The sequence below is a fragment of the Amborella trichopoda genome, chromosome 11, assembly GCF_054954075.1.
Source record: "Amborella trichopoda isolate Santa Cruz 75 chromosome 11, AtrichopodaSantaCruz75HAP2 v2.0, whole genome shotgun sequence".
Lineage (NCBI taxonomy): Eukaryota > Viridiplantae > Streptophyta > Magnoliopsida > Amborellales > Amborellaceae > Amborella > Amborella trichopoda.
In genome coordinates this window covers 46,810,268-46,954,446 of record NC_142346.1, presented here as the reverse complement: position 1 = coordinate 46,954,446, position 144,179 = coordinate 46,810,268, and the positions used below count along the sequence as shown (strand labels likewise).

Below are 144,179 nucleotides of genomic sequence, written 5' to 3'. Positions count from 1 at the left end.
TTCCATCTTTTTTAGAGAATTTCAAAAATACCCTTGGACACAAATCGATTTTTTAAAATCCATTTTTTAAAATTCATTTTTTTATTATTAATTTTCAACTTCATTTGGATGTATTTTGTTTAATCATTCTTTAAATATATATTTTCATATATTAATAGATTTTTTTGTATTTTTTAAAACTCTTTTTTGACCGCTTGGGACTTGCCCAATTAAAGATTGAACCGCCAGTTTACCAGTTATGCCAACTGAACCGCTTCCAGGCCCATATCTTATTAACTGTTCCACTACGATATTTCTTACATTCGTTTGGTCTGTACTTCCCAAGTATTGTCGAAAGAGGCTCACTTCAACTTTTTTTTGGGCTTCTTCTAGCATGTACAAGCAAGGGATTCTTAACCTCATCCCTATTACTTTTAGCACCTTTCAATGGGCTCAATCTTGGCGCATGTGCCAAAGGAAGTTTGCAAATAAATAAGTAGCATGAAATTTAATGCTCTTGTTGAATCATTGTGGCCATGGATTGATGGTTGCAAACTTGCAAACTCCATGAAGATGTGAACAGGTGGTACTCAAGATTTCAAGTTTCTTTTGTTTCAAAAGTTGAAGCCCATCGTATCTTTCTTTTTAATAGTATTGAGAAATGTTTATAGATTTAAGCATTTATAACTTTTCTAATTCTTAAGTCATATTCATGTGAATTGAGGTCTGTCAGCAAGCTCCTTTTCATTGTATTACGATACGGTCATATCTTCATCGGCTGATGTAGTAGGCCATGGCCTACCACATCAGCCGACGAAGATATGGCCGATGAACACTCAACCTCTTAACCGTTTATATGTACTGTAAACCATGTGGATAATCACCCATATCTATATTGTTAGGAAAATCCCTACAATCAAGGGATTAGTCATTGAGTTAGGAATTTGTATTTAAACACCACTATCTTTGAATGAAAAGATTTGAAGCTTTCTAATATCGTCTATCTTAACACATTTGCAGAGAGAATATTTGAACTAATAGGTTCTTAATGTTTCCTGAGTCTTGTATGTGAATGATCATAACATTGCCAAGACCATTAGAATTGTAATGGGATTGTGAGGGTCTCCAAAAGAAATGGAAGGAGCCATTCCAGACACTATTAGAAAGCACACACAGAAATTATTTGTGCCCATGAATTTGAATTATTGGTGCTGGAAGCTTAAATTTGATTCCAGTAATTTGCATTAGCCTTTTAACCACATCACCCAAATTGTCAACATATTGATGGAGCCCCCATGCTTCTTTGGATACTGAAAGCAGTCATTCGATTTCCTTTTGGATCTTTGATTCAATGATAGTTAATTAAATTCCCTAAAGATGTTATTATGCATTGGCACCAATTGCCATGACTTTCACTTGACTTGCATAAGAGGCTACTTCTTGTGAGATTTGAAAGGGAGAGTAAAGAATGAGAAAGTATCCTGAGATTCTTCTCTTATAAGGCTTGTTGGCATAATCGGTTACAATCGATGTAGGAAAAATCGAATTGAAATGGTTAACATGGACTTGGAAATGGTTCAACCAGCTTAACTGGTAATCCAACTGGTTCAACCGTTCTAACCGGGCAAGTCCCGGGAGGTGAAAAAGTATTAAAAAAAATACAAAAAATAATTCTAATAAAATATGAAAAATACATTTAAAGATTGATTAAACAAAGCACATCCAAATTAAGTTTACAAGTAATAGAAAAAATGAATTTTAAAGAATTGATTTGTGCCTAGGGGTATTTTTGAAATTTTCTAAAAAAATTGGGAAAATTTAAAAATAAATATTAATGGCTAAAACAATTTTCAATTTTAGCTATAATGATTAAAAACATTAAAAATAAGTTACAAACAAAATCCCTTATTTTTAGGATTTTATATAATTTTTAATGATGAAAAACATTAAAAATACATTACAAACAAAATCTCGTATCTTTTAATATTTTTATTATAAATAAATAAATAATAAATAACCTGGCTGGTCACCGAAACCGAAATGGGCCATTGAGCGGTTACCGGTTAGAACAGCCAATTTTTTCAACAATCTTTTAAATTTGCCAGTGTTCGTTTTTAAACGAAAAAAAGGCAACTTTTTAAATTGGTGTTTTTGGCACTTAGATCATGTCAATTACTGATACATGTAAGTGTGCTTATGTAAATAGAGGATACAATACATGTCATTATAGAGTGAGGTTTGTATAAGGTGACAACCTTAAACAATCACGGTAAGGTGCATCTCAAAATCTCATTAAAAGATGTATTTTTGGTGCCAAAAATCTTATAAGGGCCTAAAAGTCTATTTGTCACCCTTATAATGAAATTGAAAGCTCCGAAAATGGTGCAAATCTAACAAATCTATGAGCACTTAAAAATCTTAAAAATAGACGGTCTAGATAATGTGGTATAAGATGGAGTGATTTTAGGACTTAAAATTCATTTTTTCTTTCATATCTATATATATATATATATATCGAGATCAAGATGGTCAATTGAAGAATTTTCTAATAACGAAACAACCTTTTTCAAAGGTTTTGTATATTGCATTCATAACAAAAAATAAAAAGGGATCATACACCAAAACCTAATGGGCCAGGACTCGAGCCTATATGAGCCAAAATGAGTCATCGTCCCTAATAGACCATTGATCTAGATCAACGTTCGTGGAGTGGAATTTCGTGCCCAATTAGGCCTATTGATCCAACTCATGTTTAGAGAAGCGTTGTTGTTGTTGATACTGTTAACTTTTGCTTTCATTAGTTGTCAGAAACGATGCACAAATGTGTGTTTTCAGTCATTTATAAATGGGAAAATAATCAAAATGCCAATAAGAAAGACATGAAAATATTCCAACTCAAGATCGTGTGTTACTTTACGGGTATTTAGATTAAATCAAAACCTATGAATGAGGTGTTGAATATTCATCTTGTTTGGAGAAAATTTAAAAGTAAAGTGAAATTACATGCTATTTTTCTAAAGTGGATTCTAGATACGGTTAACTTTTCCAGCAAATGCTCCTCCATTTCCATGGATCGCTCGAGAATTTTGGCTCATTGCGAGCCCTAATATCAATGGGGAATACAAGGCCCTACCCGTTTTTAGTTAGTTGTTTTCAAATGTTAATGAAAATGGTAACTTAGATCGGTAGCTGAGATTCAAGAAGTGCTACCACCATGACCTCAACCCCATTACCTATCTGCTCATACTAATATAAGCAAAACATCCTTCCATAATTTTCAGTTTGTGGGACAATGAAATGACATGTATGGCAAAAAATCTTTATAATGAATTGGAAAATAAAGTAAAAGGATATTGAAAAGAAATTTAGATCGTCCTTCAATAGAGTTAGAGCAAAAGCTTTTACACGATGCCATTTCTCTTGTGAACAAATCTGAATTTGTCACTTCCCAACCCATGTTGACGAAGTGATTTAAGACTACTGTTTTTTTGTATATGTTCGCGTGAGAGAATACTGTACATTTGCTCCCTCATCTGAAAGTGACACTTGGGAGGATTTTTTTTTTAATATGAAAGTCTAGAACTCACCTAAAAATCACCAGATGATTAATTTTAAGAAAAACAATGGATTTTGGGTTCTTCGGCCTTTAAATTTCACCATCGAAAAGATGGACATGTCAAATCTTGGGACGTTATTTCATTCAGGAGCACCGAGTGTGATTTGCCATTTTTCTTTTATGAGGCTAGTCACTGCATTGAAGAGGATACATCCCCAAAACTTTTGGGGCCAAAAGATACTTCTTGATCGGGTTTTACCCAAAAAAAGCAATGGACAATATGCTCCTGCAACAGCATAGAATCTTTTGAAAGTAAATATCTCCTTTCAATCAGCATGATTCTTGCCATACAAAATTATGCCCAAACACATATGGCTAAAAACAAATTCAAAAAAATGTAATGCAAATCAAAATTTCTTGTGTGTGCTCTTCTGAAAGCGGGTCCACCATTGACTTGGGGACCCTGTAGAAAGCGAGTCCACCATTGTTTATCGAAAGTTATGGAGCTATATCAGTCATATTTAAAATTTGAACCAAGCTGCACTAGCAAACACCTTACGGATGAGCTATAAAGATCACTTTCCATTTGTCCATGGTCGACTAATTCGGTTCATTGTTAAGAAGCTCAATGTACCATTTAAACCAGGGTTATTAGGATTGGACTGGCTATCAAATTAGCATGGGGATCGGACTGGCTATCAAACTAGTGTGGGGATCGGTCTAATTAAAATCAATCCAACCACAGGTCTAATTGGACCGGATTTTAAAAAAAAAATGAAAGAAAAATAGATGTAATAGTATAAAAATATGAATGTAATAAAAAGAATTGCCCAATTTCATTTAGTTGGTTGAATCCGTTAAAACTAGCTAGTCTGACTTATCAAAACCGGTCAAATTTAGTTTTGTCTAGTATTTTAGCTAACTTGATTTTACCTTGGACAAGACCGGCCAAGGTACTGATAGACCCATTGGACCACCTGTTCGGTCTTTATAACTATAATTTCAAAAACTAGGGTTTGTCTCATGGCGGTCTTGCAAGATTGGATTGTTCATTTGGTTGTGTAGCCAAAATTCCTTTGGGGATTTTTGACCTAAAATATTTGTAATAGATAACTTATTGGGTAATTCAGTGGTAGGAATTGAACTTGAGACATAGGATTGTTAATGACATCTGCTAAACCATTTAATCTCAATAAATAAATAAAATTTAACCAATTTCAAAATGGGTGGCTGTAAGAGTGTCATTAGACGTCAAATTTAATGGTCTGATTGTGACATGTAAATAGTCCCCAATTGCATATGAAATTCAGTAGAAGAGATATTTTCAAATCACTTTGCAATGTGGGGGATTTTATTTGTGTCCATACTTCTCACCCTTGTAAATTTGTTAAAAAAGATATTAATTAAATTTATATAACCAAATAGGGGTACTTTGGTTATTTTTATCATTTTCTCTTTTCGGGTGGTTTTTATTAGATTTTTCTGAAGGATAAAGCAAGAATTTTTGCTTAACCGTTTATCCAATAAAGCGGTTTTCTAGCCTTAGGACGTGTCCTTAACCCCACAAAATCCGCACTCTAAAACTCCCTGTAAATTCCATTAAATTTTTCTTCTCTCTCTTGGAAAATAGAAAACAAAGGGAAAGGAGAAACCGCTCAATTCATCGGAAGCCACGCCTCTCTTTGGCAGGAAAACGCCCCATATTGCCGGAATTCGGCATTGGAAAAGGGGATTTTCTCGCCGGGAAAGACGACCCAATTGCTGGAATCCCGCATATTCTCACCGGGGAACAGACCCAACTCTTCTCTGGTGGGGGTTCTTCTATTTTGCAGTTACGTGAGAGTGGCTTCTCGAGATTCCGGCGAAGATCTCCGGTACTTTTGGCCAATTTCACTGGTTTCCTCCAGGAATTCGATCCAGTTTGTGGTTATTTCACGGATTTTGAGGCCAATTTGATCGGTTTTCCGGCCAATTACATTGATTTTCAAGCCGAATTCACCGGTTTTTCAACCAAGATCCATCCGCAACAGTGCATTTCATTCCCTTCTTCTTCTCTATGCATCTAAAAAGAGCGTATCATTTGATCTCAGAATTGGGTTCACAAACCCCAATTCACCATAGCGCATCCCCATTTCCCTTCATATCACCACCATTTCCCCTGCAATTTGCTCCCCCAATTTCCGGCAACTCAAAATGGGTCCGAAAAAGCCCATTTCCTGGGTTCGAGGAAAGCCCATTGGCTCTGGTTCTTTCGGAATTGTAAGCCTCGCCATGGACAAATCAACTGGCGAGTTATTCGTTGTCAAATCTGCTGACGAATCGCTCTCGAAGCCCTCTTTTGAAGTTTTACAAAACGAGTCACATATCCTACTCGGAATCGACTCGCCTCACATCGTACGGCGCTTAGGAGACGACTTCTCCGAGATCGACGGCTCAAAAAGGGGGAACCTCTTCATGGAGTACATGGCGGGGGGCAACCTCGCCGAAATCTTGGGAAATTTCGGGGGTTCACTGGCTGAGCCGGTAATCCGGTCATACACAAGAGAAATATTGAAGGGGCTCTCGTACCTGCATGAAAATCAAATTGTTCATGGTGACCTCAAATGTAAAAATGTATTATTTGGGCCCTGTGGGAAAATAAAATTAGGAGACTTTGGGTGTGCAAAAAAGATAAACAAAGGGAAAACCATAGAAAGGGGTTTCACAGTTGAGGGCACCCCTTTGTTTATGGCACCTGAGGTCTTGAGGAGGGAGGAATTAGGGTTTGGATGTGACATTTGGGCCCTGGGGTGTACGGTCATTGAGATGGCTACCGGGAAACCGGCTTGGTCCGGTGGCCACGAGGTGGACCCCATGGCCGCGATTTACAGGATCGCATTTTCGCGAGATTTTCCCGAGTTCCCGGCGAGATTTTCAAGGGAGGGGAGGGACTTTTTGAGGAGATGCTTTGAGAGGGACCCTCGAGAGAGGTGGGGGTGTGAGCAACTACTCGCGCACCCATTTCTATCGGGCCGAGAAATCGGCGATGCGGAGTTTGGATCGCCGATGAGGTGGGGAGAGGGCCTCGAGTTGCCAATTTTTAGGGGTGAGGGAGTTGGATCGCCGAGGAGACAAGAGGAGGGGGATCTTCAACCCAATGGATTGCCGATTTTGGAGGGGGTGAGGAGAAAGATTGATGGTTCCGGATCCGCGAATTTGAATGGGTTTGGATCACCGGGAAGAAAGACGGAAAGTTTTGGATCGCCGACTAGCATTTTGGATGTGGATTTCTGCAAATGGAATGAGAATGACGATGACGAAGAGGGATGCACGGACAAGGATGAGGGCTATAGGGACATGGACTTGCTGAGGAGGATGTTGGCCTTGAGGACGGGACACATGAAAGGGGTCGAGAACGACGAGTTCTTCAATTCATCGCCGAGGTGGCTCATGGTCAGGTCCAATGGTGGATCTTAGCCATTTCAATAGATGTATTTAACATTGAAAAAAAATTAGTGTACCACAACATTTGAGAAATTTTATTTTAGACATTGTGCTTAGTCTCAACCACCCAATTTTACAGTTAATGGCCAATAATAGTTGTGATCTCCTTGTACAAAAAATAAAAGAAGTTTATATAAGGTTGCAACCTTAAAATGTAGAATTACATACACACCTAAAAAATCCATTGGAAAATGTTGCTTTAATGTTGAAAACAAATCCATTGGAAAATATTGTTTTAATGTTGAAAACAAATCCATTGGACAAATGTTGTTTTAATGTTGAAAACCCTCTAATTGATCATCGCGATATCGAGTGTATGAATATGACAAAAAAAAAAAAAAAAATTTTGAGTCCCATAAATAGTGTATCTTCCAACACATCATCTAGACCGTCCATTTTTCAAGATTTTCATATATTTATAGACCTACTTGATTTTAACTATTTTTTAATTTTAAAATTTTATAAATACATATAAAAATCGATTTTGAGATAATTTTAAGAATTTTTTATACCAAAATTACATGTTATGATAAAATTTGGAGGTACATCTTAATTGGATTGTTAATGGTTGCAACCTTATAGAAACCGCATCCAAAAATAAATGGTCTTATTCTATGCATTTCCGTTTTTCTCTAATGCAGTTTGAATAAGGTTGTAGCCTTATTTATAGAAATAAGTTTGTAATACTTTACATGGTCTATTTTATTTACGAAAAAAGTTTATATAGATCCAAGGCTCTAAACAATCAAATTAGAGCCCATCTCAAAAATTTCACTAGAAGGGGTTCTTTGGATGCCCAAATATCCTCAAATTGATGGTTGGGGTACATTAAGGATCCTCATCAAATTTCAGCCTGATCCGACAAGTTTAAGGCATGTTCGATCGAGATCCAATTCGAAAATAGCGCCTATCACCTTGAAAAATACCTCATAACTAGAGCCCTAATTTTTTAGGCCTTAAATGAACACGAGACCACCACCATTGGATTCAACCCATTTGAACACTTCCTGACCCCTAGGCCCAACTTATCCAAAAAAAGGTAGGTTTTACACTATTATGGTGAGGCTGTAAAGAACCAGTTTTCATACTTTTGAGCTCGGGATTGATTTTTGAATAACTATATCTCCTTCATCCTAGACCCGATCGAGCGCAAATTTTAGGGCAAGGTTTGTCGCACAATTTGATATAAAATTTATCCCAAGAAGATGAGCAGAATTCGTAGAGAGAAATTTAGCTCGAAATTGAATGGCAAAAAAGGAAATGGTGTTTGATCAAGTGGGCGTATTTTGAAATTTCGATATCGGATCGTCATGAAAATAAATGCGTTGCGATGGTGGGATGAAGACGAAGAATATCAAATACAATTAAAGCGAAATGAAAGGTCCGATTGAGTACAATTTAAAGATGAATACGTCACGTTTTTCGATCGCCAAAATCTCATTTTCCGGTGACTTTTCAAATTTGGAACAAGTTCAAATGACTATCAATTTTGACGATTTTTGTCACAAAATGACCCTGATATGATTCTATCCAAGTTATGATGAAAAAATTTGCCGGAAACAAGACGGATTGGTTTAAATAAATACTAAAACGACCGCAATAATTTGAGTGTCATTTAAACGACGACAAACAATATGAACAACCACCGAAAAGCCCCCAAATTACAGCCGGATGGCTCTATATTGCCCCCGGATGGTGTCCATGGCTTAGGCCTTCTTCAAATGGGACCAATTGGCCATTTTTTGCATTGTGGGAAAGGGGTATTTTGGTCATTTTTCATTAATACGAAATTAAAATATAATTCACAAAAAAATGGTATTTTCAGTAAATTTTGTCCACTTTTGAGCATCCACCCATGTTTTGGTGGATGCCTGTAAATAGATGTGGCCTCGTTGTGTGACGTTTTCTTGAAAAAATGGAAAAATATTTGAATGACAAGAGAGAATATTTTTTAGAGAGAAATGCCCTTTGGAGTTCCAAGCTCATCATATCACTTAGCCCACCAAAGGGTCTACACCGAGCCAAGCCAAGACTCTAGCCCACCTAAATGAACGGTTCACTTTCTCTCTCTTACTTTCTTTCCCTTTTTTTCTCTTTCTCTTTTCTCTTTTTTTCTCTCTCCTCGCCTCAAGCCCGCAGTCTAGACAGCGGGCCCAATTCTCTTTCTCTTTCTCTCTCTCAACTCTCTCCCTAAAAATTCTCTCCCCCTCTCGATCATCTCTCTTCTTCTCTCTCTAAATGTTCCCTTCTATCTCTCTCTCCTCTCTCCCAAATCTTCTCTTCTCTCTTTCTCTCAAATATCTCACTCTCTCTCTCACAAATATTCTCTCTTCTCCTCCACTATCGGTTTCTCTTTTTCTCGCTTTTACCCACTCTCTCACCCTCATGAGCCCACGGTCTAAGCTTAGGGACCAACCACTTCTCCCCCTCTTCTTTTCTCTCTCTTAGCTACTCTCTCACCCTCATGGGCACGCGGTTTAGGCTGCAGGCCCAGCCACTTCTCTCCCTCTTCTTTTCTCTCTTACTCTCTCACCATCATGGGCCCGCGGTCTAGGCAACGGGCCCGGCCACTTCTCTCCCTCTTCTTCTCTCTCTCTTACTCTCTTTTTCACCCTCACGAGCCCGCAGTCTAGGCTGCAGGCCCGGTCACTTCTCTCCTTCTACTTCTCTCTTTTACCCACTCTCTCACCATCATGGGCCCACGGTCTAGGCTGCGGGCCCCGCCACGTCTCCCCCTCTTCTTCTCTCTCTCTCTCACCCTCATTGTCCTGCAGTCTAGGCTGTGGGCCCAACCACTTCTCCCCCTCTTCTTCTCTCTCGCTTACTCTCTCACCCTCACGAGCTCGCAGTCTAAGTTGCGGGCCTAGCCACTACTCCCCTTCAAATTTGGACATTTCGTTTTAATAAAAATCCTGAGATATATTGAGAAAATGTATGAATATAAAAAGTCTATTCTCTTACCTACTCTCTCACCCTCATGGGCCTGCGCTCTAGGCTGCAGGCCCAACCACTTCTCCCCCTCTTCTTCTCTCTCTCACCCTTATGGGCCTACGGTCTAGGCTGCAGGCCCAGCCACTTCTCCCCCTCTTCTTCTCTCTCTCTTCCTCTCTCTCACCCTCACAGGCCCGCAGTCTAGGCTGCAGGTCCAAACACTTCTCCCCTTCTTCTCTCACTTACCCACTCTCTCACCCTCATGGCCTATGGTCTAGGCTGCATGCCCAACCACTTCTCCCCCTCTTCTTCTCTCTCTTACTCTCTCTCTCTCTCTCACCCTCACGAGCCCGCAGTCTAAGCTGTGGGCCCAACTACCTCTCCTTTTCTTCTTCTCTCACTCTCATGGGCTCTTGGCTGAGCCACTTCACACCCTCTTCTTCTCACTCTCTTACTCTCTCTCTCTCACCCTCATGGGCCCTCGGTCTAGGTTGCGGACCTAGCCACTTTTCTCTCTCTTACTCTCTCTCTCTCCTTCACGGGGCCTGCAGCTCTTTCTCTCCCTTACGGGGCCCGCAGTCTAGACTACAGGCCCAACCACTTTTTTCCTTCTCTCTCTTACCCACTCTCTCACCCTCATGGGCCCGCGGTATAGGCTGCGGGCCTAACCACTTCTCCCCCTCTTGTTCTCTCTCTCTTACCCACTATCTCACCCTCATGGGCCTGCGGTGTAGGCTGCGGGCCCAGCCACTTCTTCCTCACTTCTTCTCTCTCTTACTCTTTCTCGTTCTCTCACCCTCATAGGCCCGCGGTCTAGGCTGCAAGCCCAGCCACTTCTTCCTCTCTTCTTCTCTCTCTTACTTTCTCTCTCTCTCACCCTCATGGGCCCACAGTCTAGGCTGCTAACCCAACCACTTCTACCCGTCTTCTTCTCTCTCTTACTCTCTCTCTCACCCTCACAGGCCGCAGGCTAGGCTACAGCCCAGCCACTTCTCCTCTTCTTCTTTACTCTCTTACCTTGTCCCTCACCCCCTCTTCTTCTCTCTCTTACTCTCTCTCTCACCCTCACAGGCCCAGTCTAAGTAGTGCGCCAAACCACTTCTCCCCTTCTTCTTCTCTCTTTCTTATCCTCTATCTCACCCTCATGACCCGCAGGATAGGCTACAGGTCCAATCACTTCTCCCCTTCTTCTTTACTCTCTCTTACGTTCTCCCTCACCCTCTGGCAACTCATTCGCCCCCTCCTCTCTCTCTTTCTCTATCTCTCTTCACCCTCACGCAGCTCATTCTCCCCCTCTTTTCTCTCTTTCTCTCTCTCTATCTCTCTTCACGCAACCCATCTCTTTCTCTCACTTTTTATCTCTCGCTCTCTCACGAAAATTCACCCTCTCTTGTATCTCTCTCTCCCTCTCCCCCATAAATCTCTCCAACTCTCTCTCTCCTTCCATAAAACTCTCTCTCACGTCTATCTTTCTCCCCCTCTCTTTCATGCAACTCTCTCTATCTCTCTATCACTCTCAAACTTTCTTTCTCTCTCTCTCCCCTCTATTTCCTTTATCTCTTAACCTCATGAGCCCACAGCCTAGGCTGCAGGCCCAACTCACCCTCACGTGCCCACAGCCTAAGCTATAGGTGCAGCCCATTCTCCCCCTGTTGTTTACTCTTTCTTACTCTCTCTCTCTCTCATCCTCATGTGGCTACCAGGCCAGCCTACTTTCCCCGTTTTCCACGGCCTAAGCTACGGGCGCAGCCCATTCTCCCCCTATTCTTTACGCTCTCTCATCCTCATGTGGCTACGGGCCCAGCCTACTTTCCTCGCTCTCCCCCTTTCTTCATGGTTGCTGCCCTCTTCTCTTCTACACCTAATCCCCTCTCAATCACCGCAACGAACCCTCTCTCTCTCACTTCTCTCTTCTCCTCTCCATAACTCTCTCTCTTCCACGCCTTGTTTTTCTCTCCCAAAAATCTCTCCAAATCCCACCCTCTCAACGTAAATATCTCTCTCATCTTTCTTTTCTATCCCTCACCCGACTTTTCTCTCTCTATTTCTCACTCTCTCGTTACTTCCCTTCTTTCTCTCCCCCAATATCCCTCTCTCGCTTTCCCTTAATTTTCCCTCTCCCTCTCGTTTTTCTCTCTTTCTCTTACAGCTCTCTCCCCACGCAACTTTTCTCTCTTTCTCCCTCTAATTTCACTCGTTCTCTCCCATCTTTATCTCACTCTCTTCTCTCAAACTCTTATCTCTTTTTGCCTCTCTCGTATCTCCTTATCTATGTCTCTGGGTCATATTCTCTCAATCCGTGTTTATCTCGATAATTTCTCTTTCTTACATCCATCCTTCTCTTTTTATTATAATGTCTCTTCACTTCTTCATATTCTTTTATTTCACATTAATTCTACTCTATTCTAAATATTCATTGTTTCTTATCATATATACATATAGACACCACTTATCATCATCATTCATAAAAAAAAAAACATGGATCTCTTGCCATTATCATACGTAAACTTCTTGTATTTTTCCATTGTCACATGCATATGAATTTTGATCAATAAATTCGATTCATTGTCACTTTATGACACGGCTACCCCAACTCAGTCTAAACCTCCCACTGGTTCAACACCCCTCAAAACCTTAGATATATCTCAAGGGCTGAAACAGTTAAAAGAGCAAGGGCAACCTCAACCCCGACCACCACAGCCTCGAGACTAACGACAGGCTCCCCCACCTCCTAACCTCTATCAACCCACCACAGCCTCGAGACTAACGACAGGTTCCCCCACCTTCTAACATTTATCAACCCAGCTCATTTCAGCAGAGGATGAGCAAGCAATATAGTTTCATAGGGATTGGGTTCCAACCATCCTATACATGCTATTAGGACAGGGGATAAAACCATCCTTCACGTGCTATTAGAACAGGGGATGATAGTATTACCAAAACCTATAAGACCAGATCAGGTGGGGCTTACCAACAATAAAAACGCTATTAGGACAGGGGATGAAACCATCCATTACGTGCTATTAGAACAGGGGATGATAGTATTACCAAAACCTACAAGACCAGATCAGGTGGGGCTTACCAACAATAAAAACTATTGCACTTACCATCGGATGCTTAGCCATCATGTCCAGGATTGCTTCCATCTCAAGGATCACATTGAGGCTTTAATCCAAAGAGGACAGATTCACCTGGGGAATCTTAAGAAAGTATTTGAAGCGGCTGAAACCTCAAATGTGATCACGATTGTTGAAGAGCAATTCCAAGATGTGCATTCAGATGAAATATCTCCGGAATTCCTTCCTGTCATGTTTGACATGCCAGTAGCACAAGAGATGATTCATCCGTATTCCCCTAGAAAGGAAAGATACACCATTCAGGCCAAAAGGGATTCATGGTGTTCCTATCACCAGATAAGAGGACAAGACTTAGCACAATGTTATGGTTTCAAAGCAATCTTAGAGAAACTTATGAGAGAAGGTGATGTGGTGGTTACTGACTTGCTACCGCCGCATCAAAAAAGAATACCTGAGACCAATCAATCGTCCCTTCAAACATTCGAAGAAGTGGTCCCTCCTAAACCCGTGATCTTGGAAACGCCCATTAAGACATCAGAGCCTTGGATAGTATACCATGGGCATGGTTTGATGAAGAGCCTTAAGAGAGAGGCAATTCGGCAAGCTAAAGTTGTACCTGTACCACCCTAGCCCCGAAAGGTCACACCAGTCAAAAAGAAAGGAAAGGGTAATCGACCATCAAAGGCTCAATGCCGGAGAAGGAGGCTACCACAACCTTCACTTGAAGCAACTTTTCTCCCTCCCATTCCTCCTCTTCCAACCCCGTATGACTTTGTTTCAAAGTAAATTCTTCTAGCCAGGGACAGTCAAGAAGCAAGTCAAGAGATCTAACACGAAATGGTGGTTCCTGAAATAATCCGGGATGTTCCAACAAGGGGACAAATTCCGAGAGCGCATCTAGGTCAGTCCAATGAAAGCAAGGACTCTAAAAATACCCTTCAATAGTCCATGTGGTGAAGACCTTCAAGATTCTCTGCAAATGTCCAACAAGAGTTATGAGGTAAAAAAGTCATTGATTACGTCCAATGAGAATGCAAACATTAAAAGTCTTTTGGAGACTAATACCAGTGACAAATCAAAAAGCTCTCCTTTTCTAAACCTAATTCTTCAAACCCTTACTCTTCTTCTAATTCTCTAAATTCCTCCTAGTCCTTCTCTCACCCCATCTCTTCAATCTCCTCTTCTTCTTCTATCTCCGACTCTCCAAACTCTTCTTCTCCCAACATACCCCAACCTGACCTTGAATGCTTGGATTTTGATGCCCTTGATGCAGAGCTTAAACTATGTAATACCAGCAAACGACATCGTAAACAGGTGAAGAAGATGATTGCCCAACAAACAGGATTCTTGAGTGTAGAAGATGCTATGGCTTTTATTGCTAAGAGAAAGCCTCATTGTAAAGGCTCTAAAGGAGGGAGTTCTTTTGAAGCATGCCATATGGTATTTCTCATAGTGGGAAATGCAACAATTGAGGCTGACCAACTAGAGTTGAGATCAGGACAGAGACTTCAGCCTTACCAAAAGTCTGAACGACCTAAACTCTTGAATACCCTGGGCCACCACTTATCCCATATCCAAACCCACCAACCACTCCCTATGTACAGCCACCTCTCCTCAAATATCCTGCGCCACCCTTGGTCCCTTACCCAAACCCTTCTCCTACCTTTCTCAACAAACCTGAAAACCCTCAACTACCACAACCTCCATTCTTCCAACACCTACCCCAGCTGTGCAACCCAACCAGCCTTCCTCTACTTCTTCAACACCTACATCAGTGCCTCTCATCACAAGAGTCGCTCCCTTACCTCCATCACCTACTGTGCAACCAGAAATCCCAAAAGCCACTCCACCACCTGCAGTTCCTCCAAAACCAATGGGGGCTTCAGGGGTTGTTCTTCCGAATGAAGCCAAGGTCAAGTATGACATGCTTAGGCATTTAAGGAAGTTACCAGCCCTTTTGAGCATCTATGACGGTCTAATGCTATTAAGAGAGTTTCGTATGGCTTTAATACAAGCTCTCTCCTGCCCAAAAATATATGAGAAACAAGGAGAACCAATTGAAGTAGACCCATCAATTCTCACCACATGCATGGTCATCACTTTTTCAAATGATTATCTCCAGTTGGGGGAAAAGTTTCATAACCGGCCGTTATTTGTAACTGGAGATCTCCATGCTCATTCAATTAACCGAATTATGTTGGATGGAGGTTCGGCCATAAACCTCATCGCAAGGAGAAGTCCTACCCGCATTGGTTTGAGCGATGCAAACTTATAGCCCATGCATCTGATGGTTCAAGGCTTTAACCAATCGAGGGAAAAGCCAGCCGGTACAGTTCGCCTTCATCTCAAGATTGGGGATTTAAATGAGTATGCCTTGTTTCATGTCATAGAAACTGATACATCCTATAATATCCTGCTTGGTTGACCATGGCTTCATGATCATGGGGTGGTTCCTTCTACACTCCATCAATGCTTCACGTATAACCGTAAGGGTAGACAGTACACGATTTATGTCGACAAGAGACCCTTTCCCACTATTGAATACTATTATGCTGATGCAAAATACTATTTCACAGATCCAGTACGACCTTCCAAGCAAGAACCACCTAAAGGGGTTGCGACTAGCCATACAATGAGAACTTCTAATACTTCTCATGAGGATGTAAAAGATATGGCTAGGTTATTGGCAGGCATGTTCCAAGAAGAAAAGAGAGAATGCAAGATATTCCCTTTACCCCTTGTAGAGTCAAACTTGCCTTATTCCCCCTCAGAAGTACCTCCCAATACCATGAAGGAGAAACCTCCTCATCTTCCCAAGAGGCTTTTCACACAATAGCCCAAGTAGAGCGAATCCCAAGAGCGGAGAAGCCAGTTGACCCTATTATTGAAACTCCAATGGTCACCCATACCCCTGATAACAAGAAAATAATCCATCTCCCCATCTCGAAAATACTCCATCTCCCCATCTCATTTCTTAAGACAGATGCTACTCGTAGAGCTCAAACTGAAGGAATACCTACTCAAACCAGCTATACCCATTACTATCGTCCAACATCACAAATACCCGAAATCTTCCCAACCCAGAGTAATGACCCCCATTTTGAGCCCCTGCACCAGAAAGCCTCAAGAATCCTCGAGGTCTTGCCTATCCTAGTCCCGCCCAAGGAGGAAGATAAGGCTTACCTCACTCACTCAACTAGCTATAAACATGAGGCACATGGGATATTGGGCAGCGCACCCTCATCCTTCATCAGTTTGAACGACAAAGATAGACCCAGATTGATGAGCTGAAAGAGCAAGTTCAATACTTGCTTGGGCAAATGAAAATCATGACCCAAACGGAAGCTGTGAGAAAGGGTAAGACCAAGATGGAAGAAACAACGCCTTCCTCTGTACTTGTGACCACCTTGCCAAGATTCACCCCAGAATCTCAAAAAACTAGTGAATTCAAGGTAACCCAAAGTCTCAACCAGTCCAACGAAGTGGTGGCACCAAAATGGGATCTTTATAGTCCTCAAGCTCATCAAATTATGAAAAAAATGGATTATACGACTGCAACAAATCAAGGTCTCAAAGATGGTAAAAGGAGAATTAGCACCATTTGCAGTTATTGAATCGACAGCATCTCAACACACCCACAAACAAAGTCTCCGCTACATGGAGTCTACTTACCAGTCGTTTATGACAGAACAAGTGACCCATGTGACTGTTTCCTTACAAATTTTATCCTCTTCTTTGAAGTCCCTAAGAATGAGGACATTGCTTCTTTTGATTCTCAAGAAGCCAGGTCTTCTCCTTTATGTCAAAAGAGGTAGAACTGAAGGAAGCACCTAATGTATTAGAAGATGGTGGGCAGGCCACAACTAATGACCTTGAAGAGGTAAATTTGGGAGATCTAACTGATCCAAGGCCGACTTTTATTTCAACAGTTATGCCCCCTAAAGAGAAAGAAGAATGTCACTTTTCTTCAAGCAAATCGAGATGTATTTACATGGTATTACAATGAAATGCCTGGGCTTGATCCCCAAATAGCAGCGCACCAACTTAGAATTGACCTATCCTTCAAGCCCATAAAGCAGAAAATACAATTCTTCGTCAATCTTTCAAAGTTCCACAACATATACAAAGCCTATGACTAGGGCTGGCAATGGGCCGGACGGCCCAGCCCGGCCCATCGCAGTCAACCCCATTCTAAAAAGGTTGGGCAAAGCTACAAAATGTAGCCCAAGGGCCTAGCCAATCCACGGGTGAGGGTCATGATGGCCTAACCCAACTGATTTTTTTTTTTTGTTTTTTTTTTTTTAATTAGGCCCGGCCCACCCCGGCCCCGAACCGGGTCATGGCCCCCTTTCGCACAGTTTGCCCCCACCCTATAGGGTCATGGGACGAGCCTAGGCCAAGGTCCCGGCCTATTACCTCTCTCGGAGGATGTTAATGGTTCAAGTGAAATCCAGGTCAACCCCAACATGGACCTGTCCTGACTAGCTCCTAGTTAGACCCAAACCGGCCCAGACCTTTATTGGCTCTAGGCCATTGCGCCCAAACCCAATCAATTGGGAACGATTATGTCCAAGTATAGATAAATGGAAAAAAAAATTACGAATATTCATAATATACAAATAATGTTGCATACATACAAATAATATATATAAATATCAAGTCGGGTAAGGCAAATGTTGACCCAAACCAAACACAACCCAACACTATTAGGTCTGCAATGGATTTAGACCGAGACGCAACCCAGGTCATATGGAACTGCAGTCCAATACCACTATTTGAATCTAGCCCCTGACTCAATGGCCATCCTTCCTCTCGTGGAACAGCGATTCCAAAATGAGAATCTCTCATATGGAACAACCATTCAAAAATGAAATCTCTCTTTCTCATGGAACAACTATTAAAAAATTCTCTCTCTCTCTCTCTCTCTCTCTCTCTCTCTCTCTCTCTCTCTCTCTCTCTCGTGTAGAATAACTATTAAAAAAGGGGTAGCAGTCCACGGAATAGGACTGATGCCCTTATCTGATGGTGCTGGACCCTAAATGAAACAGTGTATAAGAAATACTACACAAAGCAATTCCCCTGGCAATGCCAAGGTAACATAAATGCAGCAATTCCAAGTGCAAACTCTCTTTCTTTTGTTAGCATTGCGTGAGCAAGTATACCTACAGACAGTGTTAGAAGAATGAGGGCTCGAACCACAACTTGCTAGGCTCTCGAGCTTAAGTTGGGTCAGACATACATAGCCGAGTCTATTGGAGATTCGGCTACGTCCAAAAATAGTGGGAACTGACCAGAGTCAGCTGGCTCCAATGTGTTTGGTTTGGGACACGGCAGCCTGCCGAGCCCAAGTAACTCCGACAAGTCCAAGTCTGACTCGTGGAGATTTCCAACACTGCTTGTAGGTAATAAATCACTTTGTATGCCCCTAAATTTCTTTCAGGGCAAACCAATATATGAACATCTTGAACTAAACTTTGCCCTTTACAAAATTTGTTGCCTAAATGAATATTCCAGCAGATGCTGCACAAACTCTTTGGTAACACAGCTGGTACAGACCCAACGCCTTCCATGATCCTGAAACAACAATTTGCCAATAAGTTACCTTTATATTCAAATTCCAAATAACAGATAATTGCAATGGCCAGTATAATATGATCTACATGACTTAAGAGGCTGTCACCGCTCTATCAAATTAGTAGGACAATGATTCAGGCGAATGAGTCCCATCACATCGTTCAATTAATGGACTGTACGTGCCTACTTCTTATCCAGTATTGGTCAGTGATAAACCACATAATCATTGTTGTTACGACAACAATATCGATCATATTACATTTTCCCACATGGAAACGCAGTATTAGCTTAGCCCTTCAAGGTCAAGGATTGGGTAAATAATTCAGTTCATGAGTTAAGAAAATTAAGGGAAGGCATCACCTCAAGTGATTCCATCAATGTGTGCCACTTCCGTTTTTGTTTTTTGTTTTCTTATTTGCCACTTCATCCTCACATGCTTCTTGTGTTTCATCCACTGCACACGAATTAATTTTTAAGCAAAGAATCCATTTGATGCCTTTGCATAGATATAGCATCAACTAGTTGAGAAGGGAAAATGAGAAACGCATCCAGTACCCTCGAGCTCAACGGCTGAGTTTGCTAAAGCATCAGCTTCAGAATTTAAATCCTGCATATTAAGGAAAGATAATCAAACTAATGTGTGGATGATAGCAACCAGTGAGATACTGGTTTGTAGGTCTTGGGAAGAAAACATAAGCAAAAATTGGTAAGAAGAGAAACATATTCAGGGGAATATCACTACCATTGTCCTGCCTGATAACTTAGGTTCGAGAGTAACACATGCAAGAGTAACAAGTAATAATAATAATCACCTCATGTTTCTGAATCGGATGATCTATGGGGTATTAAGAAGAAATATAAGAGAGTACCCTGTCCACATGATTGATTTGAAAATATGAAAATCTTTTCTTTAGCTCCTGTGCCTCCTTACTTAATTTGATGAGGTTATGATGCTTGGTTCTCCATAAATTCTGAATCTGCTAAATCACACAGATAGATCTCTAAGAAAATCAACTTAGACCAATAACAATTAAGCAAAGCAAACAAAAACAATTTATGTTTCACCGATCCTGTGTTGGATTGCAGATCCGGAATGGTCGAAATGCAAAATATTAAAAAAAACAAAAAATCAATAAGTGTTTATGGGTTATGATTTAGAGAGAGAAACTGGGGAAACAGAGGGGAAGAGAGAAAAAGCGAAGTTTGGGGAGAAAACACAGGAAGAGAGAAAGTTAACGATTATAAAAAAAAAACACAGAAAGAGAGAGAGAAGGGGGTTAAAAAAGACATGTCTTTTTAACATTTGTTTGGGCTAAAAAAGATTGGGCTAAAGTAGATAAAGTTAGTCCAGGGGGTTAGAAGATATAGTAAATGGAATCCCTATGGAGCCAGAGATGTTTTGAAACCTTGGGTCAGCTGAGAAATGAAATCCAAAAACAGGGTTTTACGGAGATATTTTCCCAAAAATTAATGTGCTCCTTTCTAACTTATTCGTTATGAGAATGTAAAACCATGAACTAGAAAACTTGTCATCATACAAGACCTTCAAATCATAATAAATAAGTTAATAAATACGTAAACAAATAATAACAACAACAAAAATAACAGTTAATATTTTCCAAAAAAAAAAATAACAACAAAAATAATGAAGTTTAACAAACTTAATCACATTAAGAAAAAACTTGAGCAGATAACGCGAACTTGAATTTCAATATCACAACAGATAATCAATAAAGTAGCAGCCTACACCAAACCTTGTATGCCAAGACTCCTCACTTGAACCAAAAAAGTGCAAACAATAACATAAAACCAAGCTCAACAAACATCTCGTATACAAAAGCAACCAAAAATCCATGTATAGTCAAACTGATTACAATCAATGCTAGGTATTTTTCTTGTTTTTTGTCAATACAAATCAGAAAATCTGAGGTTGAGATTGATGGGAATGTGAAAGTAAGCATGGAGTTTCAATCTTAATACAGAAAAATGACGACAGTGGGTAAAAGGCATTGGAAAGTATTAATCCACCCAAACATATAAATAATTTGGTCCTAGGAAAGGCTTGGGGGAAAGCTAACTCATCTACCAACTAACAACCTAATGTCGCCTACAGATTTGGATGACTGGCTGACCCATGCATCATCCCACCTAGCTCTATCCAATTGGAAACAACTCATTACGACTGCGTACTATGCTATTCAAAGGATCAATAGAAGACGGAATGCTATCGTCTTCTAACTCCATTAAACTCATTGTATGTATTCAAGCTGACTGAGCGACTGTATCGGGACGACAGGAAGTTTACTTCTGGGAACTGCATGTTTCCTCAGAGACAGTTTAATTAGTGATTTCAAAGTAAAGTAAAAAACATAGAATTGTTACAAGTGTACAAGAAGAAAGCATAATACACAGCTACGGCATCAGCAGACTACAAAATTATTTAGTTAAGAAACTTTTTAAGAAGAGCACGTGAAGTGAGGAATGCCCATAGTTGGAGGGTAAGGGTTAGACTTTTCTTTTAAGTGGCTACACTATCTCTAGCTCCTCCGACAGTTAAACGACTTAGCTCCTCCCTGAGTAGTGTGGATCACTTCTTTAACTAAGGCCTTAAGCAATGACCATCTACAACATTGTGGCCAGTGTTAAATTGACACCGACACGAGAGTCGGTGTCCAATACGTGTCTAAGGTGCCTAGTATGTTTAATCAGAAAAGCTGATACGGCAAGACATGTCCATAGTGTAATTATTTTAAATACAAAACACATTTTTCTGGTATATGCAATATAGCTTTCATTATGTGTACATGTTAGCACATGACAAGGTTGTAGAGCGTATCCATTTCAGTCAAGAGGTCTCAACTTCGAGTTCATGTTTGAGCTCTCTAATAATTTGAATTCAAAACCCTGTCTCCAAATGTCAACATGTGTGCTAGTGCCAACACAAAAGACACCCAACATAAGCCCCAAAGTGGAGAGTTTGCCTGTTGGGGTAAGACTGGTCGTGGCTTTGAGATTCCCAACATTAATTTTCTTTGCAAGCAGACAGAAGATATGGCAGACCATTTGTTACTCCATTAACCTTCTGGCAGGAGGATATGGACTCTTTTCTTCGGTTTGTTTGGTTCTACATGGATGGCACCATAGACTGTAGCGATACTCCTTACAGGTTGGAATAGTTCAGGATTCGAAGGGCACTTCGGAGAAAGTGACCCCTAGCAAAGGACAAAACAGATGCATCTTTGATGGATGACAGTTGGAGTCCTCGATCAAAACTGAGCAGATTAGAGGGAAGTGCTATGGAAAACTATTTTCAGAGGATATAGCATGCTGGACCCCTTTAAGCATGGAATGAGGTCAGTGAGACAGTTGAAGTGAAGCCTATGTTATAAGGATAGGGATATATGCGTGTCAAATCCGTTGCCAATACAAGTGTTATAAAGACCAATCCCAAATATGGTCTTTCAGACACAACACGCCTTTGCATCATTTTGAGGGAATGTGGGAAATCACTGGCAATAAGGATTTCCATACTAAATTTCAACAAAATAAGTTAATCAAAAACTTCTAAGATTCTGAAGTGTCAAAGAAGTGTATTGTATCCTTGGTGTGTCACCCAAGCAAAAAATATTAACAGCTTTCAGTAAATATAAACAACCTTAAATATTAAACTTTGTCATAGTTTCGTTATAGTTTGGAAAATAAAATGAGCATGGCGAATGCAAGTACAACAAGAATGAAGAATGAACAAAAAGTACAGGAAAAGCACACTCAAATAAAATGACGTTCATCACCACTACTAAAAAAATATGATCAGATCATCAGAAACTTCATACATGGTTCTGGCCTTATGAGGAGGCATACCTGCATACAAACTAATTTGGAGTCACCTTGTACTTGCACTTGGGTGACACCCTTTCTTAGTGCACATTTCATGCCTAAAATGACAGCTCGATATTCAGCAACATTGTTCGTCACAATGCCCAAACCTTCACGCATCCGACAAATCTAAAAATAAAAATTAAGAAAAAAATTTAAGTACCACAATAGCTACCTGAAAAGGTATACCACGGTCCAAAATGTTATATTAACAATAACTTGAAGACGCTGAACTGCAAAACCGAGCATACCACTCTTCCATCATCTGTTCGCAGTATAGCCCCCGCACCTCCCCTTCCTGGATTTCCTTTAGATGAACCATCAAACTCAAGAAGGACCTGAAAACCAGCAAAAAGTAAACATAAGGAAATTACATAAGACAAACAATAGATGAATCACTAATGAGGAAATGAAGGATTGTACTATCCATGAAAGAGTTTTCCTCAATACCATTAGCCTCAACCTCAATGGTTATTTTGAAAAAATCAAAATTTTCAGGCAAAGGCAGATAACGTTTCACGCAACCTAAGGCCCAGTTTGAATATACCATCCACTTTACTATCCATGACTGGAGAAAACACACTTTTTTTTGTTGATCCTACTGATGTATTTAGTGTTTTGAGATGTTCTCCATGTAGAGAGAGGGGATATGAAACGGGACATAACCATGCGTAGGCTGGGAGCAAACCAAACTGGGACCCAAAGCACTTGTTACGTCAGCAGCAGCCAGCCTAAACGGGACCTAAGATTATCATCAATTTCCCCATTTACTAGATTAACCAGGTACAAGCTTGGTTGTTGACCTTACCGGTGCCTACTAGGTACCACAACTTTTTACATAAAGCCATCTAATACAAGTTTCATAGTAATGGAGTGCCAAGCTAGCAGACGCATGGAACCTAGGTGCCATCCTCACCTGTTGGTGCCATCTAGGCACCTGCAGTGAATGTCTTGGATAACAGAAGGTAATACATGCTTTGCATTAGAAGAAAGATTTTAAGATTCTAATTTACTTAGTCACAAACAGCAAAACTGAATATGAGAAACTGAATCCATCTTAAAATCCTTGAAATTCACAGTAAGAGTCCGCTAAATATCACAACCTTTCAATAAATAAAATCTGTGAACTACCCAAATTGCTTTGATCCCAAAGCAACACACAAGATTAGAACATAATAGGCTCATTTCCCTCATGATCAATGAGATAATGGAGACAAAATAATATTGCATGAGAGACAATGACATGTCCGACAAGCATTTCAAAAGGTTGATAACTAACCGGCTCTTTGATCTTCATTTTCTTTAATTTCTGCTTTTTCTGAACAGGAGGAGAATCAACTGCTTCCTATGAAATTTACATAATTTAAATATTTGTCAGGCAAGACAATATGCAACAGAAGTAATTTTCATAGATTGAAGAATCACAAAATTCATGGTTTAACTGCACAAACTACGCAATGCACTCCATTCCTAAAAAGTAAACAGGATTATTAGCTAACTCATAATGATAGGACAGAAATGTCTAACAAATAACAGATTTCAACTTCTTAGCAATAAGGAAAGGCACCCAATAACTACATCTCACCGTATCGTTGATAGAAGCAATCGTTGCTTTTGATGTCTTTAGTTTGGACTTCTTACTTCTCACCTTCGTGGAAGAAAATTGCTCGTTTGATTCCTAAAGACACATGATCCCTTCTGCTTTTGAGATAACAGACAACAATGCTAATTCCAATATTTAAAGAATGAACTAAATAACTGCAGAGTATTTCTAAACAGATGTTCGCGTATGTCAAAAACTAGATAAATCCTTGTTCTCTTAAACTGTGCAGAATTGAGATTTGAATTGTAATATCCGGGCAGTAGTCTATCACAAGATTACTTAGGCAATAATATCTGCCCTTGATAAGAATCACATAAGTAAACTCTCACTCACTAACTCAACCTCCACACAATTTACGGTCCAAAATCAAAACTTTACATTTGACCAAGGACTGAAAACCATCAGGTTACAAGCCGAAATTTGAACGCTCACCAGAGATTGGTGGACCAAGTTTAATACTCCAAGATAAAAACAACAAGAGCACTGGCTTTAGAACATATAGAACCTAAAAGATTGTAGGAATAAATTAATTCGTTGAGTTCAGAAAAATCAGGAAGAGCCTGAAGGTGCTTCCGAGGTAACTTGTAGTAGGAGTTGAAATGCTAGGCAGAAGTACAAAACGTTGTCAATCTTGAAAGGGATAAGATAACTTTATATGTAATAAGATAGAATGCAAAGCCAGATAATCCAATTGAAAGGGAGAGGGCATGGAAATTCTCAAAACTACACATGGCAGACTATGAGATGCAGAATTATCCTCATATCACAAGAGCAGCTACATCTCACCATATCATTGATAGAAGCAATTGTTGCTTTCAATGTCTTTAGTTTGGACTTCTTACTTCTCACCTTCGTGGAAGAAAATTGCTCGTTTGATTCCTAAAGACACATGATCCCTTCTGCTTTTCAGATAAACAGACAATTATGCTAATTCCGATATTTAAAGAACAAACTAAATAAATGCAGAGTATTTCTAAACAGATGTTCGTGTATGTCAAAAACTAGATAAATCCATGTTCTATTAAACTGTGCAGAATTGAGATTTGAATTGTAATGTCCCAGCAGTAGTCTACTCACAAGTCATTAACATTAGGTAGGCAATAATCTCTGCCCTTGATAAGAATCACATAAGTAAACTCTCACTCACTAACTCAACCTCCACACAATTTACTGTCAAAAAATCAAAAATTTACATTTGACCAAGGACTGAAAACCATCAGCTTACAAGCCGAAATTTGAACGCTCACCAGAGATTGGTGGACCAAGTTTAATACTACAAGATAAAAACAACAAGAGCACAGACTTTAGAACATATAGAACCTAAAATATTGTAGGAATAAATTAATTCGTTGAGTTCAGGAAAATCAGGAAGAGCCTAAAGGTGCTTCCGAGGTAACTTGTAGGAGTCGTCGAAAGGGAGAGGGCATGGGAAATTCACAAAACTACACATGGCAGACTATGAGCTGCGGAATTATCCTCATATCAAAGAGTAGTAGCATTTCCTTGCAAGACCTTCCCCTAATGATATCATATATAAACAGAGTCATAATCCTTCACCACCATGTCTGACACATTGAACTCACCCTAAGGGGAGTCACCTTGACCACGAATAACACGACACCCAACAGCAGAAGCCATTCTACACAATATGTCAAGCTCCCAAGAAAAGTGAGGCGAACTAGGAAAACAAATCCATATAGTAACTTTTTTATTGGAAACTTTCACAAGGGAAGATCACGATCCCATTTTCCAATACCTAATTGAATTGGATTTGTCAACAACGACGCACCTAAGTTTGAAAATGAAAACTACAGAATCTTTCATCCATGGAATTCATCGCAAAATCTCTTTGTACCTCAATGATCATGGAGGGTTTTATTATGTAAAGTCACTAGTTCTTCTTTAAATTCTCAAAATTCTCACTAGTTCAACTTCCATTAACTCAAAATTCTCATGTAGTTCAGAGAAAATGACCGAAAAAAATTTCCCATATTGATATGGGGCAGAATTTCGTCCCCTGTTTAGAAATATAGGATTCTAAAGTGATCCTCTCCATGAGTGTGTTTAACAACTGTATCTCTAAAGGACCTAATTTCCTTGATCTACCTAGGAAAGGAGAACACAAAATCCAATAATATCTTCCAAATGAAACAAAATACGTCCCTTAATACACTTCTCATTTAGATCTGAGACAATGACCGCAAAACTTTTCCCATCTTGAAATTGGGGCAGAATTTTGTCCCTGTTTAGAAATATAGAACTCTACATTGATCCTGTCCATAAGCGTGTTTAACAATTGAATCTCTAAAGGACGACCTAATTTCCTTGCTCTACCAAGGAAACGACAACATACTTTTACAGGACTCTAAATTGATCCTCTCCATGAGCGTGTTTAACAAGTGAATCTCTAAAGGACCTAATTTCCTTGTTCTACCGAGGAAACGACAACATACATTCCCATAATATCTTCTAAATGAAACAAAATACATTCCTTAATCTGTTGTAAATGGCCGATTGGGAGGTTTCAACGGTGATGAGGGGGTACAGGCAATCGGCACCCTTTGATAGTAACCATGGCTAAGGTCAGTCTCTCCCTCCCTCCCAATACAACATTATACGCCAGAAATAAGTTATCACCTGTACAACAACTGTGTTTTTAGTATCCACAATTAAGGGCAAGTATAATTCACTAATTAAAGGAAAAAGTTCATATAAGGTGTCAACCTTATACTATAGAAGTGAGGCACACCTCAAAATCCAATGGAAACGGTTGTTCCACTCCATAGAACCCTCCAAATGATCATCTCAACTCAAGATGTATGGATATGAAAAAAAAAGTATTTCAATTCGTAAAAATAATCATCATCTAGACCGTCCATTTTCAAGATTTTGAAATATTTATAAATATGTTCAATCCACACTATTTTTGAAGCTTTAAATTTCATAATTAGGAGTGAAAACAGATTTTCGAGCTATCAGAAGAGTTTGCATTACCAGAGCTGCATCTTCTTGAAAGTTTAGGAGGTGCACCTCAATTTGACTGTTTACGATGGGAGGCCTTATATAACCACACCCATAATTAAAAATGTCTATGCAAACATGAAAATACATTGATACCAAAAGGGTATTAACACAATCCTGCAAAAAAATAAAAACAGATTTCTAGCCTTCCGAGGAAAGTACAATGTTAGAGAGATATAAGACCTGATTTTGACACGGAACCTGATTTTGACATGGAATTGCAGTCCCGAGAGGAACTAAGGTCCCAAGAAAATCATCTGTCACATCCGTTGAGCTTACGGAGAATGAAGGACTTTTCAATCCACGAGCAGTTAGATAGTCTTCAACCTCTTTTTGAAGGCAAAATCCTTTGAAGACATTGCAAGAGGGATCATATACCTGAAAAAACATTTGAGAACTATAACAACCAGCACAAAGAAGACGTCAAAGAAATAATCACACTAGAGACAAAAGATAGCTAAAGATAGGTAGCACAAATCACCTAGCAAGAATACAATAAAGCAAAGAACCCACAAAAGCAACCAATAATCTACCTTTGCAAATATCCGTAATTGGTCTCATAATCCTTGTTGTAGCATGCTACCCTAAAGATAGTTTTTGTCACTTGAAGTAGCACATTTATCCATGATTCTATGCACGAGTGCATGCATACAGATATGCATATACGGTTCATTTGTGAGAGCAACATAATCAGTTTTGCCCTGATTTGTTTAAAGTAGTTTTGCCCGGAATTATTGTGTTTCACAAGAACATCCAAGGATTCTACTTCACAAACCAACTTTCATTTTCTAGAATTTCATATTTCAGAAACTCAGATAAAGGAGATTCCTCTATTGTGTATGACAGTTCTCTTTGTCTTTCTTAGCATCAACTATCTGGCCATTTCTTGAAGGCATAAAAGCATCCCATCAGTACTTAAAACCAATGCATGTTCCCTTAGTCTGACAAAGCAGATCTAAGTGGATACACCAGGGTTTCGCTAATTTCTTTGGAGGCTTGTGTTTGTGGGATTGGATGTGACAGGAACTGGGTATTTGGATCCTATCAAATCCCAAGAACGTTAGTAACTTAGTATTGCGACATGCCTAGTGAAACAATGCAAGGGTGATGGCTTTTCGTAGAAATATTGAAAGGGCCAAGGGTATGTAAGAAATACACGGTAGGTAGGGGCAGGATAATTTTGAAGGCCTTGAAAGCTGCTTACACCTCCAACTTGACTAGTTTTGAAGCAATACTATGAAAGTACGAAAATTGTATAACTAATACTATGAAAGTAGTTTCTAGTGTAGGAAAAGTTTATCTTTTAAACCCACTGGATAAGAGAAGCTAACAGGGAGGCAATTTCACTCACTCGTAAGATGTTGGGTCAACATTCCTATTTTTGATGATTCTCTTAGCCCACCATGAAATCCTGTTCTTAAGGTTGCGTATCCTTGGTCGCGCACAGGATGCAACGTGAAGTTCACTTTTTCTTTTCTTTTAGGAAAGGGGCTGGTTTACTTTTTCAATAGTTGATTAGAAAAAGAAAAATCCAGAAATCATACTTATACAATCTCATATATCAAAAGACTCTCTTTTGACAGGTAATAATCTCCAAATAATGTACAGATTATAAGGATTACAACATTATTCAACAAAAACATTTTTTTCTTCTAGGCAGCAATACCATGGATGGACAGTAGCATTCAATTGAATTTCCTTCATTCAAAAGTGACCTCAACTATTTTCCATGACAGCATAGTTCAAAACTTTAAGTAAATAATGAGTGACTGATCAATACACATTTTCCCTTAGGGAATGTGCATCTTCGTTACTTGAATGAACAAACAGGAAAAGTAGTGTCAGTCCCAAACAAATAACCAACAGCGATGTTTATTAATATATTAGCAGTAAAAGCCTGAAACATGTAAAATCAAGGTTGTATTTCGAAAAAACTTCATCAGCAAGAGGAAATTGGAGGGATAGGGAGAAAGACACGATAAACAGGTAAGCGGCACAAAGCCACAAACAACAGAAGATAACCTGTTTCTTTGTCAAAAAACAACAGAAGGCCTGTTGCTAACGACTCAGCAACAATGAGCACCGACCTGGGACGTAAATTTTACTATAATGACAAGAAATATAGCTAATAGCTCAAGTATAACATCCATCGCCTCTGGACAAAAGCTACATCAATTTATTGTGCACAGAATACAGCATAATTAGAAGTCTCTGGCTTTTCAAACTATTTGTATATTTTATTGAACTACTAGCATTACATCCAGACAATAAATCATTTATCTCAACTAGCACATTAATCTTGAATTTTATTTTGCTTCATTTATTTATTTATTTTTTTGAAGGGAGCACATTAAACTTGAATGATGTTGTTCAAGGGATTTCTTTTTTAAATTGTTAACACATTTACAATGATTTGTGTAAAAACAAATAAAAGAATGAATGACCCCATACATACTTGAGCTAAGATTGCGTTAAAACATATACAAGTATGTGATTGTTCACATTTTTTCCTTTTTTAATATTTTAAAAGGATTTACACTCATTGAAGGACATTTCTTAACCTTGTGATACCAAAAAAATGAAATTTTATTTTTTTAAGAAATCCATGATTGAATCTATAAGAAAGAGAAGTAGTGGAGTAAATTGTTAACACATTTACATTGATTTGTGATATAACATATAAAAGAATGAATGATCCCATACAAACTTGAGCTAAGGTTGTGTGAAGGAAAAGTACTGGAGTAAAGTCAACAAGATATAAATAACAATAGAATAAACACAATGTAACTAGCAAAGAATTCAAACCAGGGAACGACAGTCATCCAATGTTTTATAAATGCCGGTGATGTTCCCCTTGCGAACAACATAAAATGGTTTATTCTCCTCATCTTCTCCTGGCGGCAATTGTTGTCGAGTTGCAGAGGAGACAGCTGCAGTTGTCGGCTTCCGTAGGCTTTTGACGGAGAAGCAGCGCACGTCGCGTTCATTCACGGCTGCAATGCCCTTGGGTGCAAAGCTCGGACCTCTTGAGTGGGTCCATATAGGGCAAAATGAGGAGCAGAAGAACAGAGATGATGTTTTCTGGATTAAATGGGAGGTCCAAGGGACTACAACATGGGAGCACAAGTGGAGCATGGCCTGAATCAAAAAGTTCTCCCAAAGTTTAACTTAGAGATAGAGAGAGAATATCTGTGGGTTTGGAAACTACAGTCTAGAAAGAGAAAAAGAGGGAATTTTCATTAAAGCAGTCTCAGAAACTGTAAACCAAACACAGTCTCAAAGAAAGTGCCACTGTTACTTATACCCCAGCCCTAACAAAAGCCCCATTCTCAGCTTCTCTCTCTCATCTCGAAAGCCCCCTCTCTGTCTCTCTCTACAGTTTCCCCCTCTCTCTCTCCCTCTAAAGTTTGCCTCTCTCTCTCTAGAATCCGCCCCTTTGCCGCTACATCTGACTCTTTAAAGCCCCCGCTCCCTCTCCTCTCCCCTCCCTCGTTCAGAGCTCCATTTTTTCAAATATCTTCGATCGCGTATAGAATGCTCCCGCGGGAGCATATACTGTACAACAACACCTTGGGCACTCTCGCGCAATATATTATAACATGTGAACTGTATACCATTGCAGTAAGGTGCACCTTAAAACCCATCTAAAAATGTTATTTTGATTCTAAAAACCTCTTTAATGTATGGGCAATAAAAAAAACCTCAAATTGATCATCGAAGGAAAGGGGTCTCTATGGTGTTGTAAATTTGGGGAGTCAAATTAACATACATAATCAAACGCATCACCGGACAAGACACCACCATTGCTGGATTGCTTAAAACTTAATTTTCATATAAGCTCTCTGGCAAATCCACGACTGTTAGGAACAGGCAGTGTTTTCTATCTACTGTATAATTTTCACTTATGTTGAACCATGTGGTATGACATCTTCAAATCAAGGGATTTTGATTTTTTTATGAAAATCAGTTTTTAAGGACCCTTAGTATTGCTGTGGTAGGAAGAGATTCTCTAAATGTAATTAAATGGTGTAATAAGAAGTAAAATTGCCATAGTCTTTTGCTCATGACTACTATGAGGCGAATGCCATGCCTAATTCGTTGGCCAACAGGGGTGTTTCTTTATCTCAAGTGGAAGTAATGTAGGTAACAGGGATTAATGATTAGACGCATTATTTAGACTGTCTATTTTTTAAAAAATTAATTGTTTATAGATCAATTTAATCTGCATCATTTTTTTAACTTTAAATTTTACTATTAGGGGTGGCAATGGATTTTCATGCGATCACAAGATTTTACAGTACCGAAATTGCATTTTTTCGGCATAGTTTTGAGGTACGCCTTACTTCAATACACCTTATACAAACCTCACCTTCACGTTTAATCCAAAAAGTTCGGTATCCATCTTAGTATCGGTAGATGATTCTTTTTAAGATAAGAAGTTTTTATTTTTGAGTTTTTGAATACCTAGATCTTTCCCCCCAAAAGTGAACGATTCATGTTCTTCAGTTGTCATTATTTTCTAGGCACATAGAGAGTGAGAGTTGATTTTCTTTCTTTGAATTCTAGAGATTATATCAAAAATTTTGAGATCCAAATAATAATACGAGCTTGAGTTTTGCCTAAGGGAGCAAATAGACAATATGCTCCTCCACAAACATGAAATTGTTTCACTTTCTTTTCTTCATTTTTCCTCCAATGAACAGGGTGATTTTCAAAATATCCATGAGAAAACAAGGGAAACCTATGTACGGATGATCCAAACTAATTTTCAGAATTTAGATATAGTTCATATTTTATGGTGTTTTAGGGTGGGGTCTAAATTTTCGACACTTTTATCCTTTTGCCTCCAATTGTTTCCCTTTATGGACTTTTAAACCTCTCAAAACCAGCAAGAAAAAAAAAAAAAAAAAAATTCGCCAACTTTAGAACCACTATGATGTTTGGACGGCTTTCGAGTTAGGTGGATTTTGAATTAGGGGTAAGACAGAAATAAAACAATTATACTTGAATTTCAAGAAAAAATAAGAACTTTTATTATATACCCTCATAAATAGATTTTATTAAAATAATTATACTTGAGTTTTACGTCATGCCAAAAGATTATATACTCTTATTAGAGATTCTTAAGGTAAACCCTAATTACAAGTTGTTTTGATGCAAATCCACGATTGTTAGGAACAGACATTAGTAACATCGGCCAGTTCAATTCGAGACCGAGCAATGGCCTAATTCGATTTTGGCCATTTTGGTAATCAGGTCGGGTATTTAAAAAATTTATATAAAATCCTAAATAATAAGGGATTTATTTGTAATACTTTTTTTTTTTTTTTTATCATTTTTGCCAGTGTTTTAAAAATTGGCGACCCGATCCAAAATCAGACGATCTAGATCGGGTATCGTCCAACTAGTGCCAGATCCAACAAAAAAACAAGATCGGCTTATTCTCGACATTAGACCGACATCACGGGGACTCCTGCTTACATCATCATGGAATACCACCTTTTATGTGGGAAACCTTCTTGCATCATGGTTTCTCAATACGTGTTGCATGTGATTGCCAACTGAGCAAGCCCAAGGCTTTTATTATGTCGTGCTCGTCCTAAATTCCCCGATGTGGGACTTGCTCAATCGCTTAGTGAAGCGTCTTCAAAACAGCACGTAGTTTTCACCAAGGTGGTGTTGTATAATTATAAATATTTTTAAGATTATATTTAATTATTTAATAATGTACAACAAATAAAAGTAGATATAGTTAAGTTTTAATGGCATATAATTACGTAAATAAATTATATTTAATTCATTTACAAAAATTAGTATAATTATATTGAAAGTTGTATTGTTTATTTATCTTTATAACTTGTTAGACTTATGCTAGTATAATCATATGAATATGATCATATTAAAATTTATAGAGGATTTTATTTTGTTTTTAAGCATGAGTTATGGAAGCATTTTCTAATATTTTTTAATCATTTTTATTATTATATTATAATTAAAAATTATACATTGACAACCAAATCTTGTCTTTATTTATTAATTTATTTATATTATAAATTTTGTAATATATTATTTTTTCTTATAATTGTAAATAAGATTTTTTAAATTAGATGATATTATAAGATATTTTAGATTTTTTATTTATATAATAAAATAATTATAAAATATAAAGTTATAAACCAACAATTTCAATTTCAATAAAGACTATTATACTTAGTTAGGCTGTAATAATTTGGGATGAGTAAAACGAAATAATAAATGTTTGATACTTTGATGTCACTTTATGTGTATAGTAAAATGATGATAAAATAATAAAATACAAACCAATCATTCTAATTTCAATGTATAATATCATATTTAGTTGTGATTTAATAAATGTTTGATGATAATCTTCATACAGGAAAAGAACATCATTCGCTTATTGATGCAAAAAAATAAAAGTTATTAATGTAGTACCCTCATTTCTTATTGGATTCCTAAAAAATAATATTTTAAATATTTTTTTTGAATTTTTTTTAAGGCCAATTCCCAATCCGAAATGCCCATTCATTGATCCGGATGGGTTTTTTGGGTGCCCAATCCATAGTACTGATCTGTTTTTTAAACCACTGATTTTGGAAAAGAAGGGAAAGTGTTTTGGCAATGAATACTTATTTTTATATTTAAAAAAAAAAATTAGAAAATATTCATAGGCACAAATTATTTTTTTAAAATCTTTGTTTACTAATTTTTAACTTCATTTGGATATGCTTTGTTTAATGGAAAAAGTTTATATAAGGATGCTACCTTATAATGTAGAACTATGGATGCCCCTCAAAAATCCATCGGAAAATGTAGTTTTAATGTTGAAAAACCTTTTGATTGATCATCTCGACATCGAGATGTATGACTATGAAAAATAAAAAGATTTTAAGTCTCAAAAATAGTGCATTTACAACATGTTATGTACACTGTCCATTTTCAAGATTTTCCTATGTTTATAGATCTGCTTGATTTTAATTATTTTTAAAATTTAAAATTTTATAATTAACTATAAAAATAGATTTTGAGGTAATCCTAAAAAATTTTACATCAAAATTATATACATCGGTATGCAAACTACACCCTTGTTTAATATGTTTTATAAATACTTTTCATTGCTATATTTTTAGACTTTTTTTATATTTTTTTGTATTTTTTTTTAATACTTTTGACCGGTCAATACTTGCCCGATTAAGCTTGTTGAACTGGCCCGTTTACCAATTACTCGGAACCCGCCTTTGGCCCGTTTTCGAGGCTGGTTCGATTTTTCAAACACACAAAAGACTATATTGATTAGGTTTTTCGAGGCTGGTTCGTTTTTTCAAACACACAAAAGACTATATTGATTCGGTTTTGGTACAAGAAAATAGAGCTAAAAAAGAAGCCATAGAAAATGACGTGTCAGAATTGAAGAAAACATGGTTGGTTTTAACTTGCCTGAACACCAACTTGAAAAGACCGATCTACATGGTGTATATGTATTAGGGAGACCAGTTATTTATATTAACTTTCAAGAAAAATAAGAACTTTGAAAAACATGGAACGAATCAACCAATGAATTATTAATGCTCTATATCACGATGAGCAACAACTAATTTAACAAAAATGGCAGAATAATAAACTTAAGGTAAATTTAAAAGTGATTTTAGATATGAATATTTAAAAAGAGATTGTACACAATCAGACTATTTACCTTTGATGCAAGGTGGACACAATTACTTACAACCATCTAATGTGAAATTTGATAGTCTAGATGTGTCATGAAGTTTGAAAAAATATATTTTAAAGTTTGAGCATGGTCAAATGGAATAAATATAAAAAAGCGATCGTTCATGTAGATGAAATAAAGAGTGCATTGGGTGAAAGAAAGACCAATGTGGTCTGTTACAGGAATTTTTTTTTTTTTTTCTATCTTTTTCGTTTTGGCAAAAGATCACTTACAAGTGGTCTTTATTACAATAAAATATACTTCAAACTAAAATAACTATGCACTATGTTTGAGAACATAAAGATAAGATTACAAGAAATAACAGTGAAGAGTGCGGAGATTAACTCAATCGGGCTTATTACACCCTACACTGAGTCACCACCATCTAATGGCGTGGGATCGACGATCTAGCTTTAATCTCAGCCGGCATAGCAAATTTAGTCTAAACTATTTTTATGGAACCTTTTAAAATTCCCTTTCTATCATCAAGCTTAAATCTTAGGTCCCGACCCCCGAGACCTAGTTTAGTTTATCCCCTACTATCCAACCTTTAGGCTTAATGAGATGAGAAAGAGTAAGAGAAAACCTAAGGTTGGGGCGTGCCCCCTCTATGGGCTAGGAGAGAGAAGAGGCTAGAGAGAAGCTTAGAGAGAAAGGAGAGATCCTTAGAGCTTTGTAGTGCTCTTGAACAGCATTTACAAGTGATGACGAATCACTCTCAATTTGGATTGAAAAACAATTGAGTTCACCGGCTAGATCAATGGCCGCCTTCAAAGCATTAAATTCCGCATAATTATTTATGCATTGCCAAAAGGGGTGGGAAAAGCAACAATAAAGGCACCATTGCTATCTTGGATAACCCCACCACCACCTGCGATCCAAGATTCTGAAATGAGGCTCCATCAACATTAAGCTTAAAATGTTGGGGGTGAGGGAAAGACCAAGCAATCGAGATAAAGGTTTTAGGTTTTTGTTGGCACCAAGGGATCTTTAAATTTTCAATTATTGTGTTCTCTGAAGTATGGAAGTCTCTACGAAATCATGAACATGGTGAGTAATCTTTCTCATCACGTTTTCTCGTCTAAAAAATTCTACGATTGCTTTCTTCCCATATGAACCAAACTGAGTTGAAGAAAATGGATAATCAAATGTTAAGAAGCCCATCTAATTTGAATATGAAGCTGGTCCATCTCCTTAGCGTCATTATAATGGATGTGCCTGGCATAAGAAGCTTACCACACCTCCATGCAATTGATTTCCATAGAAATTGAGAGAAAGTATATTAGAATAACATGTGCCAAATATTATCATCATTATTTCTACAGAAGGGGCATACAGAGTTCACAAAAAGCCCTCCCTGTTGAAGAAGGAGTGAGGAGGGGAATCATTGATGAAGGGCACGTCAAGAAAACCACTCGTCTCTGGGGTAACATTTTGAAAACCATATCACTCTAAACATAGGAGTATTGAGTATGAGATAGGACACTTAAACCCAACATCCACTACCCATGTTTGCTCAAGAATAGTGGGTGATGAATTGTTGCCCACATTTGCAAGCACCCAATTCTCATGGCAACAATAATTTATCGTGTACTGCCCATCGAAGTATGGAATGTGGATGTCAAGTAAGTAAGAGCACCCCAATATTATACTCCGTGATAGTATTTGGTTCCTTTACCAAAAACAAAAAGGTACTCCTCAGAAGCTCATAAATTTGTATTTTGTCTGGTAGAAAATGATGCATCTAAGGCTGATAAGCTCGAATTGAAGAGATTGAAGGTCTCATGCATGGTACCAGTAAACTTGAGGACAATTGCAGTAGCACAAAACTTGGAAACCATGTTCACACATGATGCAAAGGCACCTTGGGGTAACCATTTTGGTTGTATTTTTGTTCCAATCACTTTAGGAAAGTCCAAATATTCAATTGGCTTTGTCAAAAGAGCAAAATCTACAATGGAGAGATACAAGTCATCTCTAGGGTTACTTTTTAGTGAAATGAAGAGGGATTTGACTGCAAGATATGGATGAACATCTCGCAACTTTCTTTTATTCCCACTCATTAATTGTTATAAATGCTATTGAATACAGATCCTTTTTCACGTTTCAAGAACAAAGAAAAGGGACCACAGGTCCTTTTCCTTTCTATTCCCATTTATTTGCAAGTGCTTGGAGGTACTTCATCTCAAACATGGGATTTTACATTAAAATGCAGAGGGCAATGATGTTGAGATGTTTGATCTTGGAGGGAGGACAATGAAGTTGAACATGTGTAAGTCTATACCTCTTGATTTGGCTTTCAACATGTTTATCTCATTTGTACCACTTGATTTGGCTTTGCTTCATAATCACACAAGGATTGATAGAAGCACTTGAAAAAAAGGTGATTAACAAGAACTTTGTTTCTTGGAATTTAAAATAATCTCAATATTTTCATATTTTACTTGAAGTTTATTTTTTTTTGTCAATTTTTAATTTTTACCCAAAAGAAGTGACTGAACCGATTATATTATTTTCTTGAGCAATGATCCAATACAACGATTGTATCATAGTATAATGCAACGACACTTCTAGAAAACCATGTTTGTAGTATTTGTATGAACTCAAATTTTGCATACACACTATCTTCATCTTAATATTCAATCTCCCAAAAAAAATAAAAAAGTTCGATTTGAACCCTAGATATGGTCAAAATGAGTTCCCTCCAAAAAGGAATCTAGACCATTCATTTTGTGAATTTTAAGATCTTAGCTTTTATAAACTCAAAAATATTTATTTCTTTTTTAACATTGTTCATCTAATGATAATAAATCCATCCAAAAAAATTGGAAATGAAAAATCTTTCTAAGGCCTAGATCTAAGCATCTCACCAAAATGAACGGTCTATGTTAATTGGGCTAAAAAAATATTTTCTAAGTTGTGTTTTCAAGTTTTTATTTTTTATTTATTGTTCATTAGAATTAAAAGAATGTATATTTCAAACTTTGGATCAAACAAATAGCCATAAAATGATTTTTTAAGATTGTAGGATCATATTACTATACAACAGTTGCATGAAATCATTGCTCCATTTTTATAAGTCATTCGGTACTAAAAGTACAAGACTCACTTCTCTATAATAATGCCTTTTTGGTACAACTATCAAAGCATAGTTTGAGAGAGAGAGAGAGATAACGATTTTACGTTAATTATCTTAACGTAGTTAATTTAACCCAGTATTTAAGAAGTCAAGCTCAGGCTCCCACTCAACAAGGGCCCGAGCTTAAGTTCCCTAGTCTAAGTCGGAGTTACAAATTTTGATAAATAAAAAAATAAAAACAATTTTCAAAATCCAAAGCCTCGAGCGAATTTTCAGGTTTTTCTACTCATAGTTGCCTGGATTCTGATCCTGGGCGACCCCGACAATTTTTTAAGCTCTATTTTAATTTTTATGATGGCTTTTAACATGGTTGCGAGCCTAGGCATTGTCATGGTAAGTAACATTATTTTGAATTATACCTGACCTATAAATGTAAATAACGTGAAAGCTTTTTCTATACTTCATATTTGAGATTGCCCAGTCCTTAATCCTTTTCCTTAATTTTTTTGACCACTATTACCAATGAGTTAGTGACCTTCATTTATTGATTTCTCCATCACACTTTTATCCAGGATTTCGCCCAATCACGGTATGAAGTACCACACTAGCAGTATCAAACCTTAGTGGTCCACAAGAGAAGATGGCTATAGTAGGGCACCAATGTCAAGGACTTCCTCTTAATGGGATGGTAGATGTAACTATTTACTCTAATGAATTGAAAAAGCTGATGTAGATCGGAAATTGTCTATCTGGATAATAATTGTTGGGGATCAACCCTCTTCTTACTTGGAATTGGGAATCAATCCAATTATGTAGATTCACCAAGCCCCATTAGAAATTAAGGAGCTAGGTGATCCAAATCGGTCGAATCACCCAGTCCCCACCTTTTTTTTTTTTTTTTTTTGCCAAAAAACCAAATCTAAATATATTATGTAAAGTTTACTAGACTAATTCCGACACTGGACAAATGGGTAACCGATCTGACCTCCAGATCCAAGTTTCAAAAAATTAATTTATTACATATCGTTATAGACAATGAGGCTGTGACTGTGGAACTGGATAAATAAGTGTATGTCGTTGATCAAGCTCAAAGTACACGAAAATTTTCCTCAAACTTTGTGCTAAAGAAATGATATATCTGATTTTAGATTTGACTGATTGAGGTGCTTGTTAGTTTTGTGTGCAAAAGGTAATAGCCTCATTCTATATAACTCCATTGCGTATCTTCAGACCAATGGTTTAAAAACCGGATCGGTGACCCGGATCGGGCTTTTCAAAAACCGATCCGGATCGGCGAATCGGCGATCCGGATCGGAATCGGGTGAATCGGTCAGAATAAAGCTTCAAAAAAATCCGAAAAAATTATTAAAATTCATTATAAATATTGGTTTTTAGGAATTCAATAAAAAATGAGGGTACTCCATTAAGAATTTTCATGTTTTTGAATGAATATGCGAATATTGATATGTTCTTTCCCTGCATGAACTGCCATTCAGCATTTAATTTACAGTATTTCGTGCTCATCCCTACACTGTTGCTGTTGGGACTCGATATGTGAATTATATGGCTGGGATAGGGTGGCCTCAAAATCATCATCTCTCTCGTTTTCTCTTTAAATAATATGGATTAAAAAAAAAAAAAAACAAATTTTCAAAAAAATCGATCATGGATTAAAAAAAAAATCACAAATTTTCAAAAAATTCTATCATGGATTACAAAAAAAAATTCGTCATGGATTAAACAAAAAAAATCACAAATTTTCAAAAAATTCAATCATGGATTACATAAAATTCGATCATGGATTACATAAAATTCGATCATGGATTACATAAAATTCGATCATGGATTACAAAAAAAAACAAATAAAAAAAACAAAAAATTCAATCGTGGATTACAAAAAAAGAAAAAAATAGTTCGATCATGGATTACAAAAAATTCAATCATGGATTACAAAAAACTCTATCATGGGTTACAAAAAAAGCAAAAAACAAAAAATTCAATCATGGATTAAAAAAAAACAAACAAACATTTCGATCATGGATTACAAAAAAAAACAAACATTTCGATCATATATTACAAAACATTCGATCATGGATTACAAAAAATTCTATCATGGGTTACAAAAAAAAAAAAAAAAAACAAAAAAATCGATCATGGATTACAAGAAAAGAAAACAAACATTTCGATCATGGATTACAAAAAATTCTATTATGGGTTACAAAAAACCAAAAAATTCGATCATGGATTACCAAAAAAAAAAAAAAAAAAAAAAAAAAAAAAAAAAAAAAAAAAAAAAAAAAAAAAAAAAAAAAATCCGTATGGAATCGCCGATTCACTATTCGGACTCGCCGATTCCGTACAGTGAATCGGCGATTCACTGTACAGAATCGTCCGGTTCTCTCTAGAACCGGACGATTTCCGATTTTTAGGCGATCCGGTTCCTTTTTCACTATTTCCGAGTCGAACCGGGCGAGTCCGGTTCGACTCGGCGTTTTTTAAAACGCTGCTTCAGACAATGAAAGAAAGAACTCATCCATCTTCATGTTCTCTTGCAGGCTCTTTTCCTATCCATGGTAAGTTATAATGGACATGTGAAGGTGGAAGCAACCGGGACCAAAGGATGCGGGCACGTAGATGAACTCTGCAATGGCATCACTGAAGGATTCGAAAACCGTTATCTTAGTTACTAACACTGGGTTTGTAATAATGAATAAAAAAATGCACTAAATTCAGAGCTAGCAATGCCTTTATCCAGATTTCCGTTGAAGATGACCTAAGTTTGTTCGTATGATAAATATGGCATTCTCATTGTCCATCAATTGATTAGATGGTGATGATTTACGTGACCATAGCTTTTCTAGGATCATATGGACTGTACTGTAATTTATAGGAAAATTGTTATATGCATCCGGGGATTCGTTTTTACATTTGTGTCCCCTTAGGCATAAAACATCAATATTAAAGATGGGTGCAAATGGGTAGTCTTTTGGAGAAAAACAAAAGTTGTATAAAAATATCATTTTCAGTTTTAAATTTTATTTATTTTTACATATTCATGATCTCCAGGTTAGATACTATATATTCTTTAGAATTTGAGAAAAGTTTTTATAACATTGCAACCTTATGATATAGAAGTAAAGTGCACCTCAAAAATCTAGTAGTTCAAAGTTGGAAAAAAAGAATTTCAAAGTCTTTAAAATAGTTCATCTTGTAACGAGTTATTTAGACCGTTTATTTTCAAGATTTTGAAGTATGTATAGATCTACTCAATCTGCAATATTTTTTGAAATTTTAAATTTCATAGTCAGGGTTGAACATGGATTTTCAATCATCGTAACGTTTCAAACACCAAAACTACATCTTTTAACAAAATTTTGAGGTACGTCTTACTTGCATGTTATAAAGGGGGTACTTTATACAAAACCTTGCCCTTCAAAATTAGGTCCAAAATCCATCTCGAAACTGATTTTTAAGAGGGCGCTAATTTATACATATGAGTCATAAGACGCATAGTAACCGTTTCCTAATTTATAAGTCAATGAAGTCATATTCCGGTACAGTTTTATTTTTATTTTTTTCTCTCCTCTCTTTGTTGAATGTCAACTTGGTTCATGGTGGATTTTTTTTGTTTTTTTGAACATTAAAATATGGGGGAAATATTTGGACGTATTTCAGTGAATAGAAGAGTGATAGGCGGGCACTCATGTCCAAGCCTTAGTTTAATGAGGGAGTAAAAAAAAAACAAAACAAAACTGAAATAGCTGAAAAACCCCCACAAAGTTTTTGGATGGCTAGACTAAGCATTTTTAGCATAGATGAGTTTGAAATTTTGGAACAATCAATCAATATTCAAAATAGTGATAAATCGTTGAATGGCCCTTATATATAAACAATGAGATTATTTTTAAAAAACTTACATACATCCCCCTACCAAAACCCCTAAAAAAATTTCACAACAAAGTCCTTAACATTGTTTTTCTTTGTACACCCCTCCTCCCCCCCCCCCCCCCCCCCCCCCCCCCCTCCTTTGAATTGTAGGAAACTAGGACAAAAATGCCTTCATGTATGTTCCTCTCTCTCTCTCTCTCTCTCTCTCTCTCTCTCTCTCTCTCTCTCTCTCTCTCTCTCTCTCTCTCTCTCTCTCTCTCCTGGTGGATGATTCGGCATTCAGTGCCCAACCCTCTTTCTTTTTTACACACTTGAGGGCATTTTTGTCTTAGATTTCACTCGGGAGGGGGTAGATGCAAAGAAACAGTGCCAAAGGGTGGGGTGTGAGAGAAAATTCAACCACTAGTCTTGTGTATGATCTTTTAGAAAGGAGGACATATGCAATATTCTCCTAAGAAAAGTTGCTCCATAACAGCATACCAGCCGTTACATTGGGTTCTAAACGTTGGGAAAACAGGCGTAATATCAAACAGAATGCGCACTACATTTTACACATTTCCACTATGATTTAATTTTCTCATTTCATTTTTGCTTTATTAGCTCACAGTAGCCATTTTCGACACCTAATATGGACTACTTATTTATTTTTCTTAAATTATATCTGCCATAAGTTATATAACATTATAACAGCCACTACTCTTATGCCTGATATGGTCCGTGATAACAGATTTTTAAACCTTGATTTCTTACTTTATGCTAACGACGTTAATGACACTAATACAAGCAATCCAAAAATACAATTCGAGGTGACTGAATAATAAGGGGAACCATACAATAATAGCATTAGTTTTGGTCATAATTACACAAACCCTGACATGTGAATTTGAGATGGTTGTCACCTATATGGCATTTGTAGAATGCTAGAAATTGAGATGATTGTCACCCATATGGCATTTGTAGAAAGCTAGAGATAATTGTCACCTATATGACATTTGTAGAGTCCCAAATGACAATCATACAAACATGAATTCACGGTTAGATAAGATCGAAAGCATCATGATTGTCTACGTTAATAATCTGTTAAGCACATGCTAATGTCAATGTCTTCTAACTTGATCAAGCCAGGTACTCAGCCCTAGCCCTAGCCCTAGCCCTAGCCTGAGCGGAGTTACTCAAGTCCAAGTGCACACGGCCGAGTCCTGTATAACCCCATAAAAGCAAAAAATCTAAAAGAAAAAGAAAATAAAAGAAAGTAAAGATCCCCACGTGCATAAGAGAGCTAAGGGGGGTTGGAGACGTAGGCAAAGGCAAGCTTGTGCCAAATCTCCACCAGAATCCACTTCTTCTTTTTTTCCGGCACCATGAGGCCTAAGAATGGGGAAGTACGGAAAGCAATCAAGAGTCGATCCCATTCACCTCCTCTTGCCTCTCCAATGGCATATGATTGAGAGAGAGAGAGAGAGAGAGAGAGAGAGAGAGAAAGGAGTGAGAGAAAGTGTTTTCTCACTCAGTCAGAGATAGGTTGAACACCTCCCATTTTCAGGGAGGCGTACGAAAAAATCAAGACATACTCGCCTCGACCAGATGCCAAGTCTATTGTTAATATAAATGAAAATATAGAAAAAACCCAAAAAGATCAATAAAAAGAAACTACATATTTGATAAATCCAGGCTTCTAACCTTAACCACATAAAAAACCTTTGAAAGTTTCTGTATGTGTGTTTGTGTCAGGTTTAGAGGGAGACATCTTCTTCACTAGTGACATAACAATCTGCATGCACCCTAAGCATTTGAATAAAGAATATATTCACAAAGTATCTTCAGAATTTTAAGGTGTTCATTACATATTATTTACAAAATTTGACTACTTAACTGATACTGCAAATAATCCGAAGCCATAACAAATTCAATAAAAACACTAACACATTCAATAAACGCATACTACACAGATTTACAAATCCTACGATCACCTGTTAAGGGAGAAGCTTCAAGGGCTTTGCAGAACCTTCTTCGCCTTCCTAGAAAACTCCTTTACCAAATCACTATGGGAAAATGTCAAAGGAAGATCTTCCTCCATATCTTCGCTGTGAGAATCCTTGTAAGCTAACCTTTTCTGATTTTTTGAGGTTTCAATGTCTTTTACACCCTCAGCTGTCTCAGGCTCTTCAGGTATATCTCGGTAAAGGTGTCTCAGCACAAAAAGTGCAGTATCAAAATCCCGCCAATAATTTCTAGAAATAAAAAGTTGAATGAAGATCAGAGATACAGACAATTTTCTCAATATTGCTTTCAATTTAATTTGATGACTCAGTTTAATATTTTTTATTGGTAATTGATGATTGTTCTTAAATCAGAATGTACACCGAGCATGTAAATCCTATTCCACGAGTTTGCACAATTTTATCATTGTTCCAGACTAATTCAAAGAACAAAGGAAAGTTTAGTTACTTTGTTTATTATAGTTAGTTGATAGGCATGGAATTAACAAAAAAATAAAAAACCAATGGGCTATGAATAAACCATTCAAGGGAAGTATGCAAAAGCAGAAAAATATATAGGTCGAAATTAAAAAAGATAAGAAGAGGCTGTCAAGAAATATACTGACCCATTACTGCCCTTTTTTTGGTGTTGGAGGCAATTTTGTTTAAAGGAAATATGCAAAGGACAGGCATTTCTTACGCAGGGTCATGTTACATAGTGTACCAAAAGGAGTTCTCCTTTAATGTAAATGCAAGTATCTCAGTGACTAAATTTCAATGGCCAAAACTACCTCCATTAGAAAAACAACCACCAGTAGCTGATGGCATTTCTAAAACTACACAATCAACACCAACAAAAGCATGCATGCACGCACACATTGGGCATAAGGCCCTTGACTTGAGGCCTTCAATTTAGAGCAAAAAATGTTTCTCAAGATGAGATTGTGTCAGATCACACGAGCATGCCTATTAACATGCAAGCACACACACATACATACACAAAAGAATGCATGATGCATGCATGTGAAAACAGGAGCAGAGATGCCACAATTGTTTTCAGCATATAAGCAGATAGTTGATTACTGATTATTTTATTACACTAATTGACTAATCAATAATCTGTAGTTGACTGCTAATTACAATAAGCATGTCTACTGATAATACCAACAGAAAGTATACAACGAGACCATTTACCTTTGGTACAAGCTGGTTACAATTAGTCTTGACCATTGGATGTGAAACTCGGTGGATGCAGTTATTCCATTGACCAAGCTCAAAGTTCAAAAAAAAAAAATTCTCGAACTTTGTAATATACCCACGCGATCAGATTTTACATCAGATGATTATAAGTAATTGTGACCTCCTTGTACCAAAGGTAAATGGTCTCATTGTGTACAATCCCTAATACTAATACACTAAAGTGTTCAGAGCAGTGCATTAAAAATTGCCAAGACGGCTCATAACCGGTGGGGTACCAGTCCAGGTCCAGTTAGAGTTTTTGTTTTTCTTATTAATAATCAAACAAGCGTGCCAGCTCAGGTGGTTCCAAGCCGGCTCGGAACCAGTGGGTGACTAGGTCGACCCATCCGTATGATTGTTCAACCACTGGTTCAGAGTAATCGGACTTACGTGTGTGATCCGATAGCCGATATATACGGGTGCTCAAATGTCGCATCCTGCAATGCCAGAAGGAGAAAAGTTAATGCTCATGGATCAACTCATAAAGAAGTGCTCCCACAAATAAGTATAATTAAATTCTTCAGAACATGGAACTTTAACCATGAAAAAAGCAAGGAAAATGACAGCATTCAATGTAGTATATGGAAACTATGTCTGTATCTTCCAAGCAACAAATCATAAACAGGAAAGGAGGAAAGATCTGAAAAAAAAAAAAAAAAAGAGGCTGACTTGGGTTCCTTTGGGACATGATTTATGACAACCAATTGATATAATTGATATTGACATTTTGTTACAAGCCTTCTTTATCCCAGACAAGTTTTCATGTTTCAGACCATGGAGGTTTCTAAACCACCATGGGGGCAAAAAAAATAAATAGGAAGGTCCAGCATCAATGTGTACCAGCTTTGATGCATCCTAACCAAGGTTAAAAAACACGGATGATAAGGCAACCGCCTAGGCGGGTGCCCAGACACAAAGGCGGCCTGCATTTGGGAAGGGGCAGATCCTTGCGTTTGTTGGACCCCCCACACCTCCTCCAATTTTATTGTATATAGAGTTGACTTTTTTTTATTAAATACGTAAGTTTTGTATATAATAGATTGTTCAAAGGTCGAAAGTACAGATCAAACATAAACATTTACAAAATCGAAATTGCAATGATAAGTAAAACATACACATCAAAATTGCAATGGTATAACACAAAATCGAAAAAAACATAGTACACATGCAAGTATTTAATAAGCAATTGTCAAACTAACTAATAAAAAAAATTATGCGGATAAAAGTTATGGTTTATGAGTCATATAAGCAAACTCATATATCAAACTTAAAAAAAACAATATTCGTTGGGTTTGGGGGCAATGGACTTTTTCCATTGAATTGATTTCCCAAATACCCGATCGAAATATCCAAATAGGAATATAAAAATCCAAATAGTTAATAACATATCAAATAAATATAATAAAGTATCACAAAAAAAAAAAAACCCAAATAGCGAAGGATAACATTATAAGACATTGTGAAAATAAAAATACATAACCTAATAAAAACTATTAAAATATACCAACCTTCTTGAAGTGGATTTGATATTGGGCCAAACAAAAATATTTTGGTTCCCAAATTGCCTCTTTTACAACCCCTCAAAAAGATTGGGGATGAATATACTTTAATTTCATGACCATTCGAAGAGGTTGAAAAAAATTTGATCTCTCTATAAATCTTCAAATCTGGTATTTTTCAAACTTTTCTCACTCTAAACTTCACTAACAATGTTTTTGGGGGCAAGAATGGCCCCCAAAACTCTTTTCCCCCCCTATTTAGGGGGTAAAATGGTGTTTTTATCCAATGGCTGAGTGCCATTTTCGGCCAAGGGTCGAGGTGGCGCCTAAGAGCCCGCCTTTTACGCCGCCTAGGTGCGCACCTAGATGGAGCCACCTAGAACATACGGCCTAGTCCACGCCTGGGCAGTTTGGACAAATGGCTGCCTAGGTGGCAAGAAGGCCGAATTTTCATTCACTGATCCTAACAGGTTCGGAGTTAACAGTTTCGTCATACATAATATATACTGTCAAACTCCTCTCTCCCCCCCCCCCAAAAAAAACATAAAAAAAAAAAAAAGAAAACAGGCTGACTTGGGTTCCTTTGGGACATGATTTATGACAACCAATTGATATAATTGATATTAACATTTTGTTACAAGCCTTCTTTATCCCAGCCAAGTTTTCATTTTTAAGACCAGGGAGGTTTCTAAACCACCATGCGGACATAAAAATAAATAGGAAGGTCCAACTTCAATGTGTACCAGCTTTGATGCATCCTAACAGGTTTGGAGTTAACAAAACTTTCTCCCCCCCCCTCCAGAAAACAACAAAAAAGGTTCAGATTTCTTAAATGGTTCAAAAAATGCGAAGGTGGCCATGGGTCCAGTCCACCTAGGGGGGGCCTCATGATGGAGATTTGGGGGGTTGTTGGAGGTTGGTCTAATACATAGTATAATATATTTTGCTAGCTTTTTTTCATGGGCAAGGTTGGAAGGCTCAACTCTAAAAATGCTCGAAAGAAGTCCACGTTGATCACGCTTTTCAGGTAAATCTGCTTGAGGATGAGAATTCTTGTTTTCTAAGCCTCGCGCGTATTCCCACGTGTGCTCCTATCTCGCATGCACTTACACACCGAAGGCGTCGGGGGTGTTGTTCATATACATACTAATATAAAAAGGAAAATGTTTTGATAGGGCTGCAGCCCTATCAAAATAAGTAAAGCCTTACTTCAAAACTCACCGAATATTGTAATTCTAGCATCAGAGAACCTTGAAATCGATCATTTCGGCCTTGACCATTATGTTTGTGAAAAACAATTAGGATTTCAAGCCCTAAAAATAATATAATTATAACAAATTATCTCGCTCGTCCATTTCATCTTAAAAATAAGTGTTGACAAATCTGCAAGATCTGTACCATTTTTTGAACATCAAGTTTCATAGTCGGAGTTGAAAATTGATATTATAGCCATCATGGATATTTCTTATGCCCAAAGTGCTTTCTGGACGAGGATATGAGGTGAAGCTTTACTTTGTTTTCATAAAGCCTGGGTCTTATAGATAATGCATCCTATAAAAAAAACCAACGTTAAAGAGAGAAACGGTAGAGACCTATCATCTACTCTCACTCTCTCTCTCACTACGTTATGTAATAATAATGTAGCATTATTATATATTATTAATTTACCATAGTACAATACTATATAATACTATGCAATATATATTATATAGTCAACAAAATATATAGTACTAATTTACAATAGTACTATAATATACAAGCAGCACTTTGGTACTATAATAATATAAAGTAATAAACAGCAAGTACTATAATTTACTATAGTAGTATAGTGCTATAATGTATGAATATTTTTATAGTAGTATAGTCCTATAATGTATAAATATTTATAGTGCTATAGTACTATAATGATCAGTACATAGTAATAATGGCTAGTAATATATAGTGCGATATAATATATAATACTAATTTAACATAATACGTTATAATATGTAAATAGTATTATGGTACTATAATAATATGCGATATAATATATAATACTAATTTAACATAATACTTTAAAATATGTAAATAGTATTATGGTACTATAATAATATAAAGTAACATAATAAAAAGTACTATTAAATATATAAGGAAAATTGTTTCATGCGGGCTGGGACCGCATTCCTACATATGTGGTCCAGAAAATGTAAAGCATCCATCTTAAAGATGGATGCAAGTAGGTGTTTCATCTAAAAACAATGGAAACTAACGGTCCAAATGCTTTTTTTACTAAAATTATTATTTTTAGTTTTTTAAATTTATTTATTTTTTCATATTCAAGATCTCCATGTGTAACAATCCTAAAATTTCAAAAAAAAAAAAAAAAAAAAAAAAAAAAAAAAAAAAAAAAAAAAAAAAAAGGGGGAAATGATGCTTTTAATAGGTGATGGTCTGATTGAGTATGATGGTCCTTGGGGACCATCACTATTTTCAAAACTTTTACTTTGGTTTAACTTTTACTTTGCCTGCTTTTGCCTCCTGTTGCTTGCAGCTGGCAACGTCCTTTAGCGAACGTGGTTTTCGTACGATAAAAGCAGACTTTTAACGCGACACCTCAGGTATGAGGTAGAGCGTAATAAAATAATATAATAATACGTTATAAGAATTTAAATAGGGGATGTGAGCACTCCCACCCTAAAACAAAATTTTGAGATCTCTCTCTCTGGTCGAAACACAGTGAACTTCTCTCTCGAACCGAATTTTTTTATCGGAAGCTCCCTCTCAAATAATTGTGGGTAAGTGACATCGTCTTCCTGAAAAATAGTCTGTTTTTAATAAATAGTGATATTTCCGTCCAGGATCTTTATTTTATAAGTTTTGTGTAAGTGACCCCATTGTCTCGAAAAATAATCCATTCTTTTTAAAAATGAAATGAAATAATTATTTCTGCTTATTATCATGAATTTTAGGCGCGATAAATTTTATGCGCACGTGACCTCATTATCTTGAAAAATAATCTTTTTAATAAAAATTGTGATATTTTATCTATGTTAGAAATTTTGAATGCTGTAAATTAGAAAAATAAATTTATTTATTTTTCTTGTCTATTGGTAGAAATAAATGTGATATTTCTGCTTTTAGTAAAATTGTGATATTTCTTTCTACCGTTTTGAATATTTAGACATTGTAAAATTCATGTGCAAATGACTGCCTTATTATTTAAAAATTGACATTTTTGCAATTGATTATAGTATTGTTGTGAAATGTTTATTTGTGAATTGATATTTCCATAAATTGTGATAATTCCGTATTCTTGAATTTTTATAAGAGTTTTTCTATACATATTAAATTGGCAATTATGCTAGAATGCCTTTACAAACTGCTACCTTTCTAAATTTGAGCCCAAAATATTTGATTGGTTATTTTTGAAATATTATAGAGAGTGACTGTTATTAATGGTTTAAGTGAAATTCATATTAATGGTTTCAGTGATATGTTGAGTACATGATATTGCTGCTTTCGAATGTTTAAAGAGATTTAAAAATAATTTAAGTATGCAAGTGGACTCATCCGGTTCGCCTGTGAGGTATAAGTGGACCTATCTGGGACGCCGGTAGGGATTAAGTGGACTCATCCGGTACGCCGGTGAGGTATAAGTGGACCTGCAGGGATTAAGTGGACCTATCTGGAACGCCGATAGGGATTAAGTGGACCCATCAGGACGCTGATGGGGTATATAGGTGACCTACTTGGGACGCCAGTAGGGTATTTTGTGAAATCCTTTGAATTATGTGCTGCCGTTAAAAGTGTTATAAGCATTTCAATTACTCGGATTATACTTAAATTATGCATTTATTGAAAGTGAAACTGTTGATGCATTTCTGTTAATAGATCTCATTTTGGAAAATATTGATATCTTTCGATCATGATTATTTTTAGGATTATGATGATCACTTACTGAGTAGCCAAACTCATCAAACTATGGTAAACATTATTTTCAGGATAACTACTGTCACACCCCAAGAATTTACAATACTATTATTCCTGAGATGTGACGGACAAAACATATATACATCTATTGATAGGACAAATTTACAGTGGCGAGGTCTTACATAGTAAATAAAGAAAGCTAGCACAACAACAGTATCTTCCAAGGTTGATCTTGACTAGCACTCAAAATGAATCCGTAATTATCCTGAAAAAAATGTTTACCATAGTTTGATGAGTTTGGCTACTCAGTAAGTGATCATCATAATCCTAAAAATAATCATGATTGAAAGATATCAATATTTTCCAAAATGAGATCTATTAACAGAAATGCATCAACAGTTTCACTTTCAATAAATGCATAATTTAAGTATAATCCGAGTAATTGAAATGCTTATAACACTTTTAACGGCAGCACATAATTCAAAGGATTTCACAAAATACCCTACTGGCGTCCCAAGTAGGTCACCTATATACCCCATCAGCGTCCTGATGGGTCCACTTAATCCCTATCGACGTTCCAGATAGGTCCACTTAATCCCTGCAGGTCCACTTATACCTCACCGGCGTACCGGATGAGTCCACTTAATCCCTACCGGCGTCCCAGATAGGTCCACTTATACCTCACCGGCGAACCGGATGAGTCCACTTGCATACTTAAATTATTTTTAAATCTCTTTAAACATTCGAAAGCAGCAATATCATGTACTCAACATATCACTGAAACCATTAATATGAATTTCACTTAAACCATTAATAACAGTCACTCTCTATAATATTTCAAAAATAACCAATCAAATATTTTGGGCTCAAATTTAGAAAGGTAGCAGTTTGTAAAGGCATTCTAGCATAATTGCCAATTTAATATGTATAGAAAAACTCTTATAAAAATTCAAGAATACGGAATTATCACAATTTATGGAATATCAATTCACAAATAAACATTTCACAACAATACTATAATCAATTGCAAAAATGTCAATTTTTAAATAATAAGGCAATCATTTGCACATGAATTTTACAATGTCTAAATATTCAAAACAGTAGAAAGAAATATCACAATTTTACTAAAAGCAGAAATATCACATTTATTTCTACCAATAGATAAGAAAAATAAATAAATTTATTTTTCTAATTTACAGCATTCAAAATTTCTAACATAGATAAAATATCACAATTTTTATTAAAAAGATTATTTTTCAAGATAATGAGGTCACGTGCGCATAAAATTTATCGCGCCTAAAATTCATGATAATAAGCAGAAATAATTATTTCATTTCATTTTTAAAAAGAATGGATTATTTTTCGAGACAATGGGGTCACTTACACACAAAACTTATAAAATAAAGATCCTGGACGAAAATATCACTATTTATTAAAAACAGACTATTTTTCAGGAAGACGATGTCACTTACCCACAATTATTTGAGAGGGAGCTTCCGATAAAAAAATTCGGTTCGAGAGAGAAGTTCACTGTGTTTCGACCAGAGAAAGAGATCTCAAAATTTTGTTTTAGGGTGGGAGTGCTCACATCCCCTATTTAAATTCTTATAACGTATTATTATATTATTTTATTACGCTCTACCTCATACCTGAGGTGTCGCGTTAAAAGTCTGCTTTTATCGTACGAAAACCACGTCCGCTAAAGGACGTTGCCAGCTGCAAGCAGCAGGAGGCAAAAGCAGGCAAAGCAAAAGTTAAACCAAAGTAAAAGTTTTGAAAATAGTGATGGTCCCCAAGGACCATCATACTCAATCAGACCATCACCTATTAAAAGCATCATTTCCCCCCCTTTTTTTTTTTTTTTTTTTTTTTAAAAAATTTTAAGATTGTTACAACTACGGATTCATTTTGAGTGCTAGTCAAGATCAACCTTGGAAGATACTGTTGTTGTGCTAGCTTTCTTTATTTACTATGTAAGACCTCGCCACTGTAAATTTGTCCTATCAATAGATGTATATATGTTTTGTCCGTCACATCTCAGGAATAATAGTATTGTAAATTCTTGGGGTGTGACAATTATGGTATCAGAGCAATAGGTTTAAGATCCTTAGGAAATTTAAAAAGAATGTACTTAAAATCACATTTATTGTGTGTACAGACCGGGATAAAGTCAGGATCCAGAATAGCTGAAGCCAATATGGAAGGAATTCACAAAGCCTTGGAAAATATGGTTGCTCTAATGCAACATCAGATGGAAAACAACAATCCACCCAGGCAGTCAGTTACAGGAAATGGTGGGAGCAATATCGAACAATTTAAGAAATTAAACCCACCTTCTTTTAAGGGTGCTGTAAACCCACTGGAAGCCGAGGGATGGATTATGCAACTGGAAAAAATATTCGAGGTTATGGAATGTCCTGATGATAGGAAGGTGGCCTTGGCAGTTTTTATGTTAGAAGGTGAGGCACAACACTGGTGGCGAATGGCAAAAGGAGTATTGGTCAAAGAAAATAAAACCTTGACTTGGGAAGTATTTCTAGAGGCATTTAATGAAAAATATTTCCCAGATTTTATTCGAGACCAAAAAGAAATGGAATTTCTAGAATTATTCCAAGGAAATAAGACAGTAGCACAGTACGAGGCCAAGTTTACTGAATTGGTCAGGTTTGCACCACATATGATTAATAATGAGGCAAGAAAGGTGAAGAAATTTGAAAAGGGTCTCAGGCCAGCTATTAGAAGCAGAATATTAGTCTTGAAATTAAGAACTTATGCTGAAATAGTGGATCGTGCCCAAATTGTCGAAAAAGATTTTGAAGATTACCAAAAGACGAAAAATCAGAACAGTCATGTTAGACCTACATCATCTAATCGACAACAGTTTGAAAGGCCAAACAAGAAGCCAAGGCCCTCGCCATTTCAAAACCTAATAGAACCATGTAGAAAATGTGGGAAAAATCATGGATCAAGCCCTTGTTATTGGAATACCGGAGCCTGTTTTAAATGTGGAAAATTGGGACACCAGATTAAACAATGTCCTAGCTTACAGACACAACAGCTTCCAAAGCAGGGAGAGATAGCTCCGAAGCCTCAGATGAAGGGAAGAGTATTTGCGATTACCGAACAAGACGCTCAGGCCTCAAAATCAGTGATCCAAGGTACTCTTACTATCTTCCAAAAAGTAGCTCATGTTTTGATTGTTCCTGGATCTACTCATTCATTTGTGTCACAACACTTTGCATGCCACTTAAAGGTAGAACCAGAACAATTAGAATACATTCTAGAGGTAGCCACACCGATGGGAGATTCAATTAACACCAATATAGTGTACAAATCATGTGTAATAAAGATAGAAGAAAAGGAACTGTTGGTTGATTTAATACTCCTGAAAATTCAAGATTTTGATGTAATCTTAGGCATGGATTGGCTTTCTGCATACCATGCAAGTATTGATTGTTATAAGAAAATTGTTACCTTTAGTTTTTCGAATCAACTAGTATTTTACTTCAATGGTGTCAAAGAAGACTCCCCATCATATTTAATCTCTTCTATTCGAGCTAATCGCCTCTTTCGAAAAGGGTGTCAAGGCTTTCTTGCCTATATCAAAGAAGATAGGAAGGAAGAAATAAATTTGGATACCACTCCGGTTATCCGAGAATTTTCCGACGTCTTTCTTGAAGAATTGCCAGGATTACCGCCTGACAGGGAAATTGAATTCTCCATTGAATTATTGCCAGGAGTAGCACCAATTTCTAAGGCACCTTACAGAATGGCTCCTGCAGAACTTAAAGAACTGAAACAACAATTGGAAAAATTATTAAATAAAGGTTTTATCAGGCCCAGTGTGTCACCTTGGGGTGCTCCAGTACTGTTTGTCAAAAAAAGAGACGGGACTATGAGATTGTGTATTGATTATAGACAGTTGAACCAAGTGACAGTGAAAAATAAGTATCCATTACCTAGAATTGATGATTTATTTGATCAATTACAAGGATCACAAGTGTTTTCAAAAATTGATCTTAGATCTGGATACCATCAGCTTAAGATTAAAAGTGAAGATGTACTCAAGACAGCTTTCAGAACAAAGTATGACCATTATGAATTTTTAGTCATGCCTTTTGGATTAACCAATGCACCAGCTGCATTTATGGATTTGATGAATCGGATCTTTAAGCCCTTTTTGGATAAATTTATTGTGGTATTCATCGATGATATTTTAATTTATTCCAAGAATCAGAAGGAACATGAGCAGCATGTAAGAATGGTATTGCAAATATTAAAAGAGAAGAAATTGTATGTCAAACTTAGTAAATGTGAATTTTGGCTTGAACAAGTGACATTTTTAGGACATGTCATATCAAAGAAAGGTCTATCAGTTGATCCTTCAAAGGTTGAAGCCGTTGTTAATTGGAAACAACCAAGTAATGTGACTGAAGTTCGAAGCTTTTTGGGATTGGCAGGATATTACAGAAAATTTGTAGAAGGATTTTCTCGAATCACAATCCCATTAACTCGATTGACACAGAAAAATGTCAAATTTGAGTGGACAAGTGAATGTGAGGAGAGTTTTCAAGAACTAAAAGTTCGATTAACTTCAGCACCTATTTTAACTATTCTTGAGGGGAGTGGGGGATTTGTGATTTATAGTGATGCTTCACATAAAGGTTTGGGCTGTGTATTAATGCAATATGGGAAAGTAGTGGCATATGCATCCAGACAGTTGAAAGAATATGAGAAAAAATATCCAACTCATGATTTGGAGCTAGCTGCAATAGTATTCGCTTTGAAAATATGGAGGCATTATCTATATGGTGAGCAATTCGTAATATACACGGATCATAAGAGTTTGAAATACCTTTTCTCTCAGAAGGATTTAAATATGCGGCAGATAAGATAGATGGATTTCTTAAAAGATTATGATTGTATAATCCATTATCATTCAGGAAAAGCTAACGTTGTGGCCGACGCTCTAAGTAGAAAATCTACGGGAGTCTTAGCTCATCTAATGATCCAAGAAATGCGATTGTTAGAAGAAATAATGGATTGGCATCCAACTCCGTCCATTAATGGTGTGGTAAGTATGATTGCCAATATTAAGGCGGAACCCCAATTAATCCAACAAATTCGATTGACACAAAAGAAAGACCCTCAGCTTATAACAATTATAGAAGAGGTAAAGCAAGGAAAGAGAGATGAATTCTCTATATGTAGTGAGGATTTGCTAATATTCAAAAGTCGGGTTTGTGTCCCGAATGATGAGAGTGTAAAGAAAGCTATCTTAGAAGAAGCACATCATTCTCGTTATACGATACATCCCGGAAGTATTAAAATGTATCAAGACCTGAAGAAAACCTTTTGGTGGAATAATATGAAAAAAGTGGTAGCACTATTTGTGTCTCAATGCCTAACATGCCAGCAAGTAAAAGCTGAACATCAAAGGCCTGCTGGGTTGTTGCAGCCTTTACCGGTGCTAGAATGGAAATGGGAGCACATCTCTATGGATTTTGTCTCTGACTTGCCTAGAACAAATTCAGGACATGATAGCATTTGGGTCACTGTGGACCGGTTAACCAAAGCTGCCCACTTTCTATCGATTCGCACGACGTACACTTTGGATCGACTGGCTCAGCTGTACATTAAGGAAATAGTACGGTTGCATGGAGTTCCTGTCAGTATTGTATCGGACAGGGATACTCGGTTTACTTCTAAATTTTGGGCTAGACTACAGTCAGTCATGGGGACGAGACTCGCCTTTAGTACTGCCTTTCACCCCCAAACTGATGGACAGTCGGAGAGGACCATCCAAACCTTGGAAGATATGCTGAGGGCCTGTGTTATTGACCTTACAGGAAGCTGGGATGACCATTTACCTCTGATTGAGTTTGCTTATAATAATAGCTTCCAAGCCAGTATTCAGATGGCACCATATGAAGCCCTGTATGGAAGGAAATGCAGGTCACCCATATGTTGGGACGAGGTTGGTGAAAGAAAGCTTTTGGGGCCCGAAATTGTCCAGATAACCACAGATAAGATAGCATTAATTCGTGAAAGGCTCAGGACAGCTCAGTGTCGGCAAAAGAGTTATGCCGATAACCGAAGGAGAGATCTTGAATTTGAGGAAAGTGATCGAGTTTTCCTAAAAATCTCACCAATAAAGGGCATTATGAGATTCGACAAGAAAGAAAAGTTGAGCCCACGTTACATCGGACCATTTGAAATCCTGGAAAGAATCGGAGGTGTCGCTTATAGACTTGCCTTACCACCCGAATTGGCAAATGTCCATAATGTCTTTCATGTATCTTCACTACGAAAATATCAGCCCGACCCGTCCCATATCTTAAAATATGAACCTTTACCGATCAGAAAGGACCTATCCTTCATTGAGCAGCCAATTTTGATACTGAATAGAAGGGTGCAAGTGTTGCGTAACAAAGAGATTCCTTTAGTCCGTGTATTATAGCAGTACCATTCAAGAGAAGAGTCGACTTGGAAACGAGAAGACGAAATCAGAGAAAAATACCCCTATCTTTTTCAGTAATCAGGTACACAAATTTAGAGCACTAAATTTCTTTAAGGAGGGAAGAATGTAACAATCCTAAAATTTCAAAAAAAAAAAAAAAAAAAAAGGGGGAAATGATGCTTTTAATAGGTGATGGTCTGATTGAGTATGATGGTCCTTGGGGACCATCACTATTTTCAAAACTTTTACTTTGGTTTAACTTTTGCTTTGCCTGCTTTTGCCTCCTGCTGCTTGCAGCTGGCAACGTCCTTTAGCGGACGTGGTTTTCGTACGATAAAAGCAGACTTTAACGCGACACCTCAGGTATGAGGTAGAGCGTAATAAAATAATATAATAATACGTTATAAGAATTTAAATAGGGGATGTGAGCACTCCCACCTTAAAACAAAATTTTGAGATCTCTCTCTCTGGTCGAAACACAGTGAACTTCTCTCTCGAACCGAATTTTTTTATCGGAAGCTCCCTCTCAAATAATTGTGGGTAAGTGACATCGTCTTCCTGAAAAATAGTCTGTTTTTAATAAATAGTGATATTTTCGTCCAGGATCTTTATTTTATAAGTTTTGTGTGTAAGTGACCCCATTGTCTCGAAAAATAATCCATTCTTTTTAAAAATGAAATGAAATAATTATTTCTGCTTATTATCATGAATTTTAGGCGCGATATATTTTATGCGCACGTGACCTCATTATCTTGAAAAATAATCTTTTTAATAAAAATTGTGATATTTTATCTATGTTAGAAATTTTGAATGCTGTAAATTAGAAAAATAAATTTATTTATTTTTCTTATCTATTGGTAGAAATAAATGTGATATTTCTGCTTTTAGTAAAATTGTGATATTTCTTTCTACTGTTTTGAATATTTAGACATTGTAAAATTCATGTGCAAATGACTGCCTTATTATTTAAAAATTGACATTTTTGCAATTGATTATAATATTGTTGTGAAATGTTTATTTGTGAATTGATATTCCATAAATTGTGATAATTCCGTATTCTTGAATTTTTATAAGAGTTTTTCTATACATATTAAATTGGCAATTATGCTAGAATGCCTTTACAAACTGCTACCTTTCTAAATTTGAGCCCAAAATATTTGATTGGTTATTTTTGAAATATTATAGAGAGTGACTGTTATTAATGGTTTAAGTGAAATTCATATTAATGGTTTCAGTGATATGTTGAGTACATGATATTGCTGCTTTCGAATGTTTAAAGAGATTTAAAAATAATTTAAGTATGCAAGTGGACTCATCCGGTTCGCCTGTGAGGTATAAGTGGACCTATCTGGGACGCCGGTAGGGATTAAGTGGACTCATCCGGTACGCCGGTGAGGTATAAGTGGACCTGCAGGGATTAAGTGGACCTATCTGGAACGCCGATAGGGATTAAGTGGACCCATCAGGACGCTGATGGGGTATATAGGTGACCTACTTGGGACGCCAGTAGGGTATTTTGTGAAATCCTTTGAATTATGTACTGCCGTTAAAAGTGTTATAAGCATTTCAATTACTCGGATTATACTTAAATTATGCATTTATTGAAAGTGAAACTGTTGATGCATTTCTGTTAATAGATCTCATTTTGGAAAATATTGATATCTTTCAATCATGATTATTTTTAGGATTATGATGATCACTTACTGAGTAGCCAAACTCATCAAACTATGGTAAACATTTTTTTCAGGATAACTACGGATTCATTTTGAGTGCTAGTCAAGATCAACCTTGGAAGATACTGTTGTTGTGCTAGCTTTCTTTATTTACTATGTAAGACCTCGCCACTGTAAATTTGTCCTATCAATAGATGTATATATGTTTTGTCCGTCACATCTCAGGAATAATAGTATTGTAAATTCTTGGGGTGTGACACCATGTTAGAGATTACACATCCTTAAAAATTAAATCCAAAAATCCATCTCAAAAATAGATTTATTAAGAGGCCCGCATTTCTACATATGAGGGCTTGGCCGCATAGAAACCGGTGGTCCAATATATAAATAGTATTATAGTACTATAGCACTATAGTGTTATAGTATTATAGTACACTATAATGGCTAGTACTATATAGTGCTATATAATATATAATACTAATTAATATAGTACTTCATAATACTATATAATATATATTATATCATATAATATAAAATATATAATTTATAATGTAACAAAGAAGGGAGAGTGCCAAGGTGTAAGCCTTTGCCAAGGCGCCTGCCTTGACCAAGGCACTAGGCGCCAACCTAGAGGCACCTCCACCTAGAGCACACCTAACCGTTTTTAAAGCTGGCCGCCTAGACAGTCAAACGGCTGAATTTACTCAAACTCAACCAAGTTACTGAGTCTTGGTCTCAAGTTTGGCTGGGCACCAAGCCCGAAACTCCCTCAAATTCGCAGGGTATATAATTCATTATAGTTCTTTTATAATTGATTTAACCAAAGTTAAATCAGTTATATTAAATTGCATTTCGTTTTGTTTATATTTTTTATGGCTTTATATTTTCTGAAAATTCTCATTTTTCAGAAAAATTGGTTTTTAACCAGTTTTCTACTTTTATATTTTCTTAAGACTTTTTCCTCGTCTTTTATATGCTTTTTCTCTTATTTATCATTTTTTCCTTAGTTTTTTCCATCTTTAAGTATTTTTTTTCTTATTTTTTTGGGTTCTTTAGGTCATTAGGCTGCTCAATGTAGAGCCCGGCGGTTTAACTCAGACTCACCAAAGTAACAGGGGCAGGCCAGGGGCCAAGTTCTGTGGCTGAACCAATTTTCAAAACACTGGTGCAAAGTTCTGGTTAAGAAAAGAAGCAACGGGTAATGCAATTTATTTAATGGAACAATAAAGAGAGTCAAACAAGAAAGTAGCTTGGAATCAATCAATCAATGCTAGTCCTTTGAATAGTTAATGTCTACCAGAAGGTTCGACAGGAAAGACCACAATAGGATGAGATCTAATAACCCAATCCTGCTGTGTCTACCCAAAACAAATTTTTCTTACAAACATCAATCGAATTCCGGCCAAATTTGAAAATGTCATTACGCAAACATCTTGTTTCAGCCTTAGCTGCCATACATCATGAATTTCAGACAGACCAAGATCGGAATGAACTCAACCTGGAAGTTGTTATTTATATTCAGAAGGTGTTGTTTTCATTTTTTTTAATTGGGATGCAAAATTCCGCAAAAAATGCCCATTGTGGAGGGTTTTCTTCTAATAAAATTCAAAATAGATCTCATAAGAACATAAATATCAATGACAGTTTGTCCGAACTCCAAAATTATCAGTGCCCCAGGACAAAGCCACTCCAAAATCTGAAAACCTAAGCCTTGCAAAAGACATAAAGTAGAACTTACTTGAAGCATGTAATCAATCCGACCATCTCGACTTCCGGTCAGTCTTTCCATCATAAGAGATCCATATGTTCTTGTCTCAGGTTCCACAACATCTTGTATCTCTGCTGGTAACATAGTCATATTACATTAAGATACAATATGCTAAAAGAAATTTGCATATGGGAATTTCTAATACCTTGCTTTTTACCCTTATTTCCTGGTTGAAAAACATTGACCATACGGACCTGATGAAATAATTCAATAGTTCTCTTAGAAGTAGAATTTCACCAAAATAACAGAGCAAAACAATAAACGGCATAAAGACTAAGTTAGACTAGAAGAGATATATTTAACTGTAGCTCAATTTGTAGAGTGTTGCATCTATGTAAGTAGGACGCCAACGTCCAAATCCCTACCCTCAGAAAGCTTTTATTAGCTTAGTCAACAATGTTTTTCTTTTTATTTATTTTTTTTTAAAAAAAAAGGCACCCCAGACATTTACAGGGCCAAATACATCATAGGTTCCAGAAAGAACAGTATCAAACAAAATATTGAGATACATAGCTTACCCTCATAGAGTTGAGGCGACTCGTAAGGGCCTGAGAACGTGCAGCGAGATCCTCGGTGAACTCCTGCATGATAATTTGTACCTTAAATGATCACATTTCTCTCACAAATACCTAAAGGCTCTGCTGATGATGTTTTGAAAACAGACACACGCTCTGATGATGATGATTTGAAAACACACACACACACGCTCTGATGATGATGATTTGAAAACACGCATGCACACAGACACACACATACACACCCCACGCACGCACACACACACACACACACACACATGCACACACACCACCATGCATGCACAGAGAGAGACAGACATGCACACACGCACACGCACGCGCATGCGCACACACAGAGGCACCCACCACACACACGCAGAGAGATAGACACATGCAAACAAGCACGCACAAGCACATGTGCTCCCACACACACACACACTAACATAACACACTAAATAAAAGCAGCATGTCTCTCTCAGACCGAGTGCAACCACAATAGTACTCACCTGAAATCCAATATGTATCCTCTTTCCACCCTTGTGATAAGGTATGATAACAGGACGCTTGCTGGTATATTCTTTGCAGACCAGTGGCTCTACTCTGTATGAAAGCCCATCCTAGATTCATATAATGTATTCTCATTCCAAAGTAGAACTTTTAAAACCAAACTAAGCATGGAACTAATATCCACAGAGACAGGTCGCACAGTTCATGTACATACACTAGGCCAAGAGCATGTAACATGAAAAGCCATATCACCCCGAACGATACATTCAACCACACATGTTTAAAACTAAAACAATGTGAACAAACCTGTATGCCACAGGATCAAAGGGATGAAAGACATTAAACATTTTTGAGCAGGCAGGCATCTGCTCAGTTATTCCTTCATCTTGCCAATATTCTTCGCCTTCACCTGAAAGAGGCATATCTCATTCTTTGTAAGTTCTACAAATCCACAAATTTTACTACTAATATGCCACTGCAACTGCGAAAAAGGTGTCAAGCGTTCACTTCTATGAACTAGGCATGTACTTACTTGGAAAAAGGGAAGTCAAAACTGAGTTTCAAGTAAATAGGACGTGTGATATGAATTGCCAGATAGTTGGATGTAAAGAAGAATTTAAAGATAAAGCATAACCATTTCAGGTCCAAAATCCCAAACATTAACAATAAAAGCAATTTATCGTTACCATTACGTACTATTCGAATACCAAATTATAAAAGAAATTTATTTTTCAAAAAATAAATATAAGGACTCATAAAATAGTAACACACTAGATACATAAGTACATATATACATACATAGTAACATACATATATACATATATAGTAACATAGATAAGAAGAGAGAGAAATAAGACACCGAACTATGCATCCATACATTGCATAATTATAAATGTGAACTTTTTCTTTTGGGTAAGTAATTTATACATGTGAACTTGAGTGTACCAAAATACATGTGCACGCTGTGCCTATAGGCATGCAAGGACACATGTGAATGGACACATACATTCATAATGCTTGTACGCGCACACGTTTATGGAATTCTGAATGCAGAAGAAGAGAAAAAGGAGGTGCAAAAGAAAGAGAAGGGAAGAAACCCACAAATTTCGAATGAGCCAAGGTAATTTTGCTCGGGGGCAAGTCCAACCCAAATTTCAATTTCCTGGTATTTTGATATGGAACAGTACCGGATGGAAAGGATAAAAACCAAGGTACTGGTCATGCATGAACATATACTGGTCAAGCATGGGAAAATTTTATTGATTGTCTAGAGCAAAGTTTCACAATCACTAACCCATCCCGATCCGAATATTGCGGAGAGCAAGAAACACACCAAGAGGTGATCCAACAGCAAAGAACGTGTCAACCTGCTAGACAAGGCACGTGTTAGGGGAATATCTGCAGCGGATAGTAGCAATAGAAAGGACAAAATGGCTTGACTGTCAAGAAAAAAAATTGATATGGTTGAAAACTGAAAGGGAAGGATTAAATATCCTAAACAATACAAAATCATCCCAGAGCCCTGCAGCAAGGTGCAAGGGAATGGAAACACCATGCACAAGTGAATACCTTAAACTCCAGTTTTGTGTACTTGATATAAGGAGTGCAACTCTTTCTAGAATCAATTAGATCTGGACTCTTCTGATCCAATGGTGTAACTTCTGGGGCTACATTTTCCAGTTTATCTCCTGTTATGTAAGGCCCACTTTATAATAAAAGTCCAAATAAAACAATCCACTTCTGCAAACTAAGGCATTTTCATTACTATAAGAAGTATCAACAATGCAAGGACTCTTCTCACCTTGAAGGCAATCTGAACTTTTAGCTTCTCCAGTACAAAGTAAATTTCTCTCTCTTGATTGTAGTTTCACCACAAGAGCTTTGAGGGACTCCACCTGCATGTATGGCAAGCAGGTCAACAATCAAATCAATCAATTCTTGAGTTTCTTCTTCCTATTCAAAGAGTAGAATCTGACAAAACAAAGACCAAGATATAGATATAGAGATCATTCTGCAAATCACCAGCATCAGCATGGACACCTTAGAACTATGTATGACTTGCCGAATACAAAAGCATAAACCCCAAAACGAAATCCCACCCCTTGGTTTGGTAAGTTCATGTGCGTAAAAAGTAAAAGTTCATGAAAACTGAACTCTTATATACCATGAATCTATGGAATTGGACTTCGTCAATGTCCAACTTCAAAAACTTCTTCCAGTTTCTAAGGTCCTATCGTAGTATTTTTGCATAATCTATTGGCAGCTATACCTTCTTGTGACATAGTAAATCACTTATGGCATCTGATCAAGTTTCCAAATTAGTTATATCAAAATAAAAACCAAGACCATAGGCATACAACAAACCCTACAACTCTAACCCAAACACACGACTGTACACAAATATAGTAGGAAAGGTACATTGATTTAGTAAAAAGAAAACCACTGATGAATGAATGCAGCTGAGCTTTATGGGATATTTTACCACAATACGAACGTGTTTATTATCTCCCTAAATTTTGTTTTCTAGCCTAACAAATGTTTTGTTTTTCACCATTTACACTCTTCACCATGTCCAGGTTCTTGTGAAGCGGTGCCAATATCTCAATCAATGTTTGTAGGAACCTTAGGGATAAGTCCACAGTTGCACCTTAGAAACTTGATCACACAGTTCCTCTAAGGGATCTTAGAGGGCGTTGGGTTTAAAGAAATAGACATCTCGCTCCCAATAAACAGGATCTCCGTCAACATGCTTGTAGTATCCCTCCAAGGAGATGAGCTATACTATTAATTACAACACTGCTCCTCTCCTTGGTATTATAGATTTATTTCTTTAGAATATGTTAAATTTGAGTTGCCTATCACATTGTAGTATACTAGAATTATGATATTAAAAAATTACAGCTTAATATCATAGTAAGTTAATTTATGATATTGTTAAATTGCATTATTGCACTAAATTGAAGTATTATAACTATGGCATTGGTGATAAGCTAAGCTGTATATAATGGATCAGACAGGCGTTGGCCCGATTATCATATACTATTAATTTTATGTATAGTTGAGCTTAGATCCCTCCAAGTCAAAACCTCGAGCACAATGACATGGGATCTCACTTCCAGGTATCCTAGAATCTAGCTCCTCAACTTGTTGAACGTACGGATGCCAATCCCAACCCCAGGGAGCTTTCACCCTGTGGCAGTTCAGCATTCCCCAAACAGATCCCGCTCCCGCTCCCTCCTCCAACAACTATGTCTCAATCAAACAACAACTATGTCTCAATCAAACACATATACTTTTTACTAAAAGGATGGCGTTCTAAAATGCATGTGTAGAAAATTCCAAAAATAAGACCCGCATGGACAAAATTGCACTCAGAAAATACAACTAGGAAGGTAGCTCAGTTTTCATGGCAATACAGGTAGTTATAGGTCATTAATTACCTCATCTTTCAACATGGCCATTAATTTGTCCTTATCACCATTGTCCTCAGGTCTATCAACCAACTTTGTGCACAGAACTTTGGCCGATCGATCGCTCATATCACCCATACCCTCTACATTCTCTAGGGTGTCTTCCTCCAACAAGGACGCAACATTCTGTTGCTCTGTATCCAGAGTCTGTTGCCTAGAAACATGAAAATTCTCTTCTATTTCAGGATGTGATCCACAAGACCCAGGCAAACCTGATCCTACATCTAATGTCAGAGAAGACTCTGAATGAGCAGAAAACAAAGTCGAATCCCCCTCAAGGTTAACAAAGGATTCTGGGAGTGAACTAGGATTATCCTCCCTATTTGCAGAATCTATCGTCTCCGACAACCTTCCATCATTTCCTATGCCAGTTGTTTCATCTAAATTTAACATGTTACTGAATTGAGCTGCTTGATTAGAAGCATCAGCTGGTAAGCCTTCATTTTCTACTGACGCATTGGAAATATACTCCATTGGAAATGGGGAGGACAAACTCTCTTGATGGCAAAGAATATCATAGGAGAGAACACTACCCAATGAATGGCCGTAAATTGAAACCTGCACAAATTTGAGAATATTAACACATGTTCATAAATAAATCGGAATTTTTGAAGCAAAGAAACGAACAGGCATTTTAAATAAATACCTTCCCGTCATAACCTGGATTCCGCTTAATAAACTTTGAATATAATCTGTTTAATTGGTTAGAGACCTACAAAGAAAGAAACATTGTTATCAGCAAACAGGAAACTTAGAGACGATGCAAAGAGCAACCAAGAGGACACCAATCATATGAAAAGAATTGATGGAAGTCCTCATAGTTCAGAGTAAAACAAATAAAATTCACATGACAAGCTGCACATATCCCAGACATCGAGTTATACAGGAGTTTAGAATGTTAAAATGGGAAAACCCCAATTATGCCACCTTCCTTTCTGTCTATGTCAAATTTGCCAACTTGGTTTGATCATATTGCAAAATAACCATCCAACTTGTTAGATTGTCTCATATATGCCATCTTTAAATTTTTTCAACGATTCTTCCACACATTCCTCCCTCAATAGTTCACACAATTCCATATGTCTCCTTTGTTCTTATAAATGGGTACCACAGTACTTTTTCTCTATTTGTCTGATATTTTCTTTGTTCTCAACACCTTGTTGAACAACTTGGTCAGCCATTCAGTGTCGATCTCCCCCATGCTCAGTCTACTACACGTTCATTTTATTACCATCTTTCTCGACAAAGTTGAGTCAGCATGAGTTAGGACATAAATTCATTGGACTAGAAGTACTTTGTTATACCAGCCTGTCAATTTCATCTTCAGATACAAATGGATGACAAACGAAAACAGAATAATTGAAGTTGTACAGCGAAAGAATTGAATGAAACCGAAAAAACAAAACAACATATAACAACAAATTTATAGGGGATGAACTGTACCGAATTTATTCTCGAATGAAAAACAGAATAATGATGTTGTACAGAGGAAGAATTCACTGAAACTGAAAAAACAAAACAGCAAATAATTAAAAAGATTAGGAATGAACCGTACCGAATTTATGATGTCCTGGCAATAGATGGGACTCATGTAATATAGGACATCATGAACAGTGGCACTTAACATTATACGCAAACCCCGGACCCCTTCCAATGTGATTTTCTCGACAGCTGCTTCACCGCCTAGCTTTAAAACCCTCCTCCACTACAAAGCAAATGAACTTCCTAAGAATATAAAATATAAAAACCTGCCTCACAAATCAAGATGATTTCATACATGAACATCGATAAATTAATAAAGTAAAGAAGGGCACCAGACTTTAAAATGACTCGTGCACAATGAATGAACGTAAGATGCATAATCAATAATCAAAATAACTAATAGTTTGTGCTTCTCCTGTCAGAAAGCTTCAGGAAATAAAGTTGGGAAGAAAAATCGCAAATTATTTAAAAGAAAAACATCATTAAAAGGAACCCACTAAGAGCCATGTCAAGATAGCTAAGCATATCTATGTGAAAATCAGAAGCAAGCATGCCAAGGACATAGGCAGACTAGTGGAAACTTCAGAATGGTAACGGTCCACAGGAATCATCCTTTTTTGTAGCATATGAGAATGAAAGAGGAGCCATAACTGCAGCCAGAAGTCCATAGAGATAGAATGTACTGTAAATCTTATAAGAAGTAAAATAAGGATCATATAACCATTTTAACATCCCAGAGGAGGCTGTGATAAATGCACAGTTTGATATATTCACTCATACTGTGTAATATGGTGAGATTTTATGAAGCTTTTTGTTCTAGAAAACTGATTATGAGAAATAAGATCCCTGGCTGCCAGAATCTTGCATATCTGGTCCATTTTCTTTTTAAAAATATAGATCAGAGCTTGGCAGTGGCACAAAGTCCTTCTTAAAGGCCATCATTCTGTCAAAAGCACATTTATCAATGGATTTTCAGGGGATCATCTCACTAGTATTTGCTAAATTGCATACTCATTTATGTTTGAGTTTAGAAATCATTTGTCCAGGCAAACGCAAGGAGCTAGGCATAAATTCCAACAGCAGTAAGGTTAATCCTGGACCACAAATGACATCTTGACCGCTAAAAATCAACTTCTTCAACTCCATAACGCAATAATTATACAAAATAGGAACAATCCCATGACACACCACAAACGATAAGAACAGTATGTTACTTGTTAAACTATCTTCACAATGTACCATGTATGATAATCCAGCTTGGAGAATAGAATAGTCATTTTAGAACAAACTAAGCCACTCCCCATGCATGGCACTCTGACAACTAATGAGAGAGGGGGAATAGGGGTAGCAACGGGTCAGGTATGGGTCGGGTCCAGCTGGACCCGTACCCATACCCGGGATAGCCTATGTGGACCCACCCGACCCGGACCCGTACCCGACGCTTGCCAATAAAAAAGTTTGAAAATAGGCCACGTCATTGCCTCAAGCACCCTCATGCCTCTGCTTTTATAGATCTCAACCTACTTATTTTTTTAATTCCCATCGATGTGGGACTAATGTTAATAGACAACAGCCTCTCTCTCTCCTTACACTTTATACTTTGCGGAAAAGGTCCACTTTTTGCCCACTCCCATTATACTTAATACTTACTTTTTGGGAAAGGTCCACTTTTGCATGTGGGAAGTGCCTGCATGCCTGATCACAACCGTACACGTGGATCTTGGAGCACACTTTTTGGTCAGGGCCTGCCTCTCCCTTCCCATGCTTAAAAAGATTATTTTTATTGGTTATTGGCTAGTTGGCTTTTTTCTACATATTCCTTTGGGTCGTAGGTGGGAGGGGTTAGAGAGAGAGAGAGAAAATTGTGGTTGCTATGTGGGTTGAAATAAACCTTTAGTCCCACATCCAAAGATTTGGAAAGGTAATATGAGGGGGGGTTTACTATAAAATGAAGGATGGTTTTCTAAAACACTGGGAAACTTCAAGTCCCGGGTCAGGGCGAGTCCACCACTACTCGTACCCGTACCCGTACCCAAAAATCTTCGGGTCCGGGTCCATTGCCAGCCCTGAGGGGGAGGTTTAATAGAGGGGGAGGTTTAATAAACTCTGGACCAATTAAAATATTTAGAAAGGAAGAAGACATGATGATGCTCAGCTAAGGAACAAGGATGACCATTTTCTCTTTTAATTTTTCTTCTTAATTAAAGAAAGAGATAACTAAGAACTAATATAGTAACTCTTTAATAGAAAAGTTTTTATTTGAACTAATATAGTAACTCTTTAATAGAAAAGTTTTTCTTTGAACTAATATAGTAACTCTTTAATAGAAAAGTTTTTCTTCTTAAATTATCGTCTAATAAAGGAAATAGATAATTGATAAAACAAGTAAAAATCTATGCTGTAATCTTATTATTGCCATCTAGAAAAGAGGCATTATGAAGAGAGTTTGATGGAGGAACAAATATACCACGCTTTATAAGATAGTACAAAAATTAAACATTCACCGAATAAAGCAAGAAAACCTGTGTCCACATACCTGGCATGGAATAAAAAGAACTCTTTGCTTGTTGCGTTGATATGAAGTTAAATGGCGCTCAGCAAGACTAGCTGTGATATGCCGGTAAGTGGCAACATCATCTACCAAATTAGCTTTCTCCAATCTCTGACCAATACCATGAACCATAAAGACTAAATGACGAACTGGGACCTGTAAAGATTGCATGGAACACTGAGAAAGCATTTTATTTCAGAGTAAATACACAGATATAATCTTATACATGACACAAAAAATTACAAAACATAACAGGCCTGAAGCCCTTATACATTAGAGATGTCAGGTCCTGTTTACTAAAGCGAAATGATGGGAGGATTATTAACCTGAGAACAGTAATCATCCATCTCCTCCTCTTTCCGCTGCCGCAACTCATCCTACAAAGCCCATTGTTAAAATCGATGAGTTATAGATTTAAGTTATCTAACATAGGAGCATTTCAATTTCCAACATATTGAGCTATATTTTATGGCTATCTGTACGAAATGCTCAAAGGAAAACAAGTACTTGAAAGAAGAAAACACGGCATCTAGCAACCATGTTCATGACTTAACAAAAGAAAACTATGAAGCATGCCTTCTCTATATGCCCTTAATTTAAAAAAGATTATGCCTCTAAACCACAAATTTCTATGTTCAAAAGCTGAATATCAAGTTAAACAGCTATTTTTGGACAAACAAGCATGCTGACAAAAGCTGAATATCAAGTTAAACAGCTATTTGTGCACAACAAGCATGCTGACACTTATCCCAAGAAAGGCATAATCTCAACAAACAAGAGAATATAGAATAGGCAGGACAAGCCACAAATGAAGAATTGTAACCAGTGAACTCAAGGAATTTAAGAAATGGAATTTGAAAGCTGGGTCAGTTACAAAATGAGAGATCAACCTGGGTTGGTTTCAAAGATCCAGAGGGAGCAAACCCACGTCTTAGTTTTATTCCATTTCCTCCAAAACCAATAACACTAGACAAACCAGAGGTATCAATGCCCAACCAAGCCTCCCAAGTATCATCTTCACCTGTGAAGAGAGCATGCAATCCCTGAATGGACCAAAGAGAAAGTGAGTACAGAAAATTCGAACCAACTAATTAACCTAGTCTTCATTGTTACAAGCTATAAACAGACCTGGACCATCCCTTGAAGATCAACACGAGCAGCAAACTGACCTGAAGGTTGAAAGGTACGGCGATGCCAAACCTACAACAGTTATTGATTGCTAGCTAGTAAATCTCTTGTCAATCAATCTGAGATCAAAGTTTTATGCGTTATCCCAAATCTACATTAGATGTTGAACAAAAATTAAATACAACAAATGCAAAAAGTGAGAAGCAGCAATAATGCACGAGTGATGAAAATAAAGCAAGGAGATTGCAGTTCAACAACCTGGTCGTGGCAAATCCATACATCATATGCAGGATGAGAAAAAAACATAACAAGATCATATTGGAGATGCACAGGGCCAAGTAACATGAGGAGGCTTTTAACACTACATAAAACCCAGAAAAATTCACTTGGAAACAGTTGGACTGTCTAACATACTGGATAAATGAGTAAGATTAAATGGGCTAAAGGGACAAAAGGCCCAATAAGAAGGAAAAAGACAAGTCAGATTACAAGCTCATAATACATCCAAATACGACTCAACAGCACTTAACACTCCAGTTCAATGCTCTTTCAGAAGTCCACTACCTTTACCCCTCTAAACATCTCATCAAACAGTATCCAAGAGATTAAAGTCATCTTAATTTGCACAATCAACACTTCCCTCCTCAACATTTAGGTTTTTTTTGGGTAAAGCATTAACCATATCAATTGCATAGGTTCTCTCTTTCCACTCCCCTAAAAAGTCCACAAACAAAGTAACACCTCTATAATCATGGCCAGCCATTCGCAAACATCACAAAACAGTAAGAGTCTCAGGTTAGAGCTCCATAGTTGGTCACAACTCTTCAAAAAATAGCATCCCATCCACAAACTTAACAAATTGACAAGAGACTCATGTAACACAAACAGTCCAGATATGACTCAAGAAGTACTCCCTAATTCATAAGGCTGGTTGGAAAAATCACTATGACAAAAGGTATTCTACCTTCCGCAACCCATGCACACTATTCAGAAATCCAGAAACTGAAAGCCCCTATTCTAAAGATGGCTGCCAATGAGGATTAGGTCACTAACAGCTAGCAAAATGCTGCCAACCTCCAAAGTTAAGGGAATCTCCAAACCAATGTTGTCAAGGAAATGGTAGGACAGGGAGCACCATAGAAATCATTGAGAAAAGAACACCAGGAGAATTTCTCTCCTATTCATCGCCCCAGTAGAAACAAGCACACCCTCAAACTCCCCAAGAGACCATCCAGCATAAAAATGTCTCATCCCTCAGGCTCCACCCAAAACCTAGAACCTCCAAAATCCCCTGCACTCCAACCTCCTCCTCCCCTTCTCTTTCATCCCCTTAAAAATAATCAACAGACATACCACAACACTGAGACCCAAGAAGCTGTGATAGAGGTGGGTGACAGTCTAGGCTTATAAAGAAACATCATTCACGAAAAAATAATATACAGAGCTTACCTAGCTCATGTAACGTATTTTCACAATATAAAACTCAGAATAAATGACAAGAAAACAATCTGAAGAACTCATCAGACCTGCCTTTCAGAGGGATGAGCACAACATTAAAGGAAGATATCATATTTTCCTTTCTTTTTCTTTCTATTTTTTTCTTTTTGAAAGATCATCTCCCATAAAGATTTAAAAGAAGAGAGATAGAACTAATGATAATAGCAGTTATGGGGGAAAAAAAGCTACAATAAACAATAGTAAAAAAAATATAGCAAAGAAATCTATGTTTGTCAGTGTGTATGCATGTGAACAATGTTGTAGGATAGAGCCTTCATAAATGCATGTCCATTCCTTCCAATACCTGACACCTGTAAGCAAATTCCAACTGCTCAGCAACATCTTCACGCAAAGGCAACCATTCTAGACCCACTTTACGAGCAAACCAATGACCTCTTAAGACACGCCGATTTTCTCCATGCCAATAAACTGGGAAACAGTGCCGTTTAACCAAATCCACCTGCAGTAATCTATAAGTTAAGTACACAGTTAAAGTAAAGAACTTTCATGCATTAGCTTGACATTTGCAAGAGTAAAACAATTACCTGATACACTGATTCCACTCTTAGTATGAATTTTAACCCGTAACCCTAAATAATATGTAAGCTTAGCATGAATCCTAACCCTAAATGATATGTATAAAGTGAATGACATGCACCTCAAAAACAACTCTCAATGAAAGCTTCAGCCAGAAGACAATGTAAACTTATCCAGGCTTCCAATAATATGCTATAAATGGAGATATATTAGAGGCATACCAGTCTATACAATGGACAAAATGCAACGTGAATGACAATTCAAAAGTGCACTTGGTAGTATGTCATCAGCTGTAAATGGGTAGATTTAATCAATTGCATTTTAACCTCATCAATGACTTGTCAAAAGAAATCCTTCAAAATATATTTTCAGATGTAAAATGCACTTTCAGAATTAACTTTCTCCATCAATACTTTCAGATATAAACTGGGGCAAATAACCTGCAAAACCCTCATTTCCATCTGTATTTTTTACAATCCACAGTTAAGACTCAAACAGCTCCAATTACCTTTCTGGAATTACCTTTCTGGACTTTAAGGGATTCACCAAGTTGACCGGGTTAGGAGCACAGCAAGTACCAAATCTACTCCAGTTTTAACATTTGTACCCCACCCTAAAAAAAGAACACACACCTGCACAAGTAAATACATACGCGTGCATGCATATCTACCCATTTTATTCTATATGCTACATACCAGGTAGAAAACACAAAATCATGGTTTTAAAATGCAGCCGTACCACCGCATATGCGACCGCCTAATGCATTATGCGCTGGGCACCGCATCGCGACATATGCGCTTTGGAGAGATGCGCCCCCATAAGCGAAGAGATGCATATGTGGCCTCATCCTGCATGGCCCGCATATGCGGAAAGATTCATATGTGCCGCATCTCTCTGCATATGTGGCCGCATCCTGCATAGCCCACATATGCGGCCAGCGAGTGATGAGAAGAAAAAAAACCCTCGAGAAGGGGTGTTTTCAACTTTTTGAGCCCCGAAAAAGGGGGGAAGGGTTTGGGGGAGTATTAAACCCCACAAACAGTCCAAAACAGCCACATTCGTGGCCTTTATTTCATCAAATCAATCACAAAAAAAAAAAGAGTAGCAGAAATTTATTTTTGTGAAATTCTTAGATTTTCATCTTGGTTGATCTTTGGTTGTTGATTTGTTTCTTTTGGGTATTGATTTGAGAAAGTCTTGGCGAAGTTTTGACAACAAATTGAGGGTTTCAAGACTTGAGAAATGATGATGATTTGTCTTGACTTTTGAACTCTTAAATCTTCATAGACTTTTAGTTTGTATTTTGTAACTTTAAAGTTTGTGGTTACAAATTTGTGAGTTGTTGAATGTTTTATCAAGTGAGCTTCAAGTTTCTAGTTTCTATTAGGGGATAGTGGATACAAAATCTTCGACAGTTGATACTTTTGGAGTTAATGAAGAAACCTATTATCACATAAATCACCTCCATATTTTTTTCTATGCATTAACCTATTTTTTTAGATTTTTTAGAATTTTTTTATACCTATTGACCGCATCGGGGTGATCCACCCGCATCGAGCAGCATTGCCGCATCGGGCCCCCCCCAACGCATCGGGCCGCATCCCGCATTTTAAAACACTGCACAAAATTGAGACAAACTGCAACACCCATGGGCTCCTAATATCCAACCAAACCTGGAGATCTTAGGCAGGAGTGTGATTCTATTGCGAAGGTTATAGCTAGTAAGTTTTACTTCTTCCACATACGTAACATCTCACAGAGTCTTAGATAAACGTTGGATGAGCTCTGTTTTCGAGAAAACCATGCTGAGAACAAGCATTTTGTCACTTACTACCAATCAATATTTCATCCAAAATGAAATTCTAAACCTCCAACTTGACAACTTTCAAACAAGGAGAAGCCTCAAAACAATGTACACAGGGTCAGATGCACTGATTCCCTCTTTGCATGAAATACTTTATGGGACTATGTCAAATAATAAAAAGCAGGACAGACAAGCATGTGGAAGCATAACAACTACTTAATACAGATATATTTACTTTACGCAAAAGAATGGGAATTCTACAAGCAAAGACCTCCAAAAAGCTATGAAACTACAGCCTAACTCCTAGTTCTTCCAGAGCAAGGAACCCAACCTCCACTTATTGTACGACGGAGGAGAAGCAGTCTACATCATGGCTTTCAACTGAGTAGCTCTATCCCCACATTACACAATTTCATGACACAACAATGACAACAAACACAACAATTACTAAATGTTGAGTTAGAATATCTCAATAAACTCCTCACTAATGACATTCAACAACTATATTTTGCAAGCTAACATTGACTGCTATATTTTAAAGCAAGCTATCTTCTATTTCTAACGATGACCTATATCCTTAGCCAATCATCACATGTAAAAGATGTTTCATAAATAATTTGTTATATCCTTTGGAATTTACACAACTATCACAACTCCCATCAAAAGGAGGATAGTCAAACATTTGAGATTGACAATAGAAAGTTCAAGACTACCAAGTGTTCCCCTTATATTTGTGGAGGCGCACTATTAAATTGGTGTGCTAGAGCCAAAAAGCCTATGGGAATAAGTAGCAACATCACATAACTAAGAATAATTAGAAAGCAAGAGACAGATTAAATGTTTAAAAACCATTACTTTCATATTATGAGCATTTTATAGCTCATTTTATGAGAAGGTTCACACGCCCTTCATTACTTTAATAAAAGTACAATATATAGAACATTCACCACATTAAATGTTTAAAAACTATTATATTCATAATATGAGCATGTTATAGTTCATTTTATGAGAAGGTTCACACCCGCTTCATTACTTTAATAAAAGTACAATATATAGAACATTCACTGTTTCGTTACATTCACTATCCAATGCACCGAACCAATATTCGTATCAAAAACCATGGCAGGAAATTCTCCTGTTTCTCACAATCAGTTTCAAAAGAAAAAAAAAAGATAGAGAAACATCCCCATTTTACAATGCATAAAATGTCAACATCATATGAAGTAAGAATTTGCATACAATGAAACAAGCCAGAAAGCATTTGATTAAAAATGCTTGATGATGCAGTTTCACATGTACGAGCACCTAGAGAGAAGATATACCTCATAGAGCCCTCCTTTTACAGGGACACCAACCCTCTCTTCATCGTCTGCATTAGTTTGGCCTTCTGTTGTTGTACTTGACGTCTTAGCAGAATTTGATTCGGGTCCAGAGGGACCGTCACTACATTCTGCATACTCCTTCCACCAGGCAGAAAGCAATTCTTCCTCCCTCTGTGTATGTAAGCAAGAAAAGTGCCAGTCATATCTAAGATAAAGGGAGCCCACATCTAAAACAGTTCCACTTATAACTAAGATAAAAGGGTTGTCCACATCCAAAACATTTCTTATTAAATAAGAATTCAAGAGAGAGAAAAAAAAACTTCTAGAGAATAAAAAAGGAGTTATAGAATAAAAAAGGAGTTGCAAAAACAAATCCTAAAATTCAAAGAATTGTGAATTTCAACTTTCAAGAAAGTGTGAAACTCAATAATGAAATTCAAAAAGTTTCTAATTAAGCTGAACTGAGTATTGAACACTGGAGTATGTTAAAGATGCTTTGGCTGGGTCCTATTACAAAGTAAACTTGAACAACCCAAGTAGCATGCTGATAAAAACATCCAGATCGAGGCACAAAAACAACTCATAACGATGATACCACAAGTACATTAAGTGTAAGAGTCTAGGCAACAAAATGTTCAACTACGTAAGGATCACAAAATGCCAATGCAATCGATTGTGAAATCAGCACTCTTGTGTTGTGAATAAAATTCCTAAGCAAGTGAAACGTGATAACCTGCAAGAAAGAAGCTTCTAATGCCAGAGAGTCCCTCATACTAAATCGGAAATATTCACTCTTTCCCACAATTTCTGTTCGAGGAATCGAGGCTGCTAACTCTGCAGAAAATTCAGAAAGAAGTTAACCAAACCATACAATAATCAATCTTGAAAAGATAATATGCAGGCAATTATTCCAGCAATTCATTTAGGCAAAAAGCAAAAATGTTTCAACTTATACAGGAACAAAAGATTCCCCCTATCAACCCCATCATTTTTGGGCTTCCTAATACTAACCATTCAGACTAGAGTCACTTGCCATAAATAGGTATTCAATTTCCTAATGAGCGTGGTCATTACCGGGATACAGAACAAATAGTAGATTATCTCTTCTGCATTGTTGCTTCACATGGAAGATAAATTATTGGACTTGTTAGGCCTGTATTTAGCACTGACCCCTATAGGAGCTTGTTGTAAAATGGTAAGTGGTCAATTAAAACTGTATATGTGAATTATTGTGGTGATGGAAGGCATAAAGGAAAAAGGATAAAATAATTTTTAAAAGCCACCAAAGGAAACATTAGAGGGGATGCGATTAGTTAGACCCCTACCAAAGACTAATGATGGCAGACATGTTTGAGGACCATATGGTGCCATTCCAGGCTTCAAAAGGGAAACACCTGGATGGACTAAAGAAGAGTTCTTCAAAAGGAAAATGGGCTCCATCCAGGATCATGGCTAGAGCAAAGACTGCATCGTGTTTTATGAGCTATTGGGACTGGCTATCTACTAGCTTTAAGGGTTGATTGATTCTTCATGGGCTCAGATGGACATATGCTTGGTATCCTTGATAACTTTAGGAGGCTCCTAGCATGCCAGCTTAATATCGTATGTCTTCAAAGAGCTCGTATCAATAAATTAGACTGAATTTTTGCAACGATTTTTTGCCTTGACTTGAGAAATTAAAGCTTTTCCTTAAGGTATACTTGAAAAAGTAAAGTTGTAAATGTATCATAACGTGAAAAGGGAAGGGAAATCGATGGCAAATGGCCTGGCTAACTCGTGTACTTCTACATTGCAGTCTGGGTTCAAGAGGTCGAGTCATTGTAGTTTATTTTGCTGCTCCCAGTGTTTCCATTTGCCTCGTTTCTTAATGAATATTTGTAGCCTACCAAAGCAAAAATAGAAATGGAAACATCAATAAATAGGCATCACTCAAGCTTGTTAGGAATACTTTGAGTAACATGTAAGAGTCCTCTTACCATTTGTTCGAAATGGAACCAGAGAAAAATGTTCTTCAGAAAGAAAAAAAAAAATCCAAACCACCCAAGATATGTGCGCATGCTTTGTACACATGCGCATGAACATACAATATTCTAGGTCAACCTTCAACACCATTGCACTTAAGCAAAATAATAATAGTAATATATTCAAGCATATAATATTTATACATGCAGCATACAAGTAGTTAATTCCTAGTTCCTGGTGTCTAAGCAAAGGCCAGATGGGCATGATTCTCATTAACTCCAATATATGCTCAGAGGATGGCATCTTATTAGAGAATTTCAAGCAAACAATTGTTGAATTCCAAGCAACACAAATGGAGTACAATTTTGGAGACAAACACAAGGATTTCAACCATAGGAGCCATCTCTCACCAAATGAAGCGTTCGAAGAAGATCAATTGTTGAAAAACAATGAATCAAATAATACAGCAAATTTAATTAAATTCAATAAAATAGAGCAAATTTAATTCGTTATCCACATTTAACTTGAGATAAATATTTTTACTATCAATCAATTTATGTAAAAATAAAATAAAAAACCAACTCATCAACAACTGCACTCAAATAACACCTAATTCAGCCAAATTCATTCCAAACTACAAAGCAACACTTACCATTCTCGGAAAGTGGAACTTTGCAAAAGTACCATCTAACGTCCTCCCCATCAGAAGGGCTCCTTGTCTGAGCGAGGTACTTCGTCCGAGCCTTGCAGTTCTCAATCACATCTTCAAGCTTTGCAATATTCGAAGGCGTGTTCTTCAAAGCATCGGGAAAAGTCTCTTCAAACTGAGCCTCGCCGCCAGTTTCATTTTCAGCAACCCTAACCCCCACATCACCAGAAACCCTAGAATTAGAAGCCCTGCTCCTTTCATCAACCGAAATGCCATTGTTTTCAGCACATCCAGGCTCCAAATTATCCATTTCCAAATCTTTACTGCCACCGATTCACAGTATAACGAAAAACCCTAATTCTCATCGACCCTAATTAACTTTTAGACAGACACCACCATTTTCAGAGGTTCCAGACTCAAAATGATCCGTTCCCAGTTCTAAATCTTCTGAAACACAGAATAATTAAAAAACCTGTTTGATTTGTTCATATGATATTTGAATTGGGGAAAACTACGATCCAATTGTGACGAATGACGTTTTTTGAGACCCTAAATTCGAAAACCATAGTCTTTTTCATGGTGCCGTTGCGTTTACAGGTAGGCGGTGGAATGGCCGGTGGAAACAGAGATGTCGTGCCAGAATCAAAGGGAAGGGAGCCAAATTTTTAAAATTCAAATGACCAAAATAACCCCTTATTTTCAGTGGTATTGCGATTCCCTGGTCTCAGCGTTGGGTTGGGTGGCGATATGGTGATGTCGAACGGCCACGTTGGCGGGTTACCCGAACCCTGTCCTAGTCCAGGTGTTTAAGCAAAATATACATAATATAATAAAAGTATAAAACAAATGTTTTTTTTTTAAATTTCTAAACCCTGGCTCAATTGACCGGGTGGGTCTGGTTCAGGTTAGGTTTCAATGACTTGGACACGACCTGAGTCTCTCTTTTTTCTTTTCTTTTTTTTTTCTTTTTTTTTGACAATTAAGTCTCGAGCACAAACAAGTTACAGCAAGAACAAGTTAAAGAGATCAGTAGTATAAATCTAGTTAAGTGGTTCATCCAAACTGGATCCAAAGTCTATACATGGGTTTCGGATCCAATATGGATCTGAAAACTATACATAGGATCTTGATTAGGTCTCTTAAAAGTTTGAAAATTTATATATATATATATGAAAAAATTTATATAAAGTTCCAACCTTAAAATGTAGAATTACAGATGCACCTCAAAAATCCATTGAAAAATGTTGTTTTAAAGTTGAAAACTTAGACATCGAGATGCATGAATATGGCAAAAAAAAAGACTTTCAGCCTAAAAAATAATGCATTTTGCAATACATTATCTAGACCATCCATTTTCAAGATTTTCATATGTTTATAGATCTACTCGATTTTAACCATTTTTTTAATTTAAAATTTTATAATTAGATATGAAAATAGGTTTTGAGATAGTCCTAATAATCTTTTTCACCAAAATTACATGTTATGATACGATTTGGAGGTGCGCCTTAATTGGATTGTTTAAGGTCGCAACCTAATAAAAACTACACCTATATATATATATATATATATATATATATATATATATATATATATATATATATATATATATATATATATATATATATATGAAAACACTAGGCAACGCTTATAGGCGAAAATGAAGAGTAATTTCACTAGGCAACGCTTATAGGCGAAAATGAAGAGTGATTTCCACCTACCCCCATCACCGTCCAAAGTTCATCATGTAATCACGATTGTCCAGTGGTGTTTCATTTTTCATTTTTTTTTTTCTATAGATCAAAATGATCTGAAATTTGGAGGGTATATTCATCAAAATTAGGGGAATTTTTGAAAAATATAAAAAAAATATTTTATATGAAAAAATTGACCAAAATATCCACGAAAATTTTTGGGTTATTTTGGTCAATTATTTTCGTGGATACTTTTTTTTATATTTTTATTAGATGTGCCTCAGTAAGATGTATATGCTTCCAAATTTTAGGTCATTTAGATTTATAGAAAAAAAAAATGAAAAATAAAACACTACCAGACAATCTTGAACGTGCGATGAAACTTGGACGGTGATGAGGGTAGGTGTAATCAGTATTCATTTTCGCCTATAGACGTTAGGAAGACTTTTCCATATATATATATATATATATATATATATATATATATATATATGGTGTGGTTTTTATAAGGTTGCAACCTTAACCAATCCAATTAAGGCGTACCTTAAAATTTTATTATAACATGTAATTTGTTGTAAAAAATACTTAGTATTATTTTAAAATATATTTTCATACCTAATTATAAAATTTTAAATTCTAAAAATGGTTAAAATCAATATGAAAATCTTGAAAATGGATGGTCTAAATAATGTGTTGCAAAATGCACTATTTTTTAGACTCAAAAACCTTTTTTTTTCATATTCATGTATCTCAATGTTGATATGATCGATTAGAGGGTTTTTTCAACATTAAAACAACATTTTTGATAGATTTTTTATGTGCATCTGTGATTCTATATGTTAAGGTTGCAACTTTTTATAAACTTTTCTCATGTATATATATATATATATATATATATATATATTAAATCTCTCTCAAACTGGAGATCTACAGGAGTCGGTCTAGGATAATATATTATTGTTTGATAAACAGGCCTAAATTTTTTTCCATAATCTATTTTGTTTATTTCAATACTTTATGTTTTGAAAACTTGTTCCATTTTCTCTAGATCATTATTATAGACAGGTTCTTCTTGAAGAACCATAGCTCCTTTATCAAAACTATTCCCAGAAATTACCCTCTTCTCTTTAATATTTAGTTGGGCTAATCTTTTAACTAGTTCATCAAGTAACTCTTTATTGTTATCTTTTTTCTTTGTACCTTGAAGATTAAATTGTTCTTTACTAATGGTTGGATGGGGTTTAAACAACAAAGCTTGTTTTCCTTCAGATTTTTTATGATCCACGACCCTTTCTTGGGACTTATTAGCCATATTTTCAATTATAGTAGTAAGTTTTTCAATCGTTTGTAGACAACGATTGGTATTAAAACAAAAAAGAAATGTACAATTATTTGAATAGTTAAAATGCACCTTGATTGAGAAAAATATCAAAATCCCAAAATTTAGTCTTAACACAGCCCAAACCCCATATCAAACTTTTCATACTACACAAGAGGAAGTACTAGAATCCATTCATCCCCATGAAACAAATATTCAAATAAAAGGAAAATCTGAAGAAAAACCAGAAACTAAGGCTTCACCTTATAAAATTACTCTAAAAGAAACTAATCACCATGTACATAAAATAGATGGCATTCCACATATAATCGAACAATATATATATATATATATATATATATATATATATATATATATATATATATGAGAAAGTATATGATGAGACCATTTACTTTTGGTACAAGGTGGTCACCATTAATCTTGACCATTGGATGTGAAATTGGGTAGTTGCATTTATTTCATTGAACAAGCTCAAAGTTCAAAATAATTTTTCTCAAACTTTGTGACACACCCAAACTATCAGATTTCATATTGGATGGTTGTAATTGTGACCTCCTTAAACCAAAGGTAAATGGTCTCATTATATACAATATATAATTTTAAAAATCAGGTTAGATCTGGATTTGATCCACCTGTGCCCAAATCCAATCTTAATTAATATTTGAATCTAGATCCATACCCATATCCAAATAGGATCCAAAATTTAGGTTTCGGATTCGAATGGGGTAAATTCTCAGCCGTTCCCTTGACATTAAAAAATTTGGCCCTTTTTGCTCGTGATCACAAAGAGAAATCTCCTTTATGTGAGATAAGGTCTATCTCTTTCTCGTACCTTCACAAAAAGGTCGTCTAAGCACCCAAGGTAGGTATCATTTTCATGAATTGTCTTCAATAGCATGGGGCTCCACGCAATCATACATAAAGGAAAATATTTGTATAAAATTTTTCAGTAGAGAATACACAAGTTTTGAGTTTGTGACATGCTAACCCCCAAGTGGCTTAAAAATCATCAATATCTGTTTATGAAAATTTGACGCTCTAGAAATGGTACAGATCTTACGAATACGTAGATTCAAAAAAAAGGAGATGGAGGGTCCAAATAATTGATTACAATATGCACTATATTTAGGTTATAAATTAATTTTTAATTCAAAGAAATGGAGGGTATAGATAATTGGTTATAAGACGCATTATTTTAGAGCTTGAAATCAATTTTTTTCCCTCATATTCACAATAATCAATGCCTAGATGATTCATTTTAAGAGTTTTCCAACACCAAAGGTACAAATTTCAATGAGATTTGAGGTACAACCTTAATTTTTTCACATGGTCTTAGCCTTATTTTAACATTTTCCTTGATTTGTACATCTCATACATGAATTCCCATAGGTGGCATTGACTTATACATCTCATTCATGATTTCCCATGAATTTTCACATGTGCCATGGATTTATAATTATGTTTTTTTTTTTTTTTTTTTAACAAATATTGTAAGCTTTTATTAAAAGAGTAATGATCCTATAGGACCCTCCGCCACCCATATGTGTAGGACCCTAAAGGATTACCATTAAATTTAACACAGATTTCTAGAAAAATTATCACATGGGTATCACAAAAGTTACCACATGGGTGGGGAAAGGTCCTATATGATCATTTATCTTATTAAAAAGATGCTTAAAGAGCATAAAATTACAATTGTATCATAGAGTTGGAAACAAGTAGAAAGGGAAGGAGACACCCATTTTAGCAATACCATATGCATTGGCATTTGCTTCCCGGAGGGTGTAGATAAAAGAGATATTCGATGATGGTGCCGCACAAAGATTTTGGATTTTGATCTAGAGAGTGAAAAGGGACCACGGTACTCTTTGATCTCTCCTACACCATTTGATGACATTTAGTTAATTCCTTTTCACTACAATGTCTCCAATAAATCATTTGTCAATGACAATTTGAAGACCTCGAAAGAAAACCATCATTTCAGCATGATCGGCGGTAGTGGAGCCACAAGGGCCTAAGAATGAGAAGCACACACCTCATGAACTATCTCGCAGCAGGCCTCCAACACCAGTTGGACCTAGGTTACCAAAATAACTACCATCAAAATAAAGTTTGAGGCAGCCTTCTGGAGGCGCAACCCAGATCCTGTTCGGTCGGTTAGTGGCAGAGACAAGAATTAACTAGAGCTTTGAGATTTACATAAGTATCCGACGAAAAACACCCTTACCATCAAGGGTAACATAAAACCACTTTCAAAGAGATTGCAAAATAAGGTCCTTGACCCGCTCAGCACACAGGGACACCCCCTCAAAAGTTATTTTGTTGCGCTCTAGCCATATATTCCAAAGAATAGCACTTTTTGAAGATTTTCCACAACACAACACCCTTTTTTGGAATACCTATCACAGCAAGATGATCAATGATGCTATCAAGATCTTGTGGTATCAGAAAGGAGATACCTAACAAGGAGAAGGCCCAGTACCATGAGGTGGTTGCAAAAGGGCAGGAAAGGGCATTTTATGATTTCGATAAGACTATTGCACTCCTGCATGCCCCAAGCTTTTATCTCTCTTTCTTATTAGACCCCTAATAACTCAATGAATAAGACCAAGTATCCAATTTCACATACACTAATGAAAGAAGACCTAAATGATTATATGTTCTGCAGTTCCACTTGAGCATCTCATGTATTGATTCCCTCGGGTAAACCCCTATTTATGAGTACTTTTAGAATTCAAAATTTAAGGAAATAACCCTTTATGTTGAAAAAAATAGTATCCAATACCAAATAGAGGCCGCTCAATTTTCTTTAAATTTTTGCACAATCATATATGCATAGAAACTCAAAATCTAAATTACCACATCAAAATTCAAATAAGAAGTTCGGAAAAATCATTGGATGCATATTTTCAAACCCAACAAAAAAAAAGATTTCCAATTTCTAAACACCTATATATATATATGTCCAAAATTTTGGATGGTCTTCACTCAATCTTAGGACTTCATTATTTTCAGTGTGCATATGACTTATCTTTTCTTTTCGTTTTTTTTGGTGGCTGGTAGCTGAATTGAGGAGTCTACATCTAGGAAGTTCGTGGTCCTAAAACTACTCCGATATAGGTTTTCTACTGAGGGAGCTTATACCGGCGGGAGCATCGAATCTTTTAATTACTTAGAAATGGAGATACAAAAGCAAAAGAATGAGTTCTAGACAAACAACCTGAAAATACATCAAAAAATCAATCCATATATCTTCTTACATTGAGACATGTATACAACATCTTGTATGGCCACCCATTATGATAAACCACCACACCTACTAGCCAATCAATGGTTTTAGCAGTGGTTTTAGCAGGAAATGGCAAAGCTTTAGAGAAGCACAAGAGATAGAAAGAAAGACTAGACTGTACAAGATTCTCACATACATGGCTCTCTTTAAAGAAGGGATTGGATAAGGAGATGAGAGAATGGGAATAACACAAACAACAATTGGCTTTCAAATATGAAGGTGGGAGATTGATGAGCAGGTTCCATCTATTTATAGCATCAAGGAAATTAAAAAGTTTTAAAAGAAATTAGATGGTTGGAATTTGGAAAAAACCTAGACTCATGATAAGTCCAGTGGACTTTTGGGGATACCTAACTACCTATCCTTATCTTTTCTAACTACTTTCCATGTTTGTGTGTGCACCTCTAATGCAATAATGGAAGCAATGACAAAATGGAAGCATATGACCATACAGGAGTACACTATGCACTTGGTGCCTCGGACAAAATACTTACTGGACAATAGTTTCATGTATAGAATTGGGCACCCACTCTAGAATCATTAGACAAGTATTTTCAAAGAATAACTGAATTCTAAGTATCTAAAGAGTCAAATCTGACTATACCAAAATTTGGATGGTCACTGTTCGGTTGCAGGACGTTATTTTTGCGGGGAAATTTATCAAAATGCAATCAGGAGATGAATTGTTGCATGTTTTACCCCTTTCTTTTGATTTGATTTTAAAAATCCCATCAAAGGACAACAATCATGGGTTATAATAGAAGAAATTTTAGGGGTAGAAAAATGCTAAAATAGTTTATACTTCAAGTGTATTTTGATAAATTTATCTTTTGAGGTAGGTATAGAGAGTAACGTTCTTCTTAGGTCGGTCACTAGGTTTAGGAGGTCACATTTCCAAATTTCGGTCACTATTTTACTCGAGGGAGTAAGCGTATGTTATGCTCCGTAAGGAGCATATCATCTTTTAGCATTAAGTAATTGGATAAAAGCCAAAAGAAAGATGATGCATGGCATGGAAAAGTAGCAGAGTCGTTAGACTTTTGTGTTTTTGCCCTTTATAATGGAGAATAGGTTGTTAGGATTTAGTAATAGAGAAGCTCTAAGTCAAGAGGAAACTCTCTTTCTTTTCCACATGCCAACTTGTTATACTTCCATTGCTTTGCTTCTACTCTTGTATTGGCTACTCCAACCTTTCAATTAATGGCTCATGAGAATTTGCAAAGAAAAGGGCATTTGAATTTGGGTGAAGATGAGCCATCCACCGTCCATTCTCATCGACAGATGGGCAAGATAGTCCTGCATCCACTCCTTCAATAGAACAAAGAACTCATCCTGGCCATTCATTACAATGATGTTGTAACATGTCTAGCGCAAGGTCCATTCATTTTAAAGCACAAAGAACCCACTCAAGATTCATAGTCACAGGTCGATTCATCTTATGACCAATTGATCAAGTAATTGGGTCACGTCCATTCATTTTAAAGCACAAAGAACCCACTCAAGATTCATAGTCACAGGTCGATTCATCTTATGACCAATTGATCAAGTAATTGGGTCGGTTTGACCCAACGTTTCGCGACTGCCATATTCTATTGTTATTTGGAAATGCATGTAATGATACCTTTTATTTCTTATACAAAGATGTTACAATCATCATTGATCGTTAGATTTAAATTCGAGTAGTCGAGGATGTGATATTATTTAGGCACAAAGTCCAAAATAAGATTTTTTGAATATTGTGACACACTTTATCCATTGGATTACATCCAATGGCTAAAAGTGAGTGTGATCTCCTTGCATAAAAAATACATAGTCTCATAGTATACTGCCCCTTTTTTATCTTTTGTTTGTGCTAATTTTCAAAGCCAGCTATTTGTGCTTGTCTTTTACAAATGAACGACACAAGATGTGTTAACTCCGGATAGCATATGTACATCATAATTATATGCTTCTATGAGGCTTGTTGTCGTGGCTATTTGATAAGGAAAAGTATACAATGAGACCCTTTACTTTCTGCACAAGGTGGTCACAATTAATCTTTGAACTTTGGATGGTTATAAGAAATTGTGACATCCTTGCATAATAAGTAAATGATTTCATTGTATACTATCATGTTTGAAAATCATACCCTAATGGACCTTTGATTAAGGACCATTTAAAATTAAATTTTTTAGTATGCTATTTGTTTAATGGGTCACACCAGTTTAACTCAGCTCACCTTGGCTAGACACAAGTACATTTGATTTGGGCCTAATGACTAAGCCTGTCAAGCCCCCCAGCCCAGCCTGATTCATTTTGAATAGGACAATAGATCTTGGTATGGGCTTGAAGCTAGCCTAAATGGACTGGGGCAGTCGGGCTTAGTGATGTGGGCCTACCAATAGGGCTGAACATTATCTCCATTTGTGTTTAGACAAGTTGTCAGTACTCATATATGTGGAAAATGATCATGCGAGACAACATGCTTACTCTATAGTGAAGATTGTTCCATAATTTAAATGTACAGATACTTGGCCTTTAAAATTTTCACACATGAATGTCTCATTTAGGTGATTAAAAAGAATAAAATAATAGCTTCATGTAAAAAAACAATGAAAATGAATCTTAGTGATTTATCCGATATATAGAGAAAGAGATAAACTTAAAATACAGTTTGTGTTCTTAAAACAAAATAATTAATTTTATAAAATATGAAATATGTGTGACTATTTTTAAATATAAAAATTAGAATACCATTTAAATGTAAGGTTCCCTTCGTTAAAGAAGAGACAGGGAAAGTTAGCTCACCACCCCAGTAATAGGGGCATGCTAATACAAAACATCAGGGCAGCATAAAGCTTCCTTTTACTGTTTATTAGTGATGGATTCGTTAGATCTTATTCCCTTCATGCGAATTAATTAATCTTCAATGGCCTTGGCGAAAAATGCTACATTTTATATTTGGGTGCGGTTTCTACAAGGTTGCAACCTTAAACAATCCAATCAAGACGCACCACCAAATTTTATCAAAACATATAGTTTTGGTATAAAAATTTATTAGGATCATCTGAAAATCTATTTTTATATCTAGTTATAAAATTTTAAACTCCAAAAATAATTAAAATCAAGTAGATCTAGACACAAATGAAAATATTGAAAATGAATGGTCTAGATAATATGTTGCAAGATGCACTATTTCTGAGACTCAAAATCTTTCTTTTTTCTTCTCGCATTCATACATCTCAATGTCGAGATGATAAATTAGAGTGTTTTTCAACATTAAAACAACCTTCTCCGATGGATTTTTTAGGTGCATCTGTAATTCTACGTTTTAAGGTTGCAACCTTATATAAACTTTTTCCTTCATGTTTCCTATCTTGCTCCTTCACAAATATGCGCAATATGATAATCCTTAAGAAGTATGTGAAAGTATAATATTGTTGTATAAATTATTTGTTTGGAATTTGATGTTATTGGAAATATTGATGAGTTTTTTTAATCATTTGCCATGTTTTTATATATATTTTTTGGATTCTTTAGATGTCCTCGATTGTAAATTAATATTTTATTAATATCCATTTTGATATATTTTTTTAGCTTAGTTGGATTTATATATATATATATATATATATATATATAGGAAATGATTTCATTGTTGGTTTTAATTGACCTTTATTATTTTTATTCTTTGTCCTAATATTTTGATTTAAGAAAAAAATTTAAGGCATTTGCCTTTGTGCAGTACTCGAGGTAGTCCACTTAGACTCGTCCAAATAACTCGCCTCAGGCTAGTGAGTCTCGAAACACTGCTATAAATATTTTTTAAAAAAATCTTATCCAATTAAGAATGCGTTCATGGCTAAGCAGGTAGGGTGGCAGGACAGAACAACGTGGTACCTTAGGTTCCCATCCCCTTCCTTACTGATCTACTCAGAAAAATAAATTAGCTTACCTGATTTGAGAATCCCCTAATTAGATTGGATAAGGAAATATGGCTATCTGCTCATTTCTCAATGTTTCAATATTTCCATTTTTATAAATATGGCATGTGTAGTGGTGAGACTCAGAATTACTGGATTGCGCAAATCGGAATGAGAGCCTAACCAAATTAAGCAAATTGGATGAGACCAAACTTTGGTTCGATTAGCAGTTGAATCGAAGACGAGGAATTAGAGCCTAGTTGATTAGGAATAAAAACTAAAAATACTAGTTTAAGATATGAAATTTATTAAAATTTGCTCAACTTAATTTAACAGGACAAATTGGTATAAAAGGGCCCACTTTATCGGCCAAATTAGTCAAACATTTGCTTTAACTGATTTTGATTATTTGTTTTGGACAAGATTAAGCAAAGCACCTACCAAGACCTCAGACGTGTTGGACTGACCGGCCTGATCTTGATAACTATAATTTGAACTTTGTGGCATAGTTATCAAGACCATACATGAATGCATGGCCGGACTTGTCAGACCGCTAATAGTACCTTAGTCTAGATCAAGTGAAATTTCAAGATCGGTTGACAACTAGTTAAAACTTAAAACAATGTCTGACCAAGTTTTGTTGAATGGGCGAGTCAGTTTTAACTAGTCAGGGAAGGTTAAACAAGGTTGAGGCCGGTTAATATATTTTCTCTGTAATATATTTTATGTTATTAATTATAATATTTATTTTTAAAAAAAATCTTGTGTAACTAATTCAATCGTAATATATTTTATATTATTAATTATAATTTTTATTTTTTTTAAAAAAATATCGTATAACTAATCCGATCAACAATAGAGTTGATACCGACCATAGAGACCTTCTCCAAGTTCCGAAGGATTTAGAGAACATTGCCCAGCAGTACTTACAATAGGTCAGCCCAGCCCTGTACGGATGGACCAGTCATAGTTTAATGGACCAGCCACGGGTCGAATTTTGGGACCCAAACCCTAGTTTGGCTAGGCACGCCTTCGGACTTCGCTTGGCTCCATCGCTGTACCGCCTTAAAACCACTTACCATTGTTACAAACAAGTACTCAGAACTTCGAGTACCAATACATAAAATTCTCTCCATTTACTGCACTATATAGCCCCAAAACCCTATTTCCATAAGGTTTGCTCGAAAAACCTCTCCGTGCGTTATCTCGATCCTCTCTCTCTCTCTCTCTAAGATTCTATTAGTTCTCGTGCTTCCACCTCTCTCTCTCTATAATCCCAAAACCCTAGTTTTGTAAAGCTTTTTAACATCCTCACATCCCCTGTTACTCTCTCTCTCCTATAGCTGTAATATCTCTCTCTATCTCAGTGCTATCTCTTAGTTTGAGAAGGCTATTTATCCCATTTGACCATTGATATCTTCATTTTGTTTCATTGGTCTTATTTTTTTGTGCTTTTTACTGTATTTTATTTTGCACTTCAATCTTTCTATCTCGCTCTCTCATTCTATTTTTATGTGTGCATAGCTACCATATTCTAAATTTTCATGTAGTTTCAGAACCCATTCGAAACCCATTAGGCTTCGGTTTTCCATTACTTAACACAGATTCAAAATCCTTTCCTTTTTCCAGGCGCCCATTATTTCCATCAATTTATTGGGTTTTCTTCTCTCCATAGATTTCAGCGATGTCTGAAGAAGATGTTGTTGCTGCGGGTGCTACCTCACCAGTTGTTTCTGATAAAAAGAGGAAGATTGATGATATAGAGGCTCCTGAGATTACAAAAAATGGGGTTTCTAGCCCTAAACATGCCACTGAAAACGAGGGTGATTCTGAAGCTCCCAACGAAGAGAATCAAAACCCTATCCCAGAGGCTCAAGAGATAGATTATCGCCTCTCAAATTCTAGTGATGTTAAGAAGCATCGTCTTGATGAATCAAGTGACGAGCCTGGTAGATTTTCCTCTTAATTCATGTGTTTTATTTTTATTTTTTCAAGAGTGATTTTCTTAGAAACACTGAGAAAGTATTGTAAAATTATTATTATTATTTTTACTATTTTGGTTATTATTTTTTATGTGCTAGTTACTGTATATTTGTTTTTTTTCCTTTATAGGTTTTTAATTGTTCGAACCCAGAAGTAAAATATTTGATGGGCATTGTTTCACAAAGACTGAACTCATTATCTCAAGATAAGGAATATAGTAAAATGCTGTTTTCTATATTCACTATAAGGAATTTCATGAGTCCGAGTTTTGATAGTTTCCTCTGTTACACACAAACATATGTATATATGTGTATATACTTCCTTTTTTATACGCACATATCTGTAATCTTAATTTCATAACTTGCAATCAGATAGTACAAAGGAAAAAGATCAAGTCTACCTATGAGATATCATATTGGTTGTTAGCATTTTGAAGTCATCATGTATGCTCGCATTGTTATTTATGGAAAAGCCTATTTATCAGTGATCAACTATGTATGTGTGTTAGTGTGTATATTTCTTTTGTTATATACATGCATGTGTGTGCGTGCGTGTGTAATTTCATAACTTCCAATCAGATAGCAAAAAGGAAAACGATAATGTCTGGTTATGAGATATCATATTGGTTGTTTAGCACTTAGAAATCAAGTATGCTCGCAGTGTTATCTGAGGAAAATCCTACTCATCAGTGGTTGCTGGTTTATTTTTTAATCATTAAGTGGACCCAGAATGTGAAATCTTTGATATGCTATTGTATCTCTTTCTCTTTGTATATTGCTTCCAAGAGGAAACACTTTCTCACTTATATAAACAGAAATTTGTACTTGTTTATTTTGAGATTCTTGATCTGATGAAAGTATCCAATTCAAATTACTGCGATATTTCCCATGGTTCATGCATGCATTCTATTTTTTATTTTCCCATGATTCAAGCATGTATTTGATTTTTGATTTTGTGAGCTGAGCAATACACCAGCTCAAATAACATTACCCTTTACTTCTTGTTACAAATTTTATACTGTAGTTGAGGAGATACTTAAGTATATGCCTAGATAGATCATATTCTTTGCCTTTATCATCTACCTGTAATCTCCTCTCTAGAATGATCTGATATGCTTGTTTGTGTTAGATTATAGTTATTAACCTAAATATGGATATTTCTTTGGAATTTTCTTACTAGTTCTCTAGGGAACAATGATGCTTGCTTGAATTTCTTACTCTCTCTAACATGTATTCTGACTATGGTAGTTCTTTTATCATGAGATGATTTTGTTGTGCCAAAACATGTTTGTCCAATTCTTGGCTATGGTGGGTGAATAACTTTTGGATGCTCTTATTGCCTGTTTTTCCCAAGCAAAGATTAATCTTTTGGTAGTTAACCTTCCCTCTAAAAAAAAAAAAAATCTTTTGGTTTTAATGTTTATAATTTACTAAACATTTTATTTATTTCTTTTACTGGTTTTGGTAGATTGTAGGCTCACTACTGACGGAGGAGACAAGAATTTGGAAGTGGAGCCATTCATAGCATTTTTATTTTTGGAAAATATGTTGTTTTATTAATTTATGGTAAAATAATTTCAGTTTATCATCATTATTTTGTTTTCTTATTCTTCAAAAAGAAAATCACTCTTCATTTTTTCTTGATTTCTTCTGTTTTTTCCTTTCCACTATATGGCTTTGGAGCTTCTAAGCTTTTCATTATGTGGAGATTTAAAGTTTTTATACCACAAAATCCCTTTTCATAAAGTTTATTAGAATATTTTGTTAACTCATAACTGGGATACCTATTTTCCCTACCACGAACTGCATAGTTGATAACATTAGAAATCTCGTTCCACTTTCTATGTGTGTGTCAGTGTGTGTATGTCTAATCATGGACAGGCAGCCTAAAGTTCCTTGCCTGTGCCTCATGGGAGTGTGGGTCAGGTGACTCAGTTTGAAACTTATACCCTGCAAGTCTTACAACTCTAGAGGTTCTTCTAAATGGTAAAAGGGGAAATAATCAAGAATTTTGATTTAGGTTATGAAGATCCTGGTTTCATTTTCATGAATATTTTGATGGCATATCACGGATATTATTGCTTCTTTCCATGCGATTTTTTTTTCTCATTTCATTTTCTGGTTCCATTTATTTTGCTAATGGCTTTTTGAACCTCTGATGGTTTGTTAGCTTGTTGCTTTTCAATGGATCTGTGATTGGTTTTTTGGGGTTAGTTCTATGGAGGAGGTTAGTTTTAAGAAGATGATATTCTCTGTCTCTAGGTCACTAAATTGTTGATGTTATATATTTCACAACTGGACTATTCATGTAAAAATCTGAACTCCACATCTCTCACCTTTGGGACAAGGGTAATAAATGTGGCGTTAACTATAATGCCATACTTGTGTTGCTTTGGAAATTCTCAATGGTGACATAAGGTTGAGTTTGATTATTTTCGAAGATTGTTTTTTTTTGGGTAGATTCATTTCCAAGATTGTTGAGAACAATTCATTACCATCTCAAGCCGGTCTCACTTCGTGCATGAATTTGATTTCCTTACAAGACACACACACAAGTTTATATTTTCCTCGTTTTAAAGCCAGAAGATGTCCTCTGTAGTTAGATCAAAAGGGACAATATTGCTGTCTTTGTAGATTGATTTTAATTCCTCCCAGTCACAAGCATGATTGGGTAGTTCTTGTATCTTTTATTGAAGCTTGTTATGTCTGTTGTTTGATTACTGTACTGTGTGAGTGTGCATCAACAATTTATTGTACTAGAAATTGAGATATTAACGATCTGCTTAAAAGTTAAAACTAACCTCCTCATTAGAGCCAACCATACAAAACCAACCACAGATTTGAAAAGCAATGAACTAATAAACCAGCAGCCATTCACATAGCCATTAGCAAAAATAAATCAAACCAGAAAAAGAAGTGAAAAAAAGGAAACTTCAAACCGAAAGAAGCAATTATAGCTGTGATAAGCCATCAATAGGTTCATGAATCTTGGATCTTCATAACCAAATTTCAAATTCCAGGAAATGTAGATTGTATTTGATGGCTTCTCAATTTTGATGATCTTGTGGGCTACCCAACTGATTACATAGTGGAAAAAAAAGGGAAGAAAGAAGCACCTCTGCATGCCCAGTCACCATGCAACTAGGATTTCAATAGTGATCTAAACAGAAATTGGAAAGAAAAATAAGAAAGCTAATACATGACATGATTTCACAATGCACTAAAGCATTCATTCCTCCATTGTAATTCATTCTATTTTGCTGTAATTTTTTGCACATTTGTTAAGGGAACAATAAAAGCAAACACAACAAACTGCTCATACTCTCTACTCTGCTCATAAGAATTTAGCCCTCTCAAATACTAGCCTCCAAACAAGCTAAAGAAGCTGAGGAAAGGATTTAGGAATTCAAGCTAGAAAGGATAAGTTCTGATTTCCAATTGTATTCCTGGAATTTCAGCCTGTCTTGATGAAGGGAAAAGAAAAAGTGGAAAACCCACTCTGTTGTATGGGGCAAGGTAGCTCGAGTATTAAAAGTGGGAACTCCCACTAAACAGAGAAGGAACCTCTTACCGATCATTCTCCACACACACAAAAGGGACGTCAAGAGTGAACAAAAACTGGAAAAGAGAAGTATTTTCGGTTTTTTTTTTTTTCTATTTGAGCTGAGGAAAAGTCTAGGCTGCCTGGTGAAGCCCTTGAGAAGGGGTGCACAAGTATAGGGGATTTGGAAAGGAGTAAATTTGCTTAGGGTGAAATTTATTACAAAATCAAGAATGCGAATGCAAGTTTGGTTTCGTGCGATGATGATTTTTAAGAGGGATTTCTGGATCAAACATACAGCACTCAAAGCCTGATATCCAAGGCTTTTCACCATTAGCTGCGATCGAGATGCAATAGTTTAGAAGACCCCTAGATGAAGAAGTGAAGAGCTCATCAGTCTCAGAATGTTAATGGACTTCTTGTTTATGCCAAGGAACGAAGATAAAATGCTACAGTGACCAGATAGCAGAAGTGATTTCATGGTCAAATCGTTTTATAACAGTTCTCTCCTGGTTGCTTCTAGGAAATGCAGTGCAGTATGTTTTGCTTCTAGGAAATGCAGTGCAGTATGTTTTGCTTCTAGGAAATGCAGTGCAGTATGTAGCAGGGTTTGAGGGATTCTGGCACCATCAAAAACTCAGGCTTTGGCTGGCTGGTCACTCTAGATAAGGTTTTTAACAGTAGGCCATCTTATGCATAGAGGACTACAAATCCAAACAGATGCACTATGTTCATAACAGATGCAGAATCTCTATAACATCTGTTCTTACACTATTTGTTCCTGGATGCTGCACTTGTTTGACACAGGATGGTCATACCAGATTCAATTGAGCTATTGATTAAAGAGTGGTTTAATCCTCTTTTACTGAAGCTAGGATTGACCCCATGGAAATTGTGTATTCTAGCCATGCTGGGGAAAATATGGTTTGGACAGAACAGAATCTTCTTCAAAGATAAGCGTCATGCTGAAAGATCGTGTAAAGCCACACTCATATCTAAGGTTTTTGTTGGAAAGGAGTTCTGAGGATATTCATGTACAGAGTTATATCAAGATTGGAATGATATCTCAAAGATTTATCGCAAGAGGGATTCACGATTTTCGAGATGGATTCATCCAGTAGGAGCTAGTGAACTTGATTCCGGTGGGAGCACAAAGGGTCATCTCTCCCAGCTGGAGTGGGTGGTGTGTATTGAGATTTTCTTAGAATCATCAAGTCTTGCTTGGGGCCCATAGGAGTACATGTCTTCAATGAGGCGGTGGTGTGAGTCTAACCTACAAGGTTGACATGTGTCATGGGTGCTTCCAAACTGGATGGAGATCCAAATTGAAGGAGACTCAGCCAACAAAATTACATGGGAAAGGAAAAGAGCGGAGCACAGAGCACCCATGGCAGCACACAACTTTTGTTTTGAAGATTATTTCAGCATCATGAACTCATGGTTTCTTTCCATCATTCATTGAGAGAAAAGCAATGCTGTTACTGAATCTTTTGGTGAAAGATAGTGCCCAGAAATCATCTCTGGTGGTCATAGATCATAACAACGAATTTTGGAATATTCTTTTGCCCAGAATATAAATGTTGGTCAATTATCACTCTCTTAATTACTGTTATTCATAAAAAAAGAAAAAGAAAACCCTAGAAAAAATTGTATAGACTTGTGAGGCTTACAAGTCCTTGTGGGTCTGCTAAAGTATCGTGGAGATTTTTCTGTATATACAAACATACATGTCCTACAGTTTATATAGGACCAGCCTGTGTCGAGTTCACTCAGGTGTTTTCCTCTGTCTTCAAATCATGATACACAATCATGCTTACGTATATATGCACATCCATATGTGCATTTATATTTTGTGTACATATGCTGTTTGTAATTGTGTTATATAGCCTGTTTTTCTACTTCAATTTTTTTACAGATTTATATGTGTCTTATAAAGATTTCTTTTGACATGTTCTGATACCAAATTAGGAGCTCATCGAAAATGAGCCTTACTTTCCTAGTAGAAGTTGTTGATTTTCTATATGGTTGACAATCTTGTGCTTCATTTGCAGAACATGGCTCAGAGGTGCATAAGTCTGAGGAGCTTCCTTCAGAGAATTCTCAACCTGCTCCTGTGGAGACTCCCCAACAGCTGTCCACTGGTGTTCCTCCACAAGCTGATATCCCTCCTGTTCAAGAGCAACCTAAACTGGATCTTCAGCCTATTTCTCGTAAAGTTGAAGTTCCTAATGGCAAGGTAGTGATCAATGCACAACCACCCACTATAAAGTTGAAGTTCCTAATGGAAAGTATACCATTTTTTCTGATGAGTATCAAGAAAGTATGCAATGTACCACTGCCATATATTTCTTTACTCCTAAAAACGGATGGTGGAGATTAATTAACTGTGGCTCCTAGTTACACAGTTACCATTGTACAGCTTTTCACCATCCTATGTAATCAGTAACTGATGGTGGGGGTGGTAATTTTCCTATATTTTTTATTTTTTTTAAAATGGTTCAATTTTATATTTGATTTTTGTCTTACTTTGATAAGTTCTATTTTGTGAGGGTTAATCAATGAAAAAAGTTTGAAAACTGTGGTGAAACGTAATGGATAAAGACATAAATTGAAGGCATGTTAGAGGTATACCTGCATAAAGGCAAAAAGAAGAGATCTTACTATAAAAATAAAATTTCATACTTCAGGAGAAACTAGAGTCTAAAATTACTAACTAAAAAAAAACTCTCAAAAGCTTTAACTTTACAATCATGCTCGAAAGCAGTTGCTATACCTTTTGTTAAAAAAATGAAGTTGTCAGACCTTCCCATCATTTTTTAAGTTATTGAGGAGTTTCTTGCTATTTCTAGGAATGAGCAATTTATAATTTTTTCACAGGAAGCCTATAAAAAGATTTAGGCGGATAGGATGCTGGTGAAGTACATGGGAGATTACATTTTAGAGAAAAATGGGAGATGCCATTAAAATGACTTGGTCACTGTCATTATTTCAGAGAAAAATGGGAAGGAGAAGCTAAATGGCTGAATTTTAGTCAATATAACTCTTGGAAAGAAATGTTTTATCTTTGTTATTGTTCTTTTGATTCGAGAAGGGAGTGTGTGGCCCAATTATATCTGGAAAATAGGAGAGAGATATAGAAATCTTGCACTAACTATAGCTATAAAGGCTACATTTTTCCATGGAAATGTGACTGAGAATACTTAGAACTGGAAAAGAGAGGCAGTAATGTACTTGGAAATGTTATAAATTCTGAAATTTGGAAAAGCTGCCAATAATGGGTATATCTTTCAATGTCAGTCTTTCATATCAACTAGCATTTTGCCTGAACTCTGTTAACACTTCACTTAGTTGGAACCATTTATCTACCTTCCAGGTTGGAGTTCTCATTGGAAAGGCTGGGGATACTATCAGATATCTCCAATATAATTCTGGGGCGAAAATTCAAATCACAAGAGATGCTGATGCTGATCCACATGCTTCAACTAGGCCAGTGGAACTGATAGGAACTCTAGAGAATATTAATAAGGCGGAGCAGCTGATAAAGGATGTGATTGCGGAGGTTCTCTGATTATTTCTGTCCTAAGTTTAGGAAAATATACTTTAGTCCAATGGACTATAGTATTCTCATAGTCCATTGGTTTCATCACCATCTGATGAATGATGGAAGGTGATGGAAAGTGGTGTATTTTCCATTTGAAATATTTTTCTATTTATATCATATTGTCATATATGTACGTATGCATATATGAGCGTTTCTATATATATGGGGTGCTTTTTTTCCTGAACTATGTGTCTTTTTTCTCCATTCAACAGGCTGATGCTGGGGGTTCCCCAGCTCTTGTTGCTAGGGGTTTCGGTACCGCACAATCTGGTGGAGAGCAAGTTCAGATACAGGTTCCAAATGACAAGGTGAATTCTATTTCCGACCATTATAGTAATTCTCCTGACAAGGCCTACCCATTTTGACTATGGTTTAGGGGCAAAATATTAGAACCAGCTAAACTTTGCATCATAAAATTCTGATGTATACATTTTGCAGGTAGGATTGATCATTGGTAAAGGAGGTGAAACCATTAAGAATCTGCAGACGCGATCTGGAGCTCGCATACAGGTAAGTGTACTTCTTTTGTTTTTGTTAATAGGGAGTTGTTTCTTCAATCATTGGGTAACTAAGTTTTCTTCCTTCTTTTTTCAATTGGCGAAAGGTAGGCATACTTTAGATTTTTCAAAATGATTCACTGGGGGGTTTAGTATGCATTGTAAGATTTATTTTTATTTTAAAATTTAAATTTTTTTCGAAAATGGGGTTGCCTATGCAGTTATGCACCATGAGATGACTTTGTGTCGTGCCTAAAAGCTAAGCAGAAAAATGCTATTCTTTTCAACCACTGATTTTGCTATAACTAAATCTAACTTTTTCCATATTTATTCCTTTTTTGTAGTTGATCCCACAGCATCTTCCAGAGGGTGATGTATCTAAAGAAAGAACTGTACGTGTGACTGGAAATAAGAAACAGATTGAGACTGCACAAGAAATGATCAAGGAAGTAATGAATCAGGTTTGTGAAGGAGCATGGGTTATTTATCTTTTGTCTGATGTAGTGCATCATTCAGACTCTCTTGGTCCCATACTTAAGGTTAATTTGGAACGTCTGATAACTATGGGCTAGTTTTTCACTTGTTTGCCAATGTTAATGTATTAGTGAGAATTATCTTGAGAACTCCAAAAACCGCTGATTTGAGTTTGCGGCGCTCTTGTTTACTGAAGACTAATGTTTTTGTTGAAGCATTGATGATATTAGTTTTCATAGCTATGGTTTGATGAATAACAATGTTTTCTAAATAATAAAGGTAGACAATTACCTTCTTAATAGTGATAAATAACCATGTATCTAAATACCTAAAAGAAAACCACAATGTTTTCTAAATAAATAAGAGGTGGAGGAGGGTATAGCTGTTAAGAAAAAAAAGTGAAAATATCCTAGTTTTTGTGTACTTTTTTCTCTTACTTTTTTTTGTTCTGTTTTTCTTCTAGTTTGTCGTCCAGTATGAAAGTTGTTAATATTTGCTAATAATGTATGCAATGTACTAGTTACCTGTAAAAGAAGAGTAAATCCGCAAATGAAAAATAAAAACTTTTCGTGTGCATGAGGGTTACTGTGAAAAGACTTTGCATTGGATGCTTTTTTAGGCACCTTTGCGAGAAACTGCGATCAAACATGAGAAGCATATCATTCTTTTGGCCTAGTTTGTCATATGTCCTGTAAATATTTGAAGACTTTTGTAATGATGTTTTCCCCTTAAATCTGAGAGATGTAAGCTGTCGAAAGCTCTTGGTTATTATTGAGGAAGGAATTATGCGTGAAATTAAATGCATTTCTTTTAGCCACTATTCAATCTTCATGGTGATGGGTGAGAGCTTCCTGTGTCATTATCTGATCAATATCTACTTAGATATGAAATGAACAACAAATTTTTGTTTTGTTTTGAAACCTATACGGTCCTTGGTGCTACTTCCATTAGCATATGAAAGGACCATATAAATATTTGAGAATGTTTACTAAAGGACTATATAAATATTTGAGAATGTATGATAATCAAGTTAATTATAATCCAGTTAATATTGATAATTGAAACCTGTAGCATTCAGGGAATCTGTCCTCTCATATTATTTTATGTCTTTGTATCTCACTCATTTCTTTCTTATCTCCTTATTGCTATAGGCTCCTACAAGGCCTCCATCTCTCTCCACTGGCTACCCCCAACAAACGTACCGCCCTCGTGGACCCCCTGGACCACCTCAATGGCAGGCACGCCCACCCCCTCCTGCCCAACCAACAACGTATGATTATCAACAACGTGGACCCTACCCTACCACCCAACAATCCTCTCAATATCCGCCTCCAACCTACAGTAGTTACCCACCTCCACAAGCCCCAAGAAGCTATGCTCCAGGTTGGGAACAAAGGCCCCCTCAAACTACTAGTCAAACTGGAGGCTATGATTACTATAGCCAACAACCCCCTCAAGCCTCAGAACCCTTAGCCTCTGGTCCCCCACCAACTGCCAATCCTACACCAGCCCATGTGCCACCTCCTTACAATTATACACAACCCCATGCTACAGATTACCCCCAAAACCCTCCATATGCTCAATCTGTGCCACCCCAACAAAGTTATGGACCGGGATATGAGAACCCAAGCTACGATAAACCACCTCCAACTCAGCATCCATATGGCGGCCCTCATCCTGATGCTCAAGGAGGCTATTCACAAGCGGGACCCCCCCAAGCAGGGTACCAACCACAATTAGGGTACGCCCAAACGGGTTCCTCTCAAGCTGGGTACCCTCAGTCAGGTGGTACCCCCACCCAACCGGCTTACTCTCAACCAGTGCCCGCACAATCAGGGTACCCTTCCCAGATGGGGCCTGTCCAATCAGGTTACCATCAATCAGGCCCTCCCCCATCAGGGTACTCTCAACCTGCACCCGCTCCATCGGGGTACACTCAACCTGGCTATTCACAGCCACCAGCATATGGTAAGGTTATCTTCTTGATGTGATTCTTTTTAATTATTTTTTCTCACAATTTTCAACTGCCAACTAGGTCAACTCTTTTGGGGATTGTATTTTACTTAGGCTGTTTATAAATGCTTTATTTGTTGTGCTTCCCCTCTGCTTGTTCAAACCTTGCCCCTCGAGATGCATGATCAACCTTTTTGACTGGCTGCCCTACCTTTAACCTGCTAATTATAGAGAAGAATTAAGCTTTAACTTGTTGCCTTCAACCAGCATTGAGCCAGTTTAACAGGTTGCTGCTCGAATCTGAGGGACGAAATTTGATGACCTATGAGGAAGTCAGTATGTATTAAGAATTTATATGCGTTGCTGATATGAAATACAATCCCGTGCGATTTAATTTATTCTTTTTGACTTAAAGATATTTCTCTGGATAAATTGCGAATTTACCATTCTCAAAAAAATGGTAAACTGGTTTTTCTTTTTGTGTTTCCCAATGACCTTGCTTTTGTTTACCATTTATGTTGTTGCTGTAGTTAACATCTAATGGCGTTTATATCAATGTTTTGTTGCAATGGATCTATGGGTAGATGGTGACTTAATTTTTTTTTGGTTGTATAATATTATATTTATAACCATCATTTTTTGAGTTTATATCATCTTATCTATGAAGGTAAACCTAGCTATGGGCCGCCACAGCCGGCTCCTGCACCTCATTCTTATGGGCCTCCTAGGCCAGCCCAACCTGGAGATGTCTCACAGCATACACCTCCATCATATGGAACATCTCAGCCCTCATATCCTTATGGGTCAGCACCACCTGCTACTCAAGATGGTTACAACCAGCAATTACCACCTAATCAACCAGGTTATGGTCAAGGGCAAAGTAGTAATTATGGACAGCCAGCTTATGGTCAATATCCATCTTCTCAACCGGGGTATGCAGAACCCCCTCAAAGTAATGTGAACTATGGTGCACCACCACCGACTGAGGTGGCATATAATAGTGCACATGGTCCAGCCCCTGGTGGTGCAAGTGGCCAACCTGGTTATGCCCAACCTGGCCCAAGCCAGGTGGGTTATGAGCAGCAACCGGTGGCTCAGTCAGGCTATGGTGGTTATGGTGGAGGCGCCCAGGCTGGTTATGTGAAGAGCTTATCACCTCAACCAGGATATACCCAGTATGACGCAAGCCAAGCATATGGCCACCACTCTTAAGATTATTGGCAGAATCCTTGCATCATTCTTTCTAGGGTCGCAGTAAGAGCGGGAGTGAACTTGCAGGTATCCTTATTTCCTCTTGAATTTTAGCATGAATCGATATTTTGATCTCTTCGTAAAGGTGGTATTTTTTGTTCTTTTTTTCTTTTTCTCTTTCTTTTCTTCCTGGTTTTAGACGTATGGTTGTCATGGAACCTGTTTTTCTGTCTTTCGGTTGAGTTTTGTCATAGGCAATCTGATTCTGTTCTTGTAGTAGTGGGATGAGAAGTAATTTAGCTATATGAGACTGGTTATGTAGCTTGTCATTGTACTTTGGTATTACTTGTGGGCTTTATGCTGTGGTTCTTTGGATTTCATGATGTTATCGCTTGAATGCAAACATGGATGTGTATTGGAATATGCATATATGCATGACTGTTTTCATGTACGTGTAGAGCATGTCCGTCCTACTTTTCTTCAATATTTGTTTTTGTTGGCATGTTCTCTCTGCCATCTTGGTTATGTATTTGGGTAGACTGAAACTCTTGTACATCATGTCTTTTCTTGCCATGGCATGTTCTCTCTGCCATCTTGGTTATGTATTTGAGTATACTGAAACTTCTATACATCATGTCTTTTCTTGCCATGGCAATTGAAGTTTGTGGCAATTAATGTTTATGGAGTCTTCGAGGTTGAGTGCATGAACCCGTAATGATGGTAGAATAAATTGGGGACACATTGATTGGTTTTTATCTCTTTGATGGGTTTGGTTCATACGATTTTGTTGCTTTAGTGTTTACCTCGTATATACGGGAAGACGTGTTCGTACACTTTTGGACTTCTTTTGCCGATGTCACTGCTTTTTTCCCCTGCTGGCACTCTCTAAGGTTCTGTCGGTTTCTTGATCGCTGCTAGTTTCACTGTATTTTTACTGCTTTGTTATGATTTGATTGTGATGTAAACCTTGACCTCCATCTCAAAATGCTCTATTGATGACTGTTGGAAGAAAATAACATGCCTACGACCATAAGGAAATTCTTGTATTAATTCTCTCCCTGACACCCAACTCGCATGCATTTATGCACATGCATGCATGCATGCCTGCCATAAATACACAATGCTCCCATGATTATATACATGCAGATACATACATGTATTTGGTAGTGATTCAAATACATGGATTCATGTCATGCACATATGACGTATGCTTGGTCACATTGTCACGCAATCATGCACTTTGCTGGGGGTAGAGCTAGAATATACCAAGTCCAATGGACTATTGAAAACCATAAACCATGGGGACCAACACCGTTAAATGGGATGAGAGCAGGAGTCTCTCTCTCATAATTTCATTAAACGGTGATGACCCCTATAGATTATGGTTTTCTGTAGCCTGGTGGATTATATCAATTCTTTCTCTTTGCCAAATGCTACTCTAAAAATGCTTGTATAATATGATTTTTTGAAGAATTATGAAGAATTTATTGTGCATCACGAAGCCAACGAAAATGTGTATCGCATCTACTCATCCCACATGCATGTGCTGGTAATTGTCACACAATATCAGAACACTGGCACATTGCCATATGCATGCACACACAAATGCATTTGGTAGATCCTATGAAATTTGCAGGTACTGTTGCAATGCCTTATTGTTGGCAGTCAAGTGCTGGATTAGCCCAACTCCATGACATTGAGGAAATGAATTGTCGTAGGAACCGAAATCTTTCTCGATGGGACTTCGAAAAATGAAATGAGAATGTAGTCTCTCAATGTGATTTAGAATATGAACCACTAGAATAGAATAAGGTTGTATTTCTCGACTATAATATGATTCCCACAATGAGGCCTATTCACTCCTCATTTTCGGTTTTTTTGATGATGCATTCGGTTGTACCGATCAATCTTAGTACGTAATTTGATTATGCCTTGAGCGTTAGAATGGCCTTCACATGGAAAGGTACACAAACCCCCTTTACTGGTTCAGATTAGAGAAGGTAAAAACATGGTGGTTTCGAATTCGAAAGAAAAAATATGGACGATATTTTAGTTTTACTTTTTATCTGCTTATTGTATTGGCATGAGATTATGAAGGTGTTGAAAATATAAAAAATAATTTACAAGAAATGAATTGACTGAAATACTTTGGTTCTCCTGCATGTTACATGCCCTCTCTTCTAAGTTTTGTATCACTTGACCTTTTTTCCAGGAAAAGAAATATCAAGGCACTTAGGAAGCTGATCATTGGCTCATTGTTTTACAAGACAAAATCAATCCTTTACTTATTGCTTTACAAAACAAAATGAACAATGCTGCATATTAGGACCCATAAGTAAAACTGAGGTGTGTGCGTGCTTTGCTGTCATTGTCCTCCATTCTATTTGAAGGAAAATAAATAAACTACTTCAAAGGGTAAAACGTGAAAAATGTACAAAAAATTTGAAAGGATAATTGGAAGCCCCAACGGCTCAATAGTTAGAGATATACTATGATTTATTTATGGAAAAATATACAAAGAGATCATTTACTTTTAGTACCACAAGTTCACAATTATTCTTGTTCATTAAATTTCAAATCAAATGGTTGTAAATGTACTTGTGACTAAGTTCGAAAGTTCAACAAAATTTTTTTTGAACATTGTGGCATATTTTAAGCTATCCAATTGGGCATCTAATAGTTAGGATTAATTAGTTAGGATTAATTGCGACGCTCTTGTACTAAATATACAATTCCATTAGTTATTGGAAACTTCAGTATTATGATGCTATATTCATCAAAAAGAAAATTATCACGCTAACTTTTAATGAACATTTGAGCTATTATCCCTTTTATCTTCCGGGATGATGACAAAAGGATATGTTAAAAGGGAATATATTTTTCACTTTTATTACAACGATGTTACAATTACTATTAGATGTAAAATTTAACATATATTAGTGTCACAATATTTAAGGAATTGTTTTTTGGATTTTGTGCCTAATCAATGATATCCCTAACTAGCTAATTTTACATCTAAAGTCCAAAAATATTGTGGCTTGTACCAAACTTAAATTGGTTTACTGAATACATTTCCTAAAATTAGAACTAATAATGTTCAACAAACATTAAGACACTTCCAATCCGTGTATATATATTTTGAATATTACAAACTGGGATCCCACAACAGGCAGTACAATGAGAAAAGTCTATTGATTGAACGTAAACACAAAATGGCAAAATCAAGCATATTGGTTGAATGTGAACACAAAATGGTAAAATCAAGCAATAACAAAAGAAAGAAAACACAGAACTTACAGAAGCTACTAAAGACAAGCCCTAAGTCATCATCCACCAATACTTAGAAAATCGAGCTTTATCCACTTAGTGGAGGGGTTGCCAAATGATAGGGGGTTTCTTGAAAAATTGTTTTTGTCAAAATGATTATTCATGGTGAAAACACTTTCCGATATTTGCCAAAATGACAGAAAGTATAAAAAAAAATGTTACAAATAAATTCTTTATTTTTGATTTCTTATATTTTAAATTTTTATTTTTTTTAATATCCTTGAGTCGGACCACTCCACATGGGGATACTCGGACTCGCTAGGTTGGTGAGTCTGAGTTACTAGAAGAGTTTTGGTGCACTGCTCAAAAGTAGTATTTGACTAATTGAGTGAGTCTACTCAGACTTGCCCGAGTAACAAGACTCGCTGCCCTTGTGACACGAGTATTACCGAGTTGGCTGTCCAACTCTGGAATCTTAAAAACTATTCAAAAAAATGATAAAAAGTTCAAAAAAAAAAAGAAATTTAATTATAACATGTTTTTTTTTGTGTTTTATCATTTTGGAAAAATTGAAAAGTAATTTGGCCAAAAATACTTATTTTTATATTTTTTCATATCTAGTGAGTGCAGTCTCCCTCATCCTTTCTAAAGGATTGTGTACAATGAGATATCTCTAAACAAATTTTCCATAATTGAGAAGGAGGGAGAGTCTACGAACGAGAGAAAGAGAGAATCTCCATAGTGTCCATTCAAAGTAGGCATTGTATTCTTGATACAATACCATTGGTTGTGATGGGTTTTGTGATGAAGGCTATGAGTTAGAACTGCTATGAGTTAGAACTGGTATAAGGAAAAGTTTGTGGGTGGGATGAAGGCCAATTGGGGTGACTGATGAGAGGGCAAAATAATTATTACATATGTTTTTCTGGCAAAAGTTTATATAAGGATGCAAGGTTAAAATGTAGAATCACATATGCACCTCAAAAATCTATCGAAAATGTTGTTTTAATATTAAAAAAACCTTTTAATCAATCATCTCGACATCAAGATATATTAATATGAAAAAAAAAAAGTTTTTGGATCTCGAAAATAGTGCATCTTGCAACACATTATCTAGACCGTCCATTTTCAAGATTTTCATATATTTATAGATCTACTTGATTTTAACCATTTTTTTAATCTAAATTTTTTTAATTAGGTATGGAAATAGATTTTAAGATAATATTAAGAATTTTTTACAACAAAATTGCATGTTATGATAAAATTTTAAGGTGCGCTTTAATTGGATTGTTTAAGGTTGCAACATTATAAAAACCGCACCCATTTATTTTATATACATTACTTAATTATATTTAAAAAATAAAAAGTAATATAAAATTTAATATTTATAATATTATTGTAAAATATTATAGTGTAATTTATAATAATACTATATTATAATATTATAATATAATATTAATAACGTTATTATTGTTATTATTATTATTACTGTTAAGAAAAATTACGTACATATCTGTTATAGTTTGCGTTATTACAAAACTACCGAATAATTTCTGTTATTACTTATTTGTCCGTTTTTTTCATGTCATAACAAATTTTTTTAAAAAAGGCAATTTTACCCTTTTTGGAATTCAATGGATTCTCCGGAAATCAGGCCAATATAGGTTTTTGAAAAACCGAAAATTCAAAATTTTTGGTTGTTGAATAAGGGAAAATTTTAAATTTTGAACCGAAACTTTTTTTCTCTCGTTGGTCCTCTGCGTATTCTCTCTTTATGGATTTTTCCTTTTTGGTTGTTGAACAATCAAATTCAATAGATTTTCTGTTGTTCAACCATTTTGATAAACATAGAGAAGAGTTTAAACCCATTTAATTGTAATGGATAAACATAGCGGGAGAGAATAGATAAATATAGGAGAGAGAATGGATAAATATAAGTGGATAAATATAGGAGAGAGAATGGATAAATATAAGTGGATAAATATAGGAGAGAGAATGGATAAATATAAGTGGATAAATATAGGAGAGAGAATGGATAAACATAGGGAAGAGTTTAAAAGCAAAAGACTGGTAAAAGGCATAGAGAGAGAATTTGGTTATTCAAAATTTGAATTTTAAAAAGTTTGATTAGTACAGAGAGAGAATTTGGTTGTTTAAAATTTGAATTTAAAAAAATTTGATTAGTACATAGAGAGAGAATACGAGGAAAAAAATTTCGGTTCTTGAAAATTTATAATTTTCGGTTTTTTAACCATCCAAAATTGGCCTGATTTTGGTTATTGAACAACCGAAAATCCATTGAATTCGGTTGTTCAACAACAAAAAAGAGTAAAATTGTTTTTTTTTTTTTAAATTTCGTTAGGCCATGAAAAAAAACCAACAGGTTACAACGGATACTATTAAGTAGTTTTGTACTAACACAAACTATAACGGATATGTAAGTAATTTTTCATTATTATTATTATTATATTATAGAGAAAATATTTTCATATCTCATATTTTAAGTTTTATTAAAGATAACGGATATGTATGTAATTTACTATTATTATTATTATTATTATTATTATTATTATTATTATATAAGGAAAATATTTCTATATCTACTATTTTTAAGTTTTATTAAAGATATATTCTAACTCCCTGGCCACTTTAAACCTATTTTTTAACTTAAACAAATGTGAGAAAGACATGCTATTTCTAAACCCAAGATTTAAATTTGCTCCGAGGGTCAGAAGAAATAAAATCTACAATTTTAATGCCCCAAGATATCTTTTAAAACTTTGGGTTTGTTGTGAAATGAAACTTAAAAGGTCACGTGTATTGTCATAATTTTTTTTTTTTTTTTAATATCGAAGTGCAGCATATGTTTTTTAGCTCTCATTATATTTCATTGTGCAATCCACGTAATTCAATTGGTATATATAACGAGTTGTACGTAATTCAACTGGTATATATAATGGAAAAAAGTTATTTAAGGATGCAACCTTATAATGTAAATGCACCTACTACGGATGCACCTCAAAAATCCATCCAAAAAGGTAGTTTTAATGTTGAAAAATCCTTTGATTGATCATCTCGATGTATGACTATGAAAAATAAAAAAATTTTAAATCTTAGAAATAGTACATTTTACAACATATTATCTACACTGTCCATTTTCAAGATTTTTATATGTTTATATGTCTACTTGATTTTAACTATTTTTAAAATTTAAAATCTTATAATGAGATATAAAAATAGATTTTGAAATAATCCCTAGAACCTTTTACATAAAAATTATATACCATGATAAAATTTGAAGGTGCACCTTACCTCTACGGGTGCATCCGTATGCAATTGCACGCATATGTAATAGCAACTTCTGCAGTGAATAACTAACTGGATTTCGTTTCAGATCTTCTGTGTGGGTTTTGAGAAAACTCGTCTCCTCTTCAAGGTTCACAGCCATGGCCGAAAGAGAAAAGGACAAGGACAAAGATTTACGCGAAGGATCATTGAGGATCGAACGTGTAAACCAAGAGGTTCTTCAGATGAAGGACTCGATTGCTTTTGAAGATTTACGCGAAATGGGGATCGAACCAGATACATGCAAAGAGAAGGAGACACCCCAGGAATTATCGAGGATCAAACATGTAAGCCAAGAGGTTGTGCAGATAGTTTCGTTGTGGCTTCCAGTGGAATCTATAGGTAGGTTCAGATGTGTTTATAAGCCATGGTGTGAAGTCCTCTTCTCTTTTAACTTCACTCGAATCCATTCTCTCACACCACACCTTCACCGTCAGCACCACCACCTTTGTTCTGGTTCACTCCAACCGCTCAGTCTGTTGTGTTTCTCTCCATGACCTTCTGAATGCAAACTCAAGTAAACCCCTTACCCCCATTCGAACCCAGGGGTTCAGAAATCTGGGGTTCGGCATGTAGCCATGGCTTGTCATGCGACGGTATCTACTCGAAATTAGGTTGTACATTCGAAGTCATCAACCCGGCACTTCGTTTTAGTAAAAGTGGGTACACACGGGTTTGTATTCTCTTACAACCCTCTCAATGCTGGCTTCAAGATATTAGCATACCAGAGCGCCTGGCCTAATGGGAAGTTATATTCATCCATTAATGGAAGCTGGAAGGTGATCAAGGACCTGCCCTCGACAAAACTAAACGCAATTACTTCCCTGGGAAAACATGTGTGCATGAAAAATGCTATCATGTATTCGGAAAAGATATGAATTGCATAAGAGCATTTGATACGGAGACAGAGGAATGGGAAGAGGGCATCCCCTTCCTCTCTGGGTCCCGGACCTCGGAAGCCTGTATTATGGGTTTAGATTCATTGATTGGGATGGGCATGTGTGCCTTGTGTTTGCTTCCCGTGACCATTAATTGTCATGACTTTAGAATATGGGTTTTGAGGCAGCGGGGGAGGGGAGGGGAAGCAAAAGTAATCAAAGTTGAGAATACAGTAGAAGACCTTCAGCCTGGTCTTCAAGTGCCCATGATCAGATCAGAGTCCCTCTTGGTGGCCCTAAGAAGAGACCTCTTCATATACAATGTGAGAAGTGTGTTCGAAAACGAGGTTGCCGTGGCCATATGGCTTTATAGGCCAAGTCTTGCCTTTTAGACCACCACTCTTTAGCCCATAGAAGACGAGTTTATTATCTAGGATTGTGTAATTCACACTATCTATTGGTACAATGAGGTCACCTTTATTTCTACCGGACTATCTATTGGTACAATGAGGTCACAATTATTCTAATAATGTTGGGGATTTCCTAGAAGACAAGCCAACTTTATTATGTGGGGATTGTGTACTACCATACTATCTATTGGTACAATGAGGTTACAATTATTCTAATAAAACTGGGGATTGTGTACTACCAATCTATCTATTGGTACAATTAGATCATAATTATTTTTAGCTATTAGATGTGAAATCCGATAGATTAAAGTGTATCACAACATTTGAAAGTTTTAGTTTGAACTTTGTGTCCCATCAACTAGACATCCCCAACTGCCTTATTGCTCATTTAACAGTCAATAATGATTATGATCTTTTTATACCAAAAATTATTTCTCATCTAACAATCAATAATGATTGTGATCTTTTTATACCAAAAATTAAACGGTCTTATGATAAGCGGTTTGCAGCCGGCACCTTTGAAAACCTCGTGTTATTTAAACCCGAGTTTTTTTTAGTTTGGCTGTTTTTGATTTGGCTTCTTTCTCATATAGTTTGTAATTCGGGATCTTAATTTCCAATAATACAGACCATTATATGAATTCTTACATGCACCCCAAAGCCATAGGACCCTGACCTAACTAGATAAATTCCACCTAAATGCCAAAATCCTACCTTCAACATTTCCAGTGGGAACCGACTAGGCTAGATAGTATACAATTAAAATACTATAATATTTGAATGATCTATAATATACTTTATCATTTTTAACACAAATGAAGCAAGCAGAAGAGTAGCGGTACAATGAGCAGGGGAGTTCAACATGTTTATAACCAGTATTGTTGAGGTGTCTCCCCGTGCTCATTTATTCAATATTGCTTAATAGTCTACGTTAGTTACAGTGGCTCAAGGAGTCGACACGTCTCCCCGTGCTCATTTATTCAATAGTGCTTAGTAGTCTACATTAGTTACGTGGCTTAAGGAGTCGACACGTGTTGATAGACAACAAGGAGTCAGGACTACATGTCATGGTAGGAGCCAGGACTACGTGTCATGGTAGCCAAAGGCAGTAACACTTAACCATAAGCAGTAACCTCCAGAGGCTTAATTTAATGGTAAAAGATGGGATTAGCCTACTAGCTCATATGAACATATGAGCTCAACATCTCAGATTGAATCTGGGCTTGGCTACCAACACTTAACCATAAACAGTAACCTCCAGAGGCTTAATTTAATGGGAAAAGATGAGATTAGCCTACCGGTTCATATGAACATATGAGCTCAAATCCCAGATTGAATCTGGGCTTAATCATAAACAGTAACCTTCAAAAGCTTAATTTAAAGGGAAAAGATAAGATTAGCCCACTAGCTCATATGAACATATGAGCTCAACGTCCCAGAATGAATCTGGGCCAATCTGACGATCACGGATGTCTAGTAGTATTTGAATTTTAATTTTTTTTTTTACAAATCCAAATCACTTGAAATTTTAGACGTGTGTTCACCAAAAATAGGTGAAACTTTAAAAAATATCAAAAAAATATTCTACATGAAATAAATTGACTAAAATACCCCTAAAAATATTTCAGGGGGGTATTTTGGTCATTTTTTTTGTAGATATTTTTTTTTATATTTTTAATAGGTGCGCTTTGATGATAAGAACATATACTAAAATTTCAAGTGATTTGAATTTTTAGAAAATAAAATAAAATTCAAGCACTATCCGACATCTGTGATCATTACATCGGCCTAGATTAAATCTAGATTGTTGGCTCATATGTTCATATGAGCTAGTGGGCTAATCCCATCTTTTCCCTAATTTAAATGGCCACGTGTCTCTATAGGCGCATGTTAAAGCAACTTATATTTCATGGGACACAAGCATTGCATTTGCAAGACAAAAACTATCCTCTAGGAGCTTAAGTTGCGTCGCCGGTTCGCGGATGGTAAAACCATAGTTAGCAAGTCTTCGTTTAAAACATGATTTTTTCAAATTTTTTTTGAATTTTTTAGATATGTTTAGAATTTTTAGTTTTTCAAAAGATCTTAAAAAACTCACGTTCTTTTCATGGAACCGATATAAAACCCTATTTTATCTTTTTTTCAAAAACAACTTTTCAAAAAAAAACTTCTTCTCTATAACTTTATTTTTTCATTAACTTAATATAATTGAAATTTTTATTTAAAGATAAGCAAATTAATAGTAGGAGTAAATTAAGAATCTTGATTTAAAGTAAAATCCCATAAAACGTTTCCCCAATAATTTCCCTTGAACAAAGTTTACAAAAAATTACAAACAATATATTCCCCAAAAAATAAGATATCAGAACAAAAAAAAAAAAAGATATCACAGCAATCACATATCTCAAAATAATAGGCAAAATCAGAAGATTAACCCAATGATTTTTTTTTTCCCTTTAAACCCATTACATCCTTATAAAGAGCATTTTGTGTGTGAGATTCAAAATTGGTTAAAGATTTTGTATACTAAAGATTTAAGCAGCTAGAAATTCAACGTGGGATTTGAATTTTCTTAAACATTTTGTTGCTTTCATTATATATAGAGAAGTTTGTTTTTTATTTATTTTATTGATGTATACAACATAGCATTTTGGATGGACTACTATTTTATGTTTTTGGGTATGTATTTTGTTTTAGTTAATTGCAATCCTATATTGAGGATATTTTTTGTGGTTTTTTTTATTCTTCAAACAACAATCCTATATCTTAATTTACAGATCTTGTTATCTACTAATATAGTTATTGTCTTAGGTATTATTTATATTTCATTTTATGATCCAAATAAATCTGTAACATGTTTCGTGTTGTGGCAACAGTTTAGATAATAAATTGTCAAGTATCACTTTAATGAAACTAGATAAGGTCATAAAATTAAGGGTGCAGTTTGTATAGAGCCAAGGCTCTAAATAATCAAATTAGAGCCTACCTTGAAATAGTGTCAAGAAATATGATTTTAATACTAGAAAGTTTTTGTGACAGCCTTTAATTATATTTTCATTTTTTAGTTTTACAATTTAAAGCTTAAAAAATAGTGTAGATCAAGTAGATCCATGAAAACTTGAAAATCTTGAAAATTGATGATCCAAAAATGCAACACAAGATGCACTATTTCCAAAACTTGAAATCCATTTTCTTTCATGTCCGTGCATCTTGATGTCAAGATGATCAATTTGATAATATTTGGGCATCAAAATAACATCTTTAGTGAAACTTTGGAGGCAGGCTCTAATTTGATGGCTTATAGCCTAGGCACTATATAAACTTTGCCCTAAAATTATTGTTCAATGACTTTAATGTATAGATACAATAAATGCAAATCATAATCCTATAATATTTATGTATAAACTTTGCCCTAAAATTATTATTCAATGGCTTTAATGTATATATACAATCAATGCAAATCATAATCCTTTAATATATATTTACAATAAATGCAAATTATTATGTCATCTTTACATATTCAATTTTTTCACTCTAATTTTTTAAGACAAATCCGAATTATTCATGACTTTATAATTTACCTCATTTTTTGGTGACGATTTTTTCCACCAACTTTTTTAAACAAAACCGATTCATTACCGATATATTATTATTCCCCCACTTGCTAATTATGGGTAAAACTCGTACCATACACATTTTGTGCATGATTTACCACATGCAAGCAATCACCATATGTTCTCAATTCAAGTGGTGGAGAAGAGCAATAATTTGGATGACTTTCCATCTTTGGAACGAGCGTTTGAAAAATTGTTGATCTAGATCATAATTGCCCATTTGTAGAAATATATATAATCCTATTAGCATTGACTATTACTCAAAGCCCTATGAGTGCTCCGGTTAGTCCTCTCTTACATGAGGTTGGGGTTCGAGGTTTCAAATCCCGAGCATAATTTTTGATAAAATATCTACAATATGTGCATAACATATGCGTTCGAGAATGGGGTTAAAATATCTACAATATGTGCATAACATATGCGTTCGAGAATGGGGTTAAAATATCTACAATATGTGCATAACATATGCGTTCGAGAATGGGGTTGGGTTATAGTAGTAAAGGTTTAGGCTTCCATCTTCGTCTAACACCTTCAAAAATCAATAATTATTTAAAAATAACACCTTTGAAAACCAATAAAAACAGTCATTTATAAAATAGTACACGATGGCATTTAAATCCCCAAAAGGTCTGCCACTAATGCATCCCAAGTATGCTTTAAAATTATGATACTGAATATATAAAACATTGATGTCTTTATTTTATCCAGTGACCCAAACGGGTCCATGGGTATATGATCCGCTCCACTGATCTAGGTTTTCAAACACTAAATGGAATTATGGTTCACTCCACGGTCCACTTCAGAGAGGACCATGGATGTGCCGACTATTCATGGTACACTGGGCCAATCCAGGACTAGGCAAGTGATATTTGACCCATCCTGAACCTTTTATTGGTGGCCCAGGCCTATTCAAGAAACTGAATAAGGAGTGCTTTGTGAAATCAGAGGAGATTAAGGAACATGATTAGGAAACAGACTATTGCATCTTAAATATAACATAGCCAAGCCCATATAATTAGCCTACATTTCACCTCTATACTGGAGATGCAGAGAGAAGAAACTCAGGCAGTAACCTCTGCATCAAGATCCCACAAAAAGGACACAATGGCTTTGGGAGTGCTTGTAAGAGTACTGATTTCGAGAGCAAATTTACATCCTTAAGAACTGGTGGCACAGTAAAGAAGATAGAGGGGGCATGTTTGGAAGCCCACCTTTTGCAGCAAATGCAATGCCACAGTGGGATAGCAGGGCAAACTTGCATGGATATGGCACATCGAGGTAGCTTATGGCCTCCTTTACTTCTGCGATCGCAATCTGAGGCTTTGCAGGAAGCGACTTCTGCAGATTCAAATGGGACAGGCGCGGAGCAGTATGCACATTTTTCTTCCTCTACGTAATCGCAGATTAAGGGCAACCTGTCAAGGAAAATGGGGAAAATTTGCAATAAATTCATTTTTTCTATAGTTTAAAATAAAAAATCAGTTCACAAGCGGATCAAGACAAATGATCACAGCACATGGCCCATGCCTTCAACAACCATGACAAAGAAGGGTCTCTCTCACCTGTATTGCTCTCTCTCTCTCTCTCTCTCTCTCTCTTAACAAACACAAATTCTACAAATATTTTCTTTGTTCATCATCTCCCTAATTCGTATATGTTTTTCTTGTTCTCATTTTCATTCCCATTCTATGCATGTAGTGTCCTCCAGAAAATTTGTGATCTCTCATCTTCCACTCTCAACTAACTCTTCATTGTTAACTCTTCCTTCATAGACACCACCAAGCACAAAGACTAGAAAGCAAGGGTAACTTGCATACAGTTACAATGTCGCTGGTAACTATAGATAAGAACACTCGGCTAGCACAGGTAACTATAGATAAGAATACTCGACTAGCACAAGAAATAGACATGAAGTTGAGTAAAATACATACCGCTTCCTGAGCCTTCCAAGTTCTGCTTCAAGAACTTTAAGTTCATGGGAAACTTGCTGATTGTTTAACGCGAGCCACTTTTCCATCTGTGCAACCCCAGCCGGAATCCAACATGATCCATCATTAGAAAGTACTTGGGTTGTACAAGATGCACAATATATAACTGCTGAAAATGTTAAACCAACAAGCCAGTCTCGCAATCGTGATTCACAGATGTTCAGTAACTTTACCCATAAATCCAGTTGCTCATGTTCCTCACCATTTACTCCAACCAAACCATATACACCATTGTTAAGAGTTGCAGCCTCAACCTTTGGCACTATCAAGCGCCGGCATATGATATTTAGCAGATGCATTTTACGGGTACTAAGTTTTGACAAGATATTAGGCTCAGATGACAAAATCATTTCAAGAGAGAGGATCTCCTGGGTACTGCCAGAACATTTCGAGATCCATTTAAAGAGTAACTCTTCCACAAATCTTGGCTCTAGTTTTTTGAAAGCCATTAATGCCTCTATGACATCCCAAACAATTAGCGGTTTCTCTATGCAGTCTAACTGCTGTAGTGACCACAAAATGTTGGAATTCCAGCAACGCAAATCCATCTCAGAGAAATCATCAAGGTCTTTATCTTCTACATACAGTGACAGCTCTGTTGATACTTCCATCTGTTGCCCACCAATCCAAAAGAACTCCACAACTGCTTTTAGAGACCTTAGTATGCCATGAAGAGATAAGTTCAATGAGTAACTCTTGTTTTGAACAAAATATGCTTGATGGTACATGATTGATCGGTTACCTAGATTGGTACATGGGATCTACGAGTTCTGTGTCCACGCTCCTAACCTTCATACACAACGTTGATGAGTGTCAAATACAAGTTAGCAATTACATTCCATGCATACCATTTTTCAAGGAAAAGCCATGTATAAATTCCAAACAATCAAATATTTCCACTTGTGCAGACACGATGAAAATACATACAGTAGAGGCATGATTCATGACTTCTGCAAAAAGGAACTCAAAATAAAGTTATGTTTCTTTTCATATATGAAGCAAATACATGTGTGAGACAATAATCAAATGATGAAAGAGAAAAGCTTAGTTATCAAAACGAGCAACCAAAAAAAAGAATTAACTATCTATAGATACAAATGGATCATTGTGGGCCTTCACCTATTCCAAATACATGCTAACCAGGCTTCACCCTGGGAAAGAGGGGGAAGAAAAGGCATAGTAGACAGTTTTATAATAGAAATGTTCCATCGAAGGGGAAAATCAAGAGCCCTATTCGACTCCCAAGAGTATTATTGTTCTGTTTTGACTACCCAGCCAATCAACAGAAGAGAAGTTTTATAATAAAAATGTTCCATCGAAGGGGAAAATCAAGAGCCCTATTCCATTCCCAAGAGTATTATTGTTCTGTTTTGACTACTCAGCCAATCAACAGAAGAGAATTCGTCTAGAGAGGTTTACCTACTAGGTTTCAAGTGCTTTAGACATTAGCTTACCATATGCCTGATACCCAGAATAAATAATCATGCAGTTATGCAATGCTGTATGCACATGCATGCATACATGCGCTCACGCTGACAATTGGATAGAATACTAAACCAGTTGGTCGTGGGTAATTTCATAGCAGAAAATGCACCCTTCTTAGATTATACAGAACTGAAAGAACCAATAAAACTAAAATGCAGCCCCCTCACAATTTCCATATAAGTGTATTTTCCTTCTAAGCTTTGGTAAAAAGATTTCTACATCCAACAAGTGCAGATCTCCATCAGTGTACTATGCTGTAAATTGCCTATCAATGATTGTAGAAGAATTTGAATTGGGAAAAATAGAGTTTGTTATGAACTTCTGGAAAACAGGCAGTTAGAATATTTCACATGGACAGATTATGGAAGAGAATTCTAGAATTGACTCATTATTTTGGCTTCTGCAGTCTTACCTTTTTCTGTCAACATTGCAAAAGGGGAAAATCACTGTCTTCGGTTCATTTAACATGCCCAACCATTTTATTATGACAAAAGGTCCTCTAATTATTTCATATAAAGTAACTAGTCAAAGCAATCATACTTCCAGCTAATAGTGTAACTGTAAATGTCTAAAGCCACATTATTTTGGAAAAGTACACAAATTCCGATGTTCACACGATGTTCCAATTCAAGCAGCTTCATATCCTTGTGTAAATGGAAATCTTTTTTACTTCTTTTTCCTCAGCTAAGTTTTGAGTTGACACAAGTCCTAGGGAACAAAAGTCAGAATGGAAATTTGACAGCACACTTTGCCCACCTCTTTTACAAAGTTCGTTGTGAGTCTATGACTATTTTTCTTAAGATTTAATTGCATACCTCAACCACCGAAGTACAATAAAAAGGGAGTTTACAAATATTCAGTAGTCATGAAAAAGCCAGGAGAAACAGAAGAAAAAAACATGCCCGAACCATGGTAAAGAAGAGATACATTGGGACAGTGCTCATGTGTCAAAACCAATTCTAACTTCCATAGAAGAGGAAGATGCGCTTAGAAGAAACTTTCAATGCTCATGTGTCCAAAACCAATTCTAACTCCTACAGCTACGCATGAAACTTTCAACCTTCTCACATGCAACACAGCAGAGGAAGATGTGCTTAGCAAGATTACCAAAAACTACTTCCACATAAATTAGTTATGTTGACAATGACAAGTAGATCATAAAGAATAACCAAGTAGACAGTTTGACAGAAAAAGACACATACTGTAGCAAGGACCAAGTTTCCTGGGGATAGTGCAAAGCCAAAGCACGAGTCAAATACATGCAGAGGAATCTGTGAAATTACAGTCCAATTTATTAAAATGCAAAAAAAAAAAAAAACGAAAATGGTAAGGAAAATCACTGCAGGGAGCAAGCCTTACATCGGCGGAATTTTTGTGGTTATCAAATGCAAGGCTTGGAGAGCTTAGAGGAAAAGGCAAAGGATCAAGAGAGCTGCCATGCAGGATCCAGCAACGCACAGAATTATCCTGTCAAAATACAAATTCAATAATCCCCAATGAATCAGCTTGCTTTCTATCAAGAAAATTTTCTATTCCATAGTTAAAAACCTGTTGCATTTTCCATTGCCCATAAATCCACAATTAGTATATCATAAACATTAACATCCGAGCCTCTTATCCTAACTATTTCGGGTTGGCCACACAAATTCTGTTCCGTCATTCTTCTCTATCGAGGGCTATACCCTTAGTCAAGCCATAAGTCACCATATCTTTTCTCACTATTTTCATGCATGTCCCTTGGGGTTTTTCGCTTGCCCTTTTTAGAGCATTCCATAATTAGTATATACAAGTCAAAAAATCTCAAATAGAATTACCCACATTCATCTTTTTCACAATTAATGATAATAAAATCTCTTTCACAGACAATTCACACAAACTTTTAGATGGTGCTGAACAAAGGCCAAGTGATATTTATCAAAACTAAAATATGTAAAAGTTGATATGCAAATAAGCTCAAAGTCAAACATATGTATTAACCTGAATGTGATTAGGGCTGGCAATGGATCCGGACCTGACCCAGGACCCGGGCGGGTATACCCGAACCGAGTCTGGATATGGGTCCAAATTGGGGCCCGCAGGTACAGGTCTAGGTCCCACCATGTATACTCAAAATTTTTGGGTACGGGTATTGTTGGACCCGCCCCTTACCTGACCGGGGACCTGGACAATGATTAACTCCACCTAGGATAGTATGCTTTCTCACTCTACCTACCCTTCATTTTATTTGGGGAGGGGCTAGAAAGAGAAAGTTTGGTGGGAGGTGGGTTAGATAGAGAGGTTGGAAGGGGGTGGGGGAGAGAGATTGATGGGAAATGGGTTGGGAGAGAGAGAGTTTGAAGGGTGATGGGCTCGAGATTGAAAGTTTAGAGAGAGAGGGGGGCTCGTGGAGGGAGGGTAGAGAGAGAAAGGGTGGAGAGGGAGAGGTTTATGGAGGAGATTGATGGGTTGTTAGAGAGAGTGAAGGTGACACCTGCTGATTTAGAGGAGGTTTTGATGGGAAAGGAGGGAGGGGCATTGGAAGCTTTGGAAAAGGTGGTGATGATGCTGAGAAACAAATTGGTGGATCAGAATAGGGTTTGTTGAGATCCAGTTTTTTTTTTGGTCTTTCTTCCTCTATCTCTTTCTCTTGTTTCTGCCTCTCTCTTTCTCTCTCTTTGTTCAATGGCCATCGACATCACATAGTTCAAACTTCAAAAGAGATAGAGAGCATTTCCAATCTTTTCGTTTGAGAGATGTTTAGTCCCACATCGGGCGTGTGCTCCAAGTGCTAAGGGGTCATAGCTTATAAAAGAGAGTGCTAAGGCATCTGCTCCAAGCCCCACATCAGGCATCAGGTATGGGTCCGGATCCCGGGTCCAATACTATTCGTCAAGTATGGGTACGGGTACGCTTAATTGGACCCATCAGGTACATTACGGGTCCGGGTCTAGGTTCATATTGGCTATTTCGGGTACGGGTATGGGTGTGGGTCCAGCTGGATGCGACCCATTGCCACCCCTAAATGTGATTAACAAATAGAAGACAAGCCCGACCATCATAAAGGTGTCAAGAGTAATATGAGTTTCTCAATAACAAGGTTCATCACATTAGCACCAAGGAATTTGGATAGTAATATTAGAAGCAACAATGCAGACAACCGCACTCAAAGTCAAACACATGTATTAATCTGAATGTGATTAACAAATCGAAGACAAGCTTGACCATCATAAAGGTGTCAAGAGTGATATGAGTTTCTCAATAAGAAGGTTGATCACATTAGCACCAAGGAATTTGGATAGTAATACTAGAAGCAACAATGCAGACCACCGCACTGCAAAACAGAATTGGGGAATAAAAATTGATTTCAACTACGCTAAAGCAAGATACAAATAAGATGAATACACAAGAAATGGGTATAATGACACCATCATCATCATTATCATCTGAGCCTTTTCCGAACAAGTATTTAAGAACGTGCCTAGGTGCCAACTACATGGTAACAGTTTAGCAACAGAGATTGCCTAAACTTGAAGATACAAACTTGCAGTGGTTGTGTTCTGGTCAATGATCAGCCTACCCTTTGCCCTTTTGGTTCCACTAGACGATAAGATGAGAGAAAATAGACTTAGGTAGGTTGGCCATGTGCAGTACAGACCTAGTACAACACCTGTTAGGAGGTATGAGTTGGTTCAAGTGGAGGCTCAAAAAGAGCAAGGAGTAGGCTTAAAAGGACATGGTTGGAAGTAGTGAAAAAAATATGGGGACTTATGGCCTCATTGAGAGTATAACCCTTGATAGAGCAGAATAATAGACTTAGATTCATGTAGCCAACCCTAAGTAGTTGGAAAAAGGCTTTGATGATGATTTGGGACTTTGGAGAATGAACTTCTTAGCCACACGACCGCTTCCAATTGCGCAATACCACTGCTGCAGCCACCAATACACAACCTCTACAGCACTGTACTGTTGCTGCAGCCACCATTGCCACCACCATATTGCCAGTTCCACTGGTTGATCTTAGATTAATAACGACGGAGCTCCACCTTGGCAGAGAGAGAGAACTGTGGTGGGACGGTTTGGTGGCAGCAATGGTGCATGGAAGTGGCAGTAGGGGTGGTCAACAGTGCCCTAACATTGGCGGGTGCAAATTAAGCCAAACAGTCTCAGATCACAATAAAACACAGATGTTAACTATGAAAAGTTAGGTGATGGTTTTTCCTTTCAGAAAGTTTACAATTTTGTGGCCAAATGTGGACTAAAAGTATCAATGACATCAAGACTCGTAATTACAGCCTAACATAAATGAAATGACACATGTTAGGATTAATACCAATCGAACTATATACCACTCAATGCATAATGTGGTCCATTGAAGATAACATACAAATGTTTCATCTAATCCAGGACAATGAAAATGAACTGGACACTAAAGTGCAGTTATAACAAATTTGCTATACTGGAAGTATAATGGAAAAACATTTCATATTCAAATGAAAATGCAAAACTAACTATTTACAATGAACATTCAGGGATTTTAAGAATAATTTCAAAATCTGCCATGAAAATCAATTTTCACCAAAGACGATGAGAGACATTTCATACAAAATAACACTATCATCTTAATTATCTTTAGCCCTTCCGTACCTGGCTGCAGCTATACAAAAAAGAGCAGTCAAAAGCCCAAGTAACACCTGTAACCTACAAAAATCTCATTAGGATTGTTAGGTATCAATGAATTTGGTAGAGAGTTAAACTGTACTGCATGGGTAAAAACTAACCACTTGATCGTGTGCATCCACATGTCCTGCAATATGGAACTTAGTGCTAGAAAGAAGACATTCATAAACTTCTAATAATCCAGAGCCTTTCCCAACTGCTAAAAGAAACTTGTTGCGAGATTTTGAAGGTACACCCAATGAGATGGCCGAGACAGGAATTGAATCAACTTTTATTATCTGTAAAGAAAGGTAGAAAAAATCCATTAATATAACATGTTCAAAGTTTTGCTGTGACAATCCAGCATGAAGCGCCAAGATTATCTTACCTCTTTCCAAAGGGTAAAGGAAGGTTCATTCAATTTTGAGTGTTTGGACACACAGAGAGCATCCCCTGACCATACCTTAACACTGCAAATATCCAATATGATAATTATAAGTGATCATTGAGGTCCATAAACCACATAGTCACAAGTTTTCGTTGAGGTTCAAAGGCACCAGCACGTTGAAACCATGGCTGCAGCTAGATTCCCACTATAACCTAGATATTTATATTGACATTTATATTAATAAAGACCTTCTAGTTTAGCCGTGCACATGAAGAGAGAGAGAGAGAGAGAGAGAGAGAGAGAGAGAGAGAGAGAGAGAGAGAGAGAGAGAGAGAGAGAGAGAAAGTCAAATAACAGAGTGAGCATTGCTTAATCTGATCCAGCTAAATAGGACAAAAAAATAGAAGCGATTTTCTGTAGTTTTGTGGCTGAAAAGTAGTGTAATCTCTTGATAGTGCTGCAAAAATTTTCAAGTCGATACTTTGCAGGATCTATTGTTGCTGGTCACAGGATCCAAGACTACCTAGAGGTTGTATCAATGCTAGGTATCTACTAGATGTCTTAGACAATGATCAGCACCATGTACGAACCTGTTGCATTGGTATAATATAAAATGTTAAGCGAAAGTTGGACACAAATGAGTCTAAGCCTATGAGGACATCCTTGGCGGAATGTTTGAGCACACTTGCTTTGGAATTTTGGTTAGCTGGTTGATATAACTTGTTCGTAGAGTTATCACAAGTTTAATGGCCTCTACCTGCAATTTTGATTGCTGTTATCAAGAGTGACGTGCCATTGACATGGATCAATCAGGATAGACACTTAAGGTGGATTGATATTGATGGTTTAGATATGAAGTAAAACTTATAACAAAATAATTAGTACTTGATGTCAAAATAACAATGTTATTTTCCAATTTGTTTGGGTACTTGCAAAAGCCCACCTCGTGGCAGGAAAATGGATGGTCACCGCTTGTGGGCTAAAGCTTGTCTACACCTATGAGACAGCCCACCTCCTCGAAAGCCCAATAGAATGTACTTTAGACATCATGGCCTCTTAGAGGAATTATATATAATTCAAAATTGAGAGAGATGGGTTACTTGCATTCTCATTTTCATTCTCTCCCTTTGCTGGAGTTTGAAGAAGGACTCCTTGCTAGTTTCTCTCACTCTCTCTAAAGGTCAAACCACCACTGAAGTATCTCTGTCCAAAGTCGAACCACCATTAGAGTTTCTTAATCCAAAACTTGATTTGAGGTTTTAGTACAAGGCAATCAGTTGTAAATGTCATCCATCGTCTTTTTGGGGGTGCAAAGTGCAAACCAAAGAGAGGACACAGTTCCCCATGAAGCTAGGTTGCAGCCTGAGGATAGCCATAACTCAGTTTCATCATGAGAAATCAAGTCAAGGGTGTTAAATACCTTGAACATAGTGAAGACATCTTGTGCCTCTGGGTCTAAGTTGAGCACAGTGCACACTTACCATTATTTGTATTTTCTCGGTCTTGCAGGTTGGTTTTGTTCGGTATTGGATATAATTTTTCTCATGGCATTGTGACTGGAGCATCTATTCCACCATTAAAACTAGAGCGTCATGCTCTTTGAGCTTTAAGCTCAGTCATATTCCCTAAAGCAAATAACCTAATGGAATTGTCGGCATGGCCCCTGATCCGCCATTAAAAATAAAAAGTTATTGACCTAATATCATTTTCAAAAAAGCATCTGATCTGCCGTAAAGAGACAGCAATACACTTAAAAGCCAGTGATGCACTACAGACCTAGTGATACAATTAGGATGAAGCAATGCAGTTGAGAACAAACGATGCATTTAAGACCAGCAATGCAAATAATAGCCAGCAAAACAAGAGTCAACAATGCACACAGAGCCAGCAATGCAGTTAAGAGATAGCAATGCCCTTAAGAGCCAGCAAAGTAGTTGAGAACCAGTGATGCAGTTAAAAACCAGCGACACTTAACAGAAAGAATCATCGTTAAGAACTGTATAACTCTCCATTGAGTCTTAATGTCAAACTTTTAATTCCTTTGCGGAACCCTTTCTGTCTTAAGAACATTAAGATGACTTTGGAGCCAAGCAAGACCCAAAGACTGGTTTTCTAGGACCCTAAAACCAGCAAATTACCAATGATATAAATATTTCCTGGGTATTGAAGTACTAGGTTCCAAAAATGATTTGTTCTTTCCAAATGTAAATACGACATGAACCAAAGGATAGCTGTTAAATCTAGTAAGTTTATGATGAAATCTGAACCCAAGAGGAGCAACTAGACAATCCTACTGGGTATTAGAACTAAGTAGGTACTCTAATCTACAAAAGAATTAACTACACTAATATTGCATATGTTGACAGTATCATAGATCAATTTGTGGAATGACCAAGGAAGCCTCATAGGAGGTATATAAATCTAATCCAAGGAGAGAAATTTTTCTAGATCGGAGCAGTACTGTTTTTTCGGCTCAGCAATGAGAGTCGGAAAGACGCCCAAATGACAAGAAATGACTACAGGATACCGTCTTCATTAGAAGGAATGTAAATGGGAGAAAAGTAATAAATACAGTACAACGACTATTCTAGTATTGAAGAATTATACTGCTAAGTGGACCCTGACCATGAGCTAGTGTATGTGGAACCATTAGAAAAGGTTTTGAGGTTTAGAGCTCCCGAGCCCATGGAATCAATCCATGACACAAAGATGCCATTACTTTTGTATCTAATCGTGTCTCTCAAACTGACTTTCACATTCATAAGAGAAAATATTTTCATTGCACTAGCAAGATATACTTGAGAAAAGAGCAGCTGACAGATATTTTCACCATAGTATTTGAAAATGACAATTTCCATAATATTGCAAACAAAATACTTCGGACGCACTTACTATGGGGGAATGCAGGCAATGCCTGCATGAGCTGCCCACCATCCAACATAGTCGGATGATAGTGAATGAAAGACTAACTTAGTTGGACGGTAGTGATTGAAAGATAGTCTTTCAATCGCCACCATCCAACTAAGTTCGATGGTGGGTAGCACATATAAACTTTTTCCAAATTCTTTTTGATGTATGATAAGATTAGGTGGTAATTGGATATTCTTTGTCGCAGCACAAATAAATGAACAAGTAATAGTCGCGAAAAATATTTTCAAATAGAATACAACCCAGTAATGTAACATCTATTTCAGCCAATGGCTTCTTATGATAAGATGCAACTTCTTCATATTTGTAATTCTTTGCTTTAAACAAAAACTGGCTCACAAGTACAAATTGAATGGACTTCTGGCACCCAAGTCAACCAGAAATAGACATCCAGATCAGGTTAGAAGGTTGTAATACAAATTCAATATTGAAAATGCTAACCCTTGCTGCATATGAGAACCATACCAAAATAAAAAATAAAAAATAAAAATGACAAATCTCTAACATACAGCAGAAAGAAACACCAAAGGACAAACCAAATAAATGGCTTCAAAGTAAAGAACAAGGAAAATAAAACCAATAAAGACATACAGGTTTGACTCACCTCCCATCAGAACTCCCCGTAGCCAATAGAAGCATAGGATTTGAGTCTACCATACAGATCCCCCAGCTGATTGCAGTGATCCACGAATTATGAGCCTCGAGAAGTCCAATGAACATCACATCCAAAGAAATCTTTGAATTCTCAATGGCGTATGCTCGTGGCTCAGCAGTTCTCCAGAAGCATACTTTGCCGGACTTTCCCCCAACGGCCAGTACAGTACAGTTACTTGAAGAGCTCTTATGAAGATCAGGGTCACTTTCAGTTGATGATCGTATTAATGGTGACCAGGCAACAATTAATGATGACAACAAAGCCATGCGAGAAGCATACTGTTCAGCTGTTATTAACGAATTACTTCCTCCTCTCTTGAGTGACTCTTCTTCTGAGGTCAATGGAAGATTTTGCACTTGGCTATTCAAAAAACTAACAGGATTCAGATTGATAGCCTGCAACATAACAGAGAAACTTAGCTATAGAAGAATAGCTGAGCCTCTGAACCATAAATGATTATTCCATTATGAAAAATTGGCGACAAAACATTTCAATGAGAAGACCTACAGTAGATGTGGCCTGTTCCTCAAGACCAATCCTTACTACTGTAACCTGCCACGAGTTTTTATCAATCCTCCAGATTGGAGCCAGACGAACATTCTCAGGGATTAATGCTATAGTTCCAGAATCACCTGCAGCATAAATTTGCAAGCACCACTCATAAAATTAAAAATAGAGTTGTAACTCAGGCGGTGAGGAAAGAAAACTTCTGGTCAACAGGGAAGGTAGAAAGGATCCTAAGGCATGCCAATTTGATGCAGGAGAAACTGCCTCGTCAACATCATCATCATCATCATCCAAGCCTTATCCAATTTATAGAAACAACCTCGTATTTTTAAATTTTTCATATTAAACTTGAAGGATGTATTTTTGGGGAATTTTCAGTGTTTATTTTTCGAGTTTTTATGGATTTTAGGGCTTTTTTAGTTTTTTAGGTTTTTTCTTAATTGTTTGGAAAAGTAGTTAGAATATTTATGAAAATATTTATTTTATCAAGGGTAAAAATGTTGTTACAAATATTGCATTTAAGCTAAGACTATTTAGTCAATTTTGTATTTGGGTAAAGCTAATTTGGACTGTGCACCTCAATTAAATATGAATAGAGGTGCATGGGGCTTTATGGCTCACTCCTATGAGTTTTAGAGAGAAAAAGAAGCTTTAAGCGGCTGAGAAACATCCAGTTTATTCAGTGGGTTGCTTGTATTTGGCCTGAATTTTTCTGATTTTTTGTTCTTCGAATTTTCTACATCAATTTGATATCAAAGCTAGGATTTCTTCAACAATAGCGCCAAGAAACTACAGTTAAATCTAAGTTTTGAAGATTGGGCCAAGTTTTGCCAAATTTAGCCTAGATCTTGCTAATTTCAAAGAGTTTCGTTGATTTCCTAACTAGGATTTGTAATTTTGATGAACCCATTGCAACAAGAAAGAGGTTTTTTGTAGACCCACTACATCCCGGAGATGAAGAGATTAAGGACCTTAAAAGGCAAGTTCAGCAACTGGTATAGCAGATCACAAGTAACAATCATGGTCAAGATGGTGATCTTTCAGCCCAAGAAGATCTCGAGTATAACCCTTTTCACAGCCGCGCTCCCATGTGGAGTCGGGTGATGAAGACAGTGACAAAAGGCCTTGACATGGGGTACATCACTCTAGGGATGTTGATTTGAAGGTGGATAAACATGATTTTGACAGTAAACCAAAACTAGAGGAGGTTATAAGGAGAGCTCCAAAACTAAACAAGTAAAAATTATTGTCAAAGTTGAAGGTGCCTCGACATGATAGGAACAACGTAGGGCTAGAAGGGAGAGAATGGGAAAGCCTAATATTAATACTTGGGAGAAGATGAAAAAGAAACTAAACGAGAAATACACATATGAAAATTATCTGCAGCCCCTTATCATCAGATGAATACCATTCGTCAAGGAGTAAAAAGTGTGGAAGAGTACAATGAATTTCATGAGTTGATTCTTCGAAGTAATGTGGTTCAAAGAGAGGAACAGTCCCCAACTCGCTATATAGGTGGCCTGGGAACCTCTATACAAGATGTGGTAGTGCTGAAACATTGTTGGACTTTAGATGAAGTTTACAACCATACAGTTAAGGTTGAAGCTCAGCAAAAGCATCCATCATCAAGGTGGGATGCAGCCTAGGAAGATGCAAGTGGCTGTGGAAACAATTTTAGAGGAAAAAGTGGAAATTTGGTGGCTAGACAGACCTCGTGGCCTGCTGGTTTATCCAAACAGCAGATACTCTGGGTGTTAGGGGCTGTTCTGGTTGCCCGAATCGCCCAAACAGAAATGTTATAAAGTGCTTTAAGTGTTTGGGAATTGGACACCTCTCTTCTTAACCAAACAGAAAATTTGTGAAGAGTACAGCAAGCCATCATTTGACTGAGACACTGTTTATGATGAGGAACCTTTTTATAGAGTTAATGATCCTATCTTTGATGAGGGTCCTCTCTTTGATGATGATTTAGTGGGTGATATCTGTGGAGAACAAGACGAAGTACTCCATGGAAGATCAATAGGTGGGGTTGCTCGTTCAGTCATTGAATCTGTGGGCTCATCATGAAGATGCTATCCTAGTTTGTTGATGAGTTGAAGTGCTGAACCAAACATATGTATCACAACTACTCCACTGACATACAAAGACCCTTTTCCTCAATTTGTCCTCAAAAGAGTTTATATCAGTTGATTGTAATTTGCAAAGACTATGTTTCAATGCACAATGGCTATATCTTTATCAGGCCAATAACCCGCAGGCTCCAGGATTCAAGGCCCATTGTTCAATTTGAAGCTGTTTGGAAAAGTAGTTGGAGTACTTTTGAAATTATTTATTTTATCAGGAGAAAAAATGTCATTACACAAATTTGGTGTCTAAATTGGACAATAGTCAGTTTTGTTAATGGCTAAAGCTAATTTGGACTTTGTACCGCAATTAAAATATAAATAGTGGTGTGTGGAGCCATTATGGTTCATTCACGTGTGTTATAGAGAAAGAAAAGAAGCTTTAAGCTTGGTGAGCCCTGGTTAGATTTCGTGGGGAAGAAATTTCAAGTTTCTTCGGTTGGTTGCTTGTGCTTGGCCTGAATCATTGCTGATTTTCTGTTCTTCAAATTTTCTACATCACAATCCCCTATGCCCTAATTTTGAATCTAGTTGTTGCTTTCCTTCAACAATAGGAAAAATACTTAAATATAACCAAGATAAATTACAAACATAACTCAAAAGCCGAGGGGAATCAACATAACTTTTTCTCAACAAACCCCCTTAAAGGAACTTTTTGAACGAAGAAATCCTCCGCACTTTTCTACTCATGATTACATAGACGAGTGAATTTAAGATTGGCCTGAATTAGCCAGTCAGACAAACAAGAAGAATTTTGGGTTGCAAAGTTTATGTTTGGCCTTAACCCAAAATATTAGTCCATCCATGGACATATCTTAGCCAATAATGAACTTCCATAACTTAATCAGATGTACTCTTTCATCAGATATATTACTATTTCTACACCTTCATATGCCTCAGTATTGGTGTTGGGCCTGCCTTATAACTACATCTGTGGGTAAAGGTGATGGAGGCAGAGATGATGGTCCTTGTTACCAGGATCGGGATCAGGAGCAGTTCCGAGATTAGATTAGGTACTAGAGATTGTGAAAGGCTAAAAGGTCCCTGGTTTTGGGATCACTATCCATGCACCCCAAAATTTATGGAGCAAGATCCCAATTTGTTGAGGAGCGTGATCCCAACTTCTAGGAATCAAATGATAAGTTCTACATGTGTGAGCTCCATCTGGTTAAAAATCAAGGTCCTCGAGCACACTTAATTACTGTTCCCTAGGTTGGAAGCCATATAATACTATAGATAATTAATTATTTTTAAAAAATAATATTTTATTAAAAATGCAAAAGATTCAATCATTAAGTAATAATTTGCTATGTTTTGTACTCCTTTGAGGGCAGCTTATATGTTAATTAAGTAATAAAAAGTTTTAGAGAAATTGAAATTTTATTATAAAATTGAATCATTATATCATCATCATCATCCAAGTCTTTTTCCAACTATTTGGGGTTGGCTATACATTTTGTTCTGCCACTCCGCTCAATAGTGCCACCTTCAACCAAACCATAGGTTACCATATGTTTTCTCATTACTTTCACCCATGTTCTTTGGGGCGTTCCCGTTGTCCTTTTAGAGCTTTCAACTTGCACCAAATCACCCCTCCTTACCAGTGTTGTTCTAGGTCGATGCTACATATGACCTGACCACCTAAATCTACTTTCCCTCATTTTATCGCCTATTGGAGCTACTCCTAAGTTCTTTCGAATATATGCATCCAAGTTCCATCCATCCTTGTCCTACCACTCATCTATCTCAACATCCTCATCTTAGCTACACTCATTCTATGGATATGTTATTTCTTGATTGTCCAAAATTCCATCGCATAAAGCATGGTCGGTCTTAAATTGAATCATTATATGTCATTTTTATTTTTGTGTCCTTTGAGTGTAGTTTATGACTTAATGAAATGTAATAACAATCATGGGCATCCTAATTCGTTGAATAAAAAATCTTAAGATAAGTATTAAGTTGAAGCGTACCGTCGAAATTCATCATAAGACCTTTATCACTGTAACCAATAAATACGCCTTCTACCCACCTGCATTTTTACAAATAGTACAATAAAGAAGAATGTACGCAATTGCAAATAATAGAGATCAATAATTTGATGTAATTGAAAATAATAGATATCAATAATTTGATCAACTATAACAAAGAATCCTGATTTCTCCAACCATGCAACGGCAAAAGGATATTGATGAAAAAAAACATTCATAAAGAAAGCCATTCTTTCGTGTATTACACAGTACTAAAGAACCACATTTTCTCCTACATGAGGAAAGAATAAAAAAAAACAGTGACAGAATTTAAAAGAATGGTGGTTAGCCACAAACATTGCAAGAAATAAAAAATCCAAGGTCCAATTATCAACTGCAGTTCAAAAATTCATCTCAATCATAACAACAAAAATACAAGTCAACTGTATTTTCAAATAAACTCCAAGGTACAACTGGAGTACCTCGGGAACTAAAATGAAAACAAAATAGCAAATCATCTGCTGTGAATTACAAACCCAATGATGAAATCATACACATATCATATGTGACTAAAAGAAGATGACTTGGGTTTGTGTACATGGGGTAACTCAATGAGATCATCTCCTTTCGAAATATCCCTAATGTCCACGGTTATTTCCACAAAAATATTTTAATAAAACGAAAATAATTGCAATTGCAACATTTATTCTCCACTACGATCCTAATGAATTCTCAGAAACACCCAAGGCAGGAAGAGTAACCATAATGATTCAAGAAAATAAACTGAGTGGAACACCAATAGTTCTGTATATAAAACTTCATTTTCTTGCTTGTTAAAGTCTTCTTTACATAATACAATCAATACTTTCACATGTTTACTGATTCAATGCTATCTCCACAGCAACAGCCTTCAAAGTTTTATCCAGTTACCATATATACATGAAAAGATATGACTCAAACATATATACATATCTATATATATATATATATTTTTATTTCTTCTTTTTTTGGGGTAGGGGGTAAGTCAATACTATATAATTTAAATTAGCAAGGGCAAGTAGAACTTATAAGTAACTTTCTCGTAAAGTGTGTGTATGTGTGTATATATATATAGAGAGAGAGAGAGAAGAGAGAGCATAATTTTCCTAACAAACCTTGAAAGCCTAGCTCTGATTCAATCTGCAACCAAGTGCTTTTACACTACGCTATAGGCTACATCCTACATCAGTTTATGCAAGTATGTGCATCACACAATTCTGCATGCCTAGAATATATGTACCTATTACTTATCCATGCTTCAATAGGCTCTCCAATTCTTAGAACCTCAGATATTCCTTGTTCATGTTCAGCCACAAAAATCTCTCGTGGTAAATGACCCAAACCAATCAAAGGGCGTATACTCTTCAAAAAAGGACTCCTACCAGTTGGGATGCAGTCTGGAATCCTCAGCTCTTTAATAGCATCAGATTCCGGGTTCAAGGTAACCAATTCATCTTCTGGCTCTGGATTGCAAGAAACGATCAACAGACAATGAAGAAAACTATCGTAAGGAGAACCAACTCGACCATAAATCATTAAAGCATACCATCAGAAGTAGTTCCTGCAAATCGTACTAGTGCATTTCCATTCTCTATACGCTCTATTCTGCCACCAACCCAAATGCGTTGAACACCATTTTGTTTCAGAACCTGTCAAGATACAAAGCAGGCAAATATATAGGATAGAGCAAAAACCAATCTGGAACACATAACAAGTGGAAAAGAATTACCTCAACAGATGTTCCTACTTCAAAGATGGCTGAAACGAAGATCATTTCAGTGGAGACAGTCATTACTTTTACATCAGCATGAGATAAATTGTGCTTCACAACTCTTGAGCACTTTAAACTGTACCAATTTTGAACAATGAGTCAATAATTTTACATCAGCATGAAATAAATTGTGCTTTACGACTCTTGAACACTTTAAACTGTATCAATTCTGAACAATGAAGAGCTTAAAATTTCAAGCAATAGTACTCAGGCGAATTTGCAATGGACTGACACAGGGTGATCCAAATATTTGCATAATCTATAAGAGTGCCAAAACAGCAAGAACACTAGTTTACGTAAGTTACAATCAAATTATTCACTATTAAACTATGAATATCAATTGAAGACATATGAAGACGTACTAGGTCATTTGTACCATAAAAAATGCAAGCTACACTAACTCAAGCCAATATTCGCATGTGTTCAAACAGTAACTGTGGGGATAAAGAGATGGCTTAATGTGATTTAATTCTAGATTCCTTTGTTTTCTTCTTCTATCAGTGATGATGCATTAAGTGGATGAAATTGGTCAGATGTCATTACATCAGATTTTAACGAGGTATAACCAGAACATATGATCTGCACATAATACATTATCAGAAAAAACATATGCCACTAAATCCCCACCTGCCTAATGAAGCCAATACCACACGCCCCACTGCTATGTAAACACAATGCATGTGTTTTTCAGTTCAAAATCCCAGAAACCTCGGCTAAACTTTTCTTTTTTAAAATTTACTATGGGAAGTTCTTAATGCCACTTAAAAATCCCACTTGCCACCCCCAACCTGCTGAAAATAATTGACTGACACCCCTCTTAATGTACTAAGGGTGTCATTGTAGGGAAAATGAAAAGGAAAAGGGGAAGAGAGGGGAACATTGAACCAGTACACTACTCATGGGTATATTTTGTAATTTTCCAAGTTAAAAACCCTATGTTAAACTTAAATGCCTTTAAAGTTTGTTACCATGCAGCACTTCAAAAGACAACTCTTAAGTCAAACTGAACCTCCAAATCCACCTTGACACCTTTAAAAATAGCTTCTAAGATCACCATAAGGCATTCTATAATAAAACAAATGCTTCACTACTCCTTTCCTCATTACATAATTACTTCTTCCACCACAAGCTGCCTATGCATTTTCCCTCTAGCCCCTACAAACCCATCATTTGCTACCCTCTTCCCAAACTACCAGTGCACATACCACTAGATCCAAATAAACATCCTTGAGTCCCAAATTTTAAGCCTCTACCAACTTTAAAATTACACAAATATGTCAAATGGCATAAAGTGGCACCTAGGCAGCTGCGTTGCGTTTGAGGCAGTCAAAGCTAAAAGGACAAAATAAAATAAACCCTAAATAGTTTTTGTTCGTCAGCCACCAAAGAGACCATGGCAGCCATCTAGGTGGGTATCAAGGTTGTTCCTAGGTGCCCACCTTAGGCTAGTAGGTCCGTCCAATGCACAAATGATACGGCCCACCCCCTTAGAGTCAGTGCCAACACAATGAAGTGGATGCTGCATAACACAATCACATACCACTAATCATAGCAAATGAAACTGAGGCCTCTCGCCTTTACCACCCCACAAGAAGTACCCTCTGGTCACTCATATGGTCAACCACTGGCAACAGCCAAAAAAGTCTTAAAAAGGAAAAAGAAAAAAGAAAGAAGAAAGAAATTTGACCCTGCATAATACTGACATCCTCTCAAATACCTCTCCACACACACAATAATAAACCCAAATGAGAGATAGGGAATCAAAACCCCTCAACATCCCAACCTCATAAAGTATCTGAGATGTCAAAAGCTCCACTGCCACCCCTAGTCCACAAAAAGGAGGTGCTCAAAAACAGCTTACAACGAAGGTGCTACATTACAAGTTTGCCGCATCAATAATAAAGGTGGACATTGTACAAATGTGCATCCTCTATGAAAAGCTCATTAGAAGGACAAGTCTAGTACAACAAAAATAAAATAGATTGTCCGAGGTGCAACAACCAAGTGAAACAATAAATACGAACTTCATTAACCAATCTGATAGCCAATGTTAAGTTGTTTCTCTGCAAATCTTACTAATTTAGACCATGAGGGTAAAGAAGAGTGGATGAGAAAGTATTTAGAAGTTATAGAAATTTAGATGAAATAAACCGACAAAACAAGAAATTTTGTTGGGCATACAATTTAATAGGATGCTCAGAGTTTACTTTGGTGTGACCATCCACTGTGACAAAGTTAACATTTGTTGGCTCCTGCAAAAATAAGATGAATAAATTACCTTACAGGTCCATCAGTATTAACTAGATAATTACAAGAAAAAAAATCTACTCTTTTTATTTTATAGAAAATCAAAAACCTAGTGTAACTCATTAAGCAGTAGAACTTACAAGAGAGCGTTTAGCGGATTCCATGTTAAGTTCACCAAAGTTGCTACTTGCACAATAACCAAACAACAGGTCTGATAGGTCTTTCACCTTGATGATCAAAGCCAATAATGGAAGTTTATATTGTACTGAAGGAAAAGCAATTCGCAATTTGTGCTACAATGTGCCTTTCAAAAAAGGAGAGTAAAAAAATTCTGCAACGATTTAACTTTAACTAAAGTAAGCACTCAATGAATCCATATAACTCATTTATGTAGCATTAAGGGTGTTGTTTTATGTAAAACAAATATATTATGGCCATTCTCATGCATATCCTATTAATATAATTATTTGTCATCTTAACTATGTCTATAAAACTCCAAAAGTATTGTACCATCGTGGTAAAAAATTTCATGGTATTAAAGTCATCCTCAAAATTATCGGAGCTACCGGTTATAGCCCTACAATGAAATAAAAGTTGGGAAGAAGTCACCTGTAAAGTTTTTATTTCTAGTTCAAAGAGATTCAAGCAGCCTTCCTCCTCAATTCTGGCATGATATCTTTCCATATACATCGAGCTTCCCAACTTCTACAATCTCCTTTTCACTTGAGCCAAATATTTTACTGGTCCCACATGATCTCTCTCTTCTCACTCACAAGATCCTTTTCTTTTCCCTCACATAATTTGTCTCTCATTCCGCTATTGTAACTCCAGAGTCTTGACCCTCCTACTCTTTTCCACTCACTGTAAAATTTTGTAAAACTTCACTCCCCCACTCCCCTTCAACTCTACCTCAACAAAGCTAAACCCTAAACCACAAAACCAAAATCCTACCTCCAAATAAAATTAAAAAATTAAAATAAAGTCAACCAAGTATAGATGAGGAAAACCCTACAATAAAAAAAGAAAGCAGCAGCCCGTTTCTTCTACTACAAATCTTCCATATAATTTTTAACATATTTTTCTAAAGGATGATTTGTGTCCTAGTCAGATCCAGTTGTAGAATGGTTTAGAGATTATTAGTACCTTCAAAGAGCTGGTTCTTGTTCTTGTGGAGTAGAATCACCAGTATTAAGGCAACCTCTCCAATTCAACCATTATTATGTGTCCTTATTTCAAATTCCTGCTTTTGTGGTAAACATATTGTACAAGCTTTAGTTGATATTCCCTTGGACAGGGAGTAGTGAAGGCCACAAATTCCTACCTAATAAGATGGGAAGAGGTGTAATACCCACTAAAGAGAGCAACTTGGGATCTGCTAACTCTAAACCCCCAAGAGAACTTTGTTCTGCAAGTGGGTTTGGAGATTGGAAGGTAAGGGTGGTTGACGTTTCAAAAAAGAAGGATGATCCCCCATATACAAATACCCTCAAGGCCAAGATTGGCCTCAGTTGTGGATGGGACTGTGTGGTCCAGAGAACTGCCAGAGTGTCAAATTATCAAATGTATGGAGAGGGATTATAGAGGTTATTAGGGAGTTCTAACAAGCCATTGCATTCGTAGTCAGGAATAGAGAAGTTCAATTTGGACACAATATTTAGTGCGGGGTTAGAGACCATTGTCCTGACATAGCAAGTCTAGGAGTGACTCATGATGCACGGCTGGTGAAGTACTTCGAGAGGAACAAGAGAGACAATGTTTTGGATTCCCATATCCTAAAGGAATCTCAAAGTATTTACCCAAAAAAAAAAAGGAACCTCAGGTCCCCATATTTCCAGTTAATAGATCTCATCCAGTGCTTGACCAAGATCTATATTCCGAGAATGGATGAGACTAGGATAATTACAGCTTGGCTGACTAAAACCATCATCGCCTCAAAGTCAAGTACTCAAGGTCTCGAGACTCCGATAATCATCATTCCCAGCGCAATTGATACATAATATACTAGTTTCAATGAGATTCCAGACCTTTGGATGGCTTGTGCATTGGAACAATATTCTAGGACTATGTTCAGAAACAAAATAAAAGAAAATACTCTGAGGAATACCCATATCCAGTAGTGTAGGATCTCCTACAGTGTGGCACCCAGATGGCTTGGTGTCTACCTCTCAACGCACACCAACTCTTCAGAGTTGTGACTTCCTCCCACTGGGCTCCTTGTGCATAATTTTAGTGGACGTTATATGGGCAACACAGGTCATCTGAAATTTAGATGTCATTGTCCAGTAATTGTTTTGACCTTGTCTATGGAGAGCATCTTCAACTAATTCCAATTCTAATTTATCAAAAAGGTTAAATTCTCCTTAGAATTCTAAATCAGAATTTGTTTAAAAATCAAAAGAAAAGGAACATTTATTTTGGAGTTTCAACCATCAAAGGTGCTACACTTTAGCAGGATCTAAACATAACTAGGGCATGAGTCCAGTTGAGAATGTGCTTAACATTGTTCTGACTAACATTATTTTCTATAAAAAATAGTTCTAATTACCATATTATGTGTTTCATCAAGTCACAAAAAGATTATCCTAATCCTTGAATATTTAATTTACCTTCTTTTCATAGATATCCACGAGGATTTTAGTGTCTAAAAATACAGAATATACTTGCTCAATTACATGACGAGCTATTTGGCAATTTAAGGCATTGCCTATCGGAACGCAGACTAACAGTCCTCCCCCTTGTATGTCTCAAAACCTTTTTTACAAACCAATGTAAAGGAAGAAAAAAAGAGTAAGCAAAGTAAACCATGCACCTCAATCCACTCAGCACGAAAATCATAATAAGGCGCATGATAAAGCTTTACACGACCATCTGTTGTGCAGACAGCAAGCAAGCATCTGCAGAATGTTGAACATCATATTAACTGCTTTGTGAGAAAATGTGCAATAATAATCTATATAAACAATTCATTTGATCCAAATTTATTTCACAACTTCTTCATAATCCAAAGCATCAAAATCCCCATAAAGGATTGAAGAAATGATGATTACCCTGAATTAGGAGCCATTCCTTGAGGAGACCATGATATGGATCGTACACATGGACGCACATCACGGGATAGGCATGCATGCATCAGGCATGAAGTGAATAAATCTGTGTACGTGTCAATACCAACCATATATTATGAGGACCTATGATAAATACGAGAGAGAGAGTCTGACTCATGTAATAAATACAAAACTGAAAGATTTCATGCAGCTTCTGAGCATTATTCGCAGACTCGTCATGTCGAGTAAGCTTCAATGGAGACCAATATAAATAACTAGGCAAGACAATGAGGTTCTCTCAATAGCAAGACACCTTGCTGCCCAAAGCCAAACATTTGTTGGATACAAAACTGTAAGCATTTATTTAAGTCCTGAGCATAATTCACAAACTCGCCAATTCGACTCAGATTCATGAGAAACCAATGTATTACTACATATTACATACAATTCCAAGGTTTTGCCAGTCAATATAACTAGTTAGCCAAAACCTAAGCCCTTCATTGAATACTTGATTACTAGGCTAGAGGCATATCATTCAAGTTGTGAGAGCAGGTTGTAGTTTGCTAAGTCCATTTAGACTTGTGTGAAAGCAGGTCACATAAAACTATGATACTGTTACTCAACCAACTCGAGACAGAGAGCTGACTAAAGATGCAACCAAATCTTTAGTGAACTCCTGCAACTTGCCTGAGCCATTAGAGAAAGGAGACTATAAATGTCTTATTTTCAAACAAGAGCCACTCCCCAATTCCTGTGATTACATAGACCTTTCTCTATTGCAATATTCTTCCTAACATTATCAAAATGGGACTATTACCTTGAAACTCATAGTAACATAGCACCCGTAACATTTGAAATAATGCTAGTCTTTTCCACATGAAATTACAAAGAATAACTCACCCTATTTTAATCGTGCCAAGTGACGATAGGCTAGAGCAGTGAAATTCTCATGGCATCTCTTCCTAAGGCAAACTGTGTTAAAAAAAACATCTCAAACAGTATGTATATTTGGGTCCAGTTTTGGCACAGCCCCAGCAGCACCAAAACAGTGTGCACCCATCCACCTCACAGAAATCCAAGTTTTCATGGATTCAAGACCCAAAGGCCTTCCTAAAGACCTGTCAATCCATTTGCACTCTAAGAAAATGTATTTGGAGCTCCTAAAATGGTGGAAATCAGAATCCAAGGTCCACTGAAATGGATGGGGCCCAAATAAGATGTTCAAATCATAGTTATCGAGATCACACCAGCCACCAAACTGGTGAGGTGTCTGGTCCAATCAAAACCAGTTCGACCGTTGATCGAACTAATTGGACCATATTTTTAAAATATAAGAATAATAATTTAAAAATAAAAATATATTTCAACTTTGTTTTGTTGGTCAAACTAGTCAAAACCTGACGGTCTGACTGCCCAAAACTGGTCAAACACTGACTTTGACCAATTTTCAACAAAACTAAGCTGTAAAACGCACCAACCAAGGCACCAATCGGCAGTTCAACTGGTCAAATTGGGTTGTCCGGCCTGCTCTTGATAACTTTGGTTGAGATAACAATTGTCAAAAAAATAAACTTTGGTTGAGATAGCAATTGTCAAAAAAAAAAACTTTGGTTGAGATAGCACTCAAGAGAGCAATTTTTAAGGCTCCAATTCCATTTTTGTTAAGATCTCGACATTGGAAGTTAATAGGATGGATCTGTAAAACTTTGGGTCCTCAATCTAACATTTTCATTGAAACGCCAAACATTTTTACTATATTTTCACAAGTTTTACCACTTCAGCTAGGAAACCCCAAACAATAACCCCCTTACTTAACAGGTCTCTAGCTAAAACAAACAGAGAGAGATCAAAATTAAGAGAAAAAAAGAGCTGTGACCACTCGAACTCATGAAGATCATATCTAATTTCATCATGAAACATTTCTGAAAAAATAATAATAACAACGCATTAGAAACAGTCGTAAAAAATGAAAGATATAATGTATCTTCCATCATTGAAAGAAACAAATCTTGCAACTTTAGGCCTTTTTTGGGCTACCAATGTGAACTCTACATGCACGCTTCAAATAATGCAATTGAGGTTACATATACATAATTAAGAAAACCAGCAGAACACATAATTGAGTCAATGAATATGGGTGCATACCATTCCTTTCCACAGTTCCGACATCAAATGGGGGACCATGGGACGCAGTAATCACACCTCGAGGCCCATCTACTATAGCTGGATTCTGCCAAAAGAATATGAAATTCAAAACAATATAATTAAACAAAACAAAACAACTATTCCGCAGATTCATAAAGGAGAAATTCTATTAAGGAAGTTCCATATCAAAATGAAGACAAGCCTCCAATAACTGCTCTCTTGAATGTTGATATTCAATAAATTCAAGGTATAACTACAACATGAGGCACTATTGATATGAAATTTTTCAAGTAAATTCCACTACCAGTATGGTAACGATATGACCGGAGGCGATAGCCACCAAATTCTCTTCGGACCAGACAACAGAATTCGGATAGAATGGAGCTCCAACCAGTGCCGCAATCTGGAAACGCGAAGACATCCTTCTCTCATTCTGCAAAAATGATCAATAACGAAATCAAGTGATATTACAGGGAGATGAGAGAGAGAGCGTGCCACCATTTTCTGGCTGAAGCCGCTGAGCTGAGAGTGATAGAGAGGGAAACAGAAATTTTGAATTCGAGTTTTACCAGTGAAATCCGCAGAGTAGAAGTTACATCGACAGAGATAATTTGAATTTGAGTTTTCACCGGCGAATACCGCAGAGTTTAAGTTGCAGGGAAGTGAAACCCTAGTGGTAGTGGTGGCGAAGTAAGTGTAGGAAAGGCTGAGGTTTTCACCAATGAGCGCGGGTTCGAATCCCAAATAGCGTAAGCCCCAACCAAACGAAAAGCAGGGGAGACGCAAAAGGTTTTATTTGACTGGTTTGGCGAACCCAAATACTTATAAAAGAAAATTAATGTTTATAAGATAAGGATGTGGTTAGCATGCGGCCAAGCCCGCACATGTCGAAGAAATACGGGGCCCTTAATAGTTTATTTTTTACACAATTTTTAGAGAATAAATAATCTTTAACGTGAATCAAATATTTATAAAAAAAAATTAATGTTTATAAGATAAGGACATGGTTAGCATGCGGCCAAGCCCGCACATATAGAAATACGGGGCCCTTAATAGTTTATTTTTTACACAATTTTTAGAGAATAAATAATCTTTAACATGGAGATTATGAATATGAAAAGATAAATAAATTTTAAAAATTAGAAATAATAATTATATTAAAAAAACATTTGGACCGTTAGATTCAATTGTTTCTAGATAGACGTGGTTAGCATGCAGCCAAGCCCGCACATGTAGAAATGCGGGGCTCTAAATAAATTTATTTTTGACATTGAATTCGATCATAACTTTTAGAGAATAAATAATCTTTAACATGGAGATCATGAATATGAAAAAAATAAATAAAATTTAAAAATTAGAAGTAATATTTATATTAAAAAAACATTTGGGCTGTTAGTTTCAATTGATTTTAGATAGACTACTTATTTGCATCCAACTTTAAAATGGGTGCTTTATACCTTTGAATCACATATTGTACAAATGCGGTCCAGCCTGCATGTAATAATTGTTCATAAGATAAAAAAGAGAGAGAAACAAATATTTATAAAAGAATAATAATGTTCATTGTGATCAATTGTCTCTTTCATGGCCATCTAGGTGAGTCTCATGATCCAAATGTTTTGGACCATTAGTTGATAGATCGGTCTAGTCTAACTTAAAAAGTAGGTTTCCAATCAAAATCATTAATGTTTTTGGTTGATCTAACCAATTGAGTTTGATTTGGTTCAACTAGTTAAATAAAGTTAAGCATCTTATTTTAATATACTAAATATTTTAAATTATTCATTTAAAAAAAATAAAAAATCATGTGATATTTATTAAATAAATGTTGTTTTTTTCTTTTCAAATATATTGAATAAACGATGTTTACAAAGAGAGCCCGTACATCTACCACAATTAATAGGTTAATATTATATTGTAAGGTTTGTTGTGTGCCATCATCATCAGAACTGTTTTCCAATTAATTAGAACCAGCTACATGAATCCTGATCCGTCATTCTGTTCTATTAAGGGTCATACCTTTAGGGGCCGTTTGGATACCTGAAAATATATTGTCTGTGAAATATATTATTGGCGTAATACATTACTTGCAAATTGATTGTTACTATTTGAGTAGTATTTAGATGCAACCTGGGAAATACATGGCTACTGTTTGGCTATGTCCGAAAGAAATATGGGAAATACATTACCAATTTTTTACCAACGCCTATAAACTATCATTTATTGTCACAATTTTTCACTTAAATGAGGAATTAAAATAATTATCACATCATTCCAAAAAGATTTTCTAATAATAACATCATCACCATTCTAAAAAGATTTTTTAATAATAACTTGTACCATTCTAAAGTCATCACACAATTTCCTACTTATTTTTCATGCATTTGGCACTAACATGCAATCACATGCATTTTAACATGATTAGACTTTGGTTTCAACATAATAAGTCATTGGAATAATATGACTGAAATAACATTTTTTTATTGTGATAAACATTATTTTTATTTATTTATTATAGAAGTCTTTCAAATGTCTATCTATATAATTTCAACTAAGCAATAAATTTATGATACCAATTAAAAACCTTTATGGTATAAGTTAAAAAATGGGAAGAAGTTTGATTAGTAACTAGAAGGTTTGGTAATTACACTATAAAATTTTGAGGTATTGGAGGAGACTAAAGATGTATTTTATTTCAATTGAGATTTTACATGAATTTTTTTTTTATGTTTGTGTTGTGTAATTTCTCGTTAATTACTAATTGTTTTTATATGAGAGGTGACGACTTTAGTATCAATTATTATTTTTATTATTTTTGTGTTTTATATGAGAGGTGATCGCTTCAGATGAGGGCTATAACCCGGGATAGACGGATGTAGAAATGGATGTGCACAGACAAAAGGAGAATGGCGCAAGATTTTTCAAACATTACCTGTCAAGGCGAGTAACAAATTTTTCACCTCTCACCACGGGTAATGTGTTTCAGGATTTTTGCGTAATATATTCCCATTTGAATCCAAACATGGAAATATCATATTTCCTTCTAATCTATTGTCAATGTAATAGATTTTCAGGTACCCTCAATTTTTTCAACCATATCCTTTTGGGCCTACCCATACCATTTTTAGCTTTCCACTTGAAGTAACTCGCACCTCCTAACAGGTATTTATCAATCTCTTTATTTTCTTGATTATTGACTCAAAATATCGAAAGTACACTCTTTTTAACCTTTCTTGGTGACCAATGTTAATTACTTCTTCATCTTTACTCATATTATTATTAAATTTGCATTCCATGTACTCTATCTTAGTCCTACTAATTTTAAAACATTTAGATTTTAGAGCATTTCATTGCAAGATTGTTGTGTAGAAGTTTCAAAACGAGTTTCTTATCTCTTTCTAAAAATGGTGCAGTTGGCATACAGATAAATCCGTAACTGTAGAGGTAAGGTGCAGCTTCAAATTTTATCATGGTATATAATTTTGGTGTAAAATGTTCTTAGGATTATCTCAAAATCTATTTTATATCTAATTATAAAATTTTAAATTTAAAAAATGATTAAAATCAAGTAGATCTATAAACATATGAAAATCTTGAAAATGGACGGTGTAGATAATATGTTGTAAAATGTACTATTTCTAAGACTTAAAATCTTTTTATTTTTCATGGTCATACATCTCGTTGTCGAGATGATCAATCAAACGGTTTTTTCAATATTAAAACTACCTTTTCGGATGGATTTTTGAAGTACATCCGTAGTTCTACATTATAAGGTTGTATCCTTTTATAAACTTTTTCCTTCTAAAAATTTCGATTCTTTAAACATTTCCAATATATGGTACGTACGATATCTCGAGTTCGAGTGGAGGGAAAAAATTTTTTTGGGTATATGGATCTATTAGAAAAGCTCTCCTAGGAAAGGGCCAACTACCAATTAATATATTAATTTTTAGGGAAAATTATAGATACCTCCATAAATCTATTTTATATACATTCAACTCCCAATTCTTTTCATATCACCTCTATAACCTAATTTATTGTTTAAAGAGTTAATAAATTAATAACTAAACTACCCTTTCAATCCTATCTCTCTGTCTTTAAATGTGCCTCACTACCGGTCCAACACACTTATGTGCCAGACTGTTTTTTTTACTATTTTTTCTATAATCCGACAAGAAATATGCCAAATAAAAAATAAATAGCAAAAAATACAGTCCGGCAGCCAGGCTAGCTTGTAGCTTTAGAAAACGGGTTTGGCTCTCTAAAGCTTCTTTGTACGAACTAGGAAGCATGATGTTCGTTTGCATACCCAAACCTCTTGCCAAACTTGCTCCGCAATGTAGAGCGCATCCCAAGCCGTGCTTTATATATATATATATATATATATATATATATATATAAAATAAAAAAAAAGGTTGCAACTTTAAAAATGTAGAACTACATATGCACCATAATGAGTCCACTTGCATACTTAAAGTATTTTTAAATCTCTTTAACATTCGAAAGCAGCAATATCATGTACTTAACCTATCACTGAAATTATTAATATGAATTTTACTGAAACCATTAATAACAGTCACTTTCAATAACATTTAAAAAACAACCAGTCAAATATTTTGGGCTCAATTTTAGAAAGGTAGCAGTTTGTAAAGAAATTTTAGCATAATTGTCAATCTAATATGGATAGAAAAACTCTTATAGAAATTCAAGAATACGGAATTATTACAATTTATGGGATTTCAATTTGCAAATAAACATTTAACAGACAATGCTATAATCAAATGCAAAATATCAGTTTTCAATTAATAAGGCAGTCATTTGTACATGAATTTTACAATGTCTAAATATTAAAAAACAGTAGAAAGAAATCTCACAATTTTACTAAAAGCATAAATATCACATTTATTTCTAATAATTTTACAATATCTAAAATTTTCTAACAATAGATAAGAAAAATAAATAAATTTATTTCTAAGAATTTACAGCATTTAAAATTTCTAACATAGATAAAATATCACAATTTTACTAAAACGATTATTTTTCAAAATAATGAGGTCGTTTGTGCATAAAATTTATTGCGTCTAAAATTCATGATAATAAGCTGAAGTAATAAATTTCTTTTCATTTTTAAAAAGAACGGATTATTTTTTTCAAGATAATGAAGTCACTTACCTAAAATATTTGAGAAGGAGCTTCCGATAAAAATTCGGTTAGAGGGAGGAGCTCACTGTGTTTGTAAGAGGGAGAGCGAGAAAGGAGTTGTTAAGCGACGCCTTACCTTTCGTCCTAATTAATTTCTTTAAAACGACTCCATCATGTGTATGAGGTGTCTCGTAATTAACCACTTTTAACAAACCACTTTTAACACCTGAAAACCACGTCCACTAAAGGACGTGGCAAGGCAAGCAAAAGCTTAAGGTAAAAGCTTTTGAAAGTAGTTATGGTCCCTAAGGACCATCATGCTATATGAACTATCACTTATTAAAAGTTTCATTTCTTTTCTATTCTTTTTTTTTTTTTTTTTTTTTGAAATTTTAGG

General features: G+C 36.3%; 5 protein-coding genes and 2 long non-coding RNA genes across 34 annotated transcripts; 3 read left to right on the top strand and 4 right to left on the bottom strand.

Annotated features, from left to right (window-relative positions):
• The first annotated feature begins 5,059 nt into the window (after positions 1 to 5,059).
• Positions 5,060 to 7,060, top strand: LOC18427725 (mitogen-activated protein kinase kinase kinase 18). The gene has a single exon (XM_006836771.4). The coding sequence runs from the start codon at positions 5,729 to 5,731 to the stop codon at positions 6,989 to 6,991; it is 1,263 nt and encodes a 420-aa protein (XP_006836834.1). The 5' UTR covers positions 5,060 to 5,728; the 3' UTR covers positions 6,992 to 7,060.
• Positions 7,061 to 12,450: 5,390 nt separating this feature from the next.
• On the bottom strand, positions 12,451 to 14,156 carry LOC110006711 (uncharacterized). Of its 2 annotated transcripts, none has more exons than XR_002279881.2 (3): positions 14,092 to 14,156; positions 13,478 to 13,999; positions 12,451 to 13,352 (listed from the first exon to the last, which is right to left on the bottom strand). It is a non-coding gene; the product is annotated as an uncharacterized LOC110006711 (long non-coding RNA). The 2 variants fall into 2 exon arrangements; XR_016043763.1 differs by having other exon boundaries at positions 12,451 to 13,303.
• On the top strand, positions 13,942 to 14,444 carry LOC148779961 (uncharacterized). Its single transcript, XR_016043764.1, has 2 exons — positions 13,942 to 14,026; positions 14,300 to 14,444. It is a non-coding gene; the product is annotated as an uncharacterized LOC148779961 (long non-coding RNA).
• Positions 14,445 to 18,137: 3,693 nt separating this feature from the next.
• On the bottom strand, positions 18,138 to 30,625 carry LOC18427722 (uncharacterized). Of its 7 annotated transcripts, none has more exons than XM_020663428.2 (11): positions 29,906 to 30,597; positions 27,284 to 27,478; positions 24,866 to 24,958; positions 24,062 to 24,154; positions 23,756 to 23,821; positions 22,728 to 22,814; positions 22,462 to 22,605; positions 19,470 to 19,580; positions 19,156 to 19,207; positions 18,961 to 19,054; positions 18,138 to 18,600 (listed from the first exon to the last, which is right to left on the bottom strand). In XM_020663428.2, the coding sequence occupies exons 1-10, from the start codon at positions 30,233 to 30,235 to the stop codon at positions 18,975 to 18,977; spliced, it is 1,251 nt and encodes a 416-aa protein (XP_020519087.1). In that variant the 5' UTR covers positions 30,236 to 30,597; the 3' UTR covers positions 18,138 to 18,600; positions 18,961 to 18,974. The 7 variants fall into 7 exon arrangements, with proteins under 7 accessions (XP_020519087.1, XP_006836833.1, XP_020519088.1 ...); XM_006836770.4 differs by having other exon boundaries at positions 19,470 to 19,577; XM_020663429.2 differs by having other exon boundaries at positions 27,302 to 27,478.
• A 12,957-nt stretch (positions 30,626 to 43,582) lies between these two features.
• On the bottom strand, positions 43,583 to 78,076 carry SGR2 (shoot gravitropism 2 (SGR2)). 15 transcript variants are annotated; one of them, XR_016043759.1, is made up of 22 exons: positions 77,748 to 78,076; positions 75,867 to 75,967; positions 75,134 to 75,304; positions 71,775 to 71,930; positions 69,974 to 70,045; positions 69,736 to 69,888; positions 69,172 to 69,222; positions 68,831 to 69,001; positions 66,368 to 66,517; positions 65,459 to 65,524; positions 64,783 to 65,370; positions 63,144 to 63,237; positions 62,912 to 63,030; positions 62,637 to 62,709; positions 61,649 to 61,751; positions 61,342 to 61,452; positions 60,839 to 60,901; positions 60,466 to 60,514; positions 60,291 to 60,394; positions 50,602 to 50,684; positions 45,402 to 45,448; positions 43,583 to 44,024 (listed from the first exon to the last, which is right to left on the bottom strand). XR_016043759.1 is itself a non-coding variant. In XM_011622672.3 (21 exons), the coding sequence occupies exons 1-21, from the start codon at positions 78,052 to 78,054 to the stop codon at positions 43,781 to 43,783; spliced, it is 2,976 nt and encodes a 991-aa protein (XP_011620974.1). In that variant the 5' UTR covers positions 78,055 to 78,076; the 3' UTR covers positions 43,583 to 43,780. The 15 variants fall into 15 exon arrangements, 4 of the variants coding, with proteins under 4 accessions (XP_011620974.1, XP_020519020.1, XP_020519021.1 ...); XR_016043758.1 differs by having other exon boundaries at positions 60,291 to 60,391; XR_016043752.1 differs by having other exon boundaries at positions 61,342 to 61,435.
• A 10,749-nt stretch (positions 78,077 to 88,825) lies between these two features.
• Positions 88,826 to 101,652, top strand: LOC18427720 (KH domain-containing protein). 5 transcript variants are annotated; one of them, XM_088851103.1, is made up of 9 exons: positions 88,826 to 89,137; positions 89,638 to 89,911; positions 95,537 to 95,721; positions 96,859 to 97,044; positions 97,299 to 97,394; positions 97,525 to 97,596; positions 97,928 to 98,044; positions 99,209 to 100,025; positions 100,678 to 101,652. In XM_088851103.1, the coding sequence occupies exons 2-9, from the start codon at positions 89,647 to 89,649 to the stop codon at positions 101,220 to 101,222; spliced, it is 2,283 nt and encodes a 760-aa protein (XP_088707229.1). In that variant the 5' UTR covers positions 88,826 to 89,137; positions 89,638 to 89,646; the 3' UTR covers positions 101,223 to 101,652. The 5 variants fall into 5 exon arrangements, with proteins under 5 accessions (XP_088707229.1, XP_088707230.1, XP_088707231.1 ...); XM_088851104.1 differs by having other exon boundaries at positions 88,960 to 89,137; positions 89,592 to 89,911; XM_088851105.1 differs by having other exon boundaries at positions 88,962 to 89,158.
• Positions 101,653 to 113,679: 12,027 nt separating this feature from the next.
• On the bottom strand, positions 113,680 to 139,457 carry LOC18427718 (Transducin/WD40 repeat-like superfamily protein). 3 transcript variants are annotated; one of them, XR_016043751.1, is made up of 21 exons: positions 139,210 to 139,457; positions 138,945 to 139,073; positions 138,641 to 138,725; positions 136,499 to 136,601; positions 136,261 to 136,345; positions 133,592 to 133,678; positions 133,386 to 133,456; positions 131,163 to 131,280; positions 130,980 to 131,082; positions 130,674 to 130,896; positions 129,398 to 129,456; positions 125,302 to 125,426; positions 124,744 to 125,189; positions 121,212 to 121,293; positions 120,946 to 121,122; positions 120,812 to 120,858; positions 117,548 to 117,655; positions 117,391 to 117,459; positions 115,446 to 115,492; positions 114,647 to 115,360; positions 113,680 to 114,130 (listed from the first exon to the last, which is right to left on the bottom strand). XR_016043751.1 is itself a non-coding variant. In XM_011622735.3 (21 exons), exons 2-21 carry the CDS (start codon positions 139,059 to 139,061, stop codon positions 113,749 to 113,751), a joined length of 3,255 nt encoding a protein of 1,084 aa, XP_011621037.2. In that variant the 5' UTR covers positions 139,062 to 139,073; positions 139,210 to 139,457; the 3' UTR covers positions 113,680 to 113,748. The 3 variants fall into 3 exon arrangements, 2 of the variants coding, with proteins under 2 accessions (XP_011621037.2, XP_088707227.1); XM_011622735.3 differs by having other exon boundaries at positions 120,812 to 120,865; XM_088851101.1 differs by lacking the exons at positions 131,163 to 131,280; positions 133,386 to 133,456; positions 133,592 to 133,678; ... (3 more) ...; positions 138,945 to 139,073; positions 139,210 to 139,457 and having other exon boundaries at positions 120,812 to 120,865; positions 130,816 to 130,896; positions 130,980 to 131,035.
• Positions 139,458 to 144,179: the final 4,722 nt, after the last annotated feature.

Excerpts from the sequence above, each read along its gene's own strand:
- SGR2 (XM_011622672.3), bottom strand. The coding sequence starts at position 78,054 with ATGGATAATTTGGAGCCTGGATGTGCTGAAAACAATGGCATTTCGGTT. Across the intron at positions 63,238-64,782 it reads TGGCCATGTTGAAAGATGAG|GTGGAGTCCCTCAAAGCTCT; the intron begins GTAATTAATGAC and ends CCATACATGCAG. Across the intron at positions 60,515-60,838 it reads GTCGCCTCAACTCTATGAGG|GTCCGTATGGTCAATGTTTT; the intron begins GTAAGCTATGTA and ends TTATTTCATCAG.
- LOC18427722 (XM_020663428.2), bottom strand. The coding sequence starts at position 30,235 with ATGCTCCACTTGTGCTCCCATGTTGTAGTCCCTTGGACCTCCCATTTA. Across the intron at positions 24,959-27,283 it reads AGGTTCCGTGTCAAAATCAG|GAATCAAACGAGCAATTTTC; the intron begins GTCTTATATCTC and ends ATGTGTCTTTAG. Across the intron at positions 22,606-22,727 it reads GAACAGATGATGGAAGAGTG|ATTTGTCGGATGCGTGAAGG; the intron begins GTATGCTCGGTT and ends TTTTATTTTTAG.
- LOC18427718 (XM_011622735.3), bottom strand. The coding sequence starts at position 139,061 with ATGTCTTCGCGTTTCCAGATTGCGGCACTGGTTGGAGCTCCATTCTAT. Across the intron at positions 131,281-133,385 it reads TCTGAGCATCCTATTAAATT|TTTAAAGTGCTCAAGAGTTG; the intron begins GTATGCCCAACA and ends AAATTGGTACAG. Across the intron at positions 131,083-131,162 it reads AAGTAGGAACATCTGTTGAG|GTTCTGAAACAAAATGGTGT; the intron begins GTAATTCTTTTC and ends GTATCTTGACAG.
- LOC18427720 (XM_088851103.1), top strand. The coding sequence starts at position 89,647 with ATGTCTGAAGAAGATGTTGTTGCTGCGGGTGCTACCTCACCAGTTGTT. Across the intron at positions 97,395-97,524 it reads TACAGGTTCCAAATGACAAG|GTAGGATTGATCATTGGTAA; the intron begins GTGAATTCTATT and ends TACATTTTGCAG. Across the intron at positions 97,597-97,927 it reads GATCTGGAGCTCGCATACAG|TTGATCCCACAGCATCTTCC; the intron begins GTAAGTGTACTT and ends CCTTTTTTGTAG.
- LOC18427725 (XM_006836771.4), top strand. The coding sequence starts at position 5,729 with ATGGGTCCGAAAAAGCCCATTTCCTGGGTTCGAGGAAAGCCCATTGGC.